General features: G+C 43.0%; 1 protein-coding gene across 1 annotated transcript; it reads left to right on the top strand.

The window, feature by feature from the left end:
- Positions 1–27,071: 27,071 nt before the first annotated feature.
- Positions 27,072–103,084, top strand: KIT (KIT proto-oncogene, receptor tyrosine kinase). Its single transcript, XM_075930410.1, has 21 exons — positions 27,072–27,317; positions 51,907–52,155; positions 56,929–57,213; positions 61,167–61,303; positions 64,045–64,204; positions 70,776–70,965; positions 73,113–73,228; positions 81,025–81,139; positions 83,512–83,705; positions 84,944–85,050; positions 85,135–85,261; positions 85,585–85,689; positions 85,778–85,888; positions 88,043–88,193; positions 90,097–90,185; positions 93,323–93,450; positions 95,367–95,489; positions 99,488–99,599; positions 99,697–99,796; positions 100,535–100,640; positions 102,465–103,084. The coding sequence occupies exons 1-21, from the start codon at positions 27,245–27,247 to the stop codon at positions 102,579–102,581; spliced, it is 2,895 nt and encodes a 964-aa protein (XP_075786525.1). The 5' UTR covers positions 27,072–27,244; the 3' UTR covers positions 102,582–103,084.
- Positions 103,085–144,179: the final 41,095 nt, after the last annotated feature.

The raw sequence follows: 144,179 nt of genomic DNA, 5'->3' as shown, positions 1-144,179 counted from the left end.
TGAAGCACTGGAATGGGTTACCTAGGGAACAATCCCTAGAGGTTTTTAAGTCTCAGCTTGACAAAGCCCTGGCTGGGTTGATTTAGTTGGGATTGGTCCTGCCTTGGGCAGGGAGCTGGACTTGATCACCTCCTGAGCTCTCTTCCAGCTCTATGATTCTATGGATCCAAAACTTCAGCATGCAGAAGGCCACCTTTATGGAGCTATGTGCCTGGCTCCCCGCTGTGCTCCGACAACGGGACACCCCGATGCAACCCACCATCCCCCTGGAGAAGTGGGTCACCATTGCTGTATGGAAGCACTCCTCCCCAGACAGCTATCAGTCGGTGGGCAACGAGTTCGGCATAGGAAAGTCCACCATCGGGGCCCTACTCATGGAGGTAATGCACTCTCAGGCTGCAGACCCTGCGGGGGGGGGGGGGGGGGAGGAGGAGTCCATGAAAGAGGGACCCTAGGGAAAGGGGGGTGGGGAGGGGTGGGGGTGGGATGGTAATCAGGGAGAAGCCCTGTCCCCGGGGGGTTCACCCATCCTGCCTTCACACAGCCCTGCGGGGGGGGGGGGGTCAGCTTCATAGGGGGTGGCTCCTGGGGTGTTTGCGGGGGAGGGAATGAGTGCAGGCACCTCCTAAGGTCTCAGGCACTCTCTCTCATTCTCTGTTTTCTGTGTTTTTTTGTCTCCATCTGCAGGTTGTGAGAGTCATCAACTCCATCCTGGAGTGCAGGGTCATCCGTCTGGGAAACCTGGACTCTATCATAGCAGGATTTGCCACCCTGGGGTTCCCCTCCTGCGGGGGACCCATTGATGGAAGCCACATTCCAATCCATGCACCACACATCGAGGCGCCCAATACATCAACCGAAAGCGCTATTTCTCCATGGTACTGCAGGCCCTGGTCAGGCACCGTGAACAGTTTACAGACATTTTTGTCAGGTGGTTGGGCAGGGCACACGATACCTGCATTTTCAGAAACTCTAGCCTGTACCACAAGCTGGAGGCTGGCAAATTCTTCCCCCAGCGTGACTTTCATGTTGGGGACATGCAGTTGCTCCTGTGCCTCCTGGGGTACGTGGCCTACCCCTAATGCTGTGGTTCATGAAGCCCTACATCAGGCACCTGGACCCCAGCAGGGACCAATTCAATGTACACCTCAGCTGGGCCTGAATGCAGGTCGAATGTGCCTTCAGCAGGAATGGCCTGAGGCAGGCTGTGGCAGCTGGTGCCCCAGACAGAACGTGCGATCATCACCCCCATCTGCATGGTCGTCAATGGGGTAACATCATCATTGGGCACCCTGGGCACCCCGTGACGTCATCATTGGGTGCCATTGAAAGTGGCGCCCTAGGTGATGGCTGAGTTGGCCTATAGCCATGGGCACTTGGAGGCACGTTTCAGGTGCATCCTGACCCGCCTCGACATAGGGGAGCACAACATCCCTGAGGTGGTCTCAGCCTATTGTGTTCTCCACAATATCGTGCAGAGGAAGGGGGAAGCCTTCCTACCTGGGTGAGGGGCAGAGACCGGCCAGGAAGTAAAGGCCTTCGAGTAGTCGCAGACAGCCACAATCTGTCAGGCCCATCAGGTGGGGGTGCACATCTGGGAGGCCCTGAGGGAGAGTTTCCTCTCAAGGACCCCCATAACTCTCCCCAGGTCCTCCCTAAAAGGGGTCTGTGCCTCGCCCCCCTATGCCTTTCCCATTACAACGCCTCTCTTCCCCCCTTCCCTATTCTCTCAATAAACACACCAGTTTTGGGATGAAAAACAAAACCTTTGTATTCTTTTTCCAGAAAAGTAACTGGGGAAGGTGGAGAAGTGCTGAGAACCTGGATGGGGGAGGGAGGAGATGGGTTCAGGGTTGGGAGTGGTGCATGGTGTTGCTGGAAGTGCCGCCTTGGGTCTCGGAACCTCGGCGACCTCAGAGGTGGGTGGAGCCTGGGACAACAAGGGGGTGAGAAGGAGGGGAGGGCTGGAGCAAGGTCAGGTATGGCAGGAGGGGCAGAGGGAGGGGGCAGAGGCATAGCAGGGGGAGAGGACTGGGGTGCAGAAGCAGGGACAGGAGCCGTGTGTGCCATCATTTCTTGGATGGTGGCACAAATGTCACCCTGCCACACAAGCTGGTCCCATATGCGGGTCCACCACTAGGCATCATCCCAGACCTTCTAGGCCAAGGTTTGCTGCATGTCATGGAGGATGGCCACGTGCTCCCTCATGAGGTCCTCATGGACCCTCTTGCGCTTGTGGCTCCCCCGGGGTTGGGTGGCTGCCTCTGATGGTGTTGATCACCCCTCAGCGACGGCTGGTCTGGCTGTGGACAATAAAGAGGCAGAAGTGGTTAGTCATTCATGCAGACACTGTCCCTGAGGCTGTGCAACAGTCCTTGGTCCAGAGGATGGGAAGGTCCTGGGACCAAGGCCATGTGTGGCCTGCACAGTGGGCTCTGCCTCACAGGGGCCTCCGAGGTGCCCAGGGGACCATGCTTCCAGCTTCTCCGCCCCATCCTATGGACAAGCAGGCATGGGAAGTATCCGGCCACAAAGGGATCCCAAGGGCAGGAGAGAGGACTGGAGCAACCTGGCCTTCCATGGGGCCCACACATACACCTGTGCCTGGCAACGCTGACCACGAGAGTGGGTGGTGCCTCGCACGTACAGGCATGCCCGTGTGCCGTGTGCAGCACTCCTCGGTCCGTGTGGAATCGCGCAAGTGCCCTTGTGGCCAGTCTGCTTCCAGTGGAGGCTGATGATGGGAGGGCGTCCCTCACCCAAGGTCAGACGTGTGTGTGGCCTCCCCAGAGCCAGTGAGCAGGAGCCTGGTGATGGTCCTGGCTGCCTCCTGAGGCTGCGTGGTGCAGATTGGTGCAGCACGTGCTTCCACGTGCACAACATGCAGCATGATATCCAAGCCATGCAGGCCGAGCAACGATTGCACCCCCCGCCCTCTGTGTGTGACAAACTGAGAGCATTCAGCTGAAGATCCTCCCTCCCCCCCCCCATCAAAGGATGCCTGAGAGGTGTCTAGGCCCTGAGGTAGCAGCTCGAGGGTAAGAGTGAGTGTGTTGGCCATCTCCTCTTCCTCCTGCAGCTTGTCCTCCTCCTTCTCGTCAGGGTGCTCCGGGTGGGCGACGACAGGCATCTCTAGCTCACAAGTGGAGAAGGGACTTCACCATCCCCCAGGATTTAGTGGAGCTCCTGATAGCAGGGGCACCCCTAGAGTGAGAGCTGTGCTCCCTGGCCCTGACATAGCCCTGCCAGATCTCTTTCACCTTGCTCCAGATCTGTTCTAATGTGAGGTGGTGGGGAGGACCCCCTTGCAGCAAGAGCCTCAGCCATCCCACCACAGATGTCGGAATTTCGCCTCCGGGAGCAGAGATCCTACAGGATGTCCTCCTTACCCCACAGCTCCAGAAGGGACAGGATCTCCCCTCTGGACCAAGCCGGTGCACAACGTTTGGTGCCCTTGTCTGGGTCCTGGGAGCCCTGGTGGGTGCTCCTTGTGAGGGCTAGGAGGGACTCGGGGGGCTTGTGGCTGGGCCATAGCTCCAAATGTGGGTGGTAGTCAGAGCCACACGGTGAGGTGCAGCTCCCAGGGCCAGCTTCCTGCCACAAGGCTTGTCCCAGGTGCCTGCAGCTTTAAGATCTGGCAGGAGACAGTAACTATAGAGTCATGATTAGTTTGAACGGAGTGGCCAGCAGGGCACCTGTGTTTTTTCCTGCAGGCAGGGGTGTCTGTGGATGTAGGCAACCTCAGCAGTTGCCTAGGGTGTCACATTTAACGTGGCTATGGAGGCGGGGGCGCCAATCGCACATTCCACCTAGGGCAACAGTTGCCAGCAGCTCTCCTCGAGCCACTCCAGCCTGGAGGCTTCTTCTTTTGAAAAAACTCTCTCTTCTGCATCCATATATGCCTTTTCCTGAAAAAAGCTTTTTCAGAAAAAGGCTTCTTCCTCGTAGAATGAGGTTTACTGCTGTCGGAAAAACCCCTCCGTTCTTTCAACTTTCCGTTGAAAGAATTCAATAGCAGTGTGGATGCAAGTATTGTTTTTCCGGAAAAACAGCCATTTTTCCAGTAAAACACTGCAGTGTAAACATGGGGTATGTCTACACTACAGCGCTAATTCGAACTAACTTAGTTCGAATTACTTAATTCAAACTAAGCTAATTCGAACTAACGCGTCTAGAACTAAAAACTAGTTCAAATTAGCGTTTTTCTAATTCGAACTAGCATGTCCACATTAAGTGGACCCTGAACAGGGCTTAAGGATGGCCGGAAGCAGTGCCGGCAAGGCATCAGAGGAGAACTTAGAGCGTGGAGATGCTGTCTCAGGCTAGCTGAGGGCTGTGCTTAAAGGGATCCGACTCCCACCCCGGACAGACAGTTCTCAGGGGTGCCCTGCTTGAAAACCAGTCCTGGCTTGGAGTGCCCGGAGTGTCCACACTGGGCACATCACACCACTCGGGCATCAGCCCGGCTGCACTTGCCGCAGGCTGCCATCTGGGGAGAAGGGGAAATTGGGGGGCTGCAGGAGAGCTTCCACCCCCAGAAGCCCGCAGAGCCAGCCCAGTCCTCCCCATCGGGGGCTCGTACCCCATTCCTCCCTCACCTCCTTCCACTTATCCTTCCCTAGCCCCTCTTCTTGATGTACAAAATAAAGGACAATTGTGTTCAAAAATGGAATCTGTCTTTATTGAACAAAACTGGGGGAGACTGGGAAAAGGAGGTGGGAGAGGGGAAGAGAGAGGCTGGGAGAGGGGAGGGCAACTAAAATGATCAGGGGTTGGGAACAGGTCCCATATGAAGAGAGGCTAAAGAGACTGGGACTTTTCAGCTTAGAAAAGAGGAGACGGAGGGGGGACAGGATAGAGGTCTCTAAAAGCAGGAGTTGGCTGGAGAGGGTGCATACAGAAAAGTTCTTCATTAGTTCCCATAAAGAAGGACTAGAGGACACCAAAGGAAAGGAATGGGTAGCAGGCTTCAAACTAGTAACAGAGGGTACGTCTAAACTACATGCCTATTTTAATCGCGGCTTCATTTCCCTCTGCCGATCTGGCTAATCTACATGCCTCCGTCGACGGAGGCATGTAGTTTAGACGTACCCAGAAAGTTGTTCTTCACAAAGCAAAGAGTCAACCTGTGGAACTCCTTGCTGCAGGAGGCTGTGAAGGCTAGAACTAGAAAAGAGTTTAAAGGGAAGTGAGATCAAGTCATGGAGGTTGGGTCCATGGAGTGGTAGTAGCCAGGGGGTAGGAGTGGTGTCCCTGCCCAAAGTTTGTGGAAGGCTGGAGAGGGATGGCACGAGACAAATGGCTTGGTCACTGTCTCCGGTCCATCCCCTCTAGGGTCCCTAGGGTTGGCCGCTGTCGACAGGCTACTGGGCTAGATGGACCTTTGGTCTGACCCAGGACGGCCATTGTAAGCTCAGGGCTCAGGGTCGGGGGTCTCAGTGGACCACCTTGATTTTCATGCACTCCTGCTCCTGGGTGGCCAGGCTGGCAGCTCTCCTGCCCTAGATGGCCACCTTCCTGTGCCTAGTGTGGAGATTGTGGACGAGGTCCACGATGTCCGCACTAGCCCAGGCGCGTGCCCGCCTCTTGCGGTCCCGGGCAAGCTCCCGGGAGCCGCCAGCCTGGTCCCGGGAAGAGGGGGAGGTCTGGGGGGTATTGGGTGGCTGGCTCGATCCATGCCAGGTGCAGGGTCTGCTGGCTGGGTGCTGGCAGGCTTGCACCTGGCACGGGCACCGTAGCCAGCCCGTGCCCCTTTAAGGGGTCCGGGGCCGGGAGGGGGGCAATAGAGTTTCCCAGGTGTTGGCCAGAGTGGCCACCAGGGAAACCTGGGAAGCCTTAGCCTCCCACTAGTTCAAATTAAGGGTCTACACAGCCCTTAATTCGAACTAGCTAGTTCGAACTAGGCTTAATCCTCGTAAAATGAGGTTTACCTAGTTCGAACTAAGCGTTCTGCTAGTTCGAACTAACTTTGTAGTGTAGACATACCTGGTGCCTAAGGTGCCACAGGACTACTTGTTATTTTTAATCCTTTATTTTTCTTTAAAACTTTCCACTAAAGCATGTACATAATTTAACAAAAGCGATTGCAGATTATACAACACAATTTAGTACACCAGACAGCGGAGGAATTCTATATCTAGCTCAATTTTTTCCAAGTCTTGAAAGTGTGTTGAACAAAATACTTATCCAGCGACTCATCAGAGCTTTGGCTTTTGAGTTAAATTCCTTGTTTTTCTGGTAGGGTTGCCAGTTTTAGTTGGATGTATTCCTAGAGATTTCATCACATGATGTAATTTTTAGTTAAAGATTGATCTTTATTCATAGAGATATCAGGGCAACCCAGAGGCTTGGAAATCCTATTCCCAGGTCAGTAAAGACTCTAGGGGTATGTCTACACTACCACCCTAGTTCGAACTAGGGTGGTTAATGTAGGCAACCGAAGTTGCAAATGAAGCCCGGGATTTGAATTTCCCAGGCTTCATTTGCATCTTGCCGGGCGCCGCCATTTTTAAAGCCCCGCTAGTTTGGATTCCGTGCCCGTGGCTACACGCGGCACGGAGTAGGTAGTTCAGATTAGGCTTCCTATTCCGAACTACCGGTACACCTCGTTCCATGAGGAGTCCTTTAGGAATTATTTGATTCCATGGAATTATACATCTGGTAGTGCAGAGAAAAGTATTTATGTTTAGACCTCTTAGCTTGTTTATTTGTCTTGCAGATATCAATAAAATAAAATCCTTTGTTTTACACTCATCCAGATTTACCATGTTAAACACATTATTGCTGGTGCTCCTAATCCCCATGGTTTAATAGTCACCATTAATGTTTGCTACTGTCTTCTTCCCAGAACAGAACACAAAGTATCTTTTCCAGAGATAAATCCTATGAAAGAATGCTCCCTGTTATTAAAGAGTGCTCCAGACACTTATGTGCCTGAAATCTTCATCTCAGAAAATGACTGTGTAGACCTAGATTTTCTCCACTTTGAGGCCTGGGGGTATCCAAATCTATTCACAAACTTATTCCTGTTCTTTCACTTCCTCAATGTGACAAAATCACATGAAATCTTGAAAGGGTTACATCAGAAATAATTATGAATTCATTATTTATACTGAAGTATAGAAGCCAGCCCCTCCCCTGAAGCCAGCTCCAACCCCCCAAAAGAAGAAAGAAACCAAAGATAGCAAATAGAAATTGAGACTATTCATCTTAACTCAATGAACAGAAAAACGTTAAACAAAAATAGGGAATCATGTGTATCTGCTGAATGCCCTATATTTACCAAACGTTAAAATGATTGAAGAAGACATAAGTAACTCTTTTAGCTTTTGAGGTTTATATGGATGAAGGGGAAGATGTTTTGTCTTGGTTGGCGCAGGGTAACTGTAAGTTTGGCTATGTTTGCAGGACCGCAGTATATATTTATCCACATCTTTGCCTCATCAAATTTAACTCAATACCCATAATTGGTTAAACTTATAGCTTACATGACATCTCCAGATGGGAGGAACAGAACTCAGTTCAGTAGAGGAATGTGACGGGTTATGAGGCATGCAGATGGAAGGGAGAATAAATGGAGAGATGGAATGGAGAAAAGGGGAGAAAAGGGTGAGGAAAATCAAAATAAACAGAGGTATCACAGCTGTTAGGCCAATTGATTCGTCCACACCAAATGTGAGATAAGGGTCTGAGATCAGGTAAACTGAGTGAGAGAAAGTTGATGAAATCACGGGGGGAGAAGGGGGGGAGTTTGGAAGCAAGGAGTGGCTTTTCTTCTGCTAGGGACTTATCTGTGAGAAAAAGGACTAATCAGCGCCTAGACTAAGAAACACTGGCTGCTCTTGGAAGTGGAGAGCCCCAGAAGGATGATGAACCTACCGGGTCTCAGAGTTACCAGACACATAAGTAGTATTCCAGTGGAGTCAGGGAAGTAGTACTACAAAGTCTTTCAACCTCTTTGCTGCCCTGATGGTGTTGTTACTGCAGCCGTTATGAGGAGAGCTCCAGGACAACAATGGTTTGCTAACAGCTTACCCCAAAGAGACCTGCTGCAGAAGGAGGATGGCGTAATGCAAGAGTGGCTGCATCTACCCTGTGCAAATTAGTCAGGCTTGATGGTATCAAAAACAGCTGATAGCTCTAAGGAATCGATATGGGCATCGGATCATTATTCATCTCCAGATATTATCAATCCAAATTATGAGTGCAGTCTCTATGCTGTAAATTTAAGATGAAGAGAACTAAGTATTCCTGGAGCCCAACCATGCAAGGTGACAAGTGCCTCCTGTTAGCAGATTTGCCCATTACTTTGGGACATGCTCATTTATTAGGGTTGCTCTTTTAAGGCGGGGGGGGGGGGGCTGATACTTCTATCAATTTGCTGCTGGTGTCACTTGTGTTTCCATATGGAGCTCAATTTCTCCTCTCTGCCAGTTCCTTCCCAATGGAGCTATCCTAAAGGACCTAAGTTCCCCAGGGCTGGGTTCTTCCCATGCTAGAATCTGATAAACACACGTGCACAAAACCACACTAGCAGAGCATGCCTGAGAGGACCGGTTAATCAGCACTCACAGTCAGCACTGACCCCTTATATGTCCCTGGATTCAGTAGCATGGATTGCACAGCAATGCCAAACTGTGACCTCCATGTGCTCCTGGACTGAGCAGACTGAGCCACCACACTCATATGTCCCCAGGTTCAACACATCCCTATCCCAACTTTCACATTACAACTGTTCTGCTGGTACCCCACTTGATGAGCAAACCCGATAGGATATATGGGTGCTGCAGGGATCTGTAGCTTACATACAAGGAGCATTGCTGCCACGCAAATGAAGAAGCCAATAAATAAATTAATTAAATTAAATTAAAATCCCCAATTCCAAAGCACCGCTGAAGGGAGTGGGGGAAGAGAGAGAACAAAAGTGAAAGCAAGAGTGAGAGAAGCATCCAGCTTAACTATGAAAGTTAGTTATTTAAAAGAAGTGATTATTCCCCTTTATTCAGCTCTGGTGAGGTCACATCTGGAATATTGTGTCCAGTTCTGGGCCCCCCACTATAGAAAGGATGTGGATGCATTGGAGAGGGTCCAGCGGAGGGTGACCAAAATGATAAGGGGGCTGGAGCACATGACCCATGAGGAGAGACTGAAGGATTTGGGTCTGTTTAGTCTGCAGAAGAGAAGAGTGAGGGGGGATTTGATAGCAGCCTTCCTGAAGGGAGGTTCCAAAGAGGATGGAGAGAGGCTGTTCTCAGTAGTGACGGATGGTAGATCAAGGAGCAATGGTCTCAAGTTACAGTGGGAGAGGTCTAAGTTGGATATTAGGAAAAACTATTTCATTAGGAGGGTGGGGAAGCACTGGAATGGGTTACCTAGGGAGGTGCTGGAATCTCCATCCCTAGAGGTTTATAAGTCTCGGCTTGACAAAGCCCTAGGGGTATGTCTACACTACAAAGTTAGTTCGAACTAACTTTCATAGGCACTACACTAGCGCTCCGTTAGTTCGAATTTAATTCGAACTAACGGAGCGCTTAGTTCGAACTAGGTAAACCTCATTCCACGAGGATTAAGCCTAGTTCGAACTAGCTAGTTCGAATTAAGGGGTGTGTAGCCCCTTAGTTCGAACTAGTGGGAGGCTAGCCCTCCCCAGGTTTCCCTGGCGGCCACTCTGGCCAACACCAGGGAAACTCTATGTCCCCCTCCCAGCCCCGGAACCCTTAAAGGTTACGGTGCCCGTGCCAGGTGCAAGCCTGCCAGCACCCAGACAGCAGACCCTGCACCTGGCACGGATAGAGCCACCCGATGCTCCCCAGCCCTCCCCCTCTTCCCGGGACCAGGCTAGCAGCGCCCGGGAGCTTGCCTGGGACCGCAAGAGGCGGGCACCCGCCTGGGCTAGTGAGGACATCATGGACTCGTCCACGACCTCCACACTAGGCACAGGAAAGTGGCCGGCTTGGGCAGGAGAGCTGCCAGCCTGGCCACCCAGGAGCAGGTGTGCAAGAGAATCAAGGGGGTCCACCGAGATCCCCGACCCTGAGCCCTGAGCTTACAGTGGCCGTCCTGGGTCAGACCAAAGGTCCATCTAGCCCAGTAGCCTTTCTGCCGACAGCGGCCAACCCTAGGGACCCTGGAGGGGATGGACCGAAGACAGTGACCAAGCCATTTGTCTCGTGCCATCCCTCTCCAGCCTTCCACAAATCTTGGGCATGGATACCACTCCTACCCCCTGGCTAATACCACTCCATGGACCCAACCTCCATGACTTGATCTCACTTCCCTTTAAACTCTGTTCCAGTTCTATCCTTCACAGCCTCCTGCAGCAAGGAGTTCCACAGGTTGACTCTTTGCTTTGTGAAGAACAACTTTCTGTTACTAGTTTAAAGCCTGCTACCCATTCCTTTCCTTTGGTGTCCTCTAGTCCTTCTTTATGGGAACTAATGAAGAACTTTTCTGTATGCACCCTCTCCACCCAACTCCTGCTTTTAGAGACCTCTATCCTGTCCCCCCTCCGTCTCCTCTTTTCTAAGCTGAAAAGTCCCAGTGGCTTTAGCCTCTCTTCACATGGGACCTGTTCCCAACCCCTGATCATTTTAGTTGCCCTCCCCTCTCCCAGCCTCTCTCTTCCCCTCTCCCACCTCCTTTTCCCAGTCTCCCCCAGTTTTGTTCAATAAAGACAGATTCCATTTTGGAAGACATGTTATCTTTATTTTGTACATCAAGAAGAGGGACTAGGGAAGGGTAAGTGGAAGGAGGTGAGGGAGGAATGGGGTACGAGCCCCCGATGGGGAGGACTGGGCTGGCTCTGTGGGCTTCTGGGGGTGAAAGCTCTCCTGCAGCCCCCCAATTGCCCTCTCCCCAGATGGCAGCCTGTGGCAAGTGCAGCCAGGCTGATGGCCGAGTGGCGTGATGTGCCCAGTGTGGGCACTCAAGGCACTTCAAGCCAGGACTGCTTTGCAAGCGGGGCACCCCTGAGAACTGTCTGTCCGGGGTGGGGGTCGGGACCCTTTAAGCACAGCCCTCGGCTAGCCTGAGGTAGCATCTCCATGCTCTAAGTCCTCCTCTGATGTCCTGCCGGCACTGCTTCCGGCCATCCTTAACCCCGGTTCAGGGTCCACTTAATGTGGACATGCTAGTTCAAATTAGCAAAACGCTAATTCGAACTAGTTTTTTAGTCTGGATGCGTTAGTTCGAATTAGCTTAGTTCGAATTAAGTAATTCGAACTAAGTTAGTTCGAATTAACGTTGTAGTGTAGACATACCGTAGTTGGGTTGGTTTAGTTGGGATTGGTCCTGCCTTGGGCAGGGGGCTGGACTTGATGACCTCCTGAGGTCTCTTCCAGCTTTTTGATTCTATGATTCTGTTACTAGGTATCCATACAAGGGGAGCCAAACAGACAAAACATTAAATCTAACTTAAATTTGATTATGAAAGTTAGGGCTAGCAACCCATAAATGATCACATAAAGCAAGGTCAGGAGGCTATACATAGAGAGAAAATTGGATCTTACCACTCTGTGAAGCTTGACTCAATCAAAGTTTCCAGGTGTTGTTTGTGGCAGAGGATCTGGAGGGCTGGAGACAAACTGAGCCCCCAGCACCATCAGTCAGCAGCAGAAATCCCCATTGGAACTGATGCAGAATTTGGACCCAAGCATTAGAACTCTTTACCTGAGCATGTATCGGGGATTTTGTAGAGGAAAGAACAGTGCTTTATGGGAGAACATTAGATTCATTTAAGGGTAAACTGGTGATTTAAGGGAACGTACCAAAGTTGTTTTATTCACGTTAGACAATAAGATCTGCTCATTCTTGGCTATGGGTAGTGTTCCTTTAAGGGAACTTATAAAGCAGTTAGGCAGCTTCAGTATTTTGGAAACCAATATCACTAGAATTGGTCTGTTTTTTGGTGAAGTGGGTGTGTGCAGGCATGGGTTCCTCAGTATCTGGAGCAGAGATTTCCCACCAGGCAATGAATGTTTCTCTGCTTTTCAGGTCCCAGCGTTCAGTGAAGTTCTTGCCTTGGGCTGAGTCTATACTACAAAGAAAAGTTGGAAAAAGATACGCAAATTGCAACCACAATTTGCATTTCTTTTTCCACTTTTCTTCTGAAAGGGGCTTTTCTGACATATGGCCCGTGTACAAAAAACCCTTTTTTGGAACATCCCTTCTTCCTCATAAAACGAGGTTTACAGGGATGCCGATAAAACGTGTCTGCTTTTCAGAATTTTTTTTCAGAAAAGCAGACACGTTCCTTGGATGCTGCAGAGCTTTTCTGGGATACTTCCAATATCCCGGAAAAGCTCTGTAGTCTAGATGCACCCCTAGACTTTCTGTTCTCCATTCTGTATGCTAATGGAGATGCCTTTCTATCCCATCTTTGAGGCAAAAAAGGCTTTGGAAGTTTCCAGAGAGGTTTAGATGTATCTTCCCCTGCCTTTTCATTGCTTTTTGTAGGTCTTCTGATCCACTTTGGTTCAAGCATAAGTTGGAGGGAGAGTGTCTTTTGTGAGTCAGACATGCACCCGCTTCTTTTTTTAATGATTAAAACTCTACAAAAAATGTGTGTTGAAAATTATTTGCCTTGCATATTTTATATAAAAAAAACATTTAAAAGCATCTCTGCAGTATAACAACATAATTTGTAGTACTTAGTTGGAAGTAGGCCAAACAGTAGTTACTGAGGGATGTATAACTTTGAATTTCTTGGCTTCTGTGTGATTACATTCTCACCATAACTTTGTAGTGATTTGTTTGTTTGTTTGCAGAGTTGTGTCTTACAATTCTGCATTGTACTGGTGTTGTCACTCCAATGATATTCCAGTTTAAAGTAAAAATATCCACTGCTGTCTGGTTTGATTTAGCATAGAAATTAGACATAGTTCTTTTAAAAAGCACTTTTAATTATAGCTTAAAATAGACTGAAATGCCATAAAAACTGATGTCATGGTCCCCCAAAAAAATAACTTTATTTAGAACATCTAACTCTTCTCTTGTACTGTAAATATTTATAGGTTATCAGTAAATTATTAGAAGTGAGTTGATTAACAAGAAGTCATCCCATAAAAACATTTCATTTTACAATTGAAGCGTGTCTCACTATGTCTGTCAGATCTTCATTAAAACAGGAGATAAAATCCTGTTTCCTTTTCATTAGGTACTACAGGTATTAGGAAAGTGATTAACATAGTGCAAAAAGGACCAAGACTGACTAGCAAGTGAATTCTTGCAAAAGATAAAATGTGCGTAGCAGCCTTTTCAGAACTCTTTTAAATTGAGAACGTATTAATAAATACAGATAACTTGTACAGTCTTTCTAGTTCACTCATTGGGCATAATTTTTTATTACATATAATGCCTGTTTACATCACTTCAACAGAAAAAAAAAAAAAAAAAAGACAGGAGATAGGAATATCAGCTCTCCAGAAATATCCCCTATGCAACTCAGGTTAGGTCTACACTACAGCTTTTTCCATTTTTTTTTTTTTTAAAAGAGGCTTTTCTGAAATGTGGCCTATCTACTCGGGGCCAAATTTTAGAAAATCCCCCTCTTTGGGAAGATCTCTTCTTCTTCATGGAAGACAGGGCTTCCAAAAGAGTGCTTTTTCACTTCTGCAAAAAAAAAAAGTGGAAGAGCAAACACATTCCCTGGACATTCCCCGCAGTGTAGAAGAGCCCTAATTCTTTAGTAGGTGTTTGTTTCAGGTTTTCTGAATGAAATTAGTATCCTTGTTTTCTATTTCTTACACTATATTTTTTCCAGTGCCTTGCTCCTGGCTCCAGGGATAGAAGATGTATAGGGGAAGTTTTGAGGGCATTGGTGGACTGCATTGTACTTAGCACCGCCTGTCTAGACTGGCCGCGAGTATTTGCGCAAAAACACTGACTTTGTACTGTACAAAATTAGTGGTTCTTGTGCAAATACTCCGACGCTCCCACTCAGGGATAAGCCCTCTTGCTCAAGTATTCTTGCACAAGAGGGCCAGTGTAGATAGACAAGTTAATTTCTTGCGCAAGAAAGCCCCTTTCCACTCTAGTCTGCCTACAGATGAGGAAGCACAGCATATCTTAGATTGTGTCTACATTAGCACTTTTGTTGGTATAACTTCTGTCATTCAGGAGTTTTAAAAACACCATTCCCCTGGGTGAATGGATTTTCCATTGACTAGTTGATTAGTGTGGGAGCTGCAACTGGATTAGCTCCTGGCCCTGGGAGCTAACCTTGCCTACTGGCTCTTAATACATTTAAAAGGCTCAAGTGCAGCAGGGGGGACCCAGCGCAGGCTGGGCCAGATGATTCCCAACTCATGCCAAGTCTCCCTGCTATTTAAATGTAAAAAGGCTGGAGTGCAGCAGGGAACCCAGTGTGAGCTGGGAATCAGCTATCCCGGGTCATGCCAGGTCCCCCCAGCTGTGCTTCTGATTCTGAAATGTTTTAAGAGCTAGCAGACTCTTAATACATTTAAAAAGCAAAGGCGCAACATCTGGGACTGGGCGCAAGCCAGTAATCAGATGATTCCTGTCTCATGCCTGGTCCCTGCTGCCTCCCCTGCCCTCTTGCGGAGATGGTGCTAAGGGAACCGGCTTTTAAGCCAGTTCCCCCCAGCACCAGCTCCTGCTCCTGCTCCTGCTCCTGCTCTTCCATACTTGCTGCCTCTGATTGAGGCAGCAAAGGGGGTGGAGAAGCAACTAGTCAAGCTTTTGCTTATCGGATAGTCAACTAGTCGCTTATATCTCTATCCCAAACCCCTACCCTGTGTTCCCCCCAGGGGATACAACAGTACGTAAGCTGTTTTCACTCCTGGTTTTAAGAACACTTTCATTGCAAATTTGAAAAAATGCAAAGAAGATAACAGTATGAGATTTTTAAAGATAGCTATAATGCTAGACCCAAGATTTAAAAATCTGAAGTGCCTTCCCAAATCTGAGAGGGTCAAGATGTGGACCATGCTTTCAGAATTCTTAGACTCAGATGTCGAAACTACAAAATCCAAATCACCAAAAAAAAAAAAAAATCAACTTTCTGGTGGTGGCATCTGACTTAGATAATGAAAACGAACATGGGTTGGTCTACACTGCTTTGGATCATTATTGAGCAAAACCTGTCATCAGCATGTCATCTGGGATGGTGGCTGAAGCATGAAGGGATATATGAATCTTTAGCACAACTTGTGATGCTGGCCACAGCAGTACCATGTGAATGCCTGTTCTCATTTTCAAGTGACATTGAAAACAAAAAGCAGGCAGTATTATTGCCTGTAAATGTAAACAAACGTGTTCAGCCACTTTGAGCAATTGGCTGATCAAGAAATAGGACTGAGTGGACCTGAAGGCTCTATAGTTTTACACTGTTTTATTTTTGAATGCAGTTTTTTATATACATAATTCTATATTTAAAAGAACAATTTTCATGATAGAAAGATTGTATCACAGTATTTGTAAGAGGGGAAACTGAAAAATACTATTTGCTTTGTTTTTTACAATGCAAATATAGTAATAAAAATAAATATAAAATTAGCACTGTACACTTTGTATTCTGTGTTGTAATTGAAATACATGTATTTGAATATATAGAAAACATCCAAAATATTCAAATGGTATTCTATTACTTTTTAACAGGGCAATTAATCACAATTAATTTTTTTAATCGCTTGACAGCCTTAACTATTATTTCTATCTTATGATTAGTAGCCTCTGCTTCTTCCTGATGGGCTGCAAAAGTTGTTTGAAAACCAAAGATAGACTAACAGTTTCATTCCTGGAATGCTGAAAAGGAACAATATTATGGTCTTCCACAGAAAAGATATATTATGTAGGGGAATTTCTTGTCTTCTTCCAAAGGAAAAAAAACCCCACATAATAAAACGCTTGTCTTTGAATTGGCAGGATAGGATCTTCCACTTGTGAGAGGGAAACCATTCCACAAGGAGGGCAGAAGCAGCATTTAAAGACAAGAGGCAGACAAAGAAAGACCTTGGAGGAGCTGCTCATTGATATGGACAGGGAACCCCAGGAGCAGTTTGAGCTTGTCAGGGCACAGGAGGATGAGGCACTGATTCATTGATCATAGAGTGGGAGGCATGACCCAGAGAAGAAGAGCATTCTCTAATAAAACAGATGGCTGGATGATTTCAGGGACTGCCTGGCTTCACAGCTACTGTTCCTCTCTCTGAACTGCCACCATTTCCTTCTCCCCTGGCTGCTACTAGGTGTTGCTGAGGTACATCACCTCCCTCTCTTTCTGAGTGACCATGAGAAGCCAGCAGGACTCCCAGGACCACACCTTCCACTGGCATCAAATCCCCCCTCACAGAAGAACCCCCTTCCCCCCGGAAGCATCCAAGAAGAGTCCCAGAAACTCAACATATACCAAGGATATGTGGGAAGGATTGGGAAAGTGCCCAAAATATCTCAGAAAAAGCTATTTATCTAATCTGGGTCAGAGACATCAGGGCCCAGTCCTACAATTGACTAAATGGGGACAGCCCTGACCCTGCATATGAGTCCTACAGTAGGACTGGAATCTTAATACTAGAATAGTAAATCTAAATACAGTGTGATACATTCAAAACTCACCAGACCTCTCAAGCATTGAAAACCCATTAGTCTCAGTAGATGGCTGGAGACCCATCCTAATGAAAAAGGTCATTATTTTTATTCCTTAACTAACTCTCTATAATCGTGAATTGCTTTTTCTCATAGCCAATCCAGATATAAAGGCACCAGAACATCAGTTTGCTAAGCTACAATTTTTCATGTTTATTAATGTGACTGATATTCCTTTGATGTATGATTATAAGGAGTTGGACATTAAAAATAATAAGCCTCAGTTAGTGAGCCAGCAATTCCTTTTGATATCAGTAAAGTTTGTGGGTGCACAGCACTTGTGAAAATCACATCTGGGGCACATTGGGAATAGGAGTTTCCAGAATTTCATCACACATAAAATTAGGGATATGCAGTGATGAATAAAAGCCCAGAAGGATTTTTATAGACACTGGAGACATGGCTACACTAGGAAGTTATTTTGAAATAACTTATTTTGAAATAAGCATTATTCCTCGTGCAAAGTAGGAGTTAATAGTTCAAAATAACCAGCCTCTCATTTTGAAATAAAGGGTTTGGTAGTGTGGGCGCTCCGCTTTTTATTTTAAAATAAGGGTGTTATTTTGAAATAACTCCCCAGTGTAGACCAGGGATGGGATTTTTATGTAAGTTATTTTCAAGAACAAAATAACCTCTTGGACTTTTTATCATCATGAATTGTCAAAAGTGGTTGTGACAGATATAGAACTGCTATGTAATACAAAAATATTGAAACACAATCTAGTGTCACAGGCTGCCTGACTCTTCAAAGAGAAGTTTTCAGCAGTTACATGTTTACCTTAATAAATGCATTTTAACATCCCTTGTCTGGATCTGCCGTAGCCCCCCCGGCACCACTCACCTGGCCCAAACTCAGTCCTGGCATGGACCTGCTGTGGCTAGAAAAGAGGCATCCCTTCCTCAGCCCTAACCCAGCCCTGGACTGGCTCTGTCATGGCCAGAGGAGAAACACCCCTCTCCTCATCCCAACCCAGCCCCAGCCTGGTCCTGATGCAGCTGTGGGAAAGGCACTTATCTGGCAGCCCCAGTCCTGCAGCATGGCAGAAAGAGGTGCCTCCTCACTCCAGCTCACATGCTTGTGCAGGTAGTAAGAGCTTCGAGGAGTCCTCTCTCCCCATTGCAATCCTATGGAAGCCTGCACCCCAAACCTCTCTGGTCCACCCCAGAGTCTGTATCCTCAGTTGGAGCCCTAACCCCCACCACACACACTCCAATCCACTGCCCTAACCCTGAACCCATCATCCCCAGCCCAATATCAGATCCCACATGGGTGGGAAAAATTAGAGGGAACACTGCTTCTAGGGCTGTAATCAGTTAAATCTTACTTGATTCCTGTGAAAGGGACCAATTGCCAGACACTGACCAGGAAGTTGTTAGTGAGCTTTGAGAGGGAGACAGGTTGATACAGAGAGAGGTCCTGCAGATGAAACTGTAGGAAGTTATGTCTTGTCTACACTGAGAGATAAGGTCACATTTATTAAGGTTGATTTTTAGCACCCAACTTTGTCAAGTCAAAGGTGCGTGTTCTCAATGTGCACAACAGTTTGACATAGTGCATCCCCAGTAGGGGGATGAACTTTGAGAGCTATCCTAAAGTTCCTGCCACCACTTTGCATTCTGGGTTTTGTTCTCAGTGCCCAATGGGACAAAAAAAGTGCAGCAGGAGGTTCTGGGTACCTGTTGTCAGCCTCCCATATTGCACTCATCTCCTCTCTCCCTCTCCTCTTCCCCACTTGAAAGCAATGGCAAACAATCTTTTGGGGCCCTTTTTCCCCTGGCTATCTGTGCAGCATACATATGGAGCCCATCATGAAACTCGTTCAGCATCAAAGTACTATGGCAATCATAGCAAACATCTTGCACCTTATGATGCAGTATTCCCCAAGCCTATCCAAGCCCTGCCAGAATGAGGAAGAATCTGAAGAGGCCACAAACAGACTCTTCTGTGAAGCACTTGAGATAAGCAATTGGCAGATGACGGCAGCATTCAAAAGCTGGTTCTGGTGCCATGAGACAAGCACATACTGGTGGGACTGCATAGTTATGCAGCTATGAGATGATCAGCAGTGGCTGCAAACTTTTACATGCATAAGGCCACTTTCATGGAAATTTGTGAATTGCTTCTCAGCTATAACACAGCAATACCAGATTGAGTCCTGCTCTGACAGTTGAGAAGCAAGCCCCTTGGAGCTTGCAATGACAGCCAGCTACCGGTCAGTTAGGAATCATTTTGAAGTGGGGAAATCTACACTGAGGGCTGCTATCATCCAAGTAGCCAAGGCAATCAATACACTTCTGCTATGAAGGGTAGTGACTTTGGGAAGCGTGCAGAACATAGTAGAGGGCTTTGTAGAGATGGGGTTTCCTATTTGTGGTAGGGCTACAGATGCCACCCTTCTCTGACCACCTCGTCAAGGAGTTTTGAAGGTACTGGTGGATCACAAGGGCCGTTTCACCAACATCAACATGGGATGGCTGGGAAAGGTGTATGATGTACATATCTTTAGGAACTCCAGTTCCCTCAGAAAGCTGCCAGATGGAACTTTCTTTCCAGACTAGAAAATTACCATTGGAGGCACTGAAATGCCAATAGTGATATTTGGAGACCCAGCCTACCCTTTGCTCCCATTCCTCATGAAACCAACATTCAAAGGGAAGGTTTTGCAGTTAATTAACTAGATAATTGACTAGATCAGACTTCTTTATTTTGTTAAATAAAGAGAGTTTGTGTTTATGAAAATATGTGTATTTTATTTGACATCAGGAAGGGGGGCTGGGAGGGTAAGTGGAACGATGTGGGGGAGGAATGAGGCACAAGCCCCCAGTGGGGCAGACCGGGGTGGCTCTTAGTGCTCCTGAGGGTGGAAGCTCTCCCACAGGGCCTCCTGGATACTGACAGCCCCCCGATGGACCTCCTCGATGGCAGCCTGCAGAAAGTACAGCCAGGCTCGAAGCTACGCATTCACGAGAAGCACCAGAGTGCCCAGGGGCCACTCCAGCTCCATGTTGCAGAGTGCTGTGGTGTCCCGAGTAAGGGAAACCAGAGCACACAGAGACACAAATGCTTTGCTGTCCTTCAGCGAGGTAGACAAGCAAGCAGGGACACCTGAGAACTGGCTGTCCAGGGTGGGGGGCCTTCAATACAATTCAGTGTCCACTCAGTGTGGATGCGCTATTTCAAAATAGCAAAACGCTATTTCAAAATGCATTTTGTGTGTAGATGTGTTATTTTGAATTAAGCTATTTCGAATTAACTATTTTGAAATAAGATATTTCGAAATAACACTGTAGTGTAGACATACCCTATGAAAGTAAAGGGGAAAGTTTTATGCCAGGGAGGGACAGCATTTACCCACTGATTATGAGTAGCCAGACACCAGGGCAATAAGGAAAACATACTGAGGGGCACTGCAAATCAGAGACTTTGAAAATCAGCTTTGTGAATGGCCAGCCAGCGATGACAGTCATGTATGTTGCTCTTAATGAGGTGCCTCCTGCATTGAGTGTTCTTGCCTGTAAAACTTGTAAGCCCCGCATGCCCCATTCAACACAAGCAATAAAGATACTGTTGTTGAGAAATCATGCATTTTTAGGGAACACAAGGCATACAGGCAGATTGAATGTGGGAAGCACAGAAATGTAATTCTGGGTGAGAGCTTCCGGGGAGGGGTGGAGGAGAGAAGGGAAAGCAGTGTATTACATTCTCCCTGTGCAGCAATCAGACAGGTGCGAGGACAGGCTTTTGTTCTGGGACATATCGCTGGGGGTTGAGTTTGAGGCTGCCCTTCACTCCCCTCCCCCTCCACATTCTAGAGCTGCTGGGAGAGGAGGCTATGGAACTTGGCAAGGAGGGAATGTGGGTCAGCACAGACCAGAGGAGGTACCTGTGCACCTGGCTGACCTGTGAATCCACCATGCACATCATCAGCTCCTTCCTGACCATCAAGACCTTTGTATTCCCATTCTCTGCTTGCTTTTTTGTCCTCATGTCACACTGACATCTCCTGTAGCAGCATTTTCCTCCACTCCTTTAATTGTGCTTTGTCCATACAGGCAGATTGAATTTGCCTTAATCAGAGTCCCCCCCCTATAAAAGACATTTAGACATCTGGTAAGCCAGACTTATGTGCTGTTGGAACTGGTTTTTTTTCTCCTGAAATGCTAACTTTGTAATAAACAATATTTTGATGTAAGAAGTCTGTCTAGTCAATGGTAACCACTATCATTGGTTCCAGAGGGCATAGAGTTGCAGGATTAGAACATAAATTAGATCTGCAGAAATAATCACAGTTGGTACATACGAATTAAATAAACACACAGCAATCCAAAAATGGAAGTCACCTGACAGCCTGAAACCTAAACGGGATGTGCTGGGTGAGACCCCTTTTTTGACAGATTAGAGGAAATGACAAATCTCCATAAAATAAAATCGGACTCACTAGACAATGATGGCTCTTTATTTGGCACAACTTTAGCTTTACTAAATTACAATGTATTAAGCAAATGCAGGCTTTTAGCTTTTCAGCTCAGGAAGAGTATAGCCAAGAAACAAACACTGTACTCTCTTAGGGTATGTCTACACTACAAAGTTAGTTCGAACTAACGGACGTTAGTTCGAACTAACTTTAATAGGCGCTACAATAGTGCTCCGCTAGTTCGAATTTAATTCGAACTAGCGGAGCGCTTAGTTCAAACTAGGTAAACCTCATTTTACGAGGATTAAGCCTAGTTCGAACTAGCTAGTTCGAATTAAGGGGTGTGTAGCCCCTTAATTCGAACTAGTGGGAGGCTAGCCCTCCCCAGCTTTCCCTGGTGGCCACTCTGGCCAACACCAGGGAAACTCTATGCCCCCCTCCCGGCCCTGGACCCCTTAAAGGGGCACGGGCTGGCTACGGTGCCCGTGCCAGGTGCAAGCCTGCCAGCACCCAGCCAGCAGACCCTGCACCTGGCACGGATCGAGCCAGCCACCCGATACCCCCCAGTCCTGCCCCTCTTCCCGGGACCAGGCTGGCGGCTCCCGGGAGCTTGCCCGGGACCGCAAGAGGCGGGCACCCGCCTGGGCTAGTGCGGGCATCGTGGACCTCGTCCACGATCTCCGCACTAGGCACAGGAAAGTGGCCGGCTTGGGCAGGATAGCTGCCAGCCTGGCCACCCAGGAGCAGGTGTGCATGAAAATCAAGGGGGTCCACTGAGACCCCCGACCCTGAGCCCTGAGCTTACAATGGCCATACTGGGTCAGACCAAAGGTCCATCTAGCCCAGTAGCCTGTCTGCCGACAGCGGCCAACCCTAGGGACCCTGGAAGGCATGGACCGAAGACAGTGACCAAGCCATTAGTCTCGTGCCATCTATCTCCAGCCTTCCACAAACCTTGGGCAGGGACACCACTCCTACCCCCTGGCTAATACCACTCCATGGACCCAACCTCCATGACTTGATCTCACTTCCCTTTAAACTCTGTTCTAGTTCTATCCTTCACAGCCTTCTGCAGCAAGGAGTTCCACAGGTTGACTCTTTGCTTTGTGAAGAACAACTTTCTGTTACTAGTTTGAAGCCTGCTACCCATTCCTTTCCTTTGGTGTCCTCTAGTCCTTCTTTATGGGAACTAATGAAGAACTTTTCTGTATGCACCCTCTCCACCCAACTCCTGCTTTTAGAGACCTCTATCCTGTCCCCCCTCCGTCTCCTCTATTCTAAGATGAGAAGTCCCAGTCTCTTTAGCCTCTCTTCATATGGGACCTGTTCCCAACCGCTGATCATTTTAGTTGCCCTCCCCTCTCCCAGCCTCTCTCTTCCCCTCTCCCACCTCCTTTTCCCAGTCTCCCCCAGTTTTGTTCAATAAAGACAGATTCCATTTTTGAACACAATTGTCCTTTATTTTGCACATCAAGAAAAGGGGCTAGGAAAGGGTAAGTGGAAGGAGGTGAGGGAGGAATGGGGTACGAGCCCCCGATGGGGAGGACTGGGCTGGCTCTGTGGGCTTCTGGGCGTGGAAGCTCTCCTGCAGCCCCCCGATTGCCCCCTCTCCCCAGATGGCAGCCTGCGGCAAGTGCAGCCGGGCTGATGGCCGAGTGGTGTGATGTGCCCAGTGTGGGCACTCCGGGCACTCCAAGCCAGGACTGGTTTTCAAGCAGGGCACCCCTGAGAACTGTCTGTCCGGGGTGGGGGTCGGGTCCCTTTAAGCACAGCCCTTGGCTAGCCTGAGACAGCATCTCCACGCTCTAAGTCCTCCTCTGATGTCCTGCCCGCACTGCTTACGGCCATCCTTAAGCCCTGTTCAGGGTCCACTTAATGTGGACATGCTAGTTCGAATTAGCAAAATGCTAATTCGAACTAGTTTTTAGTTCTAGACGCGTTAGTTCGAATTAGCTTAGTTCGAATTAGCGCTGTAGTGTAGACGTACCCTTATTCTTGTGATGTACGTCAGATCAATCAAAAGTTTTATTATTTTATTGAAGTTTATATGCAGATAGAAATGTCCTCTCCCAAAAATGTAATTTAAAGAAAATACCGGAGGAGTTGACTTAGTCTCCCTGGGTATGTCTACACTACAAAGTTAATTCGAACTAACGAACGTTAATTCGAATTAACTTTGATAGGTGCTACACTAGCGCTCCGCTAGTTCAAACTTAATTCGAACTAGCGGAGCGCTTAGTTCGAACTAGGTAAACCTCATTGTACGAGGACTAAGCCTAGTTCGAATTAAGGGGTGTGTAGCCCCTTAATTTGAACTAGTGGGAGGTTAGCCCTCCCCAGCTTTCCCTGGTGGCCACTCTGGCCAATACCGGGGAAACTCTATTGCCCCACTCCGAGCCCCGGAACCCTTAAAGGGGCACGGGCTGGCTACGGTGCCCGTGCCAGGTGCAAGCCTGCCAGCACCCAGCCAGCAGTCCCTGCACTTGGCACGGCTTGAGCCAGCCACCCGATGTCCCCCAGGCCTCCCCCTCTTCCCGGGACCAGGCTGGCGGCTCCCGGGACCTTCCCCAGGACCGCAAGAGTCGGGCACCCGCCTGGTCCAGTGTAGACATCGTGGACCTCGTCCATGACCTCCGCACTAGGCACAGGAAAGCGGCCGTCTAGGGCAGGAGAGCTGCCAGCCTGGCCACCCAGGAGCAGGTTTGCATGCAAATCAAGGTGGTCCACTGAGACCCCCCGACCCTGAGCCTTGAGCTTAGAATGGCCGTACTGGGTCAAATCAAAGGTCCATCTAGCCCAGTAGCCTGTCTGCTGACAGCAGCCAACCCTAGGGATCCTGGAGGGGATGGACCAAAGACAGTGACCAAGCCATTTGTCTCGTGCCATCCATCTCCAGCCTTCCACAAACTTCGGGCAGGAACACCACTCCTACCCCCTGGCTAATACCACTCCATGGACCCAACCTCCATGACTTGATCTAACTTCTCTTTAAACTCTGTTCTAGTTCTATCCTTCACAGCCTCCTGCAGCAAGGAGTTCCACAGGTTGACTATTTGCTTTGTGAAGAACAACTTTCTGTTATAGGTTTGAAGCCTGCTACCCATTCATTTCATTTGGTGTCCCCTAGTCCTTCTATTATGGGAACTAATGAAGAACTTTTCTGTATGCACCCTCTCCACCCCACTCATGCTTTTATAGACCTCTATCATATCCCCCCTCCATCTCCTCTTTTCTAAGCTGAAAAGTCCCAGTCTCTTTAGCCTCTCTTCATATGAGACCTGTTCCAAACCCCTCATCATTGTAGTTGCCCTCCCCTCTCCCACCCTCTCTCCTCCCCTCTCCCACCTCCTTTTCCCAGTCTCCCCCAGGTTTGTTCAATAAAGAAAGATTCTATTTTTGAACACAATTGTCCTTTATTTTGTACATCAGGAAGGGGGGCTAGGGAGGAATAAGTGGAAGGAGATAAGGGAGGAATGGGGTACGAGCCCCCAATGGGGAGGACTGGGCTGGCTCTGTGGGCTTCTGGGGGTGGAACCTCTCCTGCAGCCCCCCAATTGCCCTCTTTCCCCAGATGGCAGCCTGCGGCAAGTGCAGCCGGTCTGATGGCCAAGTGGTGTGATGTGCCCAGTGTGGGTACTCCGGGCAATCCAAGCCCGGACTGCTTTGCAAGCGGGGCACTCCTGAGAACTGTCTGTCCGAGGTGGGGGTCGGGTCCCTTTAATCACAGCCCTCGGCTCGCCTGAGACAGCAGCTCCACGCTCTAAGTCCTCATCTGATGCCCTGCCGGCACTGCTTCCGGCCATCCTTAACCCCGGTTCAGGGTCCACTCTGTGTGGACATGCTAGTTCGAATTAGCAAAACGCTAATTCGAACTAGTTTTTTAGTCTGGATGCATTAGTTCGAATTAGCTTAGTTCGAACTAAGTTTGAATTAGCGCCGTAGTGTAGACATACCCACATAGATTTAATCATCTTTGTAATTACTTATTTAGATTTGTAGACATGCAAAACATTTGGTCTGGAAGAAATCCCAGTAGGATTTTTCATGACCTGTAACAGAACCTGTATCCAGAACAGGATGTAAAGGTCTGACTTGATCTCCAGCAAGAAGTTAATTCTTTACTCAGACCTGACACAGAATGGAAGGAAGTAGCAGGGCTAGTGTTTGAAGGCCCCAATCAGTCACGGAGGAAATGATACAAAAATACACCTAGAAGAGGCAGAATGCTTTTTGAAGGCAGAGTTCCACAATCACTGTTCACAAGACTGAGCTGTAAATAAGATGGGTTGTTTCTCTATATTTTCTTGTTATGCTAAGCTATATTGGTCTTTATACACAGTATCCTCAGGAATGAAAAAACCTTGGGGAAGAATAACTTTTTTGCAAATATTTTCAAATTCACTGCACTGGGTTACTAACTGAAATGTCTTACTACAACCTTGAAGAGGATTTCCATGCTCAGAGGTAACAAAGGGGAAAGTTACAGTACCCTGCAGTTTGTAAGAACTAATCTATTTTCTTAATATAGATTGCAGACTATAAACTCACAAAGGTTTTATCAAGAAGTTTAGAACCTTTATTTTCTGCTTAAGAGTCCACTGAAAAGACAATTTTTATAATAGAGTATCATGTATGTAATAACACAAGACATATCTTTAAGAATAGGATATAGTTTTTATAGATCCAGTAAAGACTGTATCTATGCACTTGACATCTGATGCTGGAAAACTCTTTAAGGACTAAAATGGCAATATCGCTTTAAGATTATAGGGACAAATGAATTTAAATATGCATTTTATAGATTAGATATATAAGGAGTCTGAGACACCCTCTTCCTCAGTTGGAGTGAATAGACATAAATTGAAAATATTTTGCTATTAAAATGCCCTCCAAAATTAGTTTTGAGGTTGACTCCTGGTGAAAAATGTGATTTTAAAGAATGCTATTTGATTTTTTAAATATAATATTATTCAGTTTCCAGCTATCTACCAATAGAGACCAGTGTTCTAAGATGAAAGTAGAGAAATTGAGACAGCCATTTTATACATACAAGACAAAGACAAGACTTTGATCTAAAGACTGTCCTGCCCAGATGGGAGGTTAGAAGGAATGACAGTTTTAGAAGGAAAAAAAGAAAAGAAAATGAATAACTTATTTTCAATAACTCTTCTGATCTTTACTGACACACTTGAAAGTAAGCTCACATTGATTCTAAAAACTTAACCTGTCTCCCTCAATACATGCGGATGCATAATAAACAATATTTTAGGGGTTTCAATTCTCTTTAGCTTTTTGACAGTTTTCCTTCACACGGCCCAATTGTGTCTTTTCTCTCTCTGGATGTCTAACAACATAAAAAAGTTATTTCCGCATGGGAGTGCCTTATAGAAATGAGTAGGATGTTGTCTGGGTTATCTGGTGCTGAGTGGAATTTCAGTGCTGTTAAACGTGTCTGTTTATGTATACACATGATCTGTTCGCCAGCGTGTGTGTGTACGTGTGTCTATACCTTTGGGCAAGGATTCTCCCCTCCCCTTTTTTTCACGGCTGTAGAGATATTTGATCCCATTGTATGGCTCAGGTTCTTTCTGAAGGGAAAGAGGCTTTGTTTAGCTGTAGCTCTGCTTGTTAAGGAATGAGTTCCCCCTCCAGAGCCCAGTCCTGCCCAGCGCTCCCTGCAGGGTGCAGGCTAACCCTGGTGTGGAGAAGCCCCATTACCTACACAGAGGCTACACGCAGGATTGATGCCGATTCCATAACCATATCCCAGTGGCCCTCCGTTTAGCGAGTGTCGGGGCTGGAAGCTGTGACCAAGCTGCCGGCTGGTCGCTTCTCAGTGCAGCGCAGCGCCCCGCCGCTGGCTTTAGGCGGGCTCCCGGGCTGCTCCCCGCGCTCCGCAGCGTCCGAGAGCTCGTCCTGATAACGTGTGAGGCCCCTCTGGCTGACACCCGGCGTCACGCGACACCGAGTGTCCGACCCGCCCCCCCCCCCCCCAGCCCCCTCGGGCAGTGGCTCAAAGGGAGGGGCCCGGCGGGAACTGGATGAGCCTGACTGGGGGAGCCCAGCCGAGACGCCCGAGCGAGCAGCGGCCCGGGCCGGGGGGGCGTGGCTGGAGGAGGAGCAGGTTGGCGGTGGCGCTGCGCTCCCTCCACCACTGCCGAGGCTGCCGCTGCCGCGGTGTCTGAGCGCTCCGGAGGCTCGTGGCAGCGCCGGGCGCGAGGAGCAGCATGGAAGGGTCCTGCCTGGCCTGGGAGCTGGCGGGCGCCGTGCTGCTGCCGCTGCTGCTGGGCTTTCCAACAGGTGGGGCTGTGCCGCGCGGGGGCTCCGCGCTCCTCCGCCTGCTTCGTGCGCGGGGGGGACGGTGCATCCAGGAACCGGGGAGGGAAGGGGCAGCACGCACCGGCTTCTCCGCTCCCTGCGCGGGGCTGGCAGCGCGGCCGGTGTGGAGGAGTTTGGGGATAAAGGCAACTCCTAATGCACCTCCGCCTGGGCCGAACTGAACAGCCAGTAGCCGGCGGAAAACACGTCAAGCCGGCTCCCTCCTTCCAGCACCTGTGCGCCTCTCTGCCGAGGCAGAGGAGAGTGGCGGCCTTGCCTATCCCCCCCCCCCCCCGGTAAAGACACCCCAGCTGTGTTTAGTGTGAAAACTCTGGCTGCAAACAGTCGGAACAGCGGGTCGCACGGAGGGGCAGGTTCCTCCCGCTATTCCGAAGTCCCTCCCGCTCCCGGGGGCTGGGGCTTTGGCTTTGTTGCGCTGCGGTGAGTGCTGCTGCCCTGCGTTTCAGTTGCAGGAACTTTGCGAAGCTTTGCTTAGTTTGGCCCGCCAATGAGTCGCTTGAGCGCGAGTTTTGGAGACGCGTGAGCAGTGCTTTCTGCTGGCAGAGTTGCATTGGTTTTGGAGGGGCAGCAGGGTAGCCTGAGAGCTACCGAAGTGTCTCATTGGGGGACTGACCAGGGAGTCAAAATAATCATTGCTGTTGAGCCAGTGGAATCCGCATTTTTGTTCATATTCCCCATTCGAGGTCTGGCTGCGCGCCCCGGTAGAGGTGCTGCCCATAGTCAGGGAAAAGGGGCGGTAGTTAATCCAGATTTGTTCCGAGAACTGTTATCTGCCGGGGAGAGGGGTTTTGCATCTGATTACTGTTTTGTCAGTAAAACTATCTCTCCATCAGTACAAAACGTCCCTGTGGTTAGATTGCTGTTAACCGAAATAGTAACGAGAAATGCTTCCAAGAGCCGCAGTCCGGTGTAGCCCCAGTGGCGAAGTTGTAAGTAAAGTATAGCAGACCTTTTCGTGCGGTCGCTGATTTCCATCTTTTTTTCTCCCATTTAACTGCTCTCCGGAATGAACCGTTTCATGGCTGAATTTAGTAGCGCATCTCCTAGTCAAAGTGGTTTTGCGTTTTGTTAGTCTTGTGCGAGGCAAGTTTTTCATCTGTTCTTTCCCAGTAAGAAAACCTACCAAACCCTCTTTTGAAGGAGGTTGTTCTTGTACCGGGCTTGTGGATTTTTAGGTCCTTTCACCCATGCCATACAGGACTGTCCTAAAGAACTGAATTGATGGTAATTGAACCAATGGGGCAGCACCAATGCATGTTTATCATGCCATTGTCATGCTAATATATTGCCCTTTTATTTGGACAAGTCACTCCGACTTGGCATTTAGCAATTCCTGTCACCTTCATTCATGCTAAATTTTACCCTATTCTGCAGGTAGTCCAGCTGAAGTACACGGGGGTAATTTGTAGCGGAAGGAATGTAGTCAATTCCGAAAAGGTTGCAAAATCAGTCTCAGCTAGCATATGTGTGAAACCTGAGCAGTTGCCATCATCTGGATTTAAATTGTATAGAAGGTCAGACAGTGTCAAACCCAAGTCAAATTACCGATGTCATCTGTCAGTGCAGTAACTGCAATATGTCAGGCTGACAGAGATGAGATTTCCCCATCAAAATATTTAATCAAAAACATGTAGGAGAGAAGCTATCAAATATTCTCAGAGACACAAATTCATCCCTAGGATAACTAATGGTTTATAGGAGTTGCACCAGGGATGAATACAGTTCACCATTTGTATGAGCACTGGAAACCTGACAATATAAAAAAGCTAATGGTGGAGGAAAGCAGTGGATGGTGACAAAACATGAGTGGTGATGGAACTCAGTTCTAACAATTTTTTAAAGAAGTGGTCTTGCAAATAACCCTCTCTGGCCCAGCGATTCTTTAATTTGTCCACAATGGAATGAGATAGAGAGACAGACAGACTGACTCTGTAGACATGGATAGTGCACTAGGAGTGGCAGTCTCTCTCATGCCGTTCACTGAATTTTACAGTTATTTAGCCACAATGGAAAAGCTTCAGCAGGACCGAGTAAGAGAGATTTTCCTATAGCTCAGTGGTTAGGGCACTTAGTAGCAGACTGCTTCCCCTGGAAAACTTGAACCATGAGTCTGCCATATCCCAAGTGAGTACTCTAACCACTGGGCTAAAAATTATGAGAGGGTTGTCCTCTTGCTGCCCTTTTACCCTCAGGCTACTTAAAAAAATGGCATAGGTGCCTGACACCAAGAGAGGGGTAGTAGCTGAGGGCTTGTCTACACTAGGAATGTTAAAATATGTGTGTGTGTTTTGGTAAACATGTAACTTCTGAAATGTTCAGTGGCTACACAATAACACATGTGGGGCGGGAGAGACAGTTTCATGGGAGCCAGCTTAAAAATCAGCTCCCTATGCATGCTGACTCCTGCCTGCCCCCTACACTGCTGCCTCTGTATCAGAGGCAGCAATGTGGAAGGCAGGTAGGCATCTCTCTGGCTGTCAGTGTTGGCTCCCTGCGAGCGCTGGCTCCTGCCTGCTCCCCCTACCAATCAATGTTGCTGTCTTTGTATCAGAGGCAGCAGTGTGTGTGGGGGGGCGGAGGGCATGGCAGCAGCACGGGAGGGAGCTTATGTGTAACCCTGAAGGTTAACTGATGAGCCTAGGCTCATTGGTTAATGTACACAATCATATCCCTAGTCTACACTTACAGTGCTGTCGCTGCACTTGTGCAGGCTGCTATGCTGCTGAAGCACTTAGGAAGCTTCTCCCATCAGCCTAGAGATATGTAGCTATGTTGATGGGAGAAGCCACAACCCTGAGCAAGTTAGTTTTATCGACATAAGTTTGTAATGTAGACCAAGCCTGAGAACCCCAAGCTCAGATTGGTGCCTGTCTCTGAGGTTACGTCTACACTGCAGGCTTTTGCCGAAAGAAAGTATGCTAATGAAGCGCTCATTAGCATTTGTCACACTGTCATTTGCATAATCTCTGCCGATGCTTTTTGCGCAAGAGGTTCTCGAGCAAAAATAAGCAGTGTAGACAGATCTGTTTTGCGCAAAATAAATCCTTTTGCACAAGATCCTTATACCTCCTTTTTTGAGGCATAAGGATCTTGCGCAAAAGGTTTGTTTTTTTTGCACAAAATAAATCCAACTACAAGGCTTGTTTTTGCGCAGAAACCTCTTGTGCAAAAAGCATCGACAGAGAATATGCAAATGACAGCATGACAAATGCTAATGAGTTCTTCATTAGCATACTCTGCTGGCAAAAGGCTGCAGTATAGACGTAGCCTGAGAGGGGCAAGGCTTAGCATTAACCCATTGGCTCGATATCTCCCATTGGCTAGTTTAGGCAAGGCATCCCCTAGCATGCTAGCTTTTGTGAATCTCATTCTAAGGCACCTGTTTCTCCCTGTTTATTGTTGAGAGAGCATGGGGGGCAAACTCAGGCTTTATGAGTCCCAGTGATTTCCTAGAGCCCTAAAAGTTAGGTGTGGTAAAGCTGAGCATAGCCTCGCCTAAGTTTCTAGTCCGTAATTACATATATAAAATACCATTTCAGTGGTTTAGTTCTGTACAGAAATTACATGGGTCATAAGGATCACAAAACCAAACAACAAAAAACCCCTCCTACAAGAGGTTACTCCCCCAAACTTCTTGTAAACACATACAATATTTTTATGTTTAACCTCCCATAATGTCTGCTAACCTCCAGATACCATTTCTGACTCCAACCCCTTAAGTAGTCTTCTGGTTGTCCCTGACCTTCAAGTCAGCCCTCCCTTTCCTCAGGAAAAGCCTGGGAAAACAGGTCAGCATTGCAGTATGTCCTGAAGGTCACCAAGTCCAGGCTGTGTTGTCAAGGAGTAGAAGGAGGAGAGGAGATTATTTCTTTCTCTTGATTACCTACATGCTTTGATTCAAACATTTTCAGGAGTTTTGTTTTGAATCGCACCTTAGATGAATTTGCTAATATTGGTAAGAGGTGAATAGTTAATGAGAATTAGTGAATTAGAATGAGAGAAGTGAATAACTAATTGCCCGTATCTGCTTCTTTTAACTATCCAGTTTTTAGGTGCTTATAGACTATCAGTTTTGCCTGTTACATACCAGGTTGGTTTTCCCTTTGATATTTATATACCCACTGCCTCCTTTTGTCCTCCCTTCCTATTTTTTCCTTCTCCCCTCCTTCCTTCTCCACTATTTATTTTGGTTCTGGACATACAACACTCTAGTCATCTGAAGAAGTGGGCTGTGCCCACGAAAGCTCATGATACCATCTACATGTTTTGTTAGTCTTTAAAGTACTACCAGACTATTTGTTGTTTTTTAAGTTTATAGCATAAATGTTTGTCTTTTTGGTTAAGTGTCTGTTTGTGGGTGTTTAAGTATGTCTTTGTTTTACATTTAATTTTGCAATTCGGACTTTGTGTAGCTTTTTCCGCTTCTTTTTTCGGAAGAGGGTTTTCCGACATTAGGCCTATCTACACTGGGTCAAATGTCGGAAAACCTGCCTTTTCTGGAACATCCCTTTTTCTTTGTAAAACAAGGTTTATGTGTCTTCTCTTCCGAAAAAAATTTTGGAAGAGCAAACACGTTTCCTGGATGCAGCAGCGTTTTTAAAACTCCGTAGTATAGATATAGCCTCAGTTTATTGCCCTCGTCTCCTCTTTCACTTTTTTTTTAGTTCATTTTTTTGTGGGTTGTTCTTTTAGAATCTTCAGCTAGATCCTCAAAGGGGACTGGCTCAGCATTGGAATGCCTTCTCTTTAGGCGCCTTATAGTTGGCCCAGATTTGGGCACCCAGGCATCCACTACAATGCATAGGAGAGAGTGAATATCTAGGAACAGGATCCATAAAAGCTAGCAAGCTTAACAGAGAGACTCCCTACTCTCGCCAACAGGAAATACCAAGGAGAAAGGGGTTCATAGGCCCTATCTTGCAAGTGCTTATGTCTTGGCAGGTGGGAGGTGCCTCCTTTGGCTAAGAATTTACCATGAACCTTCTCCTGAAAATAGGAACCTAAACTTTCTGTTTAAAAATATGCTGGAGGTAGTAGCACCTTGCCTTATAACTTGTAGCCCTGTGGTTAGGGCACTCACCCAGAATGTGGAAGACCAAGGCTTAATTCTAGGCTCCGCCTGCCTCACAAGAGAGTGCCCAAATCACAGGGCTTTCGAAAAGAGTGAGAATGCCATAACCACTGGGTACAGATTCAATCACCTGCTTGAGGCTAAAGCTCTGGGCCTTCTGTTTTCTGTGCATATTTAATTATTTATACACAGCACATCAGGCGAGAATGAGAGAAACCAGCTCCAGAATACCCCACAGCCTAGTGATGAAGGGACAACTCCAATTCTAGTCCTTTCCCAGCATCAGGTCGGGGCGGGGCAAATCGAACCAAGTCTCCCACATCCTAGATGAGTGCCTGACCACTGGGCTAAAAGTTTTAAAGGGGCCTGGAACTATCACTCCACTGTTTTGGGTCAGGCCTGATCTTGTAAGCAGCTTCTGACAGTGTCCACTGGTTCTTCCCACAGCTAAGATGGGCAGAGCAGTACCCTAGTTCAGGATAGTAATGGGGCTTAGGTATGAGTTAGTTTGAGGTGATTAGGCACATTGTCACTAGATTTGTAGGTGTATAGGGGACTTTTCTGGGGAAAAGTAGGTATCTATGAACTTTAGATCCCTTCAGCCCTTGGCGGCCATGAGCAGGGGGGTTGAGGATCTATATTTTGGCAGCAAATGTGGCCAAATCCATTTGTGGATCTAGCCCTATTTCTCCCCCCCCCCCCCCCCCCACACACATGCTCTTCAGAAATCTTATCCCATTCACCCTGCCACTATGATTGGACATAGTTCTTCTCAGAGTCTACCAACACTCTTATTGAGGCAACTAAACAGTAATAAAAGGTGTGCTCTCTGCTCAAAAGGATGCATATTTGTTTCCATTAGGTTCCCAACACCTCCCAGCTTAGGTGGGAAAGAGACTGAGCGAAGATTGCTAAAAATTCAGATGTGCTGTTGCTAAGCCATTGGTTTTGCTCTTCCACCTATTTGATTCCTCACTGCTCCATTTTTGTATTTGTTTTACCTCCATCTCCTGGATCTTCTGTTTGCGTTTTCTTCCTTTCCCTAAAGAATTGAGTATAGGTATGAGTGTCCTGCATATAAATGTTGCCTGAAGCACTGCCAACAGCAGAATGTAAATGTCAAGAACTGTGCAATACTCTTCCTGCCACAGTCACTGGGAAAATGCTGTGCCTCAACTTGATTCCTCTAGGATTTGCTCTCTACTGTGTAACAGAATGTGGAGGGTTTGGGAAGAAATATATTAATATTCATATCCAATTTACAGTGGAGACATTTTCATGTGCTATTTTATGCCACTATTATTGACATAAATCACACCAATATCACTATTAGGTTATAGTGAATCTTCATGTACTTTTTATTTTACTTCAAACATTTTATAAATTGTGTAGTTTCAACAGTCCAGTAAAACTCTAGCATCCAGTGGTCCGGCACTCCTGATGGTCCGGCACCATCTGGAACCCGGAAGTGCTGGACAACTGGAGCTGCTCTGCCCCCGGCTTCCCCGATTCAGCCGCTGCTGAAACTGGCCAAGGGGCGGCATTAGGGGACCAACCCGGCAGCAACCCAGCTGCTCTGCCCAGGGCGTCCCCAAGTCAGCCGCTGCTGAAACTGACCAGCGGCTGACTCCGGGAAGCCTGGGGCAGAGCAGCTTGGGTGCTGCCGGGTTGGTCCTGCAGCTCCGAGGGGCGCATCCCCCCCCACTCCACCGCAAACCCCTCATAGCCTCCCCCTTCCAATAGTCCGGTATATTTGATAATCCGGCACCCCCTGGGTCTTAAAGGTGCCGGATTATCGGAAGTTTACTGTATTTCCTTTTGAATATGTAGATCAGAGTAGTTACTAGAGTTGCCAGGTGTCCTGCATTCACCTGGACAGTCCGGTATTTTCGACTCCTGTCTGGTAAAAAACAATCAGAGAATACCGGACACCTAAAATGTCCGATATTTTCTGAATTTTTCCCTGGCCAGGAGGCGAAAATGCTGGGCACCTGGCAACCCTACAAACACTCAGCACCCGGCTCCCAATGCTCCCAGCCTCCCGACCCCAGCCCCTATGCTTACCAGTAAACAAAATGGCTGCGGACCAAAAGACCTAGGTCTTAGTGCTCAACCGCTCCCCTGTTCCTGCACTTAAAGGGGACGTGCTGTTTTAATGCTGTTTTATTTAAAAATAATTTTTTGGGGCTCAACAACAACTTTGGTTCCCCTTCCCTTTTTTATCCCCTTCAACAGAATTTTTTCTTGGGTTGTTTTTTTTGGGGGGGGGGAGGGGGTTCGGTATTTTTGTTTCAATCATCTGGCAACCCTAGTAGTTACACCTTTACAGAGAATGGTAACCATTACCCAGTTTTACAGATAGTTTGTGACTTGATCAAGAAAATAATTTAGAATAAATTCTAGGAATAAAATCCTGCTCCATCAAAGTAAAAGGGAGAATATCAACCTACCTTGGCTTCCAGTTCTCTTCTCTGGCCTAATGCTGCTCTGTATTCTGTACAGTCAGTCTGTTTAATATAATGTGTAAATTTGTAATTACTGTACAATTCTTTGTGATTCAGAATATTTTAAATATTTTGTAACAAATCCGTTATTCAATTAGATGAATCATAACATTTGATATATTTATATCTTGAATAAAAGTTTCTTTGCACCCTGAATTTTCAGTAAACAATCTGAAAAACATCTTAATGTAAGGAGTAACAAAATCTGGAAAAAAACAAGAACTTCAAAGCATCAAAGAGGCTTAACAAAATATTTATTTACAATACATGACAGTAGATCTATTATGATATTGGTCTGGTAAGGAGAGACAGAAGTTGCTCAAGGTTAAGACACTTTCTAAGCTTCACTCTTCACTGACAAAGGTAAATGCATGTGCCATGAAGCCATTGCACATTATATTTTTCAATGTATCTATGCACACATTATTTTATAGATTTCTTTTTGGTGTAGTACAAATAGCTTCCAGGATTTTGACTCACTTCCTCAAGTCTCTTTAGCTGTTTAAAAAAGGACAAGAGGAAATGAGTTCTAATATCCTGAAATAAATTTTTACTTTAAGTATCATAGCCATGTTAGTTTGTATCAGCAAAAACAATGAGGAGTCCTGTGGCACCTTAAAGGCATATATTAGGGATAAGCTTTCAGGGGCTGCAACTCACTTCGTCAGATGCATGAAGTGGAAGCGGAAACTTCAGTCTGTTATAATGATGTAGCAGTCTCATCTTTGTAGGTTTGTATAAATCCTTGCCATACTGAAGTTTCTGCTTCATGCATCTGACGAAGTGAGCTGCAACCCATGAAAGCTTATGCCCTAATAAATGTGTTAATCTTTAAGTTTAAGGTGTAACAGGACTCCTGGTTGTTTTTACTTTAAGTAGTCTTCAGTTTGGCATAATTTTTCATTTTATTCATAGGTCTTTGCTTTGTTTTTGTCCACTAGTTTTCTACCCGTTTTCCTCTTGTCCCAAAATATAATCAATTTTTGTCTGTGTTCAGATTGTTGTTCAATTTATGAACTTGTGAAACTCTGCGAAGAATGAGGTTTAAGGCAAAAGCTCTAATTGCAGCTGAAGGTGAAAACCCAGTCTTCTGTTTAAACCTTTCTCTTATTCAAAAGCTTTCCCTCATTTATTAAAATCAAACTCTGATGAGAATGCACACAACTAATTAGAAAGCTGATTAAAATAACTCTTTCATGCCTGCTATTTTTACTGTTGGGGTATTCTTTTTATTTATTAATGTTAATAGACCGTAAAGGTATTCAAAAGGGCATATAGGCACCTACCTGCCATGAAAGGCCAATCCTACAATCAGTCATTTTAAGTATTTAACTCACACATCAATAGTTTTATTGGCTTGAGATCAGCACTGGAAACTGAAATGTATTGTTTGCTCATTGGCTAAGACTGCTTGCAACTAGTGATAAAAGCAGAAAGTAGTGTAAACATCTGTGTTTGAAGAATGAATCTGACTTGCAATATCATGATCACAATAATTACAAAGTACAGTAAATGTTAATCTCCTAGTGGATTTATTCTTTGATGTTTTGACATATTACTTCAAAAAGTAGGTTACCCAATAAATGTTTTCTCCTTTTCATTTTTTCCAATGAAGATACACAATAAATAGCGCCATAGTGCTCTTTACAAATCACCTGAGGGCAACTTAACTAAAATTAAGCACTATTTAATAACATAATCAACCACACATTTCTGTAGTTTTGCATTTGAAAACATCAAATGATTAGCACTTGAAATCTCAGCCAACAGCTGAGTACAGAACCATGAACCAGAACTACTAAATACAGTACTTGATATTGGGAAGAATTAAGCAGACAAATTGGATAACTGCTGTGATAGATCTGAGTGGTGCAGAGAACATAAGATGATGATTCACAAGCTTAGGAAGATAAAGCTGACTTGTTTGTGAGAGCTTAATAAATGAAATTTGAGAATTTAGATTTGAATCAAATAAGTTGTAATATTCCACATTAATGCTCATTGGAAGCATGAGAAATGAGTTACAGTGTTTGGGTAGAGAGATGACAAAGGTTTTTATGTCCAACATAATAGTAATGTTCCAAATATGGTGAACTGGTGTGTTTCTTGTGGCATATAGTGGACTGTTAACAAGTGAATGGTCTGATACAAATGCTGAATTGAAGAAACTTGAGCTGGACGGCTCTACAGAGGAACTTCAGAAATAATCGCCTATCATTCTGAAAACTAGGAGTTATAAGGCGAAAAGCTCACATTGACTGTAAAACACTTAGGCCATGTCTAGACAGCGTGGCTATTTAGGGATACCGGCAATATCCCAAAATAGCAAATCTGCGTCTTTAAACATGCCCATTATTTCAATGGGCACACTATTCCAGCATCCCTGTAACCCTCATGGAATGAGAGTTAAGGGACTTGTCAGAATAGCGCTTCATTTTGAAATTTGGTGCTGCGTAGACAGCGCCAAATTTCAAAAGAAGCTATTTCGAAATTACCTCGAGGTAAGGTGCTGTGTAGATGCACTGTTAGAAACAAATGTTGTTTTGCACATTGCCAAACATAAAACATTCAAAAATCATGACTGTCTCCCAAATAATGACATTGCCTTATGAATCACAAGTTTTTTTTAAAACAATGCATTTTAGATTTTGTATTTGCTTTCTGGTTTCTGAGTTTCTAGGGTGCCATTGGTAACATTTTCAAGTTTTCCTCTGAAGGCTAGACACTTGTAATTTTTCTTAATAAAAGCCAAAACTCACATTCACATGACTCCAGGAGCTGGGGCTTTTCAAAGGCTCACATAAAAATTCAGAGAGTAGGCAACACTGTGTTTTGACTGCTTCCAGTATGACTCTTTTCTTAAAGGAAGTTGAATAGGAAGGACAAAACTGTTGTCAAAACTGAAGCCCAGAAAACTGTCTAGAAAGGCAACACTGACATGGAATAGAAGTGTTCTTTTGCTGGTTGGAAAAGCATATTTTTTAAACTTAGAAATGTCATATCCTTAGCAAAATTAATGTTTCCTCCCTGTAGGGTGGTAAATGTGGTGGGTGTGTGTCTCACAGACCGTTAAGGCTTCCTATTCTATAACACTTCTAACTTCCAGGTATTATACATTACAATTTTTTTTAATTCTACCATCTTCACAGCTAAGTCGCATTTGGGGCTAATAATATATTGAGAGAATGTTACAGTGCAGTAAAAAAGAGGACAAATTGAGGGAATAAAAATAGGTTTATACTTCCAAGTGCCACTCATAAAGCACATTCCATCTACGCAAGATACCAAAATGGGATGCCACATACAGTTGACCAGTTGCATTAGTTGGTGTTCAGTTGCAAGTGTCAGGAAGCTCTCTTTGTGCATACTCGTGACTCTCTTATGAGATAGTGGGAATCTTGAAGTTTCCCTCCTCCTAGATTGGAACCAGTCCCTCCTGCTTGAAGACAAGGAACACTAGCCTGAGTAAGAGTGGTGTCCCAGGTAGCCCAGACGTAAAATGGACTGCCACTATTTCAGAACCATGATTATCAGGTCTCAGCATCTAGGAAGAGGAATAACACTGGGTCCTCTGCTGCCACCTTCACAACAGACAGATCTCATGGCCTCTTCTGCTACCACCATTCCAAGCAGCAGCTCAATCATGTTGGGATGGCCTGTATGGGATATGAGTAGGATCCCAGATTGAGTTGAGAGCTGGACTAGGGCAGTGTGTACACAATATGTACATTATGTAGAGAACCAGCTCCAGGGGCTTTGCAGATGTGTGATTGAATTGGGATTGAGCCATGAGCTAATGAAACAAATTGCTGGTTACTAAAAGCACAGCCTTTGACTACGTGATATGAAGCAAATGTAAATGGTGACTCCCACAAAGAGATGTCTTCAAAGACTGTCTAAAATTTATTTGCATTCGTGTTTGGCTTCGTTGCAGTCATTTGCTTTTTGAATACAAGGGCCAGATTTGGAATTGTTTACATCAGTATACATCCACAGTAAGCCTTTGAGTAAATGAAGCTACACTAAAGTAAGTAGAGACCAGAAAATCTGTTTCACTGTCTCTTCAGTTTTGCCAAAGATGAAAATAACTGTAGCTATACAGCGCAAAATTCAGTGTGTTTGTAAGTGGATGGGCAAGTAGATGCAAAAATAAATAATAAATACTGACTATTTGGATTCCTGCCATTTCTTACGCAAAACATATTACCGGTTCCTATCACTTGATATTTTCTCTGGGCTACTACCTAAAATCAACTCTGCTTAAGCAATTAAACTGTGCACAGAAAAATAAATATCTTCATTAGAGGATTGTGTTAGTATTTTAGGAAAGTAAACAGAATCTTGCAGGCAATACAGGCAGTCCCCGGGTTACGTACAAGATAGGGACTGTAGGTTTGTTCTTAAGTTGAATCTGTATGTAAGTCGGAACTGGCGTTAGCCGCTGCTAAAACTGATCAGTTTCAACCGCGGCTGAATCTGGACGCCAGTTCTGACTTATATACAGATTCAACTTAAGAAACCCAGGCGTCCCCAAGTCAGCTGCTGCTGAAACTGATCAGCGGCTGATTCCAGGAAGCCTGGGACAGAGCAACTCTGCCTCGGGCTTCCTGTAGTCAGCCGCTAGTCAGTTTCAGCAGCGGCTGACTTGGGGATGCCTGGGGCAGAGCAGCTGGGGTGCTGTCGGGTTGGTCCGGAGCGGCGCTGCGGGACCAACCCGGCAGCCCCCAGCTGCTCTACCCCAGGGGTAGGCAAGAAAAGCCTGGTCTGCGGGGGGGGCACTAGCTGCACCCCCCCAGCAGACCAGGGAGATGGGGGTGGCGGGACCGCCCAAGTCCTCCACGGCTTTGCTCCGTCTCCCTGGTCTGCTAACCTGGGAGACGCGGAGTAAAGCCGCAGAGCACGCGGGCAGCGGGACAGTCCAGGCGCGCCACGGCTGTCCCACTGCTGGCGTGCTCCGAGGCTTTGCTCCCCATCTCCCTGGTCTGCTGGTCAGACCAGGGAGACGGGGAGCAAAGCCGCGGAGCACACCCGCAGCGGGACAGCCCAAGCGCGCCTGGGCTGTCCCGCTGCGGGCGTGCTCCAAGGCTTTGCTCCCCATCTCCCTGCAGACCAGGGAGACGGGGAGCAGCTTTTCTCGCCCCAGAGGATGGGGGCGGCAGACCGCGGCGCATCTGGGCGTCCCGCCGCTCCCATCCTCTGGGGCGAGAAAAGCCCCGTTCGTAACTGCGGATCCGACATAAGTCGGATCCGCGTAACTCGGGAACTGCCTGTATATAAAAATGAATTGTTTGTAATACGTGCCAATATCCAAGATTAAAATTAAATATTAGGTTGAGTTATTATGTATTTCCTTGTCAAAAGTAAACTGGGAAGAATTAAGACATTGGCAGAAATGCATCTGAATCACTATCTGTATGACACTTCCAAAACCAAAATTTACACAGATTTTATTGGATATTAGAACAATAACATGAATCAGGTTTTGCTAACTATGGTAAATTCTGGAGATGCTGCCAACTAGCAGCTTATTTGCCCTACATAATGTTTCCTGCCACAAATCACAAAAATACATACTGGAGCAATGTATACAAAGTTATTTCTATAGACTTAAATACAAAGAAATGTCCCTTTTAAAAATACAGGAATTGATGGAAGAGTTCAGTCTTAGGCCTTGTCTATACTACAGATAAAATCAGAGCATCCACAGTCTATTTTCCGGGGGTTCGACTTAGTGGGTCTAGTGAAGACATGCTAATTCGAACTAAGAGGGTACTCCCATCAATGCTGGTAGTCCTGCATTTACAAGGAGGAAGGGAAGTCTTAAGGGAGAGAGTGCTCCCTTTGGCTTCCCACAATGTGGACGGCGCCAAAATTCTAGTGAAGACATTTAGACTTAAGCTACGCAATTAACATAGCCGAAGTTGCATATCTTAATTTGAACTTATTTCCTAGTGCAGACCAGGCCTTAGAGAGAATACCAAGAAATGGGCAGCAACATTCCAATTATTAACAATGCTTATGAAATGTCTAGAAAATGGAAATATAGCATCCTTTTAGACAATTCAGAATGATGTATAAGAATTGTCAAATATACAATGAAGAAAATTAGTTTACATGGACAATTAAATGCAGAAATACAAAAACTTAGCTTTAGATGCAATTTGATGTCTTTCATAATGTGGTAATGGAGCCATTTAAGAATCTTAGAAGTCATGACGAAAATAACATTTTGTAATCTGTTGATTCTGCAGTTGGGCCTTGTGTCAGTTTTTTCACTAAATGAAAACTGAACCTAAAAGCATATAATACAAAGTATGGCTTAATCATTTCTGTAATTTTCTTGAAAAAACAAGAATTCAAAATAAAATATGTAGAGATAGTAAAACGCATTGGTCCTCTTATGTGATATTTAATGTTGTCCAATATAGGAGTAATGGTAACAGAATTATATAGTTATTTGTATCTTTTCCTCCTCTGAAGGCGCTCTGTAGATGACTACTGGTGCACCTTTAATGAAATTGCTATCATTTGATAAAGTTGCTGCCAGGACTTGACATAATTATCATTCACATTGCCAAAAGTCGTACATTTCCTTCCTAAATTGAGCTTTTTCCAAATAACCATTGATTCAAATTGCAATCCAAGGGGACAAAACTGTATGTGCTCCAAGTTTTCTCACTTGTCTTTGTTGAAATTACCTTTTCACAAAAATCTAGAAAGCGACATCTCAAGCTCGTGCTACTCATTACAAGAAACATTATTTTAAAATGGAAATAGAATGGAAATATAATGTACTCTTTAAAGTAAATGTCACCAAAGAAGAGTATGAGGAGAATGAAAATCCATTAAGCAAATTGACCAGTAAATGTTGTGATAAATGAAAAACAGAATTTGAATAAACTAATTTTGTCCATTAGCATTCTTTTCAATCCATTTTAATTGTTCTGTCTTAATTATTTTTTTTATTTAAACGTATAATGACTGCAAAAATTTAACTATTGGAGCAATTAGTTGATTAGCAATTTAGAAAACTAGAATAAAAAGAAAACAATACTTTAGAAGGCAATGTCATTCTAGAGGACATGTGAAATACCAAATTTTACAAGTGTTACCCTAAGCAACTATTTTATTTGGGTGAATGCTGTGTTTATACTCACCACAGAGCTATATTCTGTGGTTGTCCTTTTAGTAAGATTTAACCATTTACATTGTTTTAAGTTTAGGCCTTGTTTCTACTCAGATTTAGTCAAGTTGTCTGCCTGGTTTAATTCAGATTTTAACACAGCATCGCTGAACGATAGCTACAAGAAAATCTCCATTCATTGTTGTATAAGACTAATGTATGTACCTACAATGCTCTGTTGCTATTGTAATTATTGACACTGTTCAGTGCTGGAGTGTACCATACCCCTAAAGTATCACTAGTAGCATGCTAGGTGTACCACAACTCAAAAGAGGCTATGCAGATACTTCAGCAGCTAGGCATTGTAGTCAGTCTTATTGAGAGTTAAGACTCTCAAGGGCTGATGTGTCTCTACAAGCAAACCAGAGTTTGCAAGTTTCCAGGTCAGGCTCATTTAGTGTCTCTCATTGGGAACCCTAAGCATTGGCTCCCTACCCAGTTTCTGCTGCTCCCTCATAAGTCTTACACAAACTTGCACTCCACTGTAGCGTCTGGCAGCCACAGCCTATTCTGTGCATGAAGTTCTGAATACTATTCCTGTTTTTTTTTTCTCTGCATCCAAATTCATAGACTCTGTGAGGTGCTCAGATACTATAGTGATGCCACATGCTATCTCTTCCCTTGGTGGTGGTGAAGGGAACAACTGCCCTGGGGCCCCGTGGAGCCCCATGTGGTGCACTGTGTGTTGTGCTGAGGGCTGCCTGGGGGGAGCTAGCTCCTTCACTTTGCCTCTTCTGGATTAGGCCCTTCACCTTTTGGGGACCTGGAGTCCCCCACCCCATCTTTCCCAGGGGCCCAGTGAGTCTGTTGGCTCCAGTGGCCCCTTCTTTTCACCTATTCCATTCACATCGCTCTCTTGTCTGAATGTAACCTTGACTGTATTTTGTCAGAGTCCTCTGTGTTCTCTTTTTATCACCCCTATCCTCCCCTCCAGGAGGATTCCTGTTTTACAGGCTCATTTAACTTTAATTTCCAGTCCTTATCTTGATCACCTTGCCTCTGTTTGTAAACAAAACACTGATTCCTGCCCCAGGGGCATAAGCTGGGAGCTGTACTCTGGAGAAATCAGGGACTAGGACATGTAAGAAACCCTCCCCCTCCTCGAATGCTCCAGCTAAATGGCATCCATGCATCTCTTCCCTGGGGTTCTGCGGAGCAAAACTAGGGGTTCCATGAGCAGCCGGCACTCCCCCGCCGCCTCTGAAAAAGAGAGAGAGAGACGGCTAGCCAGCAGAGGCATGGGCCCCAGAGCGTCTCTCCCCCGGCCCCAGCCCGGTCCCGGCCCTGCCATGCGCAACCTTCTGTGAACTCCCCCTTGCTGGCTGCTGCTGCCCTGCGCAGCGTGCTCAAACCAGTGGGTGGGGAGACGCCCGGACGTGACGTAATGTCACGGCCCGGGATTTTAAACCTGCTGGGTGCTGTGTTGCGCCGCATGGCTGAGTTGCGGGTTCGGAGTCCGGGGACAGAGCAGACTCCGGCCCCGCAAAGTGGAAGGCAGAAGGTATGGGAGAGGGAGAGGGAGGGAAGGGAAGGGGCTTATGCAAAGGGAAAGGGGAAGGGCTGAGAGAGGAAGGTGCTTGTGCGGAGGCGGAGGGGAAGGGGAAGGCACCAAAGGGACAGGGGTGGAGGAGAGACAGATGCCAGGGAGCCAAGTGCAGACAATGAGGAAAAAGGCAGGAGGGGAGGTGTCAGTGGGAGGGGGACAGGGTGATGCTGGGAGGGGAGAGGGTAAGGGCATTGGGGGCTAGAGGGACGAGTGGAGGTGCGGAGGGGAGAAGGCTTGCAAGAAGGGGAGGGCATGAGGAAGGCAGGGATGGAGCAAGTCATGTGAGAGGGCACAGGGGCATGAGGAGAATGGGGGAATAAGAAGTAGGAAAGTAGGAATAAGAAATCCTCTGGAAAAGGGCTTATTTTCCAGAGAATCGCGTCTAGACTAGCACTTTTCTCCAGCTTATCCCCAAGCCGGAAAAAAGCGGCAGCCATGTAAATGCAAATGCCGCGGGGGATATTTAAATCCCCCGTGGATTTGCAATTCCGAGTGGTCTAATCTGCATCCCTTTTCCGGAAAATGGGTGCAGTGTAGACACAGCCTTTGAGTTTGACATAATATTTTATTTAAAAATGAAGCCTGGCCAACAAGCCCCCAATTAGGACCAAACCCCCATTTCACTGCAGCATCATAACACTTCTGCACCACCTGACCCCAAATCTGAGCCTATCATACTCTGGAATCCCCTGTCCTGAGCCTCTTACATCCCCAAACTCCTGCATCCTCACATCCTCAGTCTTCTGCCACAACATTCCACCACCATCCACACATCACAAATCTGTGTCCTGAGCCCATCATACTCACAACCTTCTTGCCCTGAGTCCATCACATATCCAGCCCAAAATCCTGCACTCTCACATCCACAAGCCCTGGCTTGCTCAGCACCCCAACCTTCCACCTGAGCCCAACACTCCCCAGCCTAGAGCCCCCTCTCCGAGCCAACAGCCCCTTCTCCTGCATTCAAATTCCCTCCCAGAGCTTGTACTTCTCACCCCTTGCCACACCCAAATCCCTCATTCCCACCCCACACTTCACTCTCACTAGGTTGAGACAGATATAAGGGCTGGGGATAGCAAGTAATGGAGAGGAGGGGGAGGAGGGGAACAGAGTGGATGAGGCCTCATGGAAGGGAGGTAGTGGGGTGTCTCTGGGAAGGAATGTGATTTTCATGAATTGGTGGGTCCCTCTCTCCTCCCCTCTCCCCTTTTTTTTGCTTGACAAACCTAGGGGTTCCTTGAAATTCTGAAAAAGGTTCCTTGGCCAAATAAAATTGGGAAACACTGGTCTAAGAAGTCAAAGTCCTTCTAGTAACATCATCTGCACAGAATGCATGTGTCCCTAACTGGGCCTTTGCCCTCAACTTGGAGGATGGACAAGAACACCACCTGAAACCCTAACTCCATCAGTCTTGCTCCCAGAACCCTTTAGTCACTGTTGACTGGCTCAGGGTCATACCTGTATCATTAGTGCCCAGTGGGATGAGCAGCATGAGGTAGTAGTCAGAGGGACAGATGAGACCTGTCCATTTCTGTAATAACAATGAGTAGTCTTGTGGCACCTGAGAAACTAACACAAATATGTATAGTATCATGGGTAAAATTCCCTTAATCAGATGATGAGCTAGAGTAGAAATCATCTGAGGAAGTGGGTTTTACCCATGAAAGCTCATGACACTATATATTTTAATTAGCTCTAAGGTGCCACAGGACCAGTTGTTTTTAAAGTTGCAGACTAACACAGTTATCCCTCTAAGACATTTCTGTCATGTCTCAGATGTGGTCTTCTGGTAAGTTTCTGTCTTCCTTTCCCTCAGGTTGACAAATGGATGCCTCCATTGCACTCAGAAGGGAATCCCTGACCATCAGTTTCCTATGCTTCTTCCTCTTGGTGCAGTGGCTGTTAGTGTCCCTGTCTTGGGGCTAGTGGCTTCCTTTTCAGATATTGGGGTTTGTCCCTCCCTGCCTGTTGCCAGTACATTGTACTGTTCTTGTCTGTGATGGATTGGGAACCTGGGTTCAGGATGGAGCACTATTTACTCCCCAAAGTGGCCAACAGCCATTTTCCTTCTTGTAGAGCAGTTGGTTTTCCTTCTTCTTGTGCTGCTGTAGTTACATCTTCTACCAGGTAAAACCAGCAGCAGCCAGAGCTGGATTCAATGTCTAGGGGTTCCTCTCCAAAGATCCAATACATCGATCTAAGTGGCTCAAGACCCCACCCAGTAACCTGGGAAATTCAAACACCATGAGCACTTTTGAGAGGCAATAGTTCCCCTCTCACAAGCACAGAGTGTGAGTGTAGAGAAGAAACTTTTAATAAAAGGGAGGGAAATAACTTGGTATTAATTTGGGAAAACATCACAAACGGGGTAAACATAAGAACAGCTACACTGGGTCAGACCAATGGTCCGTCTAGCCCAGTATGCTCTCTTTCAACAATGGCCAATACCAGGTGTCCCAAAGGGAATGAACAGAACAGGTAATCATCGCATGATTCCTCTCCTGTCATCCATTTCCAACCTCTGACAAACAGAGGCTGAGGTTACCATTCATAGCCATTGATGGACCTAACCTCCAGGAATGTATCTAGCTTTTTTTTTTAACCTTATTAAAATCCTGGTCTTCACAACATCCTCTGGCAAGAAGTTCCACGGGATGACTGTGTGCTACATGAAGAAAAACTTCCTTTTGTTTGTTTTAAACCTGCTACCTATTAATTTCATTTGGTGACCCCTAGTTCTTATGTTATGGGAACACGTAAATAACTTTTTCTTATTCACTTTTCCCACACCAGTCATGATTTTATAGACCTCTATCATATCCCCCCTTAGTCTCCTCTTTTCTAAGCTTAAGAGTCCCAGTCTTTTTAAATCTCTCTTCATATAGAACCAATTCCAAAAACCTAATCATTTTTGTTGCCTTTTTCTGAATCTTTTCCAATGCCAGTTAGGGATGTAAGTGACTAGTTGACTCACCTAGTCGCTTTCCCTCCCCCCATTTGCTACTGCTATCAGAGAGAGGCAGCAAAGGCAGGAGGGGGGAGCAGGAGCTGGTGCTGAAGGGAACCAGTAAAGCTAGTTCCTCCCAGCACCGTCTCTGAGGGAGAAGGGGAGGCAGAGGCACAGTGGGAAATGGCGTGTGCAGGACTGCTTCAGTCCCCAATTATGCCGGTTCCCACTGTGGGTGCTTCTATTTTTGAAATGTTTCAAAAGCAGAAGTGCCACAGGGAGCACAGGGCGAGCAGGGACTGAAGTAGTCCTTGTGCGTACCGTTTCCCACTGTGCCTCTCCCTCTCCTGCTTGCCCCAAGCTCTCTGAAGTGCCCTCCCCCTTGCTGCTTCTATGATAAGGAATGCTGTGAAGCAGCCCCTGTCTGCAGGGGTCCAGTGGAGAGCTACCCCCCTCAGACAGGAGCTGTTGCTACCAACCAACCCCTGTTCACAGCCAGCCCTGACTGCCATGAACAGGGGCTGCTGGACTCAGCGCGAGCCGGTACTGAGCAGTCCCTGTTTGCGCTGACTGCTGCGCCTCTGCATTTTAAATGTAGTAAAGTAAGAGCCCAGTGTCTCTTTCTTCAGATCATATACAAATAGGTTGAATAGGTTTGGTCCCAGTATGGACCTTTGGGGAACATGACTCGTTACTGCTCTCCTTTCTGAAAACTGGTCTTTTAACCAGTTATCAACCCATGAAAGGCCCTTTTCTCTTATCCCATGACAACTTACTTTACTTAAGAGACTTTGGTGAAGGACCTTGTCAAAGGCTTCCCGGAAATATAAGTACACTATATCTACTGGATTCCCCTTGTCCACATGTTTGATGACCCCCTTAAAAGAGTTCTAGTAGATTAGTAAGGCATGATTTCCCTTTACAGAAACCATGTTGACTTTCCCCCAACAAATTATCTTCATCTGTGTGTCTGACAATTTTATTCTTTACTATAGTTTCAACTAATTTGCCCAGTACTGACATTAGACTTACTGGTCTGTAATTGCCAGGATCACCTCTAGAGCCCTTTTTAAATATTGGCATCACATTAGCTATCTTCCAGTCATTAGGTACAGAAGATGATTTAAAGGATAGTTTACTATCTATGAGTAACTATGAATAAAAGTCCCACCCCTAGTAGGCTGGGCAGTGTCTTTTTCCTCTCTGGTTCTTAATTCCAGCAATGCAAATGTCCCCTTTACATGCCCAAACCTTCTCTGCACCCCACTCATGGTTGCTTCCATTGGTCAGTGCAAATCCAGAGTTCAGAGGTGAATCCTTAGAGTTTGCCTTTCACCCTAGGTTGGGGGAGGTAAAGAGGCATTCTCACTCTGCTGGTCCCTCGCCATCTGCCTGTTTGCTGCTCTCTGCTGCCACTCCACTGGCTGCTTGTCACATCTCTCCGCTGTCACCCTGCTGGCTGCTCATCATACCTCTTCACTGCATCTCTCCAGCCACCTTGCTTGCAACTTGTCATGTTGCCTCTGCCGCCCTGCTGGCTGCTTGTTCCATTGATTTACCGCTGCCCTGCTGGCTGCCAGTCACCATCCACTCTTGGGTGTCACTTTGGCCGAGTCTCAGGTAATTTCAGCTCCCCGTGATTTCAATTCTTAGCAAGCAGGACAGAAAAAAAACAACTCCAACTCAGTTAACACAAGAAAGAGAATCTTAAGGATTCCTACCTAGCTCTGTTTTTTGAATGGTGGGGGGGGGGGGGGGGGGAGGGAAGGTCCAGGCAAAGGAGGGTATGCAGCCTCTTGACCAGAATGAGCTTCTGGTCCTCTACTCTTGTAGAGCTCTGAAAGTCAAGCCCCTGTTTAGCAAGGTTCTTTCTGCTAACTTTCTTTTGCAACAGTTTAGCACAGTCCTGCTTTTCTGCATTCCTACAAAATTATAAACATTTGTGACCAGATTTTAACTATCCCTTCATTTAATACAAACATAACTGGTGTTGGGTCACAACTTTCTCGCTTATACCTATAGGCTATGTCTAGACTGGCATGATTTTCCGCAAATGCTTTTAACGGAAAAGTTTTTCCGTTAAAAGCATTTGCAGAAAAGAGCGTCTAGATTGGCATGGACGCTTTTCTGCAAAAGCACTTTTTGCGGAAAAGCGTCCGTGCCAATCTAGACACGCTTTTGTACAAGAAAGCCCCGATCGCCATTTTCGCGATCGGGGCTTTTTTGCGCAAAACAATACCGCGTTGTCTACACTGGCCCTCTTGCACAAAAGCATTTGCGCAAGAGGGCTTTTGCCTGAACAGGAGCAGCATAGCACTTCTGCAAGAACACTGACAATCTTACATTAGCTCGTAAAAACTTGCCAGTCTAGACGCAGCCATAGTGGCTAGCATCATCTGTGCATCCTGTTGATGAAATCATTATGCTTCTAGAGGATTCAAAGACAAGTCACCTCCTTTTGCAGCTCTCCTGCCTGCGTCTGGAGGGAATCCACCAACAGACACCTCTTTTACTAGTGTGATTTCTTTGCATGGCTTTTGTCGGTGGGGATTTATAGAACACATTCCCAGCAAATCAAGACCAGACCTACGTGGAATCCTCCATGGTCAATATGCTTGGCTGGTGGAGGACCCTCACACGGGAGCAAACAGAGGAAGAGTTAGCAATGGCTTTGATAACATGTCATTTTCCTCCCAATGTGGGTATTTGCAAGGTAAGGGGGGAATGACCAAAGGTAACATAACTGTGAGAAAAGCAGGTAGTCTAGACATGCTTTTAATTTGTTGAGGTCCTTTGAATTTAATTTAGGCTGTAAACGATCTGAGGCAGAATCCTATCATTCTGTGTTTCTTAGAAATAATTATCCTTTGTTTTTTGTAACAATGCCCTGAAATATAGCTTTTCCCTATAGTGTTTGTAAGTCATGGATTTTGCTTTCTAAATTCTGTTGTATGTTTGTTTCCACTTCTCCTTTCCTTTCCCAACCCCCAGCTGTGAAACTTACATAGCTACATTGGACAGACAGTTTTTGCTGTAAACATTGGGACAAGTCCTGTGTTTCAGCAGCTGAAGTTGAGTGTGTTTGGCAGTGTGTTGGAGGTTCTAGATGGCTTGAAAGATGGGGCCTACTGTAATTATAGTAAATTTTAAACTCCTGACTTGAAGTCATGCAGGTCAAAGCAGATGTAAAATATGCTAAAAGCATAAATGTGAAAGTGTTGACATGCATTGATGTTGTCTACCTCTTTGCTGGACACGGTTATTATATTTTAGGATACTTCATATAAATTTTGCTGCTTATGTACGTATGAATTGAAGAACTTCATATGAATTATTACCAGTAACGTTGGGGAAATGTTTCTATTTCTAAATGAGAAGCAATAAAGCTTTTAATCCCCATTATGAGATCTCACTTCAGAAATCCAGCCTGAAAACTAAATTGTTGAAGTCTGAATGAGTTCTGACTTTCATTCTAGGAATACTTGAATTATATTGAGTGCTAGCACATTTACTTGGTGTTGCTCCAGGTCCTTAAAGAGAGACTCAGGGCAAGGGTCTCGGGTAGGATTGTCAGGTGTCTGGTTTTGATCCGGACAGTCCAGTATTTGAGCTTTCTGATGGGAAACAAATTCAGAAAATAAAAATGAGAAAATAGAAATGTCTAGTATTTTCTAAATAAGATGTAATATAGATTGTGATGTAATGTTAAGTGTGTGCGGTATTTTTGTTTAAACCATCTGGCAACCTTAGTCTTGGGTCTAGGAGGTGCAGGAGTCAGGGTTGGGGGTGAAAAGAGGCTGTGGGCAGGAGTGTGTGTGTGTGGGGGGGGGGGCAGGAATTGGGGGGAAGGGGCAGGGAAGACTCATACCAGGGCTGTTTGCTCTTCCCTTTCCTGTCCCTATCAGGGAGAAGGAATAAGTGAGAGCAAAGTGCACAGCTCATCTGCCCACTGCACTGCCCAGCCAGAGTAAGGAATGTAGCAAACTGTGGACTTTCCCTTCGCTCCCTGACTAAGGAGAACAGCCAGCAATGTCTCTGCATGAATCTGGGGAGGACTTCAGCCTTTCCCTGTCCTCCTTAAAGGGCACCTAGAAGGTGGGAGGCTTGGGGCAGAGGCAGTCCTGGATATGGGGGAGCATGTCCCCAGCAACCCCTTTTACCTGCTTGGTGATTCCGACTCTTTTCTGTATAGTTTTATGAGAAGCAATCCCATTCTAGTCACATCCCATTTTCCTGGCACAACCAAACCCTTATGTTGCTTTAAATTATGATAAGGGGAAGTTATCATATAATACTGAATTTGGTAGTCCTAGCTCTTACCATTTAGGAGGAGTTCTTGAACAACCAGAGAATCACACAGACAAACTCTCTTAGGGTATCAAACTAGGAGGGTAATGTAGGCATACCGCACTTGCAAATGAAGCCCGGGATTTGAATTTCCTGGGCTTCATTTGCATAAGCCGGGAGCCGCCATTTTTAAAACCCCGCTGGTTCGAACCCCGTGCAGCGCGGCTACACGGGGCACGAACTAGGTAGTTCGAACTAGGCTTCCTAGTTCGTGCCCTGTGTAGCCGCGCTGCACGGGGTTCAAACCAGTGGGGTTTTAAAAATGGCGGCTCCCCACTTATGCAAATGAAGCCCGGGAAATTCAAATCCCGGGCTTCATTTGCAAGTGCAGTATGCCTACATTACCCCGCTAGTTCGAACTAGCGGGGTAGTGTAGACATACCCTTAAATATATAGTAGGTTTCTGTAAGAGGTTATAAATTGGTATTGGTATTGGTAAATTGGTATTTCATCAATTTATTGTAAACTTTATACTGGAGCCAAACATATTCACGGGATTAATCCACTTACAGAATAGACATGGTTGTAGAGTTCCTATTGCAAAACAGTTACAATAATTATAAATATTGGGCAAAGAGAGTTGAGATTTCGACAACACACTTAGTTAAAAGTATAATCAGTAGTCATCTGTTGGCTCTTGAAATCAAGTCATGGTAGAATCAAGTCTATAAATGGAGTTTCGTGTTAAAATTGCTTGCTTTGTCCCTATTGACAAGCCATGCCATGATAGAAACTGTTAGCTTAAACAAGTTTCCAAACTAGTTATTTAGCCCAGTTTCCATTTGAAGTGCCTTTATGCTCTGAGCATACGAGCCATCTACAGATGCTTGTAGAATATATTTTTAAGGAACAAAATCTAAAATTATGTTTATGTGATCAAGTAAACATTTTCATTTGCTCAAACAAGAAAAATCAATACAACAATGTATAATGTATTTTGTTTTTCTGCCAGGTGGTACAATACCTTCCATTACTCCAGGAAAATCTTCCTTAGTTGTGAATAGTGGACAAGAAGTAAGACTGATTTGCAACGATGATGGTCCAGTGACTTGGGATTTTCAAAATTCAGAACCTTTGGCAAAACCAAGACATTTCAATAATAAAGAATGGTACTTAAAAAATGCATCAGCCAAAGACACAGGCAGATACATATGCAAAAACAAAGAGAGTTTGAACACTTCTATATATGTTTTCGTTAAAGGTAAATTTTTATGAGTATTTTCCCCCTTTTCCCTTTCAAAGCATATAATTGGAGTCAGTATTTGAAGGCTTCAATATCTGAGACATAGGTGAGAGGATTATTCTAAGAGGGGTAAGATTCTGTGGCCTGCACTGTGCAGGGGGTCAGACTAGATGATCATAATGGTCCCTTCTGGCCTTAAAGTCTATGAGTCTATGAGTCAGGTAATTGGTGTTTCCCTTTGTATATGACTATTCAAAAACTATAGTAAAGCTGTTTAAATTGGATTCTAAATTCGTTTGGAATCAATGGCCAAAGATGGGATGCAAATGGGTAGGACTCTGAATTACTACAGTCTGTAAATCATCATTTGAGACTGCAGTAACTCAACAGGAGGTTATGGATCTACTACAGGAGTGAGTGGCTGAGCTTCTGTGACCTAGCAAGTTCAGGAAGTAGGAAGGTAGTCCTTTCTGATCTTAACATCAATGACTAGTGTGTTAGCACATTAAGAATCACAGTTATTTATAACTGGATTGTCTGGTAAGCTCAGGTAAAGAAAAAATGAGAGCCAAAATTAATAACAATAATAATAGAAATAGTCCTAGAAGGAACTTAATATATTTTAAATAGTACAGCATATTTCAGGAATGGTCAGTAATGCCAGAGGATAAGAAATGGTGTAACACATACAGGGAGAAATTAGGTATTTATGAATTTAACACAATAAATCCAGTAGGAAAAATTTTAAATTAGATGATACTTACTGGGGTAATTGTAGTCACGGAAAGGTTTTGGTAGGGTTTCTATATACATTTCTATATACATTTTCATTGTTATGTACAAAAACTTAGCTTTTGGATGGAGAATTTAGATAGAATTTTAAAAATGAGTTAAAATAATTTGAGTGATTTGTTCCCTGCAGAGAGCAAAAAGCTTATTTCTTCCTTAATTTTATTATGTGTAGAATTTTAAAAATTATTATTTACATCTCCTAGTTTGACCCCACCTTCTGGCTTAGCGAGCCAAATTTACTACAAATGGTAGTACCTAAACACTCCTTTGTATAAGTCAGAGGATAACAAAGAACCTTGAAAGGAGCCTCCATTCTAGTACAGGCAGCTCTGACTAACTCTTGTACCTCTAGGAGTCCTGTGGCGCTTTATGAGACTAACAGATTTATTACAACATAAGCTTCTTGTGGGTAAAATCCACATAATCAGATGAATTGGAATTGAAGTTACAAAAGCAGGAGTATATGTAAGGACGAAGTTGCTTTTGCTAATGAACCTGATCAAGACAGGGTAGAAGTGGGCCATTCACTGCATTTGGTGTGAAGATGTGAATATGCAGAGAAGAGAAATTGCCTTTGTAATATGTACACCTTTCAGTAATGGGTACCTGTCTTATGATACTTATGATGCCCTTAATTACTTCTGTCTTTTCCTCTGGTTCACCTCCCTTCTGTGACCTATTGCATTCTGACACATGGCTTCATTGGCTTTCAGTCAGCCCTGTCTTGCCTAATTATGTACCTCATGTGGGCTGGGCTCAGCTGATTTTCAGGATAACCCATTTGCTTGCCTGTACCCATGTAGCTCAGGTTGCCCTTTTTTCTTGTTGGTAAGGATTTTTTGCCTGGCTTTTCCTGTTGCAACTAGTGTTTTTCATTTTCCACCTCCAGCCAGCAGTCACTGGAAGAGGTGAGGGAAGTTGCTTAGGGTCCTGCTGATTAGAGGAGCCATTAACAGGGGATTTTCTCCAGAGAGATGACCTTTGAGAATGTTGCATATGGCCCTGTGGCGATTCTGAAGAAATGAAAGCTACCACTTTCTCAAAACAACCATAATTCTTTCATGGACAATTTTCTTTCTCTTTTTCAAAATGTCACGACGAGAGGTCTAATCGTCCAGGTGACCTGACCAAAAAACTAACCTAAAACTCTGGAACCCTCACTCCCGTGAAATGCATGTAGACTTTCATTGAGAACTTACTGTGTTGGGTTCCTTTAGAACTTATGACCTGTGTATGCACAAATCTATTCTTCATCCCCCATACCTCCGATTCATAATCTGCCTTCATCCCCCATATCAGCTGCCTGAGACTAAGAATTTAGTGATAATGCTGGACTTTGCTATCTCTCCAGTTCACGACCAGCTTTATCTCTATCATCTTCTTCATCCAGTAACCTAAAATCCTTGGAGGCCTTTTAGATGTTCTCTGGTATTAGGGACATTTCTCTTGTTTCTTCCTTAGAGCAAGCCATACTTTTGTTTCTCAGGGACCATGACAAATTAAGTCAGAAATGCCATTATATATTTGACAGGCACCTTGGGGCTTTATCTGTCACACAAATGTTCTTAAACCACGGTAACTATCATAGCCAACTTTGAAGAGGAAGGCATTCATATTTTTCTTTGGAAAAATCACCTAATGGCGTTCTATTCTTCATCTCCGAGTGGAAGATAGTGGACCAGTGTTAGCTATCAAGTGAACATGTTTTGGCTTTCTGATCCTCACTCAAGACTTGGTTAACCACTTTGTCAAATTCCTAACTAATGTGGGACAAATAGTCCCTATTGTCAGTCTTCTGCAGGTAAAGCAAGTATTTTTTCAAGCTGTGCCTTGTTCCTGCAGCATCGTGTGGCATGTCCTTTAAATCCTGGGCTTAATGATGTCTTATGAAGACATAAGGACAGTATTGAGCATTCAACTCTAAATAAAATACAATCAGGCTTTCCTTTTACACAGCTAGGATGCCCAGGAGAACTTGAATAATGTGGTAATCTTGCCAAAAATGTTCTTTGTGTGCTACAATGGTGGATATTGACATCAGAATTACACCCTCAGGATTTCTATAGCTGTGATGCCAGCCTTCAAAGGCAGAGAGTAATATAGACTATTCATCAGTCTTTCAGGTTTGGGTCATTCATGACGCACATTTTTAATTCCTTGATCAGAAATCATGCCATCTTTGAAGACAAAGAAAACCTATTTAAACATATATTGTGAGGGAGCTTGCACCTCATTGTTTGGATGGAGGCAATTATTATCCATAACTAAAATGGAGGAAAATCATCTGAAATGCTTTTATATAAAAGGAAAATTGTGTGGGTATGCTCATAAGTAACTTATTTGTTTCAGAGAAGCAGAAGTACTGCCCCAAGCTGTTGGTGGAGTGAAGCAGGGGAGTATATGTGTAAACATTCCAGGTGTCTTCATTCCCTTAGACCAATTGATTTAGGCCATCCCATCTTGCCCTCCTCCTTTCCAAAATGATCTAGGAAGATTATACAGGATCAACCCTTGGTAATTTCAGCTCATCTCCACCCTATTTCAGCTATCTGTGAACCAGCTTATCACAAGGACCTCTTTTTCCTTGGAAACTCTCTTGCACCTGAACCCATGAAGGAGGAAGTTGATTAGGAGGAAAACTGGCATCTTAAACTATTGCCAGCATGGATTATTCACAAATTCATTCAGATTTTCTTTTGGCTTGGTAGGGATTCAATGTTTATGTGTAAGATTCCATCCTATTTGGAAGCCATTTAACTCTTTGTGAAAGACAATAAGCCTGCAGTAAGGGTTGGCCTGAGCTGCTTTTGCATTTTTTGTGGGGGCCAGATTTCTACCACTTGTAAGGAAACATAGTTAATGCTATGTCATCATATTGCAGCTAGGATTGTGAACTCAATATCACTTTATCCTGACACAGATTAGATGTTTTGTCTTCCATCTCTGACTTCAAAGTTCTCTGGGCTACATATATTCTATATAGTACAAGTAAAACAAGCTTAAAATGTACAATTCATTCTTGTTTTGGTTAAACAATATGCTATACTCTTGTTTTCCCATCCTCATTGTGGGTGTATTTTCTCATTTTGGTTCTTATATCCCTTTACTAATTTCAGGATAATGGATATAAAAGTTACATGAAGACCAACTTGAATAAAAGGACTAAAAAAACTTTGTTAATATTCTACTCCTTCAGTGTAACTGTATCCTTGGGCAATGGTATAGAAATGGAGGCATAAATAAAATTTGACATTCATTGTGAAATCTCTTAATTTGGGGGGTTTAATATTGTTGAAAAAATATAGTATTTTGAAATTAGCAGATCGCATGGACTTCAACTTTGGTTAAGAAAATGCTTCAAAGATCAGATATAGCTGTATAGCATTTCAACATGAAAAATTGTAAGCAGTGAAGCCAAATAACTGCATCATATTTTTTCAATGTTATGTATTAACCAGATGATTATGTAAACCCTTCAATATTTTGAAAACAAGAAAAGTTTTAACTTTGGTATGTGTTCATTTAGATTGTTTTTTTTTTAGAATCGAAAATTAATTAGCTCAACTTTCACTTTATCATAAATTTCTCAGAAGTTCTCCTTCTGGTCATGAAATTGAATAGACCTGGTCTCAGCTCAGGTGGGTTTTTCTAATAGTCTGAGCAAAATCTATTGTGGCATTTTTTTTGAGCTAGACAAGAAGGAAATAATATTTTCTTCTCTTTAAATGTAAAAGAAAAAATATGATTTTTTCCTGCACAAAATTCTCAAAAGTGACTGAATCTTAAAATTCTATACCTCTGCATAGTGCACAGTCAGAAAATATAGAAGTTTCTAAAATTCTATTAGCAATGGTAATATAGTAAACTTAAATTAACACAGAAATCAGAATGTTAATAAAATGTATAATTTAATGTACTCTGTGCAGTGTGGCAGAGAATTTATTTTTTGGAACATTAACTTGTGTAATTCCTGATTTTTCACGTTTGTCTTCTTTACAGATCAACATAAGCTTTTCCTTGCTGAATCTGAGTCTTTCTTCTATGTCAAAGAAGACAGTGATATTCTTGTGGCATGTCCAGTGACAGATCCGGATGTTTCAGATTTCACCTTGAAATTATGTGGTGGCAAACCATTCCCCGAAAATTTGACATTTATTTCCAATCCCCAAAAAGGAATAATTATTAAAAATGTACAGAGATCATTTAAAGGGTGCTATCAATGCTCAGGAAAACAAAATGGAGTTGAGAAAACTTCAGAAAATAAATACTTGATTGTAAGGCCAGGTAAATGCACTCTCCCCTTCCTCCCACTGTATATGGACATTATCTGAATAAAACAGATGATAAATACTGCTGTAAATACTCTCCAAAGACTCACCAAGGATCTCTTTTTCACCAAAACGAACCCACACCTTGGCATTGAGTCAAACCAAAATTGATTAAACAATCCCAGATTTCTAGGATTAGATTTTTGTCATGTAATAAAACAGGATAATTTATAAAATATAGGCATATAAACTGGCGCTTGTTTGAGGTTTTGACAGCTAGGTGGATGGGTTGCAGGGACTTTGGAGATTGTTCCAGATCTAGAATTTGGTAGAGGTGTGGGTGTGTGTTTAAAGTGACAAGGGTATAAGTATCGACTGTGGAGATCTTAGAAAGATTCTGGCAAAATTCTTGAAGATTTTGGGTAGTTCTGTGGACTCTAAAGGAAATTTGGGGACCTAGGCTTTTCTGGGTCCAGTTCCAGGGCTGACATTCCTCTTAGGTGCTGGCTTTCCAATTCCTTTGCTCTAATAACACATCTAGAATTCAATAAATTTGGAAAGGACTGACCTGCTAAACCAGATAACTAGGACACCTCAGCATCCTACTGTTATCTGTGTAACTGAAATTGGAATAACTGATAATACATTTTGTTTGACAAAATGTATCTAACAAATAGTTTCTCACAGTAGAAGCAAGGAAGGGATGTGTGTTTGTGTGTATGAGAGAGAGAGAGAGAGGCTCTGGTGGGGGAAAGAGGCAATAGAACAATAATTTTCTTCATGGGTGAAAAAGATCAGCATAGAAATCTTGTTTAAGTTTGATAGGGATTTCAGTGGTAAAGATGACATTTGTGACTGTTTACCTCTTATCTGTCTCTTAAATTTTAAGTTCTTTGGATATGTCTAGATTATGTGGCTCTGTCGATGGAGCCATGTAAACTAGTTTACCTGACATAGTCAATGAAGTGGGGATTTAAATAATCCTCTCTTCGTTAAAATTAACATGGCCGCCGCGCTGTGCAGACAATCAGCTGATCCAGCACAGCGTGGCAGTCTAGACGCAGATCTGTCAGCTGGGGAAGCCTTTGCCGACCGATCCTGTAAACCTCGTTTCATAAGGCATAAGGGATCGGTCGGCACAGGCTTCCCCAGCTGACAGATCGACGTCTAGACTGCCGTGCTGTGTCGGATCAGCTGATCGTCTGCACAGCGCGGCGGCCATGTTTATTTTAATGAACCAGGACTTATTTAAATCCCCGCTTCATTGTCTATGTCGAGTAAACTAGTTTACATGGCTCCGTCGACAGAGCCATGTAGTCTAGACATACCCTTTGAGACAAATCTTTTATTTGACCTTCTAGTGACACTGTATGTTAGCAAAATGTAAATCAGTTTGGCGAGAAGGAATTCTAAGCCTAATTAATGAAACCACTAAAAATATATTACTGATTGAAGCACAGCACCTTTTAAGATTTAAATAGCTTGCCCAAATTTGCTCTCCAAATGTGTGGTAGAATCAGGAATAGACTCCAGAGCTGTTCATTTCAGACTGCTGCTTTCACCACTGGAAAACACTTATTCCTTTTTTATACCATCATTTACATTATCTAAATACAGTACAGGAGTGGACAGTTCAATTCCACTGATACAGGAGTCAAATATGAAAAGTTCTGTTTAAGAACTAAGTATTATATTTACAACAAGTTGAAAGGAACACAAGCTAAAATTGGGAAAGAATAAGTGAATGAATATTTTGATGTATTCAAGTTGGCAGGGTCTGGTGAAATTCACCCTAGCATTCTTAAAGAACTAGCTGGAGGAATCTTGGAATCATTAGTGATTATCTGTGAGAACTAATGTAAGTTAGTAAGGTCCCAGAGGACTGGAGAAAGTCAAATAATACTATCTTCTTTTAAAAAGAAGAACAGAGTATCTGGGAATTATAGAGCTTGATAACTGGTAACATACTGGAACAAATTATTAAACAATCAGGATCCATAAAGGAATAGAAATTCGTAGAATAGCCAACATGAATTTGTCAAGAAAAAAATCATGGCAAACCAACCTAATTTCCCTTTTTGACAGAGATACTGCTCAGATACAAATTTTGTATTTTCATTAATGTCTTGGGTAATAAAGGGGAGAGTCTGCTTATAACATTTTCAGATGAAAAGATGGGAGGTACTATAAGCATTTTGGGGGTCAGAATTAGAACTCAGAACCACCTGACAGATCAGCAAATTGGTCTGAAATTATCAAGATGAAATTCAATAGAAACAAGCACAAATTACTCCCTTTAGGGAGGAAAAATCAAATGCACAGCTGCAAAATGGGTCTTAAATGGCTATAGGTGATAGTACTACTGAAAATTATCTAGGGTTTATGGTGAATCTCAAATTGAATATGAGCCAAAAATATGATGTCTTTGCAAAAAAGGCTAATATTCTGGGGGATAGAAGCAGGTGTATCCTATGTAAGTCAGAGGCTTTAATCATCCTGCTCTACTTGCCATTGGTGTGGCCTCAGCACTTATACAGTGTCCAGTCCAGAGTGCCACACTTTAAGAAAGATGTGGACAAATTAGAGAGTTGAGAGGACAATAATAATGATCAACAATGTATGACCTAGGAGGAAAGGTTTAAAATCTGGACATATTTAGTCTTGAGAAAAGAGGACTGAGCTGGGATTTGATAATAGCCTTCAAATATGTAAAGGACTGTTATAAAGAGGATCAATTGTTCTCCATAGTTACTAGATCCTCAGATAGTGTAAACCCGTGGTCACCAACCCATCGATCGCAATTGACTGGTCGATCGGGAGGGCTCGACCAGTCGATCATGAGGCATTCGGGGCCTCCCCCAAATTCCTTCCACACCCAGGAAGCCCCACTACCTACCTCCAGCGACAATGGAGGTAGTGTTGGCTTCCCGCGGGGTGGACGGAAGTCTGGCAGCTGTGCACCACTTCCAGGATTTCCTGAAGTGCACTGCCTGCTCTCCTCCTCCAGGTCTGTGGTGCACGGGGGACTTGCTTTGCGGGGGGAGGAGGTAGGAGTCCCAGGGAAAGACGCGTGCTGGGGCTTCCATCCTCTGTGTGGGAGGGGGAAGGAGTCCTGGTGGGAGGTGCACGCTGGGGCTTCCTTCTTGGGGTGGGGAAGGAGAAGGGTTAGGAGTCCCCAGAGGAGGCATGCGCCAGAGCTTCCCTCCTCTTGTGGGGATGGGGGAGGAGCCCTGGGGGAAGGCACGCGACGCGGCTTTCTTTCTCTGCCGGGGGGGGGAGTCAGCCCCAAGGGGGCACGTGCGCAGGCTTCCCTGCTCTGCAGGAGGGAGGAGTCAGGTCCAGAGGAGGCATGCGACAGGGCTTCCCTCCTCTTGTGGGGGGTTACCCTGGAAGGAGACTGGTACAGGGGACTCTCTGTCCCCTCTGGCACCCTTCCTCCTGCCACAAAACCCTGTCCCCTGCCCCCCTGCTCCCGCCAACACTCTTCCTCAGTACCATGTCCCCTGCTCCCACCAGCACAGTTGGGGCCACATTAGTGAGGCTTGGGGGTGTTTTGGAGGAGTGGTTTTTTTTTTTTTTGCATCTCACTTGTGTGGTCCCAACTGACTTTTCTGTGGGACAGTGACCTCTGACTCAAAACAGGTCCCTGCCCTTCCCATAAATAAAGACGACTCAGAAACTTTTTATGTTTTACATAGTATTTTATTTAAAAATGAAGCCTGGCCAACATTGGCCACAGCATCATAACACTCCTGCGCTCCCCTTTTCCCCATACCGTACATCTGAGCCTGTCATACACTGGAACCCCCTTCCCTGAACCCCTCACATACCCCAACCCAAATTCCTGAGCCCTCACAACCACAAGCCTGTGGCTTGCTTAGTACCCCAACTATAATGACTGTTTATTTTTATCCTTCTTGGAAGCTCTGAATGTAATGAAAAATAATTCACTTATAAATTGTTTTCCAGTTCACAAAACCCTCCCAGTTATCACCTTATCCAAACCCAGCCAGCTTCTCAAAGAAGGGGAAGAATTTGAAGTTACATGCACAATAACAGATGTAGATAGCTCGTTGCAAGCTAATTGGATTCCTCAAAATAACACGGTGAGATCATTTACGTTTTAAGACTGTCTAAAAAACCCCAACAACAACAGGAACTTAGAAAAGCATTTATGTCGTTATTAATTAAAATAAAACTTCTGTGAAGGTATGTATATATTTATCTCAGGTAAGTAACATTTGGCCAATTTCAGTTTACCTCATTTCTTACTTAGGAGAGGACTGTGACTTGTCCTTGCAACACCATGCAGAATAAAGTAGGGTCACCAGGCATTCTCCTGCTTTCCTGTGTGGGCTACCCCCATCACTTATCACAGCCCAAGGAGAGAATAACTTTCACATAGCCAGCGTTTTCAAATCTGATATTAGGTTCTTAAATTTGAAGATCAGCCTGCCTGTATTGATGTACCTAAATACAGAACTACTGAGCTCCCAGAATCCTGTTCATCTTAACAGGAGCTGCAAGATTTCAGCAGTGTTGAAGAGTTTGGCCATAGTTTATAAAAGTACCTGAAATTTCCAAACAGGTTGTTATTGGTAATAAGACCTACTACTACTCCTGCAGCATACAATCCCATGTTAATTAGCAGGCCTTTTATAGTTAATGGTAATGAATACATAATTTGCAGTTCATGTGTGCATAGAAAAAAAGCTTCTATGTTACTGTAATGATAGATAAATCATGCAACCTCAAGCAAATATTGCCTGGATATTGACTCTCTAGGGCTTTCTTTGCCATTCCTAGATAATCCATTGATGCTGGCAGCGTTTCTGTCACTAAGTGCATATCTGTTGGGAAATCCCAGCTCACAGCTTCAAGAGTTAAGAAAGCCTAAATGACATGTAGGCAGTATGGTACTTGCAGATGGGGCTTTTGGTTTTTTGCCAAGGTTAACTATAAATCTTGCATTTGAGCATTTTTATTTTCTTGTTTGATTGCAGCAAGGTTGGGATCTTTTCTTGAATACATTTTTTCATGCAATATTGTTTTAAATTTTTATAAAGAAAAATCCACAAGAAAAATAAAATATATGTTTGACCTTTCAGTCTTGTTTGATAAATATCATGAGAAACAATCATTTAAATAGAGAATGTTAAATTAAATTTTGCATTGGAACAGCTAATATACATACAATTAATTAATTTCAATAGAGGCAGAATTGCATATTGGCTTGAATAAGTCAAAGTAAAAAATGTTCACTGCTTCCCAGATCGTTAGTAGTTATTGCTGATTTTGAAAATCAGTGGAAGATCTGTTTCAAACAAGCACTTCCATATAAAACTTAAATATGAACAATAAAGAGGCAAAGTATCTTAACTGTTTAATAGAAGAAACTTCTGGAAATCTTTAGCACCTCTACAAATGAAAACATTTTCATTAGAACATCTAAAAAACAAGTCAGCATTATGCTGTTATCTAATTGCAAATGACAAGTCATCTCAGTTAAATAGTATATTGCCACAGAAAACTAAAAGCACTTACTACTCAAACATACCATAGGATCCCACTTAAAATCTTTCTTCAGCTCGCAGCCCTTATCCCTTATAGACAACCCCCCAAAAATTAAGTGTTTGAGGGAAAAAAATGGCTTCCCATTACGAACAGAATTAACACATCCAGATGCATCCAGATCAGAGCGAAATGCGTTCCAAAACTGGGGAGGCATACTGGCAACTCCTTGTTGTTTGTGTTGAGAAAGCTCCATGCTGATCACCTTTTCTGAGTTCAGCTGTGACGGAAAGGCCCAAGAGTGAAGTGGTGCCTGTTCTCAAGCTATATGAGGACTTTGCAGTTTAAAACTAGCCCCTTAAATTATACCTGGAACTTTATTGAGAGCCAGAGCAACTCTTGGGGTACTTTTTTATTTACATGCTGTTTGGTGCACCAACCATCAGCCCAGAAGCCATATTCTAGCTTCACCTTCCAGGTAGGGTTGCCAGATGGTTTCAACAAAAATACCGGACACACTTGACATTACATCACAATCTACATTACATCTTATTTAGAAAATACCGGACATTTCTATTTGCTCAATTTGTTTCCTGAACAGAAAGCTCAAATACTGGACTGTCCGGTTCAAAACCGGACGCCTGGCAACCCTACTTCCAGGCAACGTCAAAGTGAAATTCAATGCAAATGTCTCAGTCTGGTCTCAACACAGAAGGACGGGAAATGTTACTTTTAATATGAATGGAAATTTCCTTTCTGCAGAATCTGAATACTTTCTGCTAGAAATTTACCTCAAGTGAACTGGCCTTGGCCTACTGACACAAACACCAATATTTGGAGAGATTTTTATTTGAATGTTGTGGGCTTGTCCCATTTCTAATTCTCTGGTATTCTTCAGACGTGAACAGATTATATCCCCTCCTTAAGGACTATAAAATCTAATTGCATGGTTCTATGTGCATGCAGCTTCCATTGAAACCATTTGGATATGAGGGCACTCAGCATTCAATAAGATGGGACCTTCATTTAGTGAGAGCTGGGCCAGTGAAACCCAACAGACTAAGGGCGTAGGAGTGCGGTTTGAGGAGGAGAGGCAATAAAGAACAAGAGGAAGGGAATTCAGCTTTGGGAAGACCATTATTTTTCACAGAGCATTGATTGTATAGTTGTTTTGTATGGAGAGGTTCCAGCAACAGGTTTGTCATGCAGGCTTATTATTCCGGTTTAAAGTTATGAATATTAATGCAGTGAAGTTATAATTACTTCTATTTTTAATTTATCGAGGATGGCTGCTGCATACACAGTATTTTAGATGTTAATTGTTTTTTACCGACAGACTGTTAAAACCAAAAGCAAGAATGTGGGTGATTATGGATATGAAAAGAAATTAACATTGAGCATCCGTTCAGTGGGAGTTAATGATTCTGGAGCATTCACATGCCAAGCAAGAAACCCTTTTGGAACATCCAATGTCACAATAACCTTGAATGTACTAGGTAAATAGTTCTTAAATCAATACAACATTTCTAAGTGCTGGAAAGAGAAAATGCGAAGTAAACATCCCCACCAACATAGCACAGTAGAGCTTATAGTTAAAAAGGAATTGAAGACTGGTGATATGTTGCAAAAGAGATTAAAGCTTTAATGTGTATCACTTCTTTAATGACTGAAATCTGGGTGACAATCAAATATGATCTTGAATAGAAGAGCAACAGTGTTTCCATCTCTCTGGTTTGTGTACTCTTAAGTGGTTTAATTTTTAAATTATTTCAGTATTAATGAAACACAGAACTTCCAATTCTTCATCTACTCACCCATCTTTATATAGAACCATTTTCTGGAATCTTACCTCATGCTAAGAGTCTTGCTTCAGTTTATCTTCATAATGTGCAGAGTTATTACTAGTCCCACAAAAATTTGCCTTACATTATTTCCATGCTGTAATTAGTGCTGGCCGAGAAAATATAAAACATGTCTTCAATACTCACATTCTAATATAGGAAATTCATTTTCTGTTACATCCATTGCTGCGGTAATACATTTTATGTTAGAGAAGACATACTCTGAAGTCTGTTTAAAAGAATAATTAGGAGAATTTTTATAAAATTGTAAGTACAGTTTATTTTCTGTACATCATTATAGCATAAAATACTTGGTCTTGATTCAAAGCCCACTGATATCAGTGGAAAGACTCCCATTGACTTCAAAGGGATTTCAGTCATACCTTTTAAGAGCAAACAAATTTTACTCTGTTCCTTTTAGTAACAGGCTGTTCTAAGAAATCTATTTAGACTTGAAATGACCTGAATTTGTATGACCACCCATGCTTTTAATATATCAAACCACCATAAGGGCTTATTTGCTAAATAGATGAAGGAGCATATTTATGTAGTTAGTAAGATAATTTTGAACAGTTCCAAGTTACTGGCTCAAAGATTTCCAGTTCCTCTGCTTCCGAGAACGTAGAAATTAAAAAAAATTCTACCTGTGAAACGTCAATATTTCTTGATGTAGTGGTTATTCTGCTGTCATCCTTTTTCCCTGTTGTAAAACAGTTTTCTTTCACAAATACCATTGCAAAACTGTTTGCTTGATTCTCCCCAGTAATTCAAGGAAAGTAGAAACAGGTAAGTGTTTGAATGAGATTCTGGGCTGGTATAAATCTGCATAGCTCTACTGGTTTTAATGCCGTTACACCAATTCACACCAGTTGATGATCTGGCCCAAAATGTAATGTACATTTTGTTCTATTGCTACACATGAAACTAAATTGTTATATAATAAGAACTGAAGCAATTGTAAGTATTAGAAAACAGAATATTTTTAAAAGGACAGGGATTGGGAAAATAAGAAAGTTTATTATAAGGAAAGGCAGGCTGTTCAGTACAGAGCCTATTATAAATACTCCAAATGCAAATGGCTTGCTGATTTTGTTCACTCAGAGTGGCTACGTCTACACTGGCCCCTTCTCCGGAAGAGGCATGCTAATTTCGAACTTTGGAATAGGGAAATCCGCGGGGGATTTAAATACCCCCTGCGGGATTTAAATAAACATGGCCGCCGCTTTTTCAAGGAAAGTAGGAATAAGAGATCCTCCGGAAAAGGGCTTTATTCCGGAGGATCGCGCCAGTCTAGACGCTCTTTTCCAGCTTTTCCCCAAGCTGGAAAAAAAGCGGCGGCCATGTTTATTTAAATCCTGCGGGGGATATTTAAATCCCCCGTGGATTTCCCTATTCCAAAGTTCGAAATTAGCATGCCTTTTCCGGAGAAGTGGCCAGTGTAGACGTAGCCAGTAGGTTTGTGAAATATGGGAGAAAAACAATTGCTCTTGGCATACTTGTTTTATTAAATGCAATGAGCTTAGCACTATAAAGCAAATAAATATTTTACAGGAAAATAATTAAATAGAATCATAGAATAATAGGACTGGAAGGGACCTCGAGAGGTCATCGAGTCCAGCCCCCCGCCCTCAAGGCAGGACCAAGCTCCATCTACACCATCCCTGACAGATGTCTATCTAACCTGTTCTTAAATATCTCCAGAGAGGGAGATTCCACCACCTCCCTTGGCAATTTATTCCAATATTTGACCACCCTGACAGTTAGGAATTTTTTCCTAATGTCCAATCTAAACCTCCCCTGCTGCACTTTAAGCCCATTACTCCTTGTCCTGTCCTCAGAAACCAAGAGGAACAAATTTTCTCCTTCCTCCTTGTGACATCCTTTTAGATATTTGAAAACCTCTATCATGTCCCCCCTTAATCTTCTTTTTTCCAAACTAAACAAGCCCAGTTCATGAAGCCTGGCTTCATAGGTCATGTTCTCTAAACCTTTAATCATTCTTGTCGCTCTTCTCTGTACCCTTTCCAATTTCTCCACATCTTTCTTGAAATGTGGCGCCCAGAACTGGACACAGTACTCCAGCTGAGGCCTAACTAGTGCAGAGTAGAGCGGCAGAATGACTTCACGAGTTTTGCTTACAACACACCTGTTGATACAACCTAGAATCATATTTGCTTTTTTTGCAACAGCATCACACTGTTGACTCATATTCAACTTGTGGTCCACTATGACCCCTAGATCCCTTTCCGCCATGCTCCTTCCTAGACAGTCGCTTCCCATCTTGTATGTATGGAACTGATTGTTCCTTCCTAAGTGGAGCACTTTGCATTTCTCTTTATTAAATCTCATCCTGTTAACCTCTGACCATTTCTCTAACTTGCTAAGGTCATTTTGAATTATGTCCCTATCCTCCAAAGAAGTTGCAACCCCACCCAGTTTGGTATCATCTGCAAACTTAATAAGCGTACTCTCTATCCCAATATCTACATCATTGTTGAAGATATTGAACAGTACGGGTCCCAAAACAGACCCTTGAGGAACTCCACTTGTTATCCCTTTCCAGCAGGATTTAGCACCGTTAACAACAACTCTCTGAAACAACTCTCTGACTACGGTTATCCAGCCAATTATGCACCCACCTTATCGTGGCCCTATCTAAGTTATATTTGCCTAGTTTATCAATAAGAATATCATGCGAGACCATATCAAATGCCTTACTAAAGTCTAGGTAGATGACATCCACCGCTTCTCCCTTATCTACAAGGCTCGTTATCCTATCAAAGAAAGCTATCAGATTAGTTTGGCATGACTTGTTCTTCACAAACCCATGCTGGCTATTCCCTATCACTTTATTACCTTCCAAGTGTTTGCATATGATTTCCTTAATTACCTGCTCCATTATCTTCCCTGGGACAGACGTTAAACTGACCAGTCTGTAGTTTCCTGGGTTGTTCTTATTCCCCTTTTTATAGATGGGCACAATATTTGCCCTTTCCCAGTCTTCTGGAATCTCTTCTGTCTGCCATGATTTTTCAAAAATCATAGCTAAAGGCTCAGATACCTCCTCTATCAGCTCCTTGAGTATCCTGGGATGCATTTCATCAGAACCTGGTGACTTGCTGACATCTAACTTTCCTAAGTGATTTTTAACTTGTTCTTTGTGTATCCTATCTTCTAAACTTACCCTCTCTCTGCTTGTCTTCACTACATTAGGCACACCTCCAGACTTCTCGGTGAAGACCGAAACAAAGAAGTCATTGAGCATCTCTGCCATTTCCAAGTTTCCTGTTACTACTTCTCCCTCCTCACTAAGCAGTGGACCTACCCTGTCCTTGGTCTTCCTCTTGCTTTTAATGTATTTATAAAAGGTCTTCTTGTTTCCCTTTATGCCTGTAGCTAGTTTGATCTCATTTTGTGCCTTTGCCTTTCTAATCTTGCCCTTGCATTCCCGTGTTGCTTGCCTATATTCATCCTTTGTTATTTGTCCTAGTTTCCATTTTTTATATGACTCCTTTTTTATTTTGAGATCATGCAAGATCTCCTTGTTAAGCCAAGCTGGTCTTTTGCCATATTTTCTATCTTTCCTACACAGCGGAATTGTTTGCTTTTGGGCCCTTAACAACGTCCCTTTGAAATACTCCCAACTCTCCTCAGTTGTTTTTCCCTTCAGTCTTGCTTCCCATGGGATCTTACCTACAAGTTCTCTGAGCTTATCAAAATCTGCCTATTATTTCATGATCACTGTCCCCTATACTGTCTTCCACTTTCAAGTAAAAAGATGTTATGCTTAATACAAATTAAAGTTTTTAATTAATTAAAAGGTGTTTTTTCATTTTCAAAACAATATTTTTTGTTGAGTGTCAAAATAAGCAATCTGTTCTGAAGTCTTTTTGCTGCTAATTGACAAAATAGGTAATTACTTTTCTTTACTCCTCCAGCTCCTAGGATCATAGAAGGATCATAGGCAAAAAATCTGACAGATCGTTGAGATTGTAAGAGATTTTGAGATTGTATCAGACACTAAATTAACTGATAAAAGTTGATATTAACCAAAAGGCTTGGAAGAAATAATAGCTATGTTGGTGAATTTACTGATTTTTTACAAAACAGGTTGATTTCTGTAAAATACAATCAAATACTAAAAGTCTGTTTTTGATATTGCCAGTTTAATCATAGAATTGTATCTGAAATGTCTCAGATAGAATCTTGAACTTAGTCAGATTTCAAGACATATTGAATGAATAGCAAATATATCCAGAGTTAATGCAAAACAAGAATTGGCAGTGGGATAAAAATCTCACATTTCTGGGTTTATAGACTTTTCGAACTATGAGGGAGCAGGTTGTACCATAATTCTTGCTGTGGGGCTTTTTACCTATTCATTTGAAACATGCTGCCCACTGCGAGAGACATGATACTAGACTAGATGGAGCATAGACTTGATCTGGTACCACATTTCCTGTGATTCCTATAGTAAAAACGTCATGGCCCAAAGCCCCAGCTGTACAGCCTGCTCTGCATTATAGCACCACTGACTTTATTATGGCTTTACAACATCGGTCGAATCAGGCAGAGCTCTTTGAAAGCACAGGGATCCAAGTTCTAACTTTTGGTCTAACTTCAATTACAGCTATTGTGGATTAGAAACAACCAATGAACCATTTCTACCACTACCAAATGATCTGAAACTGACAATGCACACATAAATTAATATAAATTAATATGGAATCGAAAATTTGTCTTTTAAAGAGGGTCGTATTAAAGCTGATAAGCTTAATTACTAAAAGAAAATATATCTCAAATAAAAGTTTAAAGCACAACATTAGATAAATAGAAATGCCTTTGTTTAAAAGAATTAGTATCCAGACCTGTGAACTTTGTGCATGTTTCATTAATTACAGTTTCTGAACTCAAGATATATTGTCTCGAGCAATCAGTTTATCTTGTGTTTGTTGTCAACATTTCTTCCCCAGCAAACAGTCAAGGGCTTCGATTATGGAAATATTTAAGTATATGTATAAAATTTAAGCATGTGCTCAACTTTCCAGGAGCATGGACAGGATATTTAAATTTATGACCAGAAGATTAAACTACTTTTGCTAAAGCAACTGACAGTTTGCCAACCTTGGCTCCTGTAAGTTGTTTGGTTATCATGCTCTTTTGCAACCAAAGCTTCATTACTATATACAGCTAGTGGATTTGGTTTTAGCAGGTGAGAGAGTTTAGAATATGATTCCCAGATAAGGTTTCCTGTCTCACAAGCTTGATGTTGGATCACTGCCCTGGAATTAGTAAATAGTGTAAGAGAATCATAGAATACTAGGACTGGAAAGGACCTCTAGAGGACATCGAGTCCAGGCCCCTGCCCTCATGGCAGGACCAAATACTGTCTAGACCATCCTGATAAACATTTATCTAATCTACTCTTAAATATCTCCAGAGATGGAGATTCCACAACCTCCCTGGGCAATTTATTCCAGTGTTTGACTACCCTGACAGTTAGGAACTTTTTCCTAATGTCCAACCTAAACCTCCCTTGCTGCAGTTTAAGCTCATTGCTTCTTGTTTTATCCTCAGAGGCCAAGATAAACAAGTTTTCTCCCTCCTCCTTATGACACCCTTTTAGATACCTGAAAACTGCTATCATGTCCCCCCTCAATCTTCTCTTTTCTAAACTAAACAAACCCAATTCCTTCAGCCTTCCCTCATAGGTCATGTTCTCTAGACCTTTAATTATTCTTGTTGCTCTTCTCTGGACCCTCTCCAATTTCATCACATCTTTCTTGAAATGCGGTGCCTAAAACTGAACACAATACTCCAATTGAGGCCTAACCAGCACAGAGTAAAGCAGAAGAATGACTTCTCGTGTCTTGCTCACAACACATCTGTTAATGCATCCCAGAATTATATTTGCTTTCTTTGCAACAGCATCACACTGCTGACTCATATTCAACTTGTGGTCCACTATAACCCCTAGATCCCTTTCTGCTGTACTCCTTCCCAGACCGTCGCTTCCCATTCTGTATATATGAAACTGATTGTTCCTTCCTAAATGGAGTACTTTGCATTTGTCTTTATTAAACTTCATCCTATTTACCTCAGACCATTTCTCCAATTTGTCCAGATAATTTTGAATTGTTACTGAAGACTGTATAAAAGAATACTGAAGGACTGAATAAAGAATTGCCTTTAACATTGTTTTTGTTTTTCTTTTTTTGGCAATCAGATAAAGGATTTGTCAATGTGTCTACTATGAAGAATACAACAATAGATGTGAATGCTGGAGAAAATTTAAATTTAATAGTTGAGTATGAGGCTTATCCAAGACCAGAAGAAGAAGTGTGGTTATATATGAATGAAACATTACACAATTCATCTGATCATTATGTCAAATTCAAGACTGTGGGCAATAACAGGTAATATGGGTAATTATAAACAGGACAGATTTGAGACAGGAATTTTCCAACAGAAGGTGAGGGTGGAGAGATACAAAAGAATTCATCCCCTGAAACCACCCCACAAAAGAACTGAGGAAAGAGCAATGCCAAAGTAATTCTATTAGGGTATGTCTATACTACAGCGCTATTTCGAATTATCTTAATTTGAAATAGTTAATTTGAATTAAGCTAATTCTAATTAACGCATCTACGCATAAAATCTTATTTTGAAATAACGCGTCCACACTGAGTGGACCCTAAATTGAAGTTAAGGCTGACCAGAACCAGTGCCGGCAGGGCATCAGGTTAGGACTTAGTATGTGGGGCTGCTGCCTGAGGCTAACTGAGCTCCGTGTTTAAATAGCTCACCCCGGACGACAGTTCCCCACGTGCTTGTCTATCTCAATGAGGGACAGCAAAGCATCCTGTCTTGGAGTGCCCTGAGTGCCTGAACTCAGGACACCACAGCACTCAGCCACATGGAGCCAGAGCTGCCCCTGGACACACCGGTGCATCTTGTGGGTCGTTGCCATCAGATCGGCTGCACTTGCTGCAGGCTGCCATCTGGGGGGGTCCATTGGGAGGCTGTCAGGATCCAGGAGGTCCTGTGGGAGTGTGTCCACCCTGAGGAGCCCTCAGAGCCACTCTGGTCCTCCCCACCGGGGGCTTGTGCCCCATTCCTCCCTCACGTCCTTCTATTTACCCCTCCCTAGCCCCCCTTCCTGATGTCAAATAAAATAGAAACTGGTATGTATGTTCAAAAATAGAAACTGGGTTTATTGAACAAAATTGGGGGGGAGGACAAACCTCTGGGGAGACTGGGGAAAGGAGATGGGAGAGGGGAAGAGAGAGGATGGGAGAGGGGAGGGGGAAACCTGGGAGGAGGGAGCTGGAAGGGGAAGCAACGGGAAAGCAAGGGGAAGAAGGGGGAGGGGAAGCTCAGGGCTCAGGATTGGGGGTCTCGCTGGACCAACTTGATTTTCATGCAAACCTGCTCCTGGGTTCACATGTGGCCTTTGGTGGTGAGGCTGGCAGCTATCCTGCCATAGACGGCCATGTTCCCCCACCTAGTGCGGAGATCATGGACATTGGGGCATCCCCCCCAAACCTGAATAAGGTCCATGATCTCCATCCTGGACCAGGAAGGTACCTGCCTTCTGCAGCCCCTGTCAGGCTCCTGGGAGCTGGCAGACTGCTCCTGAGGAGCGGTGGAGGGCTGGCTGCCAGTGGCTTGCTGGCTCATGTTTTGAGGCCCCTGGGCCAGGGGCCCTGGTGGCCACTACTGGCTCTGGACTGGCAGGCTTGGAGCTGGCACAGGCACTGTGGCCAGTCTACCCCTTTAATGGCTCTGGGGCTGGGGGAGAGAAGAGTAAGTTTTCCTGGTTATGCCCAGAGTGGCCACCAGGGCTCCCTGGGAAGGGCTGGAGGCCCCCTATTTCGAATTAAGTGTCTACACAGCACTTAATTTGAAATAGCATTTTTGAAATTGGCATTACTCCTCGTAGAATGAGGTTTACCAAATTTGAATTAAGCACTCCGCTATTTCGAATTAATTTCAAAATAGAGGTTTGCATGTATAGACGCTATTAAAATTAATTCAAAATAACAGCTGTTATTTCAAATTAACTTTGCAGTGTAGACATACCATTACAAGGTAGGATACTGGCTTATTATGCTTTAGAGTGTGCTTGTTTTCAACTTTTTGGTATAGGAGAACCATTCTTGCTGTTCTTGGTGATTTCTTGGTGTGGATAATGACATAGATGCTCATTTATTTATGCATAATCATGCCCTCTCCGTGGTCATTGTGATGTGCCAGCTGACTATATTTGCTAGCACATGCTTGTGAACTATGGCCAGATCCCTACTAAACCCCTATAATGTTCATATTGATGCATATGCAAAAACTTTTAGGATCCTTTTGTGCACTTTTATAGGCAATGGGCAAGGTTTAGCTCTAAGAGAGTTTTAAATATAGTGAAATTTGGTTTTCAGCATAAACTGGGACATAGTCTGTTTTATTTACATTCAGAATATCTTTAAATTAACTTCTATCACATTAACAACTGGTCTTCCATGTACTTAATGTGTAATAAACGTAATATTTAATGTCTGTGTCTTTGCAGATATAGGAGTGAGCTTCACCTTACCAGACTAAAAGGAACAGAAGGAGGCATTTACACATTTTTTGTATCCAATTCTGATGCCAAGTCCTCTATAACATTTAATGTCTATGTGAACAGTAAGTAAAATGAACAGTCTGAAATCTTTTAACATCACACCTGCATTTTACAAAGCTCAATTTATGTACAAGATGGTTCAGCATAAGAGATAATATTTAATATGAAGTAAGGGTTACCGGATGGTTTAAAAAAAATACCGGATACACTTGATCTCAGATTGGGTGGGGGGAGGGGAGGAACTGGCCAGGAGCGGAGCGGGGCTGGCCGGGAGAGGGTTGTGGGGAGTGGGACTGGCCGGGGGATATGGGGTAAGGGGGAACTGACCGGCAGGAAGCAGGGCTAACCAGGAGAGGATTGGGGTAGAGGAGCTGGCTGCGGGGGGAAACCAGCTGCCGGGGAACGAGGCTGACCTGGAGGGAGTCAGGGGGAGCACGGCTGGCCAGAGGATATTGGGGTGGGGGAAGAACCAGCCAACGGGAAGCAGGGCTGGCCAGGAGGAGGTTGAGGGGAGCAGAGCTGGCCAGGGGGGGGGAACCATCTGCCGGGGAGCAGGGCTGGCCGGAGAGGGGTGCAGTGAGCAGGAGGGGGGAGAACCGGCCGGTGGGGAGCGGGGCTGGCCTGGGCACACACAGATCGTGGGATGCTGCCCCTCCTGTGCACATTCCCGGCAGGGCGCATGGGCGAGTCTGGCCCCAGGGTTTCTATCCTTCCCCAGCCCCACCCCCCTCCTCTCCACTATGTAGTTGCATACTTCCTGACTGGTAGACATGCTCACGCAGTGTGAGCATGTCTACCAGCCAAGCAGTATGCAACTACGTACTGATACTCATGATAATAATAAACACTTCATTAGAAGATACCGGACATTATATGTCCAGTATTTTCTCAATTTGCTTCCCGGACAGAAAGCTGAAATACCAGACTCTATGGTTCAAAACTGGACACCTGGCATCCCTATATGAAATACAGTTTGTAAGATTATGTAAATATCAAGATATAAATTTGAGAGTACTATGCGTAACTTATTTTGAAATAGCTTCTTTCGAAATTGGTAACGTCTACATAGCATTTATTTCGAAATAGAGCACTCTTTCTCTGACTTCCTGTACTCCTTGTACAATGAGGGTTATAGGAGTTGGAGTAAGAAGTCCTCCAGCTTGACAATATTTTGACATTTCAAAATAACTGCCTGCTGTGTAGCCGTGGACTAAGTTATTTTGAAATGATGCTAGTTATTTTGAAATAAAGTTGCTATGTAGATGTACCCTAAGACTACGTCTACACTGCAAGGTTTTTGCGCAAAACCAACCATTTTTGCGCAAAAACCTGAGGAGCAGCCATACCTCAAATACGCTTTTGCGCAAATAAATCATCAGTAAAATGGCAGAACAGAGGGCTTTTTCTGATGTAGGTAAACCTCCTTTTAAAAGGCACAACTCCTTTTTGTGCAAGAGTTCTTGCGCAAAAAGGCACTTGTGGACACTCCGCAGGGGTTTCTTGTGCAAGAAACGCCTATGGGAAAAAGCACAGGTGCTCTCATGGCCGTTCTGTAAATGGCCATCAGAGCTTTCTTGCTCAAGAGCATCTATACAGTGTGGATGCTCCCTTGTGCAAAAGCACATGGCTTTTGCGATGCTCTTTGAGGTGTGGATGTGCTCTTGTGTAAGACGTTCTTGCGCAAAAGTCTTCTTGTGCAAGAAGACTGCAGTGTAGACGTAGCCTAAGTGATCTAAGTGCCACTACATGGGACAGTGAACCACACCCTGTAGGTGTGTAGGTTATAGTAGCATTTTGACAATCTTATAATATCTGCAAAATAATGTATATAGTCTTTTTTCAAAATGGCCCACATAACTGTAGAAGTGTAAATTCCAAAACTTTAGTTTAGATGCAAAACAGCATTCTTCCAGATAAAAGCTCAGCATAGGAAATGAAACAGTAAGGCCATCTTGTAAGAATGTTATGCTCACAGCAAGAAAAAAATGTTATTTAGTAAGATCAAATTTAACAAAAATCAAAGCAATCTAGTATTACAAGAAAAAGGAAGAAGCTAAGGAGACCAAGAGAGGTAAGCCTGCATTGTGCACTGCAAGCTGAATGGTAAAAGTAATAAATTAGTAGAACTAAGACACTGAAAAATGTGGCAGCATTATCCATAATACAGAAATGTAAATTTACACCAAATACTATGCTATTGATTTATTTTAATTACAAAATGTTTCTCTCTAGAGATGTATTGCAGTTTATAGAATGACTTTTTTTTAGGTTACAATAATTGTATTAAATGTTCAGCACCGATTACTGAATTGCTCCCATGTATTGCTGGGGGTTGACATTTGTGTTTTGCACACTATCACCATTTGCAGTATTATAGCACATTACCAATTATGCCGCTACTGTGTTGCCAGACAAGGGCTCATTTGGAACACACATTTTCTCTTTGGTCTGTGAGACTATCCATCTGTATTGTTTGCCTTTCTATCTTTTGAGTTGTGACTTCTGAAATTAGAAGATCTCAGATGTCTTTTGCCAGCCAGGAAGAACTTCCTGAGATGGCTCTTCCAACTTGCAGAGCTGCTAGACTGTAATCTTGCACAAGCACTCTGACTTCTGGGAGGGAACTAAAGGAATTGTGAGTTCTAATGTGTGGCCATCAGTTCCTGTGAACTTGACTGGATCTCTCAGGTTTGGTATTTCATATCTGTCTGTCAGTTCTTCACAGCAAGTGCTTCTGGGTTCAGAGATTCAATGTAGGCACTCTAGGTTAACAAAGCCTTTCAGTATTAGGTAGCAGGTTAGGAACAATTTGGCAGTGTATTATTTAGTGGCTGCTCACAGCCACTTCTGCAACTGGGGCATCAGATAAATGTCTTGTTACTGATTTTGTCTGGAGCCGCTTGTGTGTACATGTAAGGAGACTGTTAGCCCCTTACTAAAACTCTGTGGGAGTTTTTGGTTTGCCAGCTCCCAGTATCAAAAGGGGAAGGGTCCATGAGAAATCAGGGCCCTGAGACTGACAGACCCCAGAGACAATGGAAAGCAGCCAACACTCCAGCTCGGCCTGATTGACAGGTTGGACAGGCCAGTGAGTAAAGTAAGAGGCCAGGCCCCATCCTTCCTGTGAGCTGGGATTTTTCTGGGTCTCTCTGAGCAAGGGGAGAGCTGAGAGACAGCTAAGAGGAGCAAGCTGTGTGGAGAGGCAGTCCTGCAGCAACAGAGCCAGGCACACACAGCCCAAGGAGGGCAGACCGTGTTGAGCAGCAGACTGGCAGTGCTCAGAGAGCCAAAAGGGACAGAGAAGCAACGCAAGGAGCTGGAGACTGGCAAAGCAGCACAGCCTGCAGCTGGGTGTGGTGAGCAGCTGGGACCAGCAAAGTGCAGGGAGAGGCTCTGGGCAGGGAGATATCACCAGCCAAGAGGCCCAGCAGGCCAGACTGGGAGAGGAGTCTGGCCACTTAGAGCTTGAGGCTTTGTGGTCACTGCCAGACTAAGCGTGTCCAGCCTGCAGCCCCCCTGCAGCACATCCAGGGCCTCTAAGGGGCCTATAAGGAAGAGACAGTGAACTGTCCTTATACTCTGCAGACTACTGTTTTGATGTCCCTGTGCTACAGAGCACGGTTGTGTGTTCTCATTTAACCATTCTCATTTTTTCTTATTCTTTTCTCTTTAATCAGTTGATGTTTAATAAATTGTATTTGCTTTGAACCTTATGAAATGATCACTGGGCCAAAAAAGCATGCTGTGTGACGAGAGCACCCCGGAGTGGGGACACCCTAGCCCCTGTCCCAAGTGACTACAAGGTCGGGGATTAAGCCCCAGGAAACTTGGGCCCAGCCTTGTTGGGGTTTCGAGGACTCTGTTACTCAGGAGAGTGGAAAGGGAGCCCTAAGGATCAGGGAGGCCGTGGGGTAAAGGAAGTGGGAGCGGGGACTCAGATCCTTTCGCTGGTCCATTTCACCAGGGTGGTATAGAAGCCAGGAAAGTTCCCCACGATAGCGGGAACATTCCCCCGCTTACTTACAGACACCAGTATTCACATGGCTCTCATTTTTGCTTCAATTGTTAATGGCAGTTGAGGGTTTTTAGCCACCTCAAAGGAGGCATGCAGCACCTCACAGGGAAATGTTGACAATTTTATCTGCTTAAAAAAAGTTTCCTTTGGAATTTAAAATAAAATCATTTGTAGTGGTCTTTCATATTTATACAAGCTTTCAGGTAATTTGGCCTGTCAATATTTTCTTACTGTTTCATACATTTTAGCTTCTTCATTCAGACATATCTTTTATAAATTTTAGATTTATATTTTTAAAATATATACATTGTTCATTTCTTCTTAATATGAAAGACAAACAACATGTTTACAGTGGTTTGATTAATAAATAGATAACTGTTATTCCAGTGCTTTGTAATGTCTGCGGACCAGATTCTGGTGTTTTGTATTTTCATCTCTCTCATTGAAGTTGTTGGTACAGGTTGAAACTCTGTAATCCAGATTTCCCTGGTCCAGCTGGCCGTAAAGCCACTGGGGAGAGAGTGGCGCTCTGGATGGCAGTGGAGTCCCCAGCCACTGCAGGGAGAGAGGAGTCCTGGTGGGGGAGTGGAGCCCTGAGTGGCAGCTAAGTGGGGGGGAGGGGAGAAAAGTGGAGCTCCCTTTCCCTGGCACTGTGGGGAAAGCAGAGTCCTGGGTAGCAGTGGAGCTGCCTTAGGAAAAAGTGGAACCCCTGGGAGGCCAGGAAAAAGCAGATCCCCCCCATTGCATTGACCTCTCCTGGTCCAACAAATTCCTGGTTCGGGATCATTCAGGTCCCAAGGGTACTGGACCAGGGGAGGGACAACCTGTAGTTTTGCTTAAATTGCCAGGATATAGCTTCTAATGTTTGTGCATCAGACCTTGGCAGCAGATACTAAATAAACATGAACAACTGGATTCATTATCAGGAGGAGAATCTGTTTATTTTATTTTGTAAGAAAGTTTCCATTTTGAATAATTTTTTAGAAGATATGAAATCTTTGTGTAAAACTGTCTGCACTGCATTAAAATAAGTTTGGTAGGAGGAAATGTTAAGCTCAAGTAATACAGAATTGCTAAACAAAGACTTTGGGTCACAGTAAATGCAACACAAATTAACTTGAGGAGGGAGCTTTGAAATAAAGAGCCAAAGATACATATATAAATTGACAAACAGCATGCTGAAGGGAGTAACAATTAAGAAATGGGAGAAATTTTGAGATTAGTAACTACAGTCTAGCTAGGAATTAATTAAGATATTTTCAAACTTAAATATAGGTTTCATGACAATCAGCAAAAATTATATATGCAATTAAGGATGATGCTACAGGTAGGAAACTAATCATGTTATTACCGTGATCTTATAGATCCCCTGCTGCTAAATTTGACAGTTTCCCAGCTATTGGAAAGCCTTTCTGTAAATATAGGAAGTGTGTAGAAGTTGCCGTGATATTTTAAAGAGACTAATTCAAATCTAGAAGCAATAGCAAGAAAACCTTCTTCCAGTGACTACAATGATCAACAATAGCAATAGAAGTGTTAATTTTAAATATTTATTTTCCTCTGCTAATGGTAAAGGAAAAAGAAATTGTAATAAAACTAATTAAATCAACAATGTTCACGATCAGACCATCAAGCTATAAATAGGAGGGTGTCTTTAGTTCCTCTTTATTATGTTTGGAATAAACATCAAGAAGAGCTGAATAACAGTTAATAAACTTAATGAAATTAGAGATTTAAAGCATGTAATGATTGAGTATTAAAGGGAATATGCTAGTATACAGAACAATTTAATGAAACGTTAAATAATTAACATGTTATAGCCAAATCAGTAAGCAACATATGATCATTAAAATGCTATCTGGTACTGAGGATAATTAAATGTTGGAAGTCATAAAACTTATCATAGTGAAATATTTCTTGGAACAGGATGACTTAATGAGAAATTCTGTGACCACACTTGCCAAAACTAGTGTAAACTTGATTTCATTCATTTAATTCCTGATGGGACACCTTACTGCATTAAATGAGAGGAGTAGAAGAGGCTAGCTCAGGAAAACAAACAAATGGCTTACAGAGTCTGGATTTGATAGCTGGGTTTTAGATCCAATTATATCTTCTCATAAGAATTTTCTGGAGGGGAAATCGTAGTTAACACCAGTGAGTTGTAAGCGTGTAGTTAGATGATTGTTTGTTTGCTTGATTGCTTGCTTGTTTATTATAATACAGAAATCCCAGTTCTGATCTCACTTTCACTGCTCCAGTGTTCAATGGAGTTACTCTAGATTGATGCTCATGTAACTAAGTTTAGATTCAGGCATAGCATCTCATAGTGTACAACTTTTCAGTACTGTTTTCCATGTTGTTGTACTTGGCTTATACTGAACAGTGGACCTGCAATACTTTTAATTTTGGTTTCCTTCACTCAGTGCTAGAAATCCTAGATTCAGGCTTTGCCCTACATAGTATTTTTAAAGCATCTAATGTTCAATTTCCTCTTAAATTCAGTTTGACTATTAATTTGTCCGGCTTCTTCTGGCAGTAATCTGTGCTGAACTGTATATTGCCAAGTGTACAATATGCATTTCGAAAGGGTCATCATGAGTTTGAAAGCACTCATCAGTATCAAATTTAACTAAGTAAAACATTTTTTTGAATGTGACTGTTTTAAAGTCGGGCTTGAAAAAATGTTAGATATCGTCCATAAACTCCCCAGTTGTCCAATATGTGCATGATCAGACTGTTCTACACTATGTTGCAAATAGAACCCAGCATATTGCGACAAGGTTAATTGTCTGATGCTTTAAATAAAAAATTACATGTGAATTTAGAGGTGAGGAAGCTTTCAGTTCTTTTAACATGGCTCACTAGTAAGTGAGGATACGATTAAGGATTTTAATGTGTTTATTGCATCAAGTTTAATTAGGAAATATAATAGACAATGAAATTTATATCCACAAACAAGTTACAGTATATAGATCTCAGCTGGTGTAAATGTACATAGCTTGACTAAAGTCAATACAGCTTCATCAATTTACAGCACATGAGAATTTGGTCTTATGTGTCTATGAAAAGTAATGCATTAATAAGATATTTTAATGGCATCTATGAATCACTCAGTGTCCTTGGAGATTACAGATTGAATCTTCCATTAGCATCACTTTCAGTTATTTGAAAGGAAGCTAAGGTACATATGGTGGTAAATGTGACTTCTGCATTTATTAGAACTGTCCAAAATCTGTATTAAATGAATCCTCATGGAGTGTTTTAGAAAAGTTGTCAAAACTCTGTTATTGTTACACTCTGTTATTGCCTCTTCTTCCAAAAGTTCTCAAAAACTGGATCACTGTATGGAAATTCTGCTTTATTGGTACATTCTCTTCTTGTGCTCAGATAACAATCTTTTAAATAAACACAGCAATTTTGTTATTTCTTGATATACTAAAATAAAATATACTGTCTTGAGGAAAGGAATACTCAATACAATTTTTTGTAAAATAATGAATCAATGATGTCTTACTTTTTAGGAATTTAATGCAATTAGAATGCAATTTAATTCCAAACACTGGTTTGCTTTTGCCTTCTTTGGAAAATTTAGCCAAGAATGTCAAATTAATCATTCTAAATTGAATTTATTTTCATAGGTAGTCAGTGTTAAAAATGATAATGAAGAAAAGGCCCTAATCCTGCAAACACTTATGCACATGCACAACTTTATGGAAGTGAGTAGTCCAATGGAAACAAAATGCATAAATGCTGGCAAGATTAGAACCAGAGTTAGGAGTAAATCAGAATGCAAATTATTTTGTTCATGGAAAGCATGATTATTCACTTATTTTATTGCAGCAAAACCAGAGATTCTCACTTCAGACAGACTTAGCAATGGCATGCTCCAGTGTGTGGCTGCTGGCTTCCCTGCCCCTACTATAGATTGGTATTTTTGTCCAGGAACTGAGCAAAGGTGAGTAACTGAAGGTAATTTCCAGAAAGTACCTTAAAAGTGACCCGACACACTTGATTTAAAATCCATAAGATATTGAATGAAGATACGTGTTCAAATGTTGCAGTATTTCCATAAGTGTAGTTTTAATTGTTTTAGGTCTGCTCTATTTGTTTGGTGTGGAGTATTTTTTGTTCTGTTTCATTTTATTCCTTTAAGGGAGAGTACTCAGTGTATTTTATTGAACAGACATTAAAGCCAAATTGAGTTTTGCTGTAAATGAACTGACTACAGAGACTTAGTACTTTTTACTTTGGGGGTGAATTTGGCTTTCATTGTGTAATTTTTCAGAATGACAATTACATAGCAGTTTCTATAGATGGCTATTATTTGTTTGGATCTACAGTAAACTTCCGATAATCCGGCACCTTTAGCACCCAGGGGGTGCCGGATTATCAGATATGCCAGACTATCAGAAGGGGGGGCTATGAGAGGTCTGGGGTGGACGGGGGGGATGCCACCCCAGACTCCTCATAGCCCCCCCCCTTCTGATAGTCCGGCTCTGCCCCAGGGGTCCCCGATTCAGCCGCTGCTGGTCAGTTTCAGCAGTGGCTGAGTCGGGGACGCCAGCAGCAGAGCAGCTGGGGTGCTGCCAGGTTGGTCCAGTAGCACCACCCCTCGGCACTGCAAGACCAACCTGGCAGCACCCCAGCTGCTCTTGGGGACACCTGGGACAGAGCAGCCGGGGTGCTGCCAGGTAGGACTTGCAGCGCCGAGGGGCGGCGCTATGGGACCAACCCTGCAGCACCCCAGCTGCTCTGCCGCAGGCGCCCCTATTCAGCCGCTGCTGAAACTGACCAGCGGCTGATTCTGGGAAGCCTGGGGCAGAGCAGCTCTCGGACCAACCCAGCAGCACTCCGGCTGCTCTGCTCCAAGCATCCCCAAGAGCAGCTAGGGTGCTGCCGAGTTGGTCCCACAGCCCCGAGGGGCAGCGCTATGGAACCAACCCGGCAGCACCCCAGCTGCTCTGCGCACGGCTTCCCCGATTCAGCTGCTGGTCAGTTTCAGCAGCGGCTGAATCGGGGAAGCCAGGCGCAGAGCAGCTCCAATTGTCCAGCTGCCCCGAGCACTTCCGGGTTCCTGATGGTGCCGGGCCATCAGGAGTGCTGGAGCATTGGATGCCAGACTAATGGAGTTTTACTGTATCATGTAACAACACACATTTCCAGGACACAGGATAATGATATTTCCATGTATGCACAGTAAATTTTATGTTAAATGTGTCTGGACTTACTATGAAAATTACCACATCTCCAGGAAGACTGAGGTAGAGTATTTATGAAACACATTGTAAAATACTCTTCACTTCTTCTGTCAGAGATATAATACCAACAAGTTACATATTTCTCCCCAGAATAATTTCTCTTAATCTTTAAATATTCTGATTTTAAGTCTTCGTAAGACTTAACGCGTTAATCGCAGGTGTTAATGCTGTGCCACCCCTTTGAAGTAACACTCCAGCACTTCAAAGGGGCAACGGAAGTGGAGCTGGGATCAGCTGGAGTGCCCAGCTGATCCCCGGCTCCGCGTTGCAAAGCCCCTTTGAAGTGCTGCTCCGGCGCTTCAAAGGGGCTTTGCAACAGTGGAGCCGGGGATCAGCTGGAGTCCCCAGCTGATCCTGGGCTCCATGCAGCGCTGCCCTGTTGAAATGCTGCCGCAGCATTTCAGAAGGGAGGTGCACGTGATTCATCACGATTTAATCACTTGACAGACCTAATTTTAACATAATTGACTAGTCTAAAAAAGAATAAACATACTTTTCTTAACCAGCTCATAGGGTAACTCTTAGAAACACCCAACAGTGCCTCATAAGATGTTATGTTGTTCTTTGATACACGTGGTGCTATTGTAAGTTGGCCACAGATATATTTTGTCTTATTAGAACAGGGCATCTCTGAATAAATTGTTAAGAAGTGGAAGCTAACACCAGGATCTGAAAAGTTCTGAAAGCCTGAGCTGAAAAGCCCAGTTCCATAGCTCAAAGGTGTGCAGCAGACTCATAAATATGTATGTGTGGAGTAGCCACTAGAGCAGAACAGAGACCGACTCTGTGTAGGTATCAGCTAAGTTGTCATGGAGAATTTGCATGTATAATTTCTGCATGCAGAGGAAAAAATATATTTCAGATACCATGAGTATAAAAAGCAAGTTCTTCAGCTCAGTACTTCAATGGAGCTGTGTCAGTTCGCACTAGCTAAGGATCTAGTTATAAATATCAAACTTTATCTTAAATTGAAATAAAAATAGAGATAATGAAATAACATTGAAATAATGGAGAATTTACTCCAAATGTTTCTCTATAAGGGGGTAATTATCAACAGTGTTTCTCCCAGATGTTTTGATTCACCAGCTATATCTCCAGTGGATGTGAAGATCAGTTATAGAAATTCATCAGTTCCATCATTTGGAAGAATAGTAGTTGAAAGTACCATTGATGCCAGCACGTTCAGAAACAATGGCACCATTTCATGTGAGGCTTCCAATGATGTTGCCAGAAGTTCTGCTTTTTTCAATTTTGCAATTAAAGGTTAGTGACCCAAATCACATATAGTACTGGTATAAAATGTAATTAAGATGATGGGATGTTTTAGCTCTGTGCATCACAAATGATTACAGTGAGACTTATATTTTAAATACATTGCCTGTGTATTTGTATCTCTGGTACAGTAGCTGAGTAATATATTCCGCTGCATTTTCTGTCATGCTTCTTAAATGTTTGACTGTTACAGCCTAGTAAATGTTTAAAACTGAAATCCGTTAGCTTCCATTTTCTTCCATCTTGTGTGCAATGTCCAGAGTACCAGTCTGCCACTAACTTTCTGCCACTGACCTATTCATAACATTCCCTCTCTGTGCCCTCTCCCTCCTTTGTCTGTCCTTTTTTATTAGACTGTAAGCTGTGTCAGGCAGGGACTGTCTTAACTTAGGTTACATGTTTATATGGAGCCAAATACAATGGGGCCTCAAGCTTAGTTGCAGCATGTAAGTGCCACCATAATGAAAATAATGAACGTATTACAGACACACCAATTAGCATTTACTAATGAGTTTTGACTTCTATAGCCGCATAAAAAATAATTGCAGAATAGTAAAAGTGTAAATGCCAAAACATTTATCGGTTACAACCTGTATTTTGTTCTTTGATGCTTTCTTCTTTGAAAAAACTAAGGTTTTTGTGCTGTTCTTTTTTCTATATTATATGCCATATATAATATACAAAGTGAGTCAAATATTAGTCATATTGATCTTTACAAGGTCATGTTACTCTCCATGCTCTGTCTGCCAAACACTATGTTATGCCCAGTATATTAATCATTGGATAAGATAAGAAATTTGGACTTTGAGAAAAGTTCAGTTAACAAATTAATATGAAACAAACCCTGTTTTTAAAGCTAGAAATAATTGGAGAGAGCAGGCTATCATGCAGCCTTTGTGCTATCATGCTGAAAGCCTGAGTTTTATTGGTTTTGGTTTCATGCTTCCTAGGTTGATGGGGCAGGGTGTTGAAGAAAGAGGCGGGTAAAGAGATGTCTTGAGTTCTTTCCTTCTTACAGTTCTTTCCATTAGAATGGTTCTGCTATTCAGCCTCGTGGGGCAAGTGAGGGGTGAAGAAAGGGAAAATCATCTGGGCTTCAGTAGAAACAAAGAGACTAGTCCCTGGGCAAGAAAAACAATTAAGGGGATAAAGATTTGACATTTAATGGTCACTTAAATGTTACGTTTCTTGTTCAATATTTAAACAGAGTTTTCTCTGTCTCTTTGTAGAACATATCAGTACCCACACCCTCTTCACTCCTTTACTGATAGGGTTTGGAGTTGCAGCAGGACTGATGTGCATCATAGTAATGATTCTCATGTACAAATATTTACAGGTAAAATTAGATGCGCACATTTATTGTAGCTGTTCTTGTTGAAGTTTTAGCAGTGAAATGGCCATTTTTCATTTTTTTTTCCAGAAACCCAAATATGAAGTTCAGTGGAAAGTCGTTGAAGAAATAAATGGAAACAACTATGTTTACATAGACCCAACACAACTTCCTTATGATCAAAAATGGGAGTTTCCTAGAAATCGATTGAGTTTTGGTTAGTTTAGGTTTATTTAACTTCATCTTCAATGTGAAATTTTCAGTCCCTATAATCTGAGACTTGTCATGGAAACATGATTTGTGTTCTCATTAGTATATTATGTTATATATTAGTATATAATAATGACAACTGCTCCTTCTGCATTCAGTTTGAGAAAAAAAGTTTCCTGTCTTAAACTACTTCCATTTCCCTTTAGAAGAATAAATAGTCTTAAATTGATTCAATAATCTACTACTGATCTCTTTTTATTATAAAGCAAAGAGAACCACTGATAAGTAGAATTGTGTTATACCCATTAAAAGGTGTCTGGCAATTTTTAGGTAAAACTCTTGGTGCTGGAGCTTTTGGGAAAGTCGTGGAGGCTACTGCATATGGTCTGTTTAAATCTGATGCTGCAATGACAGTAGCAGTAAAAATGCTCAAACGTAAGTTTCTACTATGTACAATATTCTTTTTTCCTAACTTTCTTCGCCTATGTATTAAATTTGCTGAATGATATGTTTCTTATTCTAGCAAGTGCCCATTTAACGGAGAGGGAAGCATTAATGTCTGAGCTCAAAGTTCTAAGTTACCTTGGTAACCATATTAATATTGTGAATCTTCTTGGAGCCTGCACGATTGGAGGTAAAGTTACAAGATTATTGGATTTTTGTAAATGCCTTATTGTCAGAAAAATAAATGTATTCTATAAAAGACTTCAATTGCTTAGTCATGATCATGATGAAATGTTTAACTTTCTCACGTGAGATCTTCAGGTCCTCAGACCATATTAAAAAACATGTCCCCCAAGACCTCTGTAATTTGGACTAGAACAGAAGATTAGATTTTTGTTGACATGATCCAGTAAATGGTCCATTTCTCGACTCTATTGGGTTAGCACATAAAATAGCTTCCTCTTTCACAAAATGGGCTGTTTATGTTTGTCTTCATCAATGTCAGCTTCTAAAAATGACAATAGATGTTGAAAGGGCATGTTTAATTTTGAGCAAAGAAAAGGTAGTATATACCTGATAACAGCTTTCAAATAGTCTAAGGTCTGCTAAAAGAGGATCAATTGTTCTCTATGTCCACTGAAGATAAGATAAAAAGTAATGGATTTAATGTGCAGCAAGGGAGATTTAGGTTAGCTAGTCCAAAAAACTTTGAGTATAAGAGCCCCTAAGTTCTGAAATAGGCTTCCAAGGGAGATTAGAGGCTTTTAAGAACAAGTAGGACAAACCATCTGTCAAAGATGGTCTAGAGACTCTCTTGGTCCTCCTGAGGTCCTTTTCAGCCCTACATTTCCATGCTTTTATGTGTTATTAGTGTCTGATGAATTCATTACTATCTACTGTATAGCTGATAAATGTATTATCTGTATAGTCCTCAGATAATCTATTTAAACTGAAAAACATTAATGTAAGTTTAGGGCTACTAATTCTAAACATTTATCAGTCAAAAAATGAAAAATGTAATGTTCTCACAGTAAGTAACTTTGTTTACATTGCACATCCTGAGTATTTTATTTTATATAGATATAGATATATAAAAGAACACAAATAGTAATGTTAACATGCACACATAATAAAATGCAACAAATAATTGAAGCTTGCATACAGTCATTTACTCACAGACTTAAAGGTCAGAAGGGACCATTATGATCATCTAGTCTGACCCCCTGCATAGTGCAGGCCACAGAATCTCACCCACTCCTTTCTTAACTTTTGTGCACTTAAATTTGGAACCTGCATGTAATGCTACTGAAAATATTTGCATTTTTTAACTTCCCCATTTTACTTTTAAAAGGAAAAACTTGGGAAAATCCAGAGTTCTGGATTTAGGCAAAACATTCCACATTTTCACCTTTGCATAATTAAAAAGTAACTGACAGCATTGGGGTCAGATGAGCCAGAAAGCAAAATCTCTGGCCAAAGTCAATTCACGAACTATTTCATACAATAAAGAGATTTTTATAAAGCATAAGCTTAGAAAATATCGGGTTTATAATAATCCTGACATAATCTAAATTATAATAACTATAGTAGATCTTATGAAAGTCACAATTATTAACCTAAAGAAAAACAATTATTAACCTAAAAACTGAAAAACTACCCTACAAATAAAATAATAGGCAGAGTTATTACATATTCAAGTGCTATCGTTGCAGTCATTTATTCAAAAACATATATATGGTTTATAAACATCTATGCTGTAGGTGAATTTTAATTCCCCTTTTAAATTTTATTTTAATACTCTAAGATCTAATGTCACTTAGTTTTCTGTCTCAGCAAACTGTTCTGTGTGAATGATTTTTCCCATTATACTGCAGAGCATAACACCCTTCATTATTTAAAATAATTGGTGAAAGAACTTGAAGCTGTACTGTAAACAGAAGTGAATCAAAAGGATTAATGTTTGAAGCTTCTTATTCTAATGTTTGGAACAAATAACTTCCTTCAGGAAGTGAGCAAAATCATACAGATGTGTCTGGCCAGAAGCATTATCACTTGAAGAGGGGAAAAAGACTTGTTTGTTTAATTTGTATACAATGTGATACTATTGATGGGGAAAAATTAATTGGGAATGACATAGCTTTAATTGCACAATAGCAACTAGTCCATGAATAAGGAAACTGCTGCTGTAACTTCACTATGACTTTTCATGTCTTGACAATGCTGTGTAGTGTGACTTAAAATAGGACATGTTGTGTTTTTAGTTGAATAATATTTTTGTATAAGATTTTTGACTCTGAAAGCAAAGCTTATGCTCTCCCCCATTAAACTGCCTCTGCATCTGTAGGTCCCACTCTGGTCATCACGGAATATTGCTGCTATGGTGATCTTTTGAATTTTCTGAGAAGGAAACGCGATTCATTTATTTGCCCAAAGCATGACGAATGTGCAGAAACGGCAGCTTATGAGAACCTTCTGCATCAAAAAGAGTCTGCATGGTAAGGATGATCTGCCAATACATAAAGGCGTAGCAGAAAGTTCAGAGGGAGGGTAAATCAAAGCTGAGATCTAGTGAAAAGAAATCACAAGAAGGCTTTTGTATAGTGTTTTCTAAGGATTGCATCAAGTTATTTTTAAAAATCAGCTTATTTAAAAAGATTATTTAAATTTTACAAGTTGTCTGTGTCTTATTTTTAAAGATTATAGATCAAATCATTTCATACACTTCTATTTTTATTGCTTCAATGGCTTTTCTGTGGTTGTGTCCAGTGCCACTCCTTGGATCAAAAACTTTCATCTTTATTTATATTTGTTATTACTACTTATGATTGGTATCGATCAGTTTGCAATGTAAATGACAGTACGCCAATGTAGTTGGGTTATAGCACTCTGTATTACCAGTTCCTGCATTTGCAATTACTTTAAAATAAAAATGATGCCTTTCAGTAGTGCATTAAATCCCACGAGGTCTTGTGACAAAAGACCCTGCTAAGATTTCACCAACCATTGCTCTTATACTTTTTTTTTCTATTTTTCATCCACTTGTATATTATTGAAGTATTCCATTTAATACACACCCTAATTGTTCCTTCTTATATTTTCACATACTCGTGTCCCCATGCAAAGGTTATTTTAATTCCTTCATTTCTTTATAGTATTGGAGATGTCATTTACCAAACCTTCATTTGTACAGCAGACCTTCTCTATATTTGAGTCTATACTTTGCAGCATTGACCTAATACTCTACTTAGCAAACTGAACTTAAAAAGACCCCATTAGAGCTCTTAGCAGGCATCAAAGCACTTAGCAAAAGTAGGAAGTTATGTCCCTTTGGTTTTAAGGATGTGTCTGCCCCATCACCATTGTGCTTTATATCTTGAAGAGAAGAATAGTCATGCTAGATCAGTACATAGAAGACAACGTTGTGTCTTTAAAGAAGTGCTTCTGGTGTTCCCATTTCAGTGCCACCATGAGCTTGTGATTCTCCTGCTGGAGGTGCCATCTTACAGATATGATGTAAAATTGAGAATGTTTTGAGTTTCATACAGCACTCCTTTGAAGAAGGCTGGATGGGAGTGTCAGACTGTAGAGTCTTTACCAAATTTTCACATTTCTGTGTGCTGTTGAATCGATGCTGTGTGACAGCCTAGAGGTCTCTGCCATTCAGTGGAGGGGTGAGCTGGGGCCAGGAGGAATAAGCCCCATGAGATCCTGCTTAATCAGTTAACCATGTAAACCTAACATTTAATCAGTTAAGTGATTAAATGGGATTTTACATCCCTACATATAGTTCAAAAAGAAATTAAATGGCAAAATATTCATCATTATTATTGTAAATAATAGGTACATATTTATGAACTATATAAAATTAGAGTCAATAGACTAGAACATGTGTAGGGATGGGAAACTGATTTTTTAAAAATACAGATTCTCTCTAGTTATGCTGATTCCTGAAACCAAACTTAAACCCTTTTGGAAATTCTGATATTTTAAGTTAACTTTTCTCCCTAGTTTTATCTTCTGAATTTCAACTGATGCGTGAATTACTGATACTATAGTGATAGAAGCTGACCTGAATAGAAGGAAACATTAGAATGTATTCTGAAACATCTAGTCATTTCTTTTACACACTCAACCTTAATTATAAATAATGCAAACAAAACTTTTGGGTGCCTACCTGAGCTAAACTGCAGACTTTGATATCAGACCATTACTATTCCATAATGCACATCTTTACAACCTATTTTGTCAAATCTCATTACTCTCAGTATAGCATATTTGTTTTCTTTTTAAAAATAACTAACAATCACAACCCTATGCTTCTCCAATGTTAATTAATTTATAAAAAAAATTTAGATTCAGATTTGTTCTTACTGTTGTTATATTAAATTATCAACACAGTGATGTCATCAATGAATACATGGACATGAAACCAGGAGTCTCTTATGTTGTTCCACCAAAAGCAGATAAAAGAAGATCAGGGAGGACAGGTAAGTACTTATCCAAAAATCTACCCCACATCCTACAGTACAAAGAGGGCTTTCTGGTGGGGAGGGGGAAGGTTTCCAATTTTGAAGAATCTTTGCTGACAGAAATGCCCAATTAAAACCCAAGTTCAATGAACCAGGAGTTAAAAAGAAAAATAATAAGTTTAACGAAAACGGTGGCTTCATATTTCTTTCTGATTTCATTTTGATCATGGATATTATCATTAGAAGCAAGAGGAAGACCAAGAACAGGGGTGGCTCCATTACTCAATATGTGTGCGTGGAGGGGAACAATAACAGAAAATGTGGCAATAGCAGAAGTGCTAAATGATTTTTTTGTTTTGACCAAAAAGTTTTAATAGAAATTGGACATCTAATATTGAAAATGCCAGAGAAAATGAGGTAGGATCAGAAGCTAAAATAGGGAAAGAAAAGGGAAAAGGGCAAATATTATGCCAATTTATGAAAAAGAAGAATAAGGACAACCTAGGGAACTATAGACTTGTCAGTTTATCTTCAGTACTTGGAGAGATAATAGAGTTAATAATTAAGCAATCAATTTGCAAATGCCTATAAGATAATAAGACGATAAGAAATATTCAGTATGGATTTGTCAAGACAAATCATGTCAAACCAACCTAATAGCTTTCTTTGACAGAGTAACAAGCCTTGTGCAGGAGGATTAGTGGTAGATGTGGTATATCTTGACTTCAGTAAGGCTTTTGATACTGTCTCACATAACTATCTCATAAACAAACTTGGGAAATACAGCATAGATGGAGCTCTTATAAAATAGATGAATAATTGTAGTTATCAATGGTTCACATCCATGAACATATCAAGCGGGGTCCCACAGGGATCAGTTCTGGGTCCAGATCTGTTCAATAACTTCGTCAGTGACTTAGATGATGGCGCATGTAAGGGGACTGTTAGCTCCTTACTAAAACTCAGTGGGAGTTTTTTGTTGGCCACCTCCCAACACCAAAGGGGAAGAGTCCATGAGAAATCAGGCCCCTGAGACTTGACAATCCCCAGGGACAATGGGAAGAAGCCAACACTCCAGGTCAGCCTGATTGACAGGTTGGACAGACCAATGAGGGAATTAGGAGGCCAAGTCCCATCCTCCCTGTGAGCTGGGATTTTCTGAGTCTCTGAGTCAAAGGGGGAGAGAGCTAAGAAGAGCAGCAAGGGGTCTAAGCTGTGCTGAGGAGCAGACCTACAGTGACAGACAGAGGCCCACCCAGCCCAAAGAGCTCAGACCCTGTGGTGAGAAGCAGACCTACAATGACCAGAGCCAAAAGGGTCAGAGAAGCAAGCAAGGAGCTGGAGGCTGACAAAACAGCATACTCTGGAGCTGGGTGTGGTGAGCAGCTGAGACCAGCAAAGGGGGGAAAAGAGGTTCTAGGCAGGGAGACACCACCAGCCAAGAAGCCCTGCAGGCCAGCTGGGAGAGGGGTCCTGCCACCTAGAGCCTGAAGTCGTGTGGACACTGCCAAAGCAAGCGTGTCCAACCTGCAGCCTCCCTCCCTGCAGCACAGCCAAGGCCTGAGAGAGAGTCCTGGGACCTATAAAGAACAGACTGTGAACTGTCCTTATACTCTGTAAACTGCTGTTTGTGATGTCCCCGTGCTACAGAGTGGGGCTATGTGTTCTCTTTTAACCGTTTTCATTTTTTCCTTATTCTTTTCTTTTTAATCAGTTGCTGTTTAATAAATTGTATTCACTTTGAACTGTATGTAATGATCAGTGGGTCAGGAAAGCATCCAGTGTGAAGAGAGCACCCTGGAGTGGGGACTCCCTATCTCCTGCCCCAAGTGACTACAAGGTTGGGGATTCAGCCTTGTTGGGATTTCGAGAATGCTGCTACTCAGGAGAGTGGAAGGGGAGCCCTCAGAGTCAGGGAGGCCTTTGGGTAAAGGAAGTGTGAGCGGGGACTCAGATCCTTTTGCTGGTCCATTTCACCAGGGTAGTATAGAAGCCAGGAAAGTTCCCCACGATAGCGGGACCATTCCCCCTCTTACATTAAGAAAGTACACTTATAGGCTACGTCTACACTGGCCCCTAATTCCGGAAAAGTCATGCAAAGCAAAGCATGCAAAGCATGACTTTTCCGGAATTAGGGGCCAGTGTAGATGTAGCCATAAAGTTTGGAGAAGATACCAAGTTGGGCGGGATTGCAAGTACTTTGGAAGATAGGATTACAATTCAAAATGATCTGGACAAATTAGAGAAGTGGTCTGAAGTAAATAGGATGAAATTCAATAAGGACAAATCCAAAGTACTCCATTTAGGAGGGAACAATCAGACGCACGCATACAAAATGGGAAGCGATTGCCTAGGAAGGAGTACTGCAGAAAGGGATGTGGGAATCGTAGTGATTCACAAGCTAAAGATGAAGTCATCGGTGTAAAACTATTGCAAAAAGAGCAAATATTCTTCTGGGATGTATTAACAGGAGTGTTATAAGCAAGACAGAAGAAGTAATTCTCCTGCTCTGCTCCATGCTGATTAGGCCTCAACTGGAGTATTGGTTCCAGTTCTGGGTGCCATATTTCAGGAAAGTTGGAGAAAATTGGAGAATGTGAACAAATCCAGAGAAGAGCAGCAAAAATTATTTAAAGTTTTACAAAACATGACCTATGAGTCAATATTGGGAAAAAATGGGTTTATTTTACTTGGAGAAGAGAAGACTGAGAGGGGACACAACAGTATTCAAGAACATAGAAGTTTGTTACAAGATGATGTTACATGATGAAGAAAATTGTCCTGCACCTCTGAGAACAGGACAAGAGGCAATGGTCTTAAATTGCAGTAAAGGTGGTTTAGGTTCTGAGTGTTAGGATGGTCAAGCACTGGAATAAATTGCTTAGGGAGGTTGTGAAATCTCCATCACTGAAGATTTTTAAAGGCAGATTAGACAAACACTGGTAACGGATGGTTTAGATAATACTTAGTTTTGCAATGAGTGCAAGGTACTGGTCTAAAAACATCTCAAGGTCCCTTCCAGTCCTACAATTCTGTGTTTGTGTGGCTTGAGTTTGCATATTTATTCAGCATCATATTTTGAAAAATGTAAGTCAAATATGGTTCATGCAATCAAAACTAGTCCATTTAAAATTGTTTACATTTGTGTTGCTTAGGATCATATATTGATCGAGACGTTACCATTGCAATATTAGAAGATGATGAATTAGCTCTGGATGTTGAAGATCTACTGAGTTTTTCTTATCAGGTGGCTAAGGGCATGAGCTTCCTTGCCTCCAAAAACGTAAGTTGTGAATTTGAGTGACAGGCAATATCCAAAGACTTTGATTTTCTTCACATATTGGCATTTTAAAACATGACTGTTCCTTCTGCTCAGTAATCTTTTTAACAAACATTTCAAATAAAGGGGTTTCTGCTCTACCATGAAGACTTCACTAGACTATTCCGTAAAACTACTCTTGCTTTTCACTAGCCAAGAGGTTTGCACTCTACTCAGAATTATTTTTCCCTGGACTTTACAGGTTAGAGCTTTCTGGTCTGGAACTCTGGGGACCTGACTGGTCTTGGATGAGGGATTTTGCTGGACTAGGGATAGTCATTTCTGGTCTCCTTGCTGCCAGCCGACCCCCTAACCTGCCTCCCCAGCCCAGTTGAGCCGCATACCAGGCTTTCCAGCTTATTCCCATCCCCATCCCCCCCACACACACAGACACTTCCTCCGAGCCCAACTGGCCTGAACATTGCCCCTCCACCCACCCTCCCGCAGCATGCCGAGAACCCAGTCCTCCACCTTCCGCAATGTGTCAGTACTCTCTGATCCTGGAACATCCGTGGCAGTAAGTTCCAGTTTATGGAGGTGCAACCTGTACTTGCATAAAGAAAAACCTCAAGGCTACATCTGGGTGTCAGGGCTCAAAATGCAGCAGAATTGCTGCATTTCCACTACTGAGGGCACTGGGAATTGGCGAACTCCTTTCGTGTACCATGGGACAGAACAATGCTGTGGCTACGTGGCCAGAGCATGAAGGGAGGAATAGAGATGAATAGTTGGAAGGGTGTGTGCACCATATTCACAAAGTCCACTAACTTTGTGTATATGGAGAAAGCGGGAGCAACAGGTCCTCTTCTGTTGTTGCTTCCTATATCCTACAGTTTGGGTTGAGGATTTTGACGATAGCATTTGCTTACTCTCCTGGAGTACACAGCCAGTGTAATAAAAGCTCTATTTGGCCTTTGGTGCCATCCAATCCCGAACAAGCCCTGTTCAGTATGGTATATACAGCCAATGAGACAGAAGCCTTTGAATCATTCCACATGTTCCTTTCTTCATTACATGGGAGAAGAGACAACTTTTAGATCCTGTCTCCTTCCATATATGCCCATTACTTATGCACAGATACTTGTTGCTGGAAGATAATTAGTTTAGTTATTTAACATAAGACATTACCCATGCGCAGAGTACATTATAAACAAAATTTTAATTTGGCAAAATCCTCTCTTATTTAACAGGTTCAGTGAAGAGCATATCTACGGCCTAATGTAAACTTTTCTGATGTGCCTAAAGACCAATTTTCTAAATTGACACAGGTAGTTAGGAGTGTAAGTCTTAATGAAAACCTCAGTCTGTTTTGAAAATAAGAATTAGGTTTCTGAGTAGTATAAAGGCTTTTGAATTTTTGACCCTATAGTCTTGCCTATTTTCTAGTTTGTCACCTTCCCCTCAGTTATGAAAATTGTTTTTTTACAAAAAATTGTATTTTTTTCCTTAAAAACAAATAGCATTTTCCCACTCTGACTGTATTTGAAAATAGCCCAATCATTTTTTTGAAATTTTTATGAAAATTATCTTTCTAGCTCAGAGCAAGCATACTGAACTTTAACTGAAAGTGTAAAACTCTTAAGAAAGTTATAAGGAACTGAAAATGGCCCTTCCTAATGGCTGAGGCCACCTTAATTATAGACAGCAGTATGTTTCAGTAAAACTATTGTGCTATAAAGCTTTTTAAACCATATAGCCATGTAAGCTTTTTAAACTCAAACACTTTGAGTAGTAGTTTGTACTATATATTATGTATAGTTAAATACATGTGTATTGAAGAAAACACACACAAACTCAGTCAGCAATTCTGCATCAGTAGTGAAAAGTACTGTAGTTCCACAAAAATAATTTCCTGTGTTTTGTTTGTTTTATTGCTTTAGTGCATTCATAGGGATTTGGCGGCAAGAAACATTCTTCTCACTCATGGTCGAATAACAAAAATTTGTGACTTTGGCCTTGCTAGAGATATCAAGAATGACTCAAATTATGTAGTCAAAGGAAATGTAAGTACTTGACTAGGAAGCATCCTAAATTGTCTGAATTGCCAAATAAATCCTTTTCTAAGATTTAGTTATTTTCCAATCCTTTAAACTTAATGGTGCTGTATTTGGTTAATTATTAAAATAAGTATTCTTAAAAAAATCTAAAATCAGGTTTTATGGTGTTTGCTTTGTTATAAATATCATGCAGATAACAGGAGTTGTGTTCTAAATGTGAGATTTTATTGAGTAGGGCAAAGTGGGAAAGCAGAAGTAGGCTTGCTTTTCCTTGATTCCATATTCTTAGGTTAGCAAATAAACTGATTTACTTTATATATGCAACAGACATAACCTGACACTTGGGGTATGTCTAGACTACAGGCTTACGTCAACATAAGTTTTGTCGACAGAATCTGTTGACAAAATTGATGTTGACATAGAGCGTCTAGACTACATCCAGTTCTGTCGACAAAGCAAGCCGCTTTGTCGACATAAGAGTGTGGACGCAAAGGACAATGTAGATGCAATAATGCCTTCTATTGACAGAACTCTGTCGACAAAAGGCATTATTCCTCGTAGAATGAGGTTTACCTACGTCGACAAAACTGCTGAGTTTTGTCGACGTTATGTCGACATAACTCAAAGACAGTGTGGACGCAAGTATAGTTTTGTCAACAAAAGTCCACTTTTGTCGACAAAACCCTGTAGTCTAGACACACCCTTGGAGTTGCAGATCCGGTTTCTCTATGGCTTGGAGAGAGATGTGACATTATGGACCAACAGAGAAAAGTGTGAATACTCATTTCCAGACTATTCTTAATTAGACTAAGACCACTTTCCAAAGAAAGTCAAATATTGCTGTTTCATTATGTTTTGTAGCCATAATGATAGATAGATAGATAGATAATCTTTGTCACTTCAAATACATGTGACTTTTCCAGAAATCTCCCAGACCATCCATTTATATTTGTTCAGTTTATAAAAAAATAGGACCTGTGTTCAACAAAATGAAATCCTCAAATTCTCCCTGACTGTTCCACAACTAGAAATCTACCACTATTCACTAGCTATGAATTCATTGCTCCTCTCAAGGAAAAGCCCAGGAGAACAAATGGGTCTGGCAGCATTCGTCTCACGTAGGGTACTTCTATACGGCACCTTTAGCTCGAAATAAGCTACGCAATTTGAGCTACCCAAATTGCGTAACTTATTTCAAGCTTATTTCAAGATAGACAGCGCCAATTTCAAAATAGACCACTATTCTGACTAGTCCTTTAATCTTCATAAAACGAGGTTTACCGGGATGTCGGAATAGTGCGCCTGTTATTTTGAAAGATGTTTTGAAATAACAGGCACACTGTCAAGATGCTGAATAAGCTTTTTTGGGATACTGGAAGTATCCTGAAATAGTGCTGCAGTGTAGATATACCCTTATGGTCAAAATAACAGAAAATTGTGACTTTGACCTTGCTAGAGATATCAAGAATGACTCAAAATATTTCGTCAAAGGAAATGAAAGTACTTGCCTAGGAAGCATCCTAAATTGTCTTAATTGCCAAATAGCTGAAGATACAAAAAAGCTGTCAAGGATAGAGAATTCCACAGTCCCTCTCTACTCCAAAAGTGCTTTTTCCTCCTGAATAAACTCAATGGCTGTGTCTACACTGGAAAGTTATCCGGAAAATCAGCTGCTTTTCTGGAAAACCTTGCCAGCTGTCTACACTGGCCGCTTGAATTTCCGGAAAAGCACTGACGATCTAATGTAAAATCATCAGTGCTTTTCCAGAAAAACTATGCAGCTTCCGTTCTGGCAAAAGTCTTTTTCCGGAAAACTGTTCCGGAAAAGGGCCAGTGTAGACAGCACAGTAGTGTTTTCCACAAAAAAGCACCAATCGCGAAAATGACGATCAGGGCTTTTTTGCGGAAAAGCGCGTCTAGATTGGCCACGGACGCTTTTCCGGAAAAAGTGCTTTTCCAGAAAAGCGTCCTGCCAATCTAGACGCGCTTTTCCGAAAATGCTTTTAACGGAAAACTTTTCCGTTAAAAGCATTTCCGGAAAATCATGCCAGTGTAGACGTAGCCAATGGGTGACAACTTAGGTGCCTCAGATGATCTCACATGATATGAGGCCGAGAGAGGCATTCTCTGAGGTAATCAGAATGTGATCATTTCAGGGTAATGTGAAGAAGACTGACTTTGTCAGCTGAGTTAGGAGATCTGCCCCAGACATGTGTGCTGCTCCCAAAATTCAGTATAGGATACAACTGATGTCAGAGAAAGAGTTCAGTAAAGCAGCAAGGTTGGGTTAGTAAAATATCTGCTGAATATTGCTCAGTGGCATTTAGAAAGAAACTGATGGAAGAAGCCAGGTTTTATTTTCAACCTTGAGTCAAGATCTGCTTGATCTCCTATGCATCAAGGATTTTAAGTGCTGGCCAGCAGGGGCAGTAATTAATTACATTTCTTTTGTCTAGACTATGTTTAGGTTGAAGTGGGCTGCTTGACAATAGGATTTTTTGTAATCTGAGAAGGTTGGAGAAGAATAGGCAGAAGCTGACAGGAAAGAAAGGAAGCTGGGGCTTCTGTGTGTGGGGGGAGGAGGAGAGGAATTCCTTGAGTTGTGTCTGGTCTGATCTTAAACCCAGCTTGGTTTAATGGGAACATTGATGCCCTGGACAATGAGGACAGCCACTTCTGCTGCAAGTTGCTGCAGGATTGGTGAAAAAGAATATTTGATCATTTTAACTCAGCCAAAAATTATTCCAGTATCTAACGATTGCGGCTATATATTTCATTTAGTAAACAACCAATAACTCAAATGGTCAACCACTCCAGTCACGTTAGAATCACCTGTAGTACTAGGCAGCTGATAGAAAGCCATTACCCTTTTCTCTACCTTCTCATTTTCTTGTCTTCCTCTTAAGTCCTTTCCCTACTTCCTGCTTCACTTCCCTACAGACATCAAGGACTTCTAAACTGAGAAGCTGTAATATATTTTCGTATACATTGTTTCAAAATTAAGTTAGAAGGAAAGGGCTGAGATTCTCCTATAGCAATACAAACATTCTGGGGACAGCAGAAAGATCAAAGGAATGAGAGGAAAGAAAGGAAATGAATCAAGAGGTTTTGAACACTTTTTTTTAACCATTTCCTTTTCAGCAGTTTGCATTTTTTGAGGGGGAACAGAGTGTATGTGTGTGTTAAAAGCTAAAGCAGCTACTTTGTTGTGTGCTTGAAAAGCTGGGGTGTGTCAGAACTGTGTAAGCATAATAGCCTATCCAATAAAGAGAAATGCATATTCAGGGGCTTATTATTTTAAACAGCTATACCATGGTGATACAAATCCTTGCACTCCAATTGGCTATCATCCTTTTTAAAGCAGATACAGGGAGTCACACACTATTTTAAAAAAACAACTATATAACAGGTATGCAAATCAGATACTTAAGCTAATCAGAGTTCAAGGAACTGTATAAATGCAAAAGCGGGGAGGAGTCCAGTGGCACAACTCAGGATTAAACAAAGACTGTGAATAACTAGCAAACTACAAAAGCAGCTTCTCCTCTCTTGGTATTCATACCTCCAGATCAGCTACTAGAAGTGGGCCTCATCCTCCCTGATTGGAGCCACCTCATCATCTCTAGCCTGATTCTGGCTTGCATATTTATACCTGCCTCTGGAAATTTCCACTACATGCATCTGACAAAGTGGGTCTTTGCCCATGAAAGCTTATGCTCCAACACTTCGGTTAGTCTATAAGGTGCCACAAGACTCCTTGCCGCTTTTGCAGATTCAGACTAACACGGCCACCCCTCTGATACTCGACACTGTATAAATGTAGAAAGCCTGTACAGTGATGGATCAGTAGTTGTATGAGATGTCAGCACTCTGACTTGCAGATAGAATTCCACTTCACTCATAATATACAAAAAAGGTAACCATTATATCATTGTACATTTGATGTTTTGAAACGTTCTTAGCTGATTGTCTCATTTTCTTTTTCATCCACAATCTTTGCAAAGGCTCGGCTTCCTGTAAAGTGGATGGCTCCTGAAAGTATTTTCAACTGTGTATATACCTTTGAGAGCGATGTCTGGTCTTACGGAATATTACTTTGGGAACTGTTTTCTTTAGGTAAGATTTTTATTGGCTGAATGTGTATTCCGTATTTCACCTAGAGTTTATTTCTGATTTTAAAATGGCATTGATCAATTAAATGTTGTATCCACAGGAAGCAGCCCTTACCCTGGAATGCCTGTGGACTCCAAGTTTTATAAAATGATTAAGGAAGGATACAGAATGTTTAGTCCAGAATGTGCACCTGTTGAAATGTAAGAGATAGGCTTTCGCTACTAATCAGCCAGTCGTATTTGAAACAAAGGAAGTAAAGCTTCCAGATATGGGCTAAATGAACCTTCTAATGTTGACTTTTTTTTTTCTTCAAATTTTCCACAGCTGAAGTAGCTTTAATTGTATAACACCCACATATTGTGAACCTTTTGTGATCTAATAGCTCTGTCATGAATTCTAAGTTACACAAATAAAGCTAATTCACAGAGAATGTTAAACAGTTTCAGTTGAGATAAACTGTTTAAAATGCACCTTCTTATGCAATTCTTATAGTTGTGTTCCATTTCCTGATTGGAATAAGATAGTCCAAGCATCTTGTTTACTAGCGATTCCCAATTTAGTGTGTTTTTAAATGTCAATATCAGACACATAATCTGGAAATAGGTAGCTATCGTGCTATAGCAACTCTTTATGCAGAACTTTCATTACTGTCAAAGGAAGTTCCCTCCCCCCCAGAATCTCAGCAGTAGTGGGTCCTTCGTATTCATAGTCAATTGGTCCATAGTATTCATAGACAATAGTGACACTATTTCTACTCTTACAAAATTTGCTTAAATGGTTTAACTTAGTTCTGTTTGAAATGTTTAAATAAGTTGCTACTGTTATACCATATAACTTCAATTTATTTTAACCCATACAAATAATAATCAAGTTTTAATACAGAAAATATTTCTAGTTGAAATTCTCAACTAATAATATTTCATTTAACATATTTGCAGGTATGAGATAATGAAGAGTTGCTGGGATGCTGATCCTGTACAGAGACCAACATTTAAGCAAATTGTACAGCTAATTGAGCAGCAGCTTTCAGATAATGGAAACCATGTAAGTAAGAGTTTCTATATGGATCTTAAATATTCAGCGTTACATTTTCCAAAAACCTGTGTGATTTTGAATAAGACTCTAAAAAGAGAGGAGAAGTCTTTTTTTATTTATGTACTTTTGCACTATACATTTTTCCTGTTAGGATGATTTTCAGATTTACCGCTAGCTCTCCTTAGCTGTATCATACCCTCACAAATAGTATGCTCACACTAATTTTTGAAAATTATGTATCTGCATAAAATAAAATAAACACAAATTACAGAGTATGTTTTTGAAAATGTATGTGCCAAGGTACTGTTGATTTTCTCATAAAATATGGTCATAGCTCTTGATTTCTTAAAACACAGACTAATCTGTTTACATGGAATCTCATTATTGTGGATGTATCAGTCAGGAATGCACCTTTTCTTTTGTTTGAAAGGCTAAGTGATACACTTTCTGGATTTGGCCTCTCTCTTTACTTTTTGATCAGTCTGTTCTGTTATTTTATCAGTGAAACTTAGGCTCCTAAGTGCCTATGTCACTTTCGAAAATGAGATGTAGGTTTCTAAATCACAGATTGGACCTCCCTGGTCTGGCACCTTCGGGACCTGACTGGTCCCGGATAAAGGATTTTTCCGGACCGGGGGAGGTCATTTCAGCTCCACCCCTCTTCCAGCTTTCTAGCTCCCCTTTAGGCCAGCTGAGCCGCATGCTAGCTCACAGCCCCTCCCGCAGCCCAACTGAGCCGTGCGCTGGCTCCCGCCACCCCCTACCCCTGCAGCCCAGATGAGCCACATAGCTCCAGCCCCCCCTTGCAGCCCAACTGAGCCACGTGCCAGCTCCTGGCTCCCCTGGCAACTCAGCTGAGCCATGTGCTGGCTTCCTGCCCCACCTCGTAGTCTAGATGAGCAACGCAGCTTCAGCCCCTTTCGCAGCCCAACTGAGCTGCGTGCAGGCTCCTGGGCCCCTACCACCCTGCATCGCGCCAGGACTCTCTGATCCTGGAACCTCCATGGCCATGCCGGACCATGGATGTTGCCGGACCAGAGAATCCCAGATTTTAGCAGTGCAACCTGTATTGCAGTGTTGAGTGAAGCAGTGCCTACAAACCTTTAAAAATCTTGGCCATGGTGCCTTCACCTTGCAGTGTAAGTATTGGAAACTAGCATCTTGCTGTGCTCTGTTTCTTTGGGCCATATCCTAGTAATACAATTTGTGAGTGGATAAGTGGACATAAGTACTTAAGGGAGGAATTATGCCATTTTAGAGACACAGATTTTGTCCTATGGAGAATGATTTACAGAGTTGCTTCTAAAGATTATGTGGCCATATATGAGGTTGATTCTTCTGGATTAAAAACAAAGGTTCGTTAGAAGTTCTAGATGTTTCGCTTTGACACAAACATTAGTGGTCCCCGTTAAGTTGAGAAATGAGGAAACTGAAAACTGCTAAGGTTCAGTTGATTCCTTTAAAATGTTTTTGGCAAGCTACAATGGTTACTGAAACAAAAGCAAAAATGTGAAGAAAAGTGTGATATTATTGGAGGAATTTTCAAAGATTTGGATTAAAATATTTCTAATATTTCTGTTTAAATTACCTTACAAAATTTCCTGTCTTTTTTAATAACTGAGATTAGTTTTCTGATCCATTTTAGAAAACAGTTAATTTGAGGCACTCTAAATTCTGCTTCAAGATGTACTACAGTTTACCAAGGTAACAAATTTCCTCCATAGATGTTAGCAAGGCTTACTGTATAACAAGGCAACAAATAGCAACAGAGTGTTCTGCTTAAATGGAGGAGGCATTTGGTGAGGTATTGACAATGGTCTCTGTCTTCCCCAGGCTTACTCTAACTTTACACCCCATCAAGTTAATGCTGCAGATCACTCAGTGAGGATTAATTCTGTGGGAAGCAGCGCTTCATCTACTCAGCCCCTTCTGGTTCGTGAAGATGCTTGAAAGAGGAGAGGGGCATCTGGAAACAGGCTGCCCAGATGGATTAGATACTTATTCTGCAGAGGGCAGGGGAGGATAGACCTTAATGATTTATCTTACTTTACTCACTAGCAGGGTAGTCTAAATATGCTATAATACTGTCCTTTACTACACACTGTTACACATAAACTTAGTTCATCCACCGCAGCCATTTTTGCAGTGTTGACTGCAGCTGTATATGTTTTGCTATATTGTATGTATTTGCAGTAGGGTGTCATATAAACAAAATCTAAATCTTAAGCGTGGGTGTGGAGCTAGATGAATACAAATCTAACCAACTATTAAATAGTCCATCTCTAGATCTGTGCCTGGAAAGCTAATAGTAATTTTCTGATTGCTTGTTTGTTGGGGGGCTTTTTGAAACATTACTGAAAAATACATACATACATACATACATACATACATACAGGCTGTGTCTACATTGGCACCCCTTTCTGGAAAAGGGATGCTAATGTAGACTTCGGAATAGCAAAATCCATGGGGGATTTAAATATCCCCCGCGGCATTTGCATTTACATGGCTGCCGCTTTTTTCCAGCTTGGGGATAAGCCGGAGAAAAGCGCCAGTCTAGACGTGATTCTCCAGAAAATAAGCCCTTTTCCGGAGGATCTCTTATTCCTACTTTCAAGTCTAGACTGGCGCTTTTCTCCGGCTTATCCCGAAGCCGGAAAAAAGCGGCAGCCATGTAAATGCAAATGCCGCGGGGGATATTTAAATCCCCCGCGGATTTTGCTATTCCGAAGTCTACATTAGCATCCCTTTTCTGGAAAGGGGTGCCAATGTAGACACAGCCACATACAAATAGCTGCTTGCAAGTGTCCAAGCCTAAAACCTTACAAGTATCACAGGCAGGTGTTCTGACCTGGATGCCACGAGGTGAACAATGAAAGGGATGGGATTGATCAGAATGGCACATCCTTCACCCCACCCCCCCTCAAAGTCCCTGTGCAGCCACTAGACTACTGGAGGACTCTGCAGTTAGGGAAAGCTTTCCAGACACCAAGGAAAGGAGAGCATTGTAGAACTTCTCCCTGTTAAGGTTAAGAGTCTTCATCGGTAGTTTTAGTAAAAGTCAGTGACAGAGAAAAATTCATGGATGCCCGTGACCTGTACTTGACCTTTGCTAAAAATAACGCTGACAAAATGAGATTTAGAAGGAATGAGAACCCAAACCCTGCTGTAGGATGAGGGGAGGGGATCCAGCACCCACCATTCTGGCTGACAGCCCCTGGCGTGACTGATGGCTCAGATCTCCATGGTCTTCCTGCTTCCCACAGCAGTTTAAAGCTCCAGGGCAAGTGACTTGGAATGCTGGGTACCCCTTGCACCAGCAACTGCTGAGAGTTGCAGGGTCCCTCACTGCTTGTGGTAACTGAGTCCATCATGTCTACACTACAGATAAGATCGAAGCTGCTGCTGTTGATCTTCTTAGGTGCGAATTAGTGGATCTAACAAAGACACACTAATTCAAACTGAGACGGCATTCTGGTCAATACTGGTAATCCTGCTTCCACGAGGAGTAAGGGAAGTTGAAGGGAGAGTGTGCTCCTTTCGACTTCTTGCAGTGTGGACAGCGCCAAAAGTTGAGTTAAGATACGCAATTAATGTAAGCTACGTATCTTAATTCAAACTTATCCCCAAGTGTAGACTGGGGTGAGATCTGTGTTTTGGAGTGCCAGAGCCCTCGCTGACTAACAGCTCCAAACCTGCTCACCCCATTTTGTCATGGAGGTCTCTGGAAGTGACATAACCTTAGCCTTCCTTATCTCCCAGCTCACGCTTCACATGTACTGCTAGTTCTTCTCTTTTTATGTTCCTGTCAAGTAAAATTCAGCAAAAACATTGAAGGAAACATGTAGGGGCAGTACTATTTAAGTACCTATTTATTTACAATGCGCCTGCACTTAAGCACTCTGTAATTTATACTTAACATTGCAGTCCCGTTGTTTGAGTTTACATTTACTTTTTTTATATGCAACTAACTGCCCAAAACAAGATAACTATAAATGCACACACAGGTTTTATAATTTTAGTACCACATGTTTTCATACTTTATTCTATACAACCATGTATTTGGTTTGTAGTTACAGAAATTTGTCAACCAATCTTAAAATAGCCATTTGCACTGGACCTACCTATGCGGTTGCACCTTTCCAAAGTTATCCAGTTGTTTGGGGGCACTCTTATGCATATGATATCTGTTGCTGAGCATTCTTGTTTCAATGCTATGAAACTTCTTTTTTAGTGTGCTGGCTTTCAGAGCTATTGTAGACAATCTAGTTGTTATAATTGTAGATGTCTCGGTACTTTGCAGGCACTTAGCTGAAAGGGTTTTTTGTCTCAAATATTATTGAAATTTATATTTTTATAATTTGGGATTGGTTGAACCTTATTTTGTAGTGGCTTGATGTTTTAAATGGTTTTATGCATTTTTTTGTAAATATGGAAATGTAGCAATAATGTCATTTTGACTTTTCTCAGTCTTTGAGTCTCAAAAATATTTTTATATATATATTGATAGATATGAAAAACCATATATATAAATAATGTGTTTGAAAATTTATGAAACACTTTTGGATATATTGTCCAGATGTAGAATTCCAGTTCTGAAGAGTTCAAATAAAAATGGAAATACATATTCCTATGCTATTGATGTGTAATATCTTAAGATGTAATATTTTCTTTACTTATAAATCTTAATACACTCTTGGGAGGATGTAAAACCACAGTACCTGTATTCAGAGGCAAATTTTGAAATTCTGAAGTATTTTTGAAAATTATTGGTGTCAAAGTACAAATCTATTGTTGCTTCCCTGGAGACCTCTTTATATAGATTAGATCAGCAAGTGCAAAACTTTAAGAATCTGTGCATGCAGATCCATGAGTGGAAGTATTTTGCTGCTACAGAGTTGGTCAATAATCCACATTTTATTGATCTAAGTAATTTAAAATTGAGATAAAATGTCAAAATGCTGTAATAAGTTTAGAAATATGCTGTTCTGAATACTCCCTTTTAGACTCTAATTCAGTAAGGGTACGTCTACACTACAGCATTAATTCGAGTTAACTTAATTCAAAATAGTTAATTCAAATTAAGCTACCTCTGAGTTGAATAGAGAGCTCTCGATAGGAGGGGAAATATTCAAAATTCAGGGAGAAAAGCCAGCTTAGCTTGTCCATTTATCCTGAATGCCCAAAATGGGCTAGCACCAGTATCCGGAAGCAACTACTGATGCAATCAACAACCACCAATTAACTAGCACCATTAGCTGAGTACTATTTTATATCAATCAGACAAAACCAGACCAATCTGCTTGTAAGAGCTATCAGCCAACTGTAGATTTTAGGGCAAGCAGAAAAATCAATAAATTAGACTGTCCTTAAAAAGCTACTGGTAAAGGCCAGCTAGGGCCTATAATGGGAGAGAGAAGGCAGGAAAGCCAAGGACTAGTAGCTAGGGACAGGCTAAACTACTGGGAGGGAAAAATCTGTCTCTGTACTGATGATTGCTACATTCTTTCAAGCTTTCTAGTTACAGTCTCATTTTCCTCACCTCTATGAAATATGGGGCCTTAGACAATGTAGACCTTTGCAGCTAATGGTCCTGTTCAAGACCCCTCACTCCATCCCCCGCCCTGTTTCTCTCTCTCTCACACCTACACTCACTTTCACGTGGCTAGGGTAGGGGGATTGGGTGCAGGAGAGAGTCTGGGGTGCAGTCTCTGGGAGGGAGTTTGGGCACAGGAGTGGGTGTGGGGTTCAGGTGCTGGGAGGGAGTTTGGGTGTGGGTTGTGGGCTCTGAACTGGGACTGCAGGTTGGGTGCAGGAGAGGGCCAGGTGAGCAGCATTTACCTCAGACAGTGCCCTACAGCAACTGGCACAGCCCTCTGGCAGCAGGGAAGTCCAAGGGGGTCTGAAGTTCCCATTGGCTGCAGTTCCCAGCCAATGGGAGCTGTGGCCTTGGCTCTTGGGACACAAGCAGTGTGCAGAGACACGGGACCACAGGGATATGCTGGCTGCTTCTGGGACTGTCACAAAGCAAGAGTGGACAGGAAGCCTTCCTTAACCCAGCTACACTGCTGGCAGCAGTCATGAGACCTTGGGCCCTTTTAAATAATCCCTGAGCAATTGCACCTTTTGCCTTCCATCGGCTGGCTTGTAGCTTCCCACTGAAGGAGAATCATTGTAATTAATGCGTATGGTGATACAGAGTGCTCTGATTCAGCACTCTTGGGGACCTGACCACTCCCAAAGGAGGGAATTTGCCAGACCAGGGGAGGTCCCCTGTTACTGGACCCCCAGCCCACCTCCCCCCACCCTTGCCAGGTTGCCATGACCCACCTCTCTTGCAAGGCTGCCGTGTTGCTGCAGTCCTGGCAGCCTGGGCTTCCGTGTCCCCAGCTCTGGCCTTGCTACTAGAGCTGATGCAGCTGATGCATCCCCAGCCCTGGCTGTGCTACTGGTGCTTCAGCCCCGGTCCCAGCCCCAACCCTGCTGCCACCAGACCCGGTGGGCTCCGAGCTCAGCAGGGCTCCCAGCTGCTAACCCTGCTGCCAGTGGGGTCCCAGCTTAGACACCCTGGTCCAGTAACATAGTTGCCGGGCCAAAGAGTCCCGGTTTTGGGAGGTTCAACCTGTATTTTGAGGTGGCCTACTAAGAAAGGAGGTTGCCTAATAACTTTGTCCTTTCATAGAGGTTTAACTGCATTAAAAGACCTATATCTTCAATACCACTGGCAAACAGACTATCAGCCTCCACTGATTTGAATTGGTTACTCAGGAACTGAACGGCAATGACACTAGCAAAGGCCAGATACTTTTGTTTGGTAGATGTCCTTTAAATCTTTTTGAAAGTATGTCAAACTTTTTTGAAGGAGAGACACCTCTAATAATACACAACTCAAAAACTATATACCATCTGTCTGCAGCAGAGCTCTCCTATTGTGCTCAAAGAAAGTTTCACATTGGAAGGGGTATGTCTACACTGAAGAGTTTTTTTCAGAAAAACAGCCGTTTTTCCAAAAAAACTTCAGTTACGTCCACACAGCAATCATGTTATTTAAAAAAAAATTCAAAAGAACAGGGGTTTTTCCAGCAGCGGTAAACCTCTTTCTATGAAGAGCTCTTTCAGAAAAAGGCATGTGTGGACAGGAAAGAGGGTTTTCTTTTGAAAGAAGAGACCTCTAGAAAATAACACGGGTGCCCTGGTGGCCTCTCTGTCCAAAGTAATCAGAACTCTATAGTTCCTGTCTCCTGGCCCTTTTTAAGTTGCACCCTGGACAAGCCTTGTGGCAGGAAGCCAGCCCTGAAGCAGCACCCTAACTGCACGGCTCTCCCTGCCACAGGCCTACTGACCCATGGCACAGCCACAAGCCCAACGAGACCTCCCTGGCCATTGCAGGGAGCAGCACCAGGGCTCCCAGGATCACCCAAAGGGAACCAAGTGGCAGGCACCCTCATGGTCTGGAGCAGAGATCCTGTTCCTCCTTGAGCTGTAGGGGGAGGGGGAAACACTACAGGATCTCCGCTTCAAATGCCGCAATGCAGACATTTGTGGCCATATGGCCAAGTCCCTGGCAAAGCAGGGACACCCACCCCAGACCTTAAAACAGGTCCAGAGTAAGGTGAAGGAGCTTCGCCAGGGATATGAGAGAGCCAGAGAGCACAGCTCGTGCTCCGGGGCAGGACCCCACACCTGTCCCTACTTCACCGAGCTCCACCAAATCCTAGGGGATGGGGAAGCCCTTTCCCCACCCACCATTGTGGACTCCGGATTGGAGTCATACATGGCCTTGGTCCTGGGACATCCCCCTCCTCTGGCCCAAGGACTGGTGGTCACTGCTTACAGAGGAGGGCACGGCCTCAGGGACAGTATCTGCATGGATGACTGACTGCCTCTCCCTTGTGGTATTCTCCTCAGCCGAACCAGCTGGGACTGAGGGGCGAGCCACGCCACCCGAGCCAGCTGCCCCACCCCTTTCCAAATGATGGCCAGGACTCCTCCCCAAGTGATGCCCCTGCAGGGACTGCAGCCTGAGAGTGCCTTACCTCTATGAGGAGGGCCCTGCTGGTGGACTTCCTCACGCTGAACTGGTTGCCCACCGACCGGTAACTGTTGGGGGTGGTGAGCTTCCAGACGGCAATTGCGACCTGCTTCTCCACAGGGGATGGTGGTCTGCAGGTGGGTGTTGCATCGTTGGCGGGCAGGGGTAAGCCAGGCACACAGCTCCAAAAAAGTGGCCTTCTGCATGTGGAAGTTTTGGGGCCACTGATGGTCATCCCACCACTCCATGACCAGCCGGTTCCACCAGTCGGAACTGGTGTCCAGCCTCCAAAAACACCTCTCGACTGTGGTGTGTGGTTGCATGGGTCTTGCTCCCACACACGGGGAGAGGGTCTTCAGAATGAGCTCGGAGTTGAGCTCATGCAGGGCCAGGAAGGCAGCCTGCACAAACTGCTGCAGAAACTGCAGCATGGCCATGTGGGGCATGCCCCAGGGAAGCTCCGGTTCAATGGCACTAACAAAAATGCTGTGGCATCCAAAAAAGCTGGGCAACCACAGCAGGCACTGAAAGAGCTTTGCTGTCCCTCAAAGAGGTAGACAAGTATGCAACAGAAGCAGAGAAACAGCTGTCCAGGGGGATCCCTTTACGCACGTGTCTCAGTGAGGCTTTGGCACCAGCACTCGGAAGCAACTGCTGACCTAAAGACCTGCCCTGAAGTGGTTCCAGGCGGCCTTTTATGTGAGATAACGTCCAATCAGTGTGGACGCTCTCTTTCAGAAGAAGGGTTTTTGGAAGAGCTCTGCTGGAGAAGCTTCTTTCGAAAGAAGCCTGCAGTCTAGACGTAGCCAAGGAGACGAACCCTCTTTCTAGCTTGTTCATTTCCTTTGTGCTGCCCAAGTGTATACAGGGGCTAGAAGCCAAATGCATATCCTCAGTTGGGGGTTCCTCTGGCTTGGCTTAGTGTTGTCTGCATAGCTGTCTCTAATACTGTGGTGTCCAAAATGCTAGCCACTAATCACATGTGGCTATTTGGCTGGTTGAATGTGGTAGTTGGCTTGAACAGTGTGGGTATTTGGCCAATTGAATGTGGCTAGTTTGCTATAGTGACTACTGCTTCAGAACTAGTTGGACACCATGCCTTTAATATTACACCCTGCGTTTAACACAGATCTTAGCTGCCGAAGTGGGTGGATGGGGTATGGATCAAAGTTCGTGTCACACTTTCTGTCAGTACATGGCCCACTCTGGCGGAGCAACTGATTCAACCTGCAGATCAAATTTGGCGATGAATCCTGGCCACTAGGCACCTAAGGCACACTGTGCATACTCTAAGAAGAACTGCTGAAGGGCCCATATAAGCCACAGAATCAATGTAGAGATCTAGATTGGCTTCTGAGTAGAAAGTCAGGTGTAAGTACTATCCTTATTCACAAAAATCCTAATAGTCACATGACACCAGCTGGGCACCAGTTACTCAGCTCTGTGTCTAGACTACAGGGTTTTTTTGAAAAAAGTGGCCTTTTTTCGAAAAAACTTCCCCTATGTCTAGACTGCCGTCGCATTCTTTTGAAATTAAATTGAAAGAACGCGGCGGTTTTTTTGACCATGGCAAACCTCATTTTATGAGGAAGAACGCCTTTTTTCAAAAGTAGTCTTTTGAAAAAAGGCTTTCTTGAATGCAAATGGGGCTTTTTCGAAAAAAAGCATCCAGACTACCTGGGTGCTCTCTTTCCAAAAGCAGCTCGCTTTTTCAAAAGAAGTGGTTGCAGTCTAGACGCTCCCTTTCGAAAAAGGCTTGTAGTCTAGGCATAGCCAGTACTGTGAATGCAACTATCATTCAGTCCTACTGTCAGCCTCGGACTTTCCTGAACTGCTTTCTCGCAACTTTCAGCAAACCACAGGAGGGACTATTCCACATGTTCTAGTGAGTCTGTTCCACTGACCTCTTGTGGAGCCAACAAGCTTCTCCCACCTCTAGTTCCAGTTTTAGGGAGGGTATCCAGGCCTACTGTATTCCTAGTTCATAAGACAGATTTCAGAGCAGTGGGCTGCCAGATGCAACAGATCAGGGAGGCCCCAGTTCTTGTCTGCTGCCTCTGCAGAGCCTGAGGGCTGGAAATTCCCCAGATGGTACTATTCATAGTCACTAGAAGAACCCTGGGACTTGCCAGCTAGCAAGAATTAATGGCTGCTTCTTCAATTTAGTTCCTTTTGTTGTTCACGTACATGAAAGTTTAGATGACAATTAATCTTCATTAATTACCTGATAGGCCATTCATAAATAATAGAGCTAAGCAAACAACTTTCTTTGAATATTCAGTCATGTTTTTAATGAATGTATTTTTCCCTTGCTTATACCTCTTTTGTGTTCTCTTAACCGACATGTGGAATAAGTGTTTATGGAAAGCCAATTTCAGATTTCTATGCACGACTTTTGGCAGAAGTCACATTTTAAGTTTGCACATGTAGATTTTCATGCTAGGTCTGCCAGTTATGGAATAGAAATATCATGCTATCTAACACAGCTCGTGTTTTGCATAGTTACAATCAATCCATACAGTAAAATTACTACACAGCAGAATTATTTCGAAATAACGCTGACATTATTTCAAAATAACAATAAGTGTGTCTATACCGCAAGCCATTATTTTGAAATAATGGCAAGCTGGAGGACTTCGTACTCTGACTCCTGGTAACCCTCATTTCACGAGGAGTAAGGGAAGTGGAAAGATGTGTTCTTCCTTTGACTTCCTGTTGTGTAAACAGCGCCAAAAACCAAGTTAAGCTATTTCAACTTAAGCTACGCAACTGATGTAGCTCAAGTTGCGTAGTTTATTTCGACTTTAGCCCTGGCATGTAGATGTACCCTCAGAGTACTTCTGTGTGGGGGTGGGGAGAAAGAAGTGACAGGGCAGGGAATTGTTCTCCAGCCACTTAGCATGCTGCAGCAGGATTCCCCGCCGAGCGGGCAGTGGACTGTGCCACTGCCAATGGGACCCTGGTCTGGGATGCAGTGGAGTGGGAGGGTCTGGGTCCTCATATCCCATCCGTAGCTAGCTGTGTGGAAGACGTTTTCCTATGTGCCTTTGGACCATATCACTCCTAGTAGAGGGGATTTGGGTGTGGACTCTGGCCTTTAGGCCTCATTACTCCTAGTGGAGGGGATTTGTGTGTGGACTTCAGCCACTAGGCCGTATTACTCCTAGTGGAGGGGACTTGTATGCAGACTCGGGCCCCTGGGCCACTCTACCCTGAGTAAGGGGTTGGAGGTACAGACTGAGACCGTTTTGGGGTCTTGTAAACGGGCTTAGGAGAATGCCAAGTCATGCCATTAAAGGGGATTAGACCAAGGATAGGTTACCCCTTGATGGGGGGAGGGGGGAAGAGCAAACAAATGTTAGTAGTGAGTCTCAGAGACCAGATCAACTGATTTGGTCTTGCAGTCAAAATGGCAGTGTAGGCATCTGGGCTCATGCTGGAGGCCAGCATTAAAACCCATCCCCTCAGAGTGAGTTATTTTTAGCCCCATCATGTGAGCACATGTAACCACCACCAGGCAGATTTGAACCTGGGACATTGGAAGCGGAGTATAGGAGCCTCTACCCTCTGAGCAAAAGTGGCGGCTTATTAGGTATGAAAATGAGACTCGGCGATATTCCACGCTTAGCCTCATTTGCATATTTCTGGCTCAACAATCCCAGTGTAGACATAGCCTAGGTGTGAGGGTTATACACACAAGCCTGAATCAGTTGACCCAGGCTCTGAGACTAGCTGCCACAGGATATTTTTGCATTGTAGACATAACCTTGCAAAGATGCTTGTAAAATAAATATGAATAACAAATATGTCAGTGGAGATAAGTGATCTAGTTACAAAGAATGCAAAAGCAGGGGAAAAAAAGACTACAGTACACTCCCAAATAATATGAGGGGAAGGAGAGTATGGATTTTATCTGGATAATCAGGAGTTTGCATAATACAGAAGTCCACATAATAGGGTTTCAAATATATGGGAGTACACTGCAATTTACTCAAATAAATTATTCACAGTGAATTATTCTGTCAGCTCAGACAAATGTGTTTTTTATGTGACTATCAAAACCAAAATATTTTGTGGTGACATCAGCTTCAACTAAATTTTCATTTGCAGGACAGGAGAAGAGAAAGAAACACAAGAAGCGGTCACTCTGAAGCCTGATGGTTTTAGGTGCTGGCTTAGAAGGTGGAAGTGCTGTGTTCAAATCTCTACCCTGCTTGATTCAGAGTGATCCCACATGAAAAATTTTACTGACTGAGACTTGAACTGGGATTATCCAGATTCTAGGGTAGAGACCCAACCACCAGGTTATAGAATAACCCCACCAGGCCTTTGGGATCCCAACCCATATTTGGGATCCTAACCCACATTTTGAGAGCGTTGGGGCTAGAGCCAGCAGCAATATCCAGGGAATGATAACTGGTTCCCTGATAACCCTCCTTTCTTTTCTCCTTGCCTTCATGCTGCTTCTGTTCTGCAGATAAACTAGCCCAATATAGTACATATGGGGAGCACATGTTGGCCAGGGCTTTTTTCTACCCTCAAAGTGTGAAGCTAAGAAGGCTCTGCTGCATATTGTATAGATATGCAGCCAGCTTAACTGCAGAGGGAATAGTGTACTAACAATGGCACATACAGCCCTGAATTTATCTGTGGTGGTTGTACTGGCAAGTGACAGCTCAGGAATGAGCCATTCTTTGGAAACAGAAGGAAAAGCCACTAACCCTGTATATTCTGTGTGGACTTAGCTAGGAGAGCACGAGTTAAACATATAGGTTTGCTTGGCAGAGGCTCTTGGTACCCTGCAATTTTTAATTGCTGCTCTGTAAAGCTGCTTCACAAGCCTATGGTCCTGAGTTGTGTTTTATATTTTTATTTTTCTATTTAATTTAAATAATATAATAGCCCCACAAGTGCCTTGCCCTAGCAGCTGGGAAGCCCGGGCTCTGATTTTTTTCCTGTATTACAGAGTCAGTAAGCATGTTTCTGCAGGGCAAGTACATTGCTGATATAGGCCACATATTTTCACAAGCACCCTGTGGTGTTGCCCTAAATTGCTTTTGAAACAAATCTTCCTTTAATCATGTTATGAACTTTTGCAGCCATTGCGTACACTTCATATGCATATGATAGTCATGTGCACTGATCACTTGGCACTTTTCTTTTTAGAAATAAAAGACTAATCCAATTTACCTCCTCAAGACTAGACCACTGGCGTCAGTTTTCCCCTTAAGCCATACATGTGTGTCTAGCCATATGATAGTGGTTTGGACCTGTTCTTATCCATTCAAAGCCATGAGTGTTTAAAAATGCCACTTCCTGAAAGGATGGAGGGGGCAGGGAGAAGAGAGCATGAAAGAGAGCTATGTTTGGCAAGCTTACCCTGCAAGCATGATTTAAAACTAAACTCACTACACCTGCTTTATTACACCACTGTTTAGTTTGAAGTTGTGAAAAGAAGATGAGGGGCCCAATGGGAGATGAGGGCGCACTGCACTTTGAATGACTAGGCCCTTAGTGAGGTAATTATAAACTCTGAAGAAAAAGTCATATTAGTCTGAAAGAAAAGTTGAGTGGAAAAAGCCACATTTAACATCACATATCTTCATCAGTCAAAGATTAAATACAACACCTGAGAATCATGTAAAATATTTCACCTCCTGAATAGGTGTAAATACTGTCTGTGGATATAGTGCTCATACAGCTTACACAGAAAGTATGCACAGAGTTACTACATCTTTTTTCTCTCCGGGTACGTCTACACTGTGGGGTTTTCTGGGATACCAGAGGTATCCCAGAAAAACTCCACCGTGTCCAAGGAACGTGTTTGCTCTTCTGCTTTTTTTTGCGGAAGAGCAAACGTGCTCTTTTGGGGGAGCCCTGTATACTTCATTCTACAAGGAATAAGGGTTCCACCGAAAGAGGAGGCTTTTTCGCCATTTGGCTCCATCTAGACTGGACCAAATGGAGGAAAAGCCTCTTCCGGAAAAGCGATCAGAAAAAAGCTATGCAAATCTATAATGTAGACCTAGCCTCAGCTACAACTGAAGAGTCTTTTTGCTGCAGCCAAACTCTGGCTACGGTGGACCCCTTATTTTTTCCTTACTCTCTTGAGATGCACCAATTCCACCATACCTGATTCCAGAAGCGAATCTGAATCTACATCTTGCCTTGCCTTCCTGTATTGCTTACAATGTGTGTATAAAAACAGAAATTTACACAACTACACATTTTAATTTTCCTAGTGAAACAGCAATGAAGATATTACCAACTAGCATGGTCACCAATTGTATTGAACCAATGTGATCCTTATGGTGAAATGGAATGCTGCCTGTGGTTTATGGCACTGCAAATTATAGTCTCTGGGGATATATAAGTCTAATCACAGTGGCACCTTCAAATATGATTAAAGCTGACCAGCAACATGCAGCAAGAGGAAGAAAATGTTTCTGCTCCTTAGTTTAGTGGGAAATTGAACAAAAGCAGCTTTCTCTACATCTAAAAAGTTTTATTTTTAGCAAAAACCAGCCTCATCATAGAGTTCTCACAAAATGGTCTAAAAACAATTGTCGTTCATTGAAATGTAGAACTCATCTGCCGGCATTACTCTTTCTCCAGATACATAAATGCTAGGGTTTCTGAGCATACAGGTTTTTATACCATCTCATCACCACAGTGCCTGAGCGCCCTCCAGTTGTGCATTAAGCAGGATGACAACACAGCTGTCATGTGTTGTGAGTTCCCTCATCCTGTCCCCAGAGGGAGAAGCATATCGGGTGGAGTGTCCTGTTTTGTTAGGATTTTATTTTTTAACTAAATCTACCTGTTGCTATATGTTTATATTGAAGGAGACAAGGTCAGAGAAATGTGCCTTGGACTTGGAGTGAAAGGTGGTGAAGTCAGTGATGGTCCTTCATTCCTGGGTGAGGTGGGGTTCATCCCACAGTCTGTCACCTCCCTCAGAGAAGGTTCTATTTGCCGCACAAATTAGTTTGCGCTTAGTATTGGGAGTTCCATTGTGTCAGAGGAGTGACATTTTCAACCAGGGGTTTTGGCCTGGAGTTGTAGATGATCTTTTTGATATTCTGAGCCTGGGACATGAAATGCTTTTATGATAAGGACTGAGAGCTTGAATCTGATTAGAAATTCTATGGGAAGCCAGTGTAGAAAATGGAGGAACAGGTGTGATTGGCCCACATAGCCTGTGTTGTGAGGACATACATTTTGCAGAATATTGTCCTAGCTGGAGTTAGCTAAGTGCTGAAGGTTTAATGTCCATGTATAGTGCATTAATGTACACTGACAAAAGGGGACAAAGGCATGAGTAACTGAGGCCAGGTCTTTGTCCACCAGGATGAGATAGAGTTGGAAGGAATCTTCCAGACAACCCATGCAGTAGAACACATTACTTGTAGCTGATCAATTTATTTGAGAGCTTGGTATCAGCAAGGAATTCAGGACACTTAGACTATGGACTAAACTTCAACCTTCAGTCAAAGGAGACTTGTCTGAGGTTGTGTAAGGCCACCGCCCTTTGGGCCCCCTCATGTTGGGGCAGCCCCCACCCTTGGGGTCAGCATCTGTATTCCTCTAGCCCTCAGATAGAGGCCCTCGCCCAGCACGGGACAACCAATGGCCCAGCCGTGGGTTGCTTCCCTGGGGCCACCAAGAAACCTGCCCCTTTATGCCCCCCCAGGGTCAACACCTTGGATCCCCGAGCTGCCTGTTTCTGCGTCACAACCCACTCGGGAGACCCACACCACAACCTGCATCTGATCCCCTTCACCCATGATCCTTACAAGTCCTATGGTTTAGTCTTGCCTTCCGGCTGGTCCTGTCCAGAATAGGCTACAATTCCACCTCACAAAGCGCCGACTGCGCTGCTCTCGCTGCCACCGAAGTGCAGTAGGGGGGGACCCGGGCCCACTCTCATTCCAGGTCCCGGCCTAGGGCCCCAAGGACAGGGTGGCGAAGCCCTGTCCAGTTGGTGGGGAGTCTCCCTTAATGCACCAACGCCCCGGGCTCCTCTAAGTGCCCTGCCCTGGGTCACTTCCTACCTTCCTGCGTGCCAATTCCTCTCCATCACCTCTCCCCCTTGGTGGTGCAGTGGTGCTTCTTTTAAGCATCCCGCCTCACTGGCATCACTGCCGCTGGGGAGCCCATGATGCAACTTCTGGCCTCTCCCTTTCCTTTCCCTGCGGCCCACTCGGGCGCCCGATGCTGCCGGTGGCCACGGAGCACACTCAGCACAGCAGGGGCAGAAGCTGAAGCAGCTTTTCACCCAGAATGCCTGGTCCTGCATGGCTGATGTGCGGGGTGCAGCTGCGTCCCTGTCACAGGCTGCAAACTCCTCAAAATGTTTTGTGTTGACCACCAGTTGGCCTGGTTTCAGCTTCTACCAGCTGCTTTTCATCTGCAAGCTGAATTCATCCAAGGACTGAGCAGTCATGGTAATAGTGTTGTGGTTGTATGTGGTAAAAGCTAGGTGTGTCATCTGTGTCTTGCTGGCACTTGACTCCATGTTGTCTGATCAGTTCACCTAGATTGGTTCATATAGATGCTGAAATGGCCTGAACAGAGAATTGATTCTTGCAAAATCTCCCCATGGTAGAGGTTTGGTTTCCCATCATTGCTCATTGGGTGTCTCCTTTCGGGAAGGCCTCAACACATTTTATTGCGTTACCTTGGACTCCTGCTAATTTCTCATATGAGACAGAAGTATCTCATTGTCAAGAATATTTAACACTGCAAAGATGTCCAAGGGGATGAGAATGGATATCTGTCAGCTATCCTTTGACAGCAAGAGACCATCTGTATGTGTCAATAAAACAGTTTTCAGTTCTGATGTCCTGGTGTGAATCCAGACTGTGCAAGGTCTAAAAAGTTAGCTTCAATCAGATGATATTTTAGTTGGCCTTACAGAAGCATAGAAATGTAGGACTGGAAGGGACCTTAATAGGATATCTAGTCCAATCCCCTGCACTGAGGCAGGACTAAGTATCACCTCAATAATCCATTGCGGGTCTTTGTCTAATTTGTTCTGAAAAGCAGCCAGTGATGGAGATCACACAATGTTTCTAGGTAATATGTTCCAGTGTTTAACTATCCTTACAGTGAGGAAGTTTTTTCTAATGCCTAACATATCTTTCCCTTGCTGCAGTTTAAGCCCATTAGTTCTTATTCTGTCCTCAGTGGATAAGAAAAAAAAAATAATCACCCTTCTCTTTATAACAACTTTGTATGTAATTGTGGACTATGATGTCTCCCCTCAGTCTTCTGTTCTATAGACTAAGCAAACCCAGGTTTTTTTCCCAATCTTCTCTCATGGGGTCATGTTTTCTAGATCTTTAATCATTTGTGATGCTCTCTGGATTTTCTCCACTTTGTCCACATCTTTCCCAGAGTGTGGTGCCTGAAACTGGACACAGAACTCACAGCTGAGGCTTAATCTGTGCTGAGTTGAGAAGAAGAATTACCTCTCATGTCTTGCTTCCAACACTGTACATAAACATCCCACAATGACGTGTGCTTTTTTGGTAACAGTATTACACTGTTGACTGTTGTGATCCTTTATTGTCCCCAAATCCTTTTCTGTAGTACTACTTCCTAGGCAGTTATTCCCCATTTTGTATTTGTGCAGTTGATTATCCCTTCATAAGTGTAGTGCTTTGTGCACCTACTTATTGAATTTTATCTTATTTACTTCAGAACATTTCTGACGTTTGTCAAGGTAATTTTGAATTCCAATCCTGTCCTCCAAAGTGCTTTCAGTTCCTCCCATCTTGGCATCATCCACACATTTTGCTTGTGTAATCTCTATGCCATTCCAGTCTATTGAACATATTGAATAAAACCAGACCTAGGACTATGCTCTTCCAGTTTGACTATGAGTCACTGATATCTACTGTATGGATACAGTTTTAAAAATAGTTGTGCATTCATCTTCTTGTAGGTTCATCTAAACTATATTTTCCTAGTTTGCTTCAGAGACTGTCAATTGAAAGTATCAAAAGCCTTACTGTGATTGTTCACCCCTCACCAGCCCTGAAAGAGATGAGGTGGCTCAGAAGGGGCCAATTAACCTTCTAGGGCACACCATGGGGGAAAGTCAGCCTTTATTCAGAAGCACTAATTGAAGCTGGAGCTCCAGTTGGACAGGAGCAGGCTAAGCTTGTGATACAGCCAGAAAGCTTCCTGCAGACAAGGACTGAAGGAAGACAAAATGAAGTTGTGCTCTGGGCCCAGAAAGGTGATTAAGAAGACTCCTGGAGGAGCAAAAGTCCTGGTATCATGTCCCTGAAAGAAGGGTTTGTCCAGAGGAGTTGTAGGGGAGAAAATCTGTGGAAAGCAAAGTAGAAAGGAGCCCAGAGAGATAACAGCAAGGTCTGACTCTGAGCACAACTTGGCTGCTGAGGATAGGGACCCTGGGCTGCAACCTGGAGCAGTATATGGACCCAGGTTACCCTACCCAGTCATGGTGCTGGGTAATCTGCTAACATAATTAATAATTAAGCTTAATAAGGATCAAGCCCATTCAATATATTCAGAAATCATCTGGAGAAAGGGGTAAACAGTGACATGGCTGAGCTTGCGGGTGATACTAATCTGCTCAGGATAGTTAAGACCAAAACAGATTGTGACTAGCTTCCAAAGGCTCTCAGAAAACTGGGTGGATGGACACCAAAATGGCAGATGAATTTTAATGCTGATAAATGCAAAGCAATGCATGTTAGAAAACATAATCTCAATTATTTGTATAGTATGATGGGAACTAAATTATTGTTACCACTCAAGAGGCAGATTTTGAAGTCATTGTGGATAGTTTTCTGAAGACATCTCAGTACGCAGCGGCAGTCAAAAAACCTAACAATGTTAGGAACTGTTACAAAGGGAGAGAATAGGACAGAGAATATCATATTACCTCTATATAAATCCATGGTACACCCACATCTTGAATACTGCATGCAAATATGGTCACTTCACCGCATCTCAAAGACATCTTGGCATTGGAAAATGTCAGAAAAGGGCAACAAAAATTATTAGGGATCTGGAACAGCTGCCATATGAGGAGGGATTTATAAGAGTTGGCCATGTCAGCATGGAAAAGAGATGACTAAGGGGGGATATGATAGAAGTCTATAAAATCATGACAAGAGTGGAAAAAATAATGATTTACCCCTTCCCATTACACAAGAACTAGGGGAAGAAATGTAGCGGTGTTAGTCTGGTGCAGCTGAAACAAAAACCAGGACTGTGCAGCACTTTAAAGACTAACAAGATGGTTTAATAGGTGATGAACTTTCGTGGGCCAGACCCACTTCCTCAGATCAAATAGTGGAGAAAATTGTCACAACCATATATACCAAAGGATACAATTTAAAAAAATGAACACATATGAAAAGGACAAATCAAATTTCAGATCAGAAGGGGGATAGAGGGGTGGGGTAAGCGAGGGGGGTAAATGTCTGTGAGCTAATGATATTAGAGGTGATAATTGGGGAAGCTATCTTTGTAATGGGTAAGATAATTAGTGTCTTTATTCAAATTTGCATGTAGAGTGTCGAATTTAAGCATGAATGACAGTTCAGAGGATTCTCTTTGAAGTGCAGTCTTAAAGGGTCTTTGAAGTAGGATGCAGGTAATCAAGTCGTTGAGACAATGTCCTTTCTGGTTGAAGTGGCAAGAAACTGTTTTTTCTTTGTGATCCTGTCTGATATCTGTTTTGTGGGCATTGATCAGGCCTTCAAATTAAATTAATAGGTAGCAAGCTTAAAACAAACAAAAAGAAGTATTTCTTCAATGTGCAATCAGCTGTGGAACTCCTTGTCAAAGGATGTTATGAAGTCCAAGACTATAATAGGATTTTAAAAAGAGCTAGGTAAAGTCATAAAGGATAAGTCCATCAATGGCTATTAACCAGGATGGGTAGGAATGGTTTCCCTAGCCTCTGTTTGTCAGAAGCTGGAAATGGGTGATAGGGGAGGGATAACTTGATGATTACCTTTTCTGTTCATTCCCTTTGGAGCACCTGGCATTGGCCACTGTCAGAAGACAGGATACTGGGCTAGATGGACCTTTGGTTTGGTCCAGTATGGCCATTCTTATGTTCTTGTTAATCTTCTCTAAAGCTGTTCACTCACCCCAGTACTAGCATTCCTGAAGGGTGCATATGTTCTCTCTCTCTCTCTGGCTCTGCTATGTCATGTTTTCACCACCCCTGACTCAGAAAGAAGTAATAATATTGTTACTGTAAATACAGGCTGTGAGACTGTATATGCACTCATGTGCTCAGCCACATAGCAATTGTTATGGGTTTGCCATAGGACTACAAAGAAAAAGAAGTAGTTTTCAAAAGATATGTGTAGCCTTCTTTATAAGTTGTATGACACCTGTTATCATGGTACCTGAACACCTTCTGTCACAGTGTGATGAATTTGGAGAGAATGTAGTTACATTTTGAGTTTGCAAATTCCCCAAAAATGCTAAGGTGGGATTTGGTTTGTTAAAATTGTCGGCCCTCTTTAAGTGCAACAGCTATTGCTATAACTACCACAGTTGCTGCAAAAGCAGCTCTCATGTCTCCATCGGTGCCTTAGGATCAGGTGCACATTGTTCTTGCATATCCTCTTCTCCCCATCCCTAGCTGCTACAAAATGAAGAGAGGAGATAACATCATGTCTGCTGATGCCCTGAATGAAAATCCAGTAGCCACTGCTGCCCACTTCTTGAACCTGTAGTCTGAAGATTGAAGAGGGGGATGAGTGTGCAGACCTGTTGCGTCACTCGTCCGACAGTAGAGACTGGCTTCCATTCTCTCCCAGCAGGTGACAGAGACCCACTCCCTTCTGCCAGCTGTTGAATCCACTTCAGGAATGAAAGGGGGCTCATGGCCTGCCAAATTACTTCTTTGCTATCACTGCCAACAGCAGAAGCGATGGGACATCCACTTGCTACTGGTGCTGTAAGGAACAGAGAAAAAGAGAGAGAACAGAGCCCTGATCTACACTGGTGAGGTATTTCAAAATAACTCCCCTTATTTCAAAGTAACAAGTGGAGTGTCCACCCTACTAAGCCCGTTATTTCGAAATAATGGTCTGATTATTTCAAAATAAAAATTCCTGCTTTCCACAAGGAATAACGCTAATTTTGAAATAGTTATTTTGAAGTAGTGGTAGTGTAGACATTCCGGTGCCGCTATTTCAAAATCACTACTCCCTGAAATAATTCAAACTAATCACTCCTCCGTGCTTCTTGGGGCTCTAAATTGAGGTAGTACATCCACATTAATGGAGCCTGCCTTCGACTAATGTTGAGGCTTCCCCTTTGTGTGGCCATGCTATTTTGAAAAAGATATTTTGGAAGTTATTATTTCAAAATAAGTTATTTTGAGATAATTTCATAGGGTAGACATGCCCAGAGAGAGCTACCTAAAAGTGTCTCAGTGGGAACCTAAGTAGGGGAAAGCATTGGGCTCTAGAGGCACTGGACAGGAAGATGGGGTGGAAGGAGTGATGGATTTGGAAGGGCCACACTATGGAAATCCATATTTCTTCAGAGCTTTTTCCTAAGTCCCCAAATTTAATTAGCTAATTCTCTAAATCGTCTTTTTCTTCACTTATCTTTCTTTTTCTTTTTAAATGCAATCTCTGGTCAGATCCCAGGTGGATTTACCATTCAAGCAGCAGCTTGATGAAATTCATCAGCATCTGAGTAAAATAAACTGAGGCAGGGGATATTAAATGGTGTGTGTGAACAACTGAGGAAGAATTGATTGAAGCAGGAGACGGCTGTGTAAGTGCTGAAGAAGTAATTGAGATGTTGCATGAGAGCTGACTAGAGCAGGAGCTAAATAAAAGGAATTTCTTTCTTTGCCCTCCATCTTACATTCATAAATGTCTTTCTATTGACCTCAACACCTTTGTCTGACATACACAACTTCTCATTTTTCCTTCTCTTATCTTTAATCTGCAAGCCTTGGCTGACAATAATGTCTTGTATGTTTCCCTCCCCACCTTCTCCATTTTTAGCACAAGTTCCTTTTTACACTCAGATTTTAAGCAGCCCCATGTTAACCAAATTAGCCACTTCTTCTTGTTCCTTGCACTTTCTTTCCCAAAACTAGCTTGTTTTACTTTACTGACATGTTTTGATAAATATTTCCCTTCTTTATTCATACTATGACACTTTGGGTTCAACCCAGACCAGTAGGGCATTGTCACCACCTGCCCTGCCACCCTGGTGTCTTCAATGACGTGCTGCTGTGGCTCACAGCCCTGACACCAACAACCAGTCTACCGGCATGCAGCACATACCTGGATTTTCACTGTTCTGTTACTCTTTGCAACATGACTCCATTATACCCCAGTCCCAAACTGCCCCAGATTGTCTGCCCGGGTGACAATCTGCTGAGGTTCCCAGAATTATGCATGACTGTGCTACCCCTCTCAGCCTCATCAAAGGGACATCTCTCATTCTGCCAAGCTGCATGACCACCCTCTGACACCCAGTTTGTCTGTCTTCCCAGCAAATTCTTCCTGGCTCTGCCAATCTGGCCTTTGGCTCTTTGCAGGGACCAAACAGTGAATCCCAAGTTCTCCAGAGATCTCTTCAATGCCTGTTTCTCTTGTGGAACATTCCCAGGAGCTATTAAGTTTGTGGCTCCTTTAAAGAGAGAATACAGTGTGGTGCATTCATTTCACTGCAGTTTGACAACACTCTTACTTCAATCCTGCACTGAATCTACTATATATTTGAGAGAGTTTGTCTGTATGTTTGTTCAAGAACATCTCCTAGACGGTAATAGCTAGGACCACAAAATTCACTATACAGTTTCCTCATATCATAACTTAAAGCAAGGTAAGGGTTTGGTTGTGCTGGGGAAAAGGGGTGTGCCTGGAATGGGATTGCGTCTCAGAAAAAAACATACAGAAAAGAGACTGAATCATCAGGCAGGTGAAAGGAATTGGCCAGGGATGTGCCGCCCTTCCCCATCTGGAACTGCCCCAGTCCCAAAACTCCTCTCCTGCTTCATACAGGGGCACTATTTCCTTCAGGGAGTGAGGGGAAAGTGCACAGTTTGCTGCATTCCTCATCTGACTGGGGAGTACAGAGGGCAGATGAACCTGGACCTGCCCCAGTCCCTCCCCCATCTGTGCCTGCTGGAGCTGCAGTGGACATGGAGAGGTGCTTCTCATGTGGCCCCAAGGTGCTGTGGTGAGCAAGGGCTGGGTTAGTCCTCTTTCCCCAGAGCAGCCTGCATACTGAAACCCTCATTCCCAGGCTCACCCCAGAGCAGTGATTCAAATGGGACATGTTCATTTTTATTTGATTTTAAAAAAATTAATTGATTTAAGGACCCAATCAATGCCAGGTAAATCTTCTAGTTGGTTTATGTACAAGAAGTTTATTTAACCAAAGGACACAAGATAAATAATAGCAGGTATCAGGAATAAAGATAGAAAGGACGACAAGCAAACAAGTAAAATAGTATTGTAAGATTAATACAGTACTTAATTTTAGCAAGCTATAATCTTTGCCTAAGCAGGCTTCTTACCTATATTCAGTCCCCATAGACTTTAACCTGTTTGACTGATAGACCCAACATTCTGTAATTTCAAAAACTCTGGCTCCTTGAATCACACAAGTGATGGACAATTATGGGATTCTCTCCCTTTTCTTGTCATAGTCCAGTTAATCTTAAATGTATTCTTGAAAAGCCCAGCTCAGACTTCTTTCTCCTGTGCTTCTCTGTGTCTCTAGTCACACCTTGACAAATTTACAACAGAGACACTTTCATACAGGTGGAACAACATTCCTTTGTCTGGAACAAACATGGCTTAGGCCAGCAGTGGGCAAATACCGGCCCGTAGGCCAGATCTGGTTTGCTAGGGCTAGCCCCTGGCAGGCTGTTTCCACTGTATTTACCTGTGCCTCCCTCCACAAGTATGGGTGTGTGCAGTTCCCATTGGCCACAGTTTGCCATTCCCAGACAACGCAGCATACGAACAGCCTGCAGCTACATGCGGCAGTTTAAAGTTATCCAAACTAAATCCTTAGTTTGAATTAACTGTTACACCTCATTCCATGAGGAGTAACAGTTAATCCAAACTAAGGACTTCGTTCGGATTAACTTTAAACTGCCATGTGTAGCCACAGGCAGTTAGTTCGAACTAAGAGGGATTTAAAAATGGCGGCTGGACGGGAACATGCAAATAAAGCCTGGGATATTTAAATCTCGGGCTTCATTTGCAACTCCGGTTGCCTGATTTACCTACCTAGCTCAAATTAACGAGCTAGTGTAGACATACCCAAAGGAGTAACAGTTAATTCCACAACAGACATTCCCTGAGAAGTAACAGTTAATTAGAACTAAGGACTTAGTTCGAATTAACGTTTGACTGCCGCGTGTAGCTGCGGGCAGTTAGTTCGGACTAGGGGGATTTAAAAATGGTGCCCAGATGGGAAGATGCAAATAAAGCCCAGGATATTTAAATCCCGGGCTTCATTTGCAACTTCGAATGCCTACATTAGCCTCCCTAGTTCAAACTAGGGGGCTAGTGTAGACATGCCTATAGAGGCATACGCAGATACAAAATTTGTATCTGCATCAGCAAAAATGAGCTGTGGATATCCACATTCACACCCACATCCACAGATGTGGATACCCATGGATATAAAGTGGATATCCACAGATTTACAGGGCTCTACTCAAAGCGGTGTTCTTTTTCACTACTCATAGAGTGATTCATCATCTGGCTGAGCAGGTAAGCTAGCCTAGTGAGGTCTTGTTTACCCTCCTAGGTTTAGAGAATGTATTTTCTCTTCAGATTTATGATATTTTATCCTGTTTTTGGTGTCTTTTTTTCCCCTAGAGCTATGTTTAAACTAGGTCCTCTGTTTAGGATTTTTAATTGCAATTTCAGTTTCTTGGTGGGCTATAATTTTTGAATGACTACATGATCAGATTTCTAATAGGTTTCTATTTGGGAAAACTCACAACCTGAAATGTACAAATATTATGAACATACAAATGTTGCTACTATGAGGACAAAGTTCAGAACCACATTCAAAGATTGTGAGTGTGTACATGCAAGATTTATCCACTTTGACATATGGATGTGTGATCCTAAGTGAGGTAAATTGCATTCTTCATATACGGATTGATTTTGTATGTTGATTTTTTCCACCTTGAAAATAAAAACATTTAGGCAGTGATCTCTTTAAAATGAAATTAGGTGCTGTGGAAGGTTAAAAAGTAATTCTGATTCAAGTTAGCACTGTTTTCTGGACCATGACAAACAGATGAGCATCTGCTGCCCTGAAATCTATACAAAATGCAGTCACCAGACAAAAATCAAGCATGTCTAAAAATGATTATTTTGGCTATATAATCTAGCAAGCAATTATTACGTTCTCTTCCAATTATGGTCATACATTATTAATATATTTTCAGAGAGACTGCATTTACTAAAACCTTTTTTTTTCCTGGCATTTATGATACTTGGACCCAAGTGTAAACCTAACTGAGCAAAAATATTTTATAGACTGCCAAGTTCCATTTTAAGATTTGGTTGATTGGGGATGATAAAGAACAAGGAAGGGGAGGGAACAACAGGAGACATGGAAATTATACAAGCAATTTTGCACTTATGTGTCCTTCTTGTGTTAAGTTGAAGAGCCATGTTTTCAATGGGAAGAGGACCTGGCAAATGCAAACAGTATGCTTGAGTTTGCATACAGTCATCTGCAGTACATGTACATTTTACTCCCATCATTGTGCCCACCAATGCAGATGTACATCAGTGTTCTTGAGAGTGCATAACAGCTTTGTATGGCAGAAGAAGACAAAGGATACAATTTTTCAAAAGCAACTAAGTGATGTAGAAACTGAAGTTCCATTTTGAAAAGTGGCTTTGACATCTCAACTACTTTGAAAATGGGACACCACCTCCTAAGGTACTTTGGCACGTCTGAAAATGATATCCTAAAACTAATCTGAGGGCAAAATTTTCCTCTCTCATTTGTACTTAATACTTTATATTCCACAAGCAGAACTTCCACTAATGCCAGCAAATGTTATAAGATTTGCAGTGCATCTTGAAGAGGAGAATCTGTCCCCATTCTGTTGTACTGTCTTATCTTAAAGAAATATCCTATGACATCAACAGGAAATATTTTCTTTAAGGATAAATAGCTCAGAATACATTCCTTAGTAAGACCGATTTCAAGATGAGATTTTTTTCTTCTTCTCGAAGATGAATAGAGCTGAGCTAGTGAAGGGGCACTCAAAACTTCTACTAGAGGAAGAAAGCAAATCAGAAAGATCTTCCTGCAGTGTGTGGGTGTTGCCAATGCATCGGCAGGAAAGTATAACAACAACTGGTCGTAAAATTTACATTTTATGGGAAAGATTCTGCCTTGGTTGTCATAAGGAAGGGGTAATTAAACCTGAATACAACTGTGTGAAATAAGTGTTATTACCCACATTTTATAGACTATGGCAGAAATAACACATTCAAAGACTTCTAGGCTGAGTCTAGGCTGGCATAATTTTGCACAAATACTTTTAATGGAAAAGTTTTTCCGTTAAAAGTATTTGCGCAAGACAGCGTCTATACTGGCATGTGCCTTTGCACAAAAGATTTGCTTTTGCACAAAAGCATCTGTGCCAATGTAGACGCTCTCTTATGCAAGAAAGCTCAGATGGCCATTTTAGCCATCGGGCTTTCTTGCGCAAGAAATTAACTTGGCTTTCTACACTGGCCCTCTTGTGCAAGAATACTTGCGCAAGAGGGATTATCCCTTAGCGGGAGCGTCGGAATATTTGCACAAGAATCACTGATTTTGTACAGTACAAAGTCAGTGCTCTTGCGCAAATACTCGCCCCCAGCGTAGACAGTTGGCAAGATTTTGCTCAAAAGCAGCCACTTTTGCGGAAAATCTTGCCAGTCTAGATGCAGCCTTACTTCCTGATGAATAATCCACTGGGTGTTTTTTGCTATTTATACAAACAACAATTAAGAAACCTCTCAGGGGGCTCAGTTGGGCCCCAAATAATTGTGATTATTGATTATAAAGAAACAATAAAGCTACCTCCATATTTCTTCTCTGACAGTATCATCTTCCTGGTGGTTTTTAAAATGTAGAACACAATGTGAGCCACTAAACTGTTCAAAATTGTTAGCAAAATGAGGCATTCAATTCAGATGCACTGCAACATTATTAAGACATACAAAATCCCAAAATATAGCTTGATCCACTTAGAGATTGTATGAAGATGGAATTTCTTCTGCAATAACCCCAAAGTCTAGATTTCCTAAATGTTTTCTTCCAATATTCATGCAAATATTTTTGACTTCTAGGTACAGTCTAACTTCCCCTGGCTCAGAAGGAGGCCTCTGAAACAATACCAGGTGACAATTATCTTATTGAGATGGAACTCAGACTCCATTTTTGATATAAAATTAGGAGGTTAGAATGTTGTATAGAAAAAAAAGTAAGTGATCATGAAGTATGTAACAGTAAGTATGTCGAAGTGCATACAGACAAGGGGTTGAATTATGGCTCCAAAAGCAACCTTAATTCTGGCATTTCCTAAATTTTGAATGTTTAATTTTGCAACCTTAAAAATATTCTTGTAAGGCAGAGGGGTTTTCTTGTTCCGTATACAGCACATATCAGTGAATCTGATCCAGACCTTACTGCCAGAAACACATTTTATATGCTAATGCTATAGTTGACCTGGTTTTACAACACATGACATTTGTTTTAAAATCTTTGGGCTGAACATTCTCAATCTTGCATGCCTGAAGTTTAGTACCTAAATCCATATTTAGGCACTTAGACCCAAGCAGCCTCATTTCCAGAGGATGGGAGCTGTGGCTGCTCCACCACTCTGAAAAAAAGCATTTGTTTTGGCACCTAAAGCCCAATCCTGCTGCACTGAAATCAATAGTTTTCCCATTGAATGCAGTGGGTGTGGGATTAGCCTTTATATATGAATTTAGTTGTTTAAATGTAGCCTCGAGAGCTTGAAAATCAAGGCCCCTATCTTTTTAAAATGGTTTCAGACAAATTTCAGTGGTCTCCTTACATTGCCATTAGGGTTAATGTGCTTTTTAATGTGTGGTTTGCACGGGGCAACAGTTTTATATGAGTAAAACAAACTGCATGGCTGAAATACTATCTTTATGGAAAACGTCCGATAATATTTAATGGGAATTTAATCAATAGGGTTGTAAATAATTGTACTAGGATTCTATATTAATTACACTAAAAGCCTATAGGAATTTAATAGGGAGTGATATTCATTATATTGGATTTTAATCATCCTAGTTCCATTCTTGCAGAGAGTCACTCATGGGCTTAACTGTATACTGTGTGGGTAGTCCCACTGCAGTCAATGTGTAAAGTTAAGCACACGAGTGTTTACATGATCAGGACTGAGCTATAATTTATATTAAAGTTTTATAAGTTGGGTGAAAAAACCTACACCATAGACTGTCATTTATCTGTTAAATACAAGATTACTTTGCCCAAAAGGTGCCTTTGGCTACGTCTACACTGGCCCCTTTTCCGGAAGGGGCATGTAAATTTCACTAGTCGTCGTAGGGAAATCCGCGGGAGATTTAAATATCCCCCGCGGCATTTAAATAAAAATGTCCGCCGCTTTTTTCCGGCTTTTAAAAAAGCCGGAAAAGAGCGTCTAGACTGGCCCCGATCCTCCGGAAAAAGTGCCCTTTTCCGGAGGCTCTTATTCTTACTTTGAAGTAGGAATAAGAGCCTCCGGAAAAGGGCACTTTTTCCGGAGGATCGGGGCCAGTCTAGACGCTCTTTTCCGGCTTTTTTAAAAGCCGGAAAAAAGCGGCGGACATTTTTATTTAAATGCCGCGGGGGATATTTAAATCCCCCGCGGATTTCCCTACGACGACTAGTGAAATTTACATGCCCCTTCCGGAAAAGGGGCCAGTGTAGACGTAGCCTTTGTGTATGCACACAATTGTATTTGATTATTTTTAATCACATCAAATGATAGATACTAACCTCTCCACTGCCAGCTGAAATCAGTATTTAGCAACTAGTATTGGCCTTGAACTGCATGCAGAAGTAGATGTAGCTTCTCTTATAGTGGGGGGAAAATACTTAAAAAAATATATAGCCTTTAAGTCTACTCACAGCCTGGCATTGAGGAACAGACTAAGGCTAACTGTAACTAGACTTTCATGTCTTAAAAACCACCAGATTCTCTCTACTGAGAGCAGCTTCTGGGAACACTTCAAAGGCAAATGGACTTTGAAGTCCAGTATACATGATACCAGTGGTTTAATGAATAAGAGTTTTGCTAATAACAGCTATTGCATTTTTCTTCTGTGCCTCCTATATTTATTTTCATAACAAACAAGGTCTTAGAAAAAAGTAATAGGCGGGCATGCCCAGGGACATTTATAAAGCATCCTTAATAGCATGTGTTCCGCTCTTTAAAATCTTGTCACAGCATTGACATCTGTGTTCATCTGTTTGTCTATCTGTCTCTCATATTTAATTTGTATGTATATATTAACAAAGGATCAGGTTATAGGCACATCTTAGGATCTAACACCATTTAAAATATTTGTTTTATATAAAATAAACCTTTTTAAAAAATGCTCTGGGTATGTATGCATAATCTATTAAAATAAATCCTGTCACTACACATCTGGGCCAGTTTCCATGACTTAAATCTCTCCTTGCTATAAAGCTAAGGTTTTCACTCCAGCTCCCTCTGTTCACTCTATTTTTGCACCTTTGACCTTTTAGAAAAAGCTTGGAAGACGAGAAAAGTAGCAATGTCTGGTAAACAAGGAGTCAATTTCATTGAAAAGTGAGGTTTCACAAGTTGTTTCTGCTCCAATGTGGATTGAACCCAAGACCTTCAGAAAATGTTCATGAAGAAATAGAACAGACACCCATCATAGCCAATAATTAGATAGGGCACGCAGGATGTTTAAGCTGATAACAGGAAGTTCCTGTTCTGCCCCATGACCTAGTTTAGTTGGTCTCTCGCCTGTTGGACCTAGTTCACTTTATATAGCTAATTAAATAGTCACCGAGCTAGAAAGAGACTGATTCTGTAGCTCAGTATTTCTCGAACGCATCAGGGATGTGGGAGATAAGGTTCAAGTCCCTGCTCCAAATTAGTAAGAGTGCTCCATCCGGTTTCATGAAACTTTCTTCAGGAAGGGTCATTAGATCCAGGATGCCATTTCTAGTCGAAACCAGAGAGAAAGAGGACTCCCTGCCTCCTATGCCTCTTCCTCAATCACCAATGGCTCCATGATTAAGTCATGCATCTGGGAACCTAAGACTTATTGGCTTTTCTGGGCAGGTGGGTGTACATGTCTCTGGTTTTGAGCAGAAATTCCTGCCAACCCTTCCCAATGACAGTTTTACTGAGACAATCCATTTCTGGGGAAAGTTTGTTTCAATACACTGGCATTTCCTGACAAAACAATATTTGGCAGGAAGTTCTTGGCCAGGACAGCTTTACAAATAAGTTTTACAATGTGAATTGGAAGTCAAGAAAATTAGGTTTGGAACATTAGTGGGGAGAGTATGCTCAGAGCTCCATGTAAAGGCTATCTTCTAGCACCCAGCCCTGAACACCAACCAGCTCAAGTACCTTAGCTGATCTCAACTGCTGTGCTATCACATGAGGGGACACAGTCTCTGAGACATCCAGGCCCCAAAAAGGGTTTTATTTTAAACCCGAAACCTTAAATTACAACCAGGGCCAAACTGAAAGCCAGTACAAATCACACACCACATGAGTAATGTGCTGTCTGCAAGAGATGTCACTTCATAGAAGGAATTCAGTACATCTGGAGCTTTCTAAGTGGTCTGCAGGTGCTGTTGCATGTACAGTATTGTAACAGTCCAGCTGCAAGCTGGCAATCTTCTGGCCAGTTGCAGATGGCAGGAAAGGCCATTGGCTTCTGCTGCACTCAGGATATTTAGCAGCAGGCAAGGATCCCTATCAGATGAACTTGAGTTCCCAAAGCTCAACCTAATGACTATTTCAGTCAGATAGAGAACTTGTTGTCATCTGTATAGTGAATTATCACAGCCAATATCCCTTTATTATCTCTCCTAATGGCTTCAAATATAGGTATGAACACGTGGCAAAGGAAAATAAAGCTCTGGGGTAGGCACACAAGAATGTCCCTAGACAGCTGAACAATGTCTCTCTATGCCCTCTGTGACCTCTCAAGGATGAAGGAACTGAGCAACTCCATCTATCTCTTCCTGGGTCCACAGTCATGTCAGGAACCCCTGGGGGGTCAACAATACCAAAGACCCCCAATACATCCATTTTTCATCCATCTCCAGAAGGAACCAGAACACAACTCATTTAAACATCCCTCTGATGGTTACCCCAAAGACACCACAACCACTGATAGAGTGAGTATACCAATATATTTTATAGCTATTACCTGTGTTATGGAGGCATCAGCTGCTGCTCCATACCTAATGCTGAGCTGAGTTTTGTGTAACCCACGCACCTTCTGTATGTAGTGTACTGTCTCGTCTAACGGTACTGAGACCCCTTACTGAGAGTATGAGTTTGCCCTACAGCCTTAGTTGAGAGCTAGCTGGCTTTCAGCTCATGTGCTAAGCTCCAGAGGTCCCATGTTCAGTTCTGCCTGTCAGTGTTTCATTTGTACTTAAAGAAGAAATAATGTCTAATATCCAGGGCTCGACAAATCACTGAATATACTCGCCCATGGCAAGTAGATTTCAGCTGGTCGTCCCATTCACCGGCGGCGTGCACATGCGCAATGCAGGTCTTGTGCATGTGCGGGGCTGGTGAATAGGTTTTGCCACCGTTTGTCAAATCCTGCTAATATCTGTGGACTGAGAGACACACATGCACTTTTCAAATTTCTAGAGCATGTTCCAAAATATTTTGAAATAAAGAATCCCTTGTAAAATAATTTAACAGCTAAAAGATATCTGCTTAAAAATAATGTGTTGGGGTTTAAGATAGCATGCAGCATAGTGTGTGTGTCAGAGGGAGAGAACCCAGCTGGAGCCCCCACACAGCTTCAGTTTAGCACCTCTAGACTGTTGCAAAATGCAGATAGCTTGTTATATTTTGACTATGCAGAAAGGAAGCAAGAGGCCTTTTCAGGGAAAGCTGAAGGGGTTGCAGATCTCGTGAACTACAGATGCTCAGGAAATGGGGGCACTTGTGTGGGTTACTTATACGGAACTTCTGAACTAAAATCTTGCACCTCAACTATGAGTCCCAGTTCACTCATAACCATTAACTGGTACAACTGACCACGACTGCAACCCAGAGAAATTCCACAGCTTATCTAAGGTATGACCAAGCTTCCTTGCACCCTGTGTGACATGTGGCAACTTGCATCTGTTTAATTGCATAACAAAACAGTTACATAAGAGGATCTTAAGAAAGGATAAAATAATTAACAGTGAATAACTGCCACTGTATGCTTCATCCCGAGGCACATTTTGAGAAGTCTGATCCTTGTCTGCAGTTAGGAGAGGAAAACTACAAGAGAGAATTAGTTCCCTTAAATGGTGCATGACTGACATAAATTCTCTTTAATGTTGCCATAAACAAAAATAGGCCTTACTTATCCCAAATAAAACTAGATAAAGCCTATTCATTTATCTGTGTTCAGTCTAACTAGTATCTCTCCCCCTTCTCCTGCACACATAAAAGATGCATAAACAACGAGAAGTCCTGTGGCACCTTATAGACTAACAGATTTATTGGAGCATAAGCTTTCGTGGGCAAAGACCCACTTCATCAGATGCATGTAGGTCTTTGCCCATGAAAGCTTATGCTCCAATAAGTCTGTTAGTCTATAAGGTGCCACGGGACTTCTCGTTATTTATGCAGATTCAGACTAACACGGCTACTCCTCTGATACATATAATATGGTATTTTCTGAAGGCTGGCAGTGAACTAATAAAATATATGGCTACTTATGTTGTAAATTCTTATCTTGCTTTATATTTTCACTTATATTTTATGGTTATGACACTCCGGATCCTTTGGTGCTTTGGCAAAATAATTACACAGCAGAAGCAGAATGATGCTAGGCCAGCAAACTGTTCCAGATTGCAATTAGGAGCAGCCCGTGTCCCACTGCCAAATGTATCTAATAGATCAGTTATGTCTGATTTGGTACCAAATTAGAGAGAAGGAAGTTAGTAAAGATAATGGGATAATCATGTCATCTTTTGGAAGAAGATCATTGGATCTTTTACCTTTCAAATAGGTTAGACACTTGTAATGTGCAATACTGTCCATTCAAGCAGCCAAGAGAATTTCTCAACCTAGGGCACTTTTCCATGAGGAAAATTATCTTACAGTGAGTGCACACGAGAGGGAAACCCAGGTTCTATTTTCAGCTGTCTGACAACAGATATGACTAATTGTAGGCAAGTTTCTTAACCTCTGTCTCAAGATACTACTATTGCACTACCTTAGGGTATGTCTACCCATCAAATATAATTTGAAATAACAGCCGTTATTGTCTGAACCTCTCACCTCTCTGCCTGTCTGTCTGTCTCTTTGTCTCTCTCTCAGAAGCCATTGTCTATCGTAAATGTTGTGGGATCAGATGAAATATTAGAAAGAACAGCCTTATAGGTTTTTGTGGCATGTCAATGAAAAGTTTGAATGGTTCCTGCCAGACAATGACTATACAGGGAATTTTCACAGTGGCAATCTGGTCACAGAGCAGAGAATGTTATGGCTAAGGTTTGAATTCTCCAGTGTTTGGTAGAATTCTCAAAACAGAGGATAGGAGATGTACAAGTTCAGAAAACTGGTAACTATAGTGGATGTCCAGTTTTCTGGAGCATCTTGTTCATGTTCAATTGCCAAAAAGTAGCGATTCTTAGCAGATGATGGTAACCTGCTACTGCTGTACCCACCTGATGGGATGGTGCCTCAATCTCTGAGAAAGAGGAGGACCAATATGGTCTAAAATAATTGATGGGCAGAGGTTAAGAAGAATTCACACAAGCGGGGAAAATATACAAATATTGTAAATGCCATCGCTATTTTCATGGGTCAGGCAATCAATCATATCATTCATATTATGCCTAGTCATGCTAGCTTGAAGAGAAATGTTTCATAAGAGTAAGGGAAACAGGATAAGAGACCACTGCTGCATACTGTAATCCAAAAATGATAATTCAAATAAAAAATTCCAGGCTACCTCAAAAACTGCTCGTGAACTCCACTTTGGGAGTGAAACTGGGAAGCTGGAAGCTGGGAGACCTTGCCAAACCACAAAGGGGAAATACAGGCACAGTTGGCCTAACCTATGACATATCTATCAGCCATACCCCACTGCCTCCAACTGATCCGTTATTGGTGGCCTAATTTTTTGTAGACTGAAAGTGTATCTTGAGGAGGGATTTTAATGAGAATTCAAAGACCTTATAGATCAGTTCGTGATTAGGCCTCATGAAGATAATTCTGGCAGAAGAGGACAAGGCAGGTCTATCATCACTGTGGATACAGAAGCGAGGCCTGATGAGAGACAAGAATAAAAAGGGGCACAGATGTGAAACTGATGTATAAGGAAAGAGGGAGTTAGTGTGTGGAGGGGATTCAGAGAGGACGCTGATATGGTCAGAATGACAGGCAAGAAAGAGTATCCTAGCAGTTGTGCTTCAAATGGACTAGAAAGGGGGCAATGTTGATGCTGGCAAGACCAAACAGGAGAAGGTTGCAGTAATTAAGAAAGAAGATGAGAGCCTGCAATAAGAGCAATAAGGGCAATGAGTAACCCAAGATTACTTCTGTATTTTAAGTTTAAAAAAAAGTATAGAACTGAAAGGACAAACCAATGTATAAGTAATAAAAATGTGTATGACAATAAGGGTATGTCTACACTACCTCCATAGTTCGAACTAGGGGGGTAGTGTAGTCATACGGAGTTGCAAATGAAGCCCGGGATTTGAATTTCCCAGGCTTCATTTGCATGAAGCCAGCCGGCACCATTTTTAAATGCCGGCTAGTTCGGACTCCGTGCCACGCGGCTACACGCGGCACTGAGTCCGAACTAGCCGGCATTTAAAAATGGTGCCGGCCGGCTTCATGTAAATGAAGCCCGGGAAATTCAAATCCCGGGCTTCATTTGCAACTCCATATGACTACATTACCCCCCCAGTTCGAACTAGGGGGGTAGTGTAGACATACCCAAAGAGTTGATAGCAGGCGAGGCCAAACCAGTACATGGAAAACACCTGTGAAAACACTAACTAGGCTAAGAATCTCATATTTTGTATGTATGTATTACAGTGCCAAGAACTCTGGCAGTAAACTGTTCACTGTGCTGATTTCCATTTTTCCAGATGCACTGAAGCAAAAGGATGGGAAACCACAAGTGGAACTTTGGGCCAGGCACTATGTTCCAGACAGGTACAAAGCTGTTTGGCACCTAATTCCTACAATACCCTTTGAAAGTACTTCTCTCATGCTCCTTGAAAGAGTTCCAATGTCACCAGCAGTACTAGAACCCTCGGTTTTGCTCAGAAAACACAAGGCCTGAGGCGCTGCCTACCACCTGTGAGGAGGTGGAAGAAAAGGTGACTTAAGCCCTTCACCCCATTTACTGACCCACATACAACCAGGTACAGAAAAGCAATGTTAATATTGCACCCGTGTAATGGATGCACAATTTCATCTCTGCATTGCAGATTATTCCAGATCCTAACAGGAATAGTCCAGGTGGCATGGAGTTATGCCAGGGCCACAGTCAGGTCTGAGCATGTATGCACTAAGAATTTGGGTCATGTAACCAGATCAATGTACGTGCCGGGGTTCCACCACGCAGATCTGACTGCAGGATTGGGTCCCAAATGTGTCACCGCTATACCCTTCAGTGAATTCAGTGATGGAACCCCTGCTAAGAATGTCAAAAATGCACCCCATCAAACTTTTCTGAGCTGTAGCTGCCTAGGCAACAAAACACAAAGGTCATCCAGTTATATACAGCCATGGACATATTTTGGCCACTTAGGGCCTTTTATTTTTGACACTTCATGGCTTTTATTTTCACAAAATGAACTCTCTTGCCAAGCATAGCATCTCCCATCACAAGGTCAGCATCAAAGTGGAAATAACACAGTGCATGGGTGCATGGTTGAACATGAACAAGGTCTGGTGTAAGGCAGGGGTGGGAAACATTTTTTTGGGTCAGGGGCTGCTGACCCACAGAAAAATCAGTCGGGGGCCACATACAAGTGAGAAACAAAACAAAACAAAACAACAACAACAAAACCCAAAAAACCCTCACTGATATGGCCCCTAATTGAGAAGGAGAATGATATTCCCCATATTCCCTTGCACATCAGAGCCTGGGGGTGGATGGGTATGCTAATAAATTCTCTATGCTCCAGCCTTGCAGGGGGAGCAGGGGGCTGGAGCACCAGAGCAGGCTTCCTAATACTGGCATCCAGTCAAGCCAGGGGTCACATCCAACCCCCAGGCTTGAGTATCCCTGCCCCTGGTTTAAGGTATGAAGAAATGCAGCATGTCAGAAGTATGTGTAATTCAAGTAAAATGGGGAGGAGGAAGGCTTGTACTTTGCTCAGATCTGTGTTTTTTCTGTCATAAATTTGCTTCTTTGTGTGCTCTAGCCTTCTGGTTCCTTGTTTTCCCATAGGGTTCTTAATAATATTGGAATTGCATCTGCTCTGCATAATGTTGTTGTCTGACATTTTAAACTAAGTATCATATTATATTGCCTCAAATTGTAGTGAAGTGTTTCTGGAGCAAGGTTATATTGCTGCTGTTCTCAAGGGATCCTCAAGGCAATATGCATCAGTAAACAACGAAATCAGTCCAGCTGGAGATCTCCCCAGGGTGAGGAACTCCCCAGTTGATGTAGCACTGGCATAATGGGCTCTAATGCCACTACCCCTGCTTTCAGGTGATAAGGCAGTGCACTACTGCATGCTGGCAGTTCTCAACTGGCAGATAAATGCTATTACTATAAGGTAATTTACTATTATAGGAAGGGGGACTGATCAATTACTATTGGTTTCCTTCATAGATAGCAATAAGTCAGAGCACAGCTACTAACTTCTTAGTGCCTGGACACAAGAATCTTCCAGGGAATGCTGCATGCAAATGTACAGTACATTAAGCTTTTATGGAAGGGTCTTGGGAGATACCAACAACACCAAGAGGTTATTGGTAATTAAACTATAGAAGAGAAAATAACGAGGTTTTTCTAATGAATTATTCAGAATATCATTAAAAATCAAGCACACACAAGATGCATGACACACACTAGAGGCCCTAGAAGCCAACACACAACCATGGCTCAATGTCAAAAACAATTTGTTTTTAAAAATATGAGGTTTCTATGTATTGCTAATATCTACTGTTAATTGACATGTCATGTCTGATGCCTCAAGGCACAATTTTTATAGTTAGCAGGCTTTTTGGTAAAGAGATTTATAGAGAGCTAAACATCCACTTCTCTGAGCACAGTACAAAAATCAGGAATTCCTCCTGTTGTCACTGAGCTGACTTTATTTGGCTCAATTTAGCTCAGTTCCACATTTACTCTGTCACCTATGTAAGTGAATGGAAAAAAAGCGAATTTTACATCCAATTTGTACAAGTGAAAGTCTCAAGATAAAGGGAAAAGTAACAGAGAAACACCTTGCTCACATATATTACTAGTACTTTTGAACTAGCAAGTGTTTATGTTAGTCTTATCCTTATTTTGGTTCATCTACCCTGTTTTTGTAAGATTTCAATTACTATATTTTATGTGTAAGATTTCAGAGTCATATAGAATAATCTGTTTAATAAAGAAATATAGAAATCTTCCCTTTTGCAAAATATAAGAAGGTGTAAAAGAGAGCAATGGAGCAGTGAGTTTTCTTATGTGGGAAAGGTATACTATATTCACTACACAACCATGTTCTGATGCCTTTAGTAACCAGTATATAAACCTAGATCACGTGCAAGAATGTTTCTTTTTAAAAAACTGCAACAGGAGAGTAAATGAAAACCTTATCTCTGACAAAGTGGGTCTTTGCCCACGAAAGCTTATGCTCCAATAAATCTGTTAGTCTATAAGATGCCACAGGACTCCTTGTCACTTTTCCAGATTCAGACTAACACTGCTACCCCTCTGATACTTGAACCTTATCTCTGTATGGGGAGATGCCCTGCTCCAGTCATGGATTACTAACCCCAGAAACTGAGTGCACATTAGGACATCCTATCAACCATAGGAAGAAGACAGATTATTGGAAAGCTTTTTTGCAGTTCTGAAAAATAAAACAACAAATCTATTTTGATATTTATATGGTCGCCTACCCCATTGTAACAGTATGTGAATGTTAGCCAAATATATGGTCTTCTCCCTCATTATCCCAGTATGTGAGCACTAACCAAATATACAGATGTATAAAACAAAGAATCTTTTTCTCTGAAAAGACCTCTCCTGATGGGCATTTGGTCTTGCAGCAGCTTCCAGGAGGGGTGGCCCTTGTTAGATGTTCTGTACACTGAGGACCTGATTCACTGCACCTTGAGGATATAATATGTTACATTCTGGTTTCCTGGTGTTCAGCTACCACTTTGCATTCACTTTGCAAAATCCAAAAACTCCACATGCATAGAAACTTTCTGGCCCTTTTCGACTGCTCTGGTAATGGAAAGGGAAAATGTGTATGAATTACATTTATGTCCAGTTTTCTACCTCTTTATATGGTTAGAGGGGTGTAAAGAGGCCTTACAGTATACAAGCACTAGGCCTTCAGTTTAGAATATAGGCAGTCCCCGAGTTACGTGGATCCGACTTATGTCGGATACGCAGTTACGAAACGGGGCTTTTCTCGCCCCGGAGGATGGGAGCGGCGGGACGCCCAGATGCGCCGTGGTCCCCACCGCCCGCGTCCTCCGGGGCGAGAAAAGCTGCTCCCTATCTCCCTGGTCTCCCTCCCCTCCCCCCCCCCCCCCCCCCCCCCAGCAGACCAGGCTTTTCTCCGGACGCCTGTGGTAGAGCAGCTGGGGCGCTGCCGGTTGGTCCCGCAGCGCCGCTCTGGTCAGTTTCAGCAGCGGCTGAATCAGGACGCCTGGGGCACAGCAGCTGGGGTGCTGCCGGTTGGTCCCACAGCGCCGCTCTGGTCAGTTTCAGCGGCGGCTGAATCAGGACACCTGGGGCAGAGCAGCTGGGGTGCTGCTGGGTGTCAGAGAAAAGAAACTGCCCCCCCCCCCAGTAAAAAAGTTTGGCCAGGCCGCTCTTGTTCTGCAGTACTCCTTGAGAGAAACTGGCCGCACCCTTCCTGCATACCATTGACTTTAGAAAAAGGAAAGGTGTGAAAAGGGGAAAATAGCCTCAGACTCTCCCACCCGTCACCTTGGCGTGAGAACTGCGGGGCTTACCTGGTCGCATGAAACCTGCACAGTTTCGGCCCAACCCCTGGGACACAGACCCCCCACTTGGTGACCATTGGGCCATATATGGTAATATGCAAGCGTGGGAAAGCGATGTGCAGATTTGGGGATAAATACCCATGGCACAGTTTGCTCTAGGAGGTCTTTGCAACACACGTACCACCGTGCGTGTGCCTTTTTGTATACTTCAAAGCGCTGCCGGCCTGATCAACTGACCAGCCACCTCCCCTGACTCTCGGGCGTAACCAAGGCCTTCACAACCGAACCGATATCTGTGAAATGTTCCGTGTGCTGTGTAAGTTGGTATGTATGATTTGATTTTTTCCTGTTGTATAAGCTTAGTGTTGTTGTTGTTTTTGGGTAGTACATAAGAGTTTGTAGTTATCACTGTTATTTAATTACTGTAGCTGGATATTTTAAGATTAGAGACTATTCCCCTTGCCATTCCCATCCCTATATCTCTGACACGTTTTACTAGAAGCCATAGAATAAATATAATAAATACTGTAAATTCATTATTAACACGGTCTATTAAAAATCTTAGAATAAATACTATAAATTCACCTGTGTCATAAATAAATATTTTTTATTTGATAAAACTGTCCACCTGGCTCTGTCCTTCCCCGCTTGGGTATTCATTATCAGACCTGTGATTCTCGCGACACTGGGTTGGTCCAGTAGCGCCGAGGAGCGGCGCTACTGGAGCTACCCCGCAGCACCCCAGCTGCTCTGCACCAGGCGTCCCCAAAGTCAACCGCTGCTGAAACTGACCAGCGGCTGACTACAGGAAGCCGGAGGCAGAGTTACTCTGCCCCGGGCTTCCTGGAATCAGCCGCTGATCAGTTTCAGCAGCAGCTGACTTGGGGACGCCTGGGGTTCTTAAGTTGAATCTGTATGTAAGTCTGAACTGGCATCCAGATTCAGCCTGTTGAAACTGATCAGCGGCTGGTTCCTGGAAGCCCGGGGCAGAGCAACTCTGCCTCGGGCTTCCTGTAGTCAACCGCTGGTCAGTTTCAGCAGCGGGTGAATCTGGACACCAGTTCTGACTTACATACAGATTCAACTTAAGAACAAACCTACAGTCCCTATCTTGTACATAAACCGAGGACTGCCTGTACTTTTATTTTAGGCCAAGGGAAACTCCTAACAAAGAAAGAACTAATATCTCCATGATAAAGTATTGTGATCCTCTGCCTCGAACGGCTTCAAGACACTTCCTTTCCGCAGTACACAGTCCCCATGTATTTAAAGATATGGGCAGATTCTTAAAGAATCATAATGTCTCCTTAGTGTTATGGTTCATTGTGACCCTTTCCCTCCCTTCACTCTCACATTTAACATTTCCTTTAATAAGACAGTTTATCAGTACAAGCCACTGTGTTCCGTTGATTCACTATTTTAAATATGATTAATCCTTTGTGCTTAAAGTGTTTTCCTCGCAGCTTGCACAGAGAAATAGATGCCATGCAGACAGGAAGTGTCTGTTCACCCAGTTAATCTCAGTGCAACCTTTTGAAAATAAATACTACAACATTGCAAGATGAATTCTACTGAGGGGGCTTGGATTCACACTTAGGTGTGAAGGCAAACCAGAGGTAGAATGTGGACAGGGCTGGAATCTTGTGAGCTGTTTTCCCTAGATCGCAGCTCCACATGGCAAATACTTTGCAAGGTCAGTCAATTTTATCGGGTTGCTGCTGTCCTGAATGATGGATTCTTGAAAGATCGGCTGTTGTCACAAGATGTAGCCAAAATGGAATTCACAAAATAGGCAGGTTCCAGTTCTAGATCTGAATTGCAAAAAGAGTGATGGAGGCAGATTTGCATTTGGGAATTTCTATCTAAGCTTCTCAGTATTAGTAAGTGTATGTCTATCAATTTGATATTTTTGTTATGGCCCTTTTCTACTTTAGAATAAGGCATGATGTGAGATGTCACTCCACGTATGCTGGACCCAGAACAGAAGGTTCAGTCCCAGATATGGTGTAAACACTTGTGCAAACATGACACACAAAAGTGTCATTTAGACATTGCTGTGTGGGCTGGAGCTTGAGTTCTGAAGTTTGCTCCTGATCCTAGCTGCAGGGTATGCTACAATTTCTACACAGGTGTTCTTTAGTGGGCTGATAATGTAATGCCCACTATGGATCCAGGCTGGGAGGCTTGCTCCAGATGTGGCACAGACATGCCCTCAGAGCACAAAATCCTGTACCCCCTAATAATTCCCTGACCCAAAGAGAAAATTGCTTGGTTATTCCAATGAATAGTTCACCCCGTCATTTTCCTCACTTTGCATTCTTTTAATTTTGTGGCAACTTAAGTTTCTGATGAACTTTTCTGGTTCTATTAATCATTTACAAGTATGAACCTTGGGTTTGTCACCAAATAAAGACATCTTTACTGCGGATGTACTCGCTACTGTGACAAATGCTGTAGTCAGGGAAGTAATCACTAAGTGCCAAATCATTTTCAGTTGTAGTACTGTTCGTCCCTAAGCACCAGATTTCCTAGCATATGGCAGGCATACCAATTAACCGAAAGGCATGTCACACGTTAGGTGCTGTCGCAGCACTAGATAGCATTCTCAGTCAAATCACCAGGACATAACATGCCTGTCGTGAAACTAAGATGTCACAATACTCAGCAATCCCTTTTAACGATTTGTATAACCAGTTTCAATTCTAGGGTGCTGCCTCACAAGGGGCATTTGGAAATAAGTCATGAACGGGCTTCATGATGTGCTTTTGCGTATATGCCTGGATGGCAAAATGTGATTCATGGCATTAAAGTTGTTGGTCCCCAAATCTGAAGAGTTTACAAATATATTCTTATGGTATAATTTGCATATTGGATAAGGATCTGACCCATTGTATGGATTCTCCTTCTTCCAAAGACTTCCTCCCTTTCTCTCTAGTTAGCCTTCCTTTAATTCCTTTCCTTGAGTTGCCCACTATTTCTTCCCCGCTCTGGCTCTCCCCTTCTCCACCATCAGCTTGCCCCCATTCCTGTGTGGAATAGTATACATTCATATGTATGAAAATGAGTGAAAGCATACAGGAATTAGGTACAGCATGCAAATCCACAACTCCCTCTGAGGCAATGTCTACACTTTGAGCTAGGAGTATCAGTACCCTGCTCATATATACGTACCTGGGTTAGCTCTATTCTGCTAGCATGCATATAAATAGCAGTGTAGCTGTTTTTCATGGCTAAGCCATGACCGAAGCTGACTGAAATGTTTCATTTGACCAGAACCATTTTTTCATTAAATAGACGTATTGGTGATTTGCATCGTTCTAGTCTACATGCAGTAAAATATGAATATGTGGATGGTGGGTCAGTAGTTAGGGGTAAAACCTGGGGATTGAGAGATTGGGGGGAGGGGGGTTAGTTCTGTGCTCTGCTGCAGGCTTCCTGTGTTACTGAGGCCTGAATGCTTAGGGTTTGCTTTGTTCAGCATGGTCAAGCCCATTTCCCAAATGACTGAAAGTGAATGGGAAATGTCTTCTAAGAGCCAGATGTTGAAAGGAACACAGGCTTTTAAACAAGCAGCTGGTTGCCTAAGCCCATTTTTGGCACCGCATGACCCCCCACCATTTTACATTTTCAAAGCAGCCTAAGCCTCGCTGCCATGCCATAGCTAAAAAGCAGCTTGGAGAAGTCCCAGAAGCCCTAAAGCAAGATTTTCAGATTAGGTGAGGGAAAGCATACCAGGCCAGTGGAGCCTGACCTCACAGGAGTGCACCGAGTGTGCCTCTGTCAGACCCTGCAGCAGGAGAGCTGGAAGCAGCCCATTGATATGTGGAAGGCACCACAGGATGGGTACAAAAGACAGCAGAGTCACAGGGAAAAATAACGGGGGGGACGGGACCATGAGAGAGGTAGGGATGTGAGCAGGTACCAAAAAGAGGTCACTGGTTTTGGCTGCTAGGACATGGCCTAGCCAAGCTGCTGCTCTGGTTTAAGTATCCACCTCCAGGAGAGGGTTGAGGACTGAGGATCCCAAAAGGAGGGAGAGTCCAGTCTCTGTCCCATTCATGGACACTGAGTCATCTGCTTAGGTGCCTAAGCCCCT

The sequence above is a fragment of the Pelodiscus sinensis genome, chromosome 5 (genome assembly GCF_049634645.1).
Source record: "Pelodiscus sinensis isolate JC-2024 chromosome 5, ASM4963464v1, whole genome shotgun sequence".
Classification (NCBI taxonomy): Eukaryota; Metazoa; Chordata; order Testudines; family Trionychidae; genus Pelodiscus; species Pelodiscus sinensis.
The sequence above is the reverse complement of the archived record's forward strand: the minus strand, read 5'-3'. Positions and strand labels throughout refer to the sequence as shown.

Bases quoted from the DNA above. Each gene is read 5' to 3' on its own strand.
- KIT (XM_075930410.1), top strand. From the start codon at position 27,245: ATGGAAGGGTCCTGCCTGGCCTGGGAGCTGGCGGGCGCCGTGCTGCTG. The intron at 85,690-85,777 runs GTAAGTTTCTAC...TTCTTATTCTAG, and splicing joins AGCAGTAAAAATGCTCAAAC to CAAGTGCCCATTTAACGGAG. The intron at 99,600-99,696 runs GTAAGATTTTTA...TTGTATCCACAG, and splicing joins TTGGGAACTGTTTTCTTTAG to GAAGCAGCCCTTACCCTGGA.